We start from the raw sequence: 107,182 nt of genomic DNA, 5'->3' as shown, positions 1-107,182 counted from the left end.
GTTTATACAATGGAATACTACTCAGCCATAAAAAAGAATAAAATAATGCCATTTGCAGCAACATGTATAGACCTGGAAATCATTCTAAGTGAAGTAAGTCAGAAAGAGCAAGAGAAATGCCACATGATATCACTCATACGTGGAATCTTAAAAAAGAAAAAAGACTCTAATGAACTTATCTACAAAACAGAAACACTCAGACATAGTAAACAATCTTATGGTTACCAGTGGGAAAGGGAGTGAGAAGGGATAAACCGGGAGTTCGAAAGTTGCAGATAATAACTACTATATATAAAATAGAAAAACAAGTTTCTTGGGTATAGCATAGGGAACTAGATTCAGTATCTTGTAGTAACCTATAATGAAAAAATACAAAAACAAATATATGTATGTATGTATATGACTGAAACATGCTGTACACCAGAAATGGACACATTGTAAACTGACTATATTTCAATTTAACAAAAAGACTTCATAAAAAGAATAGATAAAACAATACAATATAAACAAAACACATGAAACAACTTTTGTAATAGAGATAACTAGCAAAAGCAACCATAAAGAGAATAAGCAGATTAATGGCAAAAATATTTTTAAAACAAAACTAAAAGTCTACTAACTTCATACAAAGATCTAGGTCTAATTACAAATAGTTCACCTCCAAACTGCTAGGTCTAATTATTCAGCACAAGAACCTATGTCTGTAGTTCTTTTCCTAGTTTGTTCAGTGGTTTTGCAGGTAAGGGTGTTGGATATGTCAAGTGATTTTCTTTATCTGTTGAGATGATTGTGTGGCTTTTGCGCTTTATTAATATGGTGTATTGCATTGTTAATTTTCATATGTTGAAACTACTTTGCATTTCTGTGAATTCCCGTTCATTCATGGTGTATGATTCTTTTATATGTTGGTGGATTCATTTTGCTAATATTTTGTTGAGTTTTTTTTTTTTTTGCATCTATATTCATATGGGATATTGGTCTGTAGTTCTGTGATACATTTGTTTAGTTTTGGTATCAGGGTAATTCTGGCTTCATAGAATGAGTACAGAAGTGTTCCCTACTCAGAATTTTTTGGGAAGAGTTTGTGGATGATTGGTGCCAATTCTATCCTCAAATGTTTGGCAGACATCACCAGTGAAGCCATCTCTGCCTGGGCCTTTGTAGAAAGTTTTGTTTGTTTAATTTAATTGCTTGTTATCTGTCTAATCAGATTTTCTATTTCCTCCTGAGTCATGTTCAGTGGTTTGTGTTTTTATAGAAATTAGCCCACTTCATTTAGGTTATCTAATTTGTTGGTATACAATTATTTATAATATTCCCTATGATCCTTATTTCTGTAAAATCAATAGTAATGTCCCTCTCTTTCTTTCCTGATTTTAGTAATTTGAGTCTTTTTTTTTTTTCTTGGTCCAGGTAAAGCTTTGTCAATTTTGTTGCAATGTCAAAGAATCAGTTTTTGGTTTTGTTGCTTTTCTCTATTTTATTTATTTCCTCTCCAAACTTTATTTCCTTCCTTTTGCTTGCTTCATGTTTAGTTTGCAGTTCTTTTTCTAGTTTCTTAAGATGAAAGGATAGGTTATTGATCTGAGATAGTCCTTCTTCTTTTAATATAGGCATTTAGAGCTATAAATTTCCCTCTAAGAACTTCATTTGCTGTATCCAATAAGTTTGGGGATTATAAGTTTTCATTTTCATTCATCTCAATGTATTTTCTAAGTTCTCTTGTGATTTCTTCTTTGATCGATTGACTAAGAGTATGTTTTTTAATTTCCACAAGACAGGAATATCCCAAATTTCCTTCTGTTATGGATTCTAACTGCATTCCAGTATATCTGGAGAAAATACTTTCTATGATTTCAATCCTTTCAAATTTATTGAAAATTATTTCATGGCCTAACAGATATTCTATCCTGGGAATGCTACACATGCACCAGACAAGAACATGTACTCTGCTGTTGTTGGATGGTGTATTCTAGATATAGGTTAAGTCTAATATGTATATAGTGTTGCTCAAGTCTTCTATTTCATTGTTGAATTCTGTTTAGTTGTTTCCTATGATTTTATACCAATCACCCAACTCCCTGTGTAAGATTTTTTTTCTTCTTAAAATAGCTTGAGAGACTTATTTTTGTTACTCATCAATAATGAATTAATTAAATATATTAAGGCACATGCCTAAGATTGAATTCACTAAGGCCATTAAAATGATAATTCTGGAAAAATTAAGACAGGGGAAAAAAGGCACAATGTATCCTTAATGAAGTAGATACACTATAAATAAGATATACTGTTTGATTCCAGGTTTGTTAAAATCAAAAAGACTGGAAAGAAATCTTCAAAAATCAAGAATGATTTGCTAGGGGTAAATGAGGGAATAATGTCCTAACTTGCCTTCTTGATTCTCATCTTGTCCAGGAGTAGTAAGTACAGAGTAGCAGCAAGGCTTTAAAACTAGGCTGTGTAGTACAGAATTCCAGTTCTGCCCTTGACTAAGGTGTGTGACTTTGGTACACAATTTTCTAGGCAGGGTCTAACAACAGTACCTATGTCAAAGGGCTGTTATGAGGATTAAATGAGCTAATACATTTTAAGCTTTTACTAATAGTGCCTACCACATGAGTGTTTAATAAACGTTAAATTTATAATCTATTCCTCATAACACAGCCACCATGATCTTTTTAAAATGTAAAAGGTCACTCCCTTATTAAAGCCGTCCACTGGATTCTTGTCTTACTTAGAAAACAACAACAAAAACTAAGCTCTTTACCCCAATTAGAAATTCCTGCTTGATCTGGCACCTGCTTAACACCTAGATCTCTTCATTTCTTCCCCTCAAACACAAAGCTCCAGACATACTGCCTGCTTTCAGATCTGAAAACATCCTTGCTTGTTTTACTTAGGTATTTGCATTATTTATTCTGCCTAGAAAAAAACTTTACAAAAGGACTTCGGTCATTTGGAAGTCAAGTTTAAACCTTTATAGCTTTTTCTGACTATCACTCTAAATTAGCGACCCAGTTAATCTCTATACCATTAGCCTATTTTCTAAGTTACACTACTTATCAATATATTTATAAAACTTCCTTCTCCCTACTTGTCTCTCCTTACTAGAATATAATTTTCATGAGATCAGTACCATACACGCACATGCGCCATATTCACTTTTTGCCCAATGAATTCTATATCCATGTTTTATTTTCCGTTTTCTAAAATAAAATTAATCTCATAGAATGTAAGACGTATTTTAGGAATTACAACATGGTACTCTGTAGTTGGTCTGAGTTCAAATTCAGTTATTACGGCAAAATAGATGTGTATCTCTGGGCAAGTTTCTTTTCTTGGGGGGTAGGTAATTAGGCTTGCTTACTTACTTATTTATTCTTAGAGACGGTACTGGGGATTGAACCCAGGAACTTGTGCATGCTAAGCATATGCTCTAACCTTGAGCTATATCCTCGCCCTATAGGCAATTTTCTTTATCGTTTCCTCACTTGAAAAATGGGAAAGCTGTTTCATAAGGTATTGCAAAAACTAAGTACCAAAACATAGGTAAAAGCGCTTCAGGACTCAAAGAAATTTTCCTAACATTACAAACAACCCCTACTTGCTCCTTGACAAGGACCTCGAGGCTCAGCTGCATTTCCAGACCGCGTAAAGCTCAAAAGAGTCCCTCTAGCCGCCGCCTTCGCCTCTATAGAACGCAGGGGCAGCCGGGAAGGGGGCGCGGGACCCGGAGGTTAGTGCACGCACTTCCGCCCCTGCGTCGTTCGCAGCCAATCGGCCTCTGATTCCCCACCCCTTCCGCTCTAAGGAAGAACCAGCTCCCAGAGCATCTTCCGGCGGGAGCCGTGCAGCTCCTTACCATGGTGAGTTGGCCAGGGGCGTGAGGGTTTCTCTCGTTGTGATTCCTCTTACGCTCTCTCGTCCTGAAGCGGCCTTGTAGTGCCTCCGCTTCGCAGACGAGGGGTCTCTGGAGTTATGCTTGGGCTCCCCGGGAGGAGCGGCTGGTGTCTGAGAGAGACTCCTCAGAGCTCTGGTGCCCCCTCGCTCCCTCACCCGGTTCCTTTGCGGCTCGGGACCCCAGCCCCGCTGCAGGCCAAGCTTTCGACCCTGGGCGAGTTTATGCCTCTTCCCTGCCGTGATATTTTCGATATAGAAATAAAAGTCTTTGCTGGTCTGAGCGACTGCTACACCAACATAATATCTGAAAAAAAAACTCCACAACAACGACCGTAATAGTGATGCTTACAGCATTGACAACGCTGGCGTAAATGAAGAGGGTGATGAGTTAGGGTATTGAGGCTGACGCCCCACTTTCCAGCTTGGCTTTGTTGAGTGCAGATAGCCGGGCACGGCAGCAGCTTTCAGAAGGCCAGAGACTGGTGAAAGTCAAGGTGTTAATAGAGCCTCTTATTGCAGGTTTTTTGTGCATTTGCAGATCCCAGTATACTTTATGGTTTGGGGGAATATGGTGTTTAATCTAAATTTTGTCAGAAGAATTAGTCACTTTATGCCTTTAGAAATAAATTGTATAGCTCTCTGACTTTTACTTAAAGATAAGCAGTTGAGTGTGATTTCAGTGTCAAAAGAGGTACAAACCGTTTTATCAGAAAAATTCATGAATTTGTTATTGATAGCTCGTGTATGAGAAAAGGACCACGTTTCTGTGCCTAAGCACTGTCACTCTATTAAGTTTTTCCTTGAGTGGATATGGTCGAAAAAATGTCTTATTCACATACGTTTTAAATCTTTTGTAAATTTTCTGTAATCTTTACATACAAAGTGAGTGAAAGTTTACTTTTTTGGGCTGACCAAATAGCCTCTAGCTATGTTCTCCTTCAAAACATTCACCACTGTGTAGCCAAAGTTCAGTTTCTAAAATTTTGCCATGGTACTTCCTTGCCTAAAGTCTTTCCATTTTTTTTCTGTAGTCCTCAAAGTAAAGTCCTATTTAGTATGGCATACAAAGACGTTTGTAGTCAAACTTCTTACCTTTACAGCCTTCCACGTGCATACATATATCCGTATCCCAGCTACAGTGAACAGTTTGTAGGTCGTGCTGTAAGAATTAGACCTTTGCACCTAATATATGCTGTTCTACCTGCCAAAATCGTTCTCCTTCCACCCTTTGTCCTTATTAATATAACTGTGACATGCCCTGTAGTCTCTTTCATGAGCCTTTCTGCCATGTCTCAAGAGCCTATTAGGTGCCGCCTTTATGTTCCTGTAGGGTGATTTTTACCAATAACTGGAGTCTTACCAGACTGCTAAAATATGTATTTACTTGCTTGTCTTTCTCACTTCCTAGTCTGTAAGTTCTTTGAGAGAAGGACCTGTTCATTCACTAGTATTCCCAGAACCTTTGGTATAGTACTTGGCCCAGAGGAAGTTTTCAATAAATATCTGTTTTATAAAACACTGAATATGTAACTGTGACACTAAATTTTTACACTTGAAACATTAGTAATAAGGGAAATAGTGGCCATTAAGGTTTCTTTTTAAAGCTTTGAGAAAGAAAGGTTTCATGAGTCACCCAGTATATGTTATTTATTAAGAACATTCTATGTGCAATGCATAGTGCTATCTTGGAAAATGTAAAGGAAATAGAGCCCTTGTCATCAGTGAAGTTACTGAAAAGTTAACTTACCATGCAAGGTGATGAAATGAAGGCTATTCTACTGTTAATTATAAAGCAAGTGGCATAAAAAACACTGTAGTTTGGAATAATCTAGTAAGGCTTCATATAGGTGGTTAACCAAAAACTGAGTACTTTATCCCTTACTCCAGTGCTTTCAGTCTGCTACTCATTATTCTCATTTGGATGAGGAAACAGAGGTCAAGTAACTTGCTAAGTGCTGTAGGGTATTACAGCTTGGATTAGACAGGCCTGGCCTTTTCGCTCTAGAGTGGTATAATCATGAGACATGGATTACAACAGTTTAGTTGAATTTGAGGATTCCTATCTGGAGCAAGAGAAAAAATGGGAAAGAAACTGATGCTAAGTTGAATTCCAGGTTGTAAAGTTGGGAGTTTATCCTGATAACCATGGAGAGCCAATGTAATTTTGGAAAGAGGGACATGAACGTTAGGATTTTTGTGTTTTTTCCCCCCTCAGTATCACAGTGGCGTCAGATATGGTCCTTGGCCTTTTAGAAACCTTACCGATTGTCTTCACCTAAAACTTGAAGTAACTTAAAATTTAAACTGGGCTGAAGTTAGAAGATATGCAAGGATACAGTATTAGGCATAATTTATCTTTGGGGCCAAAATATCCCACACATAATACTTTAAACCTAAAGTATATTTGTTAACATTAGCAATTTGTTCACATCTCAAAGGAAAATAGCGTATTGTTCCTTTTCAACTGAATTGGCTGAGCACAGCCTTAGGGTTACACACATACACTGGTCTTTATTTGGATATCAAAATTAGTAACACCTTTTTCTGATGCTTTATTTTTATAATTTAAAGTATTTTTTACTTTAATTTTTTATCGTGGAACGTTTCAAACATATGCAAAAGTAGAGGGAATATAATATAATGAGCCCCCATGTAGCCAACAGTTGGCCTCAACAATTATCAACATTTTGCTGTTTTTCTTATGCCAGATTTCTGGTGCTCACCTTATTTTCTGCCTTTCCTGAGTCTCAACATAATACAACTAATGACATGTCAAACTTGAAGAAGTGGAATATACCATTTTATAACTACAAAGATGTTTCTAGGTGCTAACTAAAAGAAAATCATACCTCTGCTTGAATTGGATCTGAGAGGTTTTTCACATTCTTAATTTGTTGAAACCCAGTTCCACTGCTGTCTGTGGAGCTTCAGTGTTTAGTCAAATTGGCCAACGTTAGTGGGATGGAAATATAATATGATTATTATGGTAATTATGGCCTTTTCCATCTAGGAAAGTATTTTGTTAAAATTAAAATCCAAGTGTTTAAATATATGGGACTTAGCAATCAAATTATTAAGTATGACCAATTGAAAATTGTGAAGAGTTTTTTCCCCTAGACAAGGTTACTTTGATTTTGGAATAACAAAAGTTTTCTAAAAGAAAAATTTTTAAAAATAATAATAAATAAATTAAAAGTTTAAAAAAATAAATAATTGAAAAAAAATTTTTTTAAGTTTTCACTATGTCTTCCCAGGTTTTTTTTTTTCTTTTTGGTAGGATATTGTGTTCCTATCTTGAAAGTATATAGTAAAGTTGATCAGTGTTTTCCTTTACAGCTTCTTGGTTTTATGTCCTATTAGGAAAAAACTTCTCCAGATTATACATACATTATCCATACATTTCTTCAAGTACTCTATAGTTTTATATTTTAATTTTAAAATAATAAAAAAAAAGAGTAAAAGGTATGGTAAGGATCCAACTGTACATTTTTCCAAATAGCATTTATAGAATAACTCATATTTTTCCCACTGATTTTGGGTACTACCTCTTCACAGGCTAATTTCCTATGTTTGCTTGAGTTCTGCTTTATGTTAGGGCTTTACTACATGGTTTCCTAAACTTGGGTGGTAAATCCCACTGTAGTCTCTTTCACTGGTAACCCCACTGCCTGCCCTTCTGCTAGCACCATGCTATGTACTAGCAGGGACCATGAAAGCTAGCTAAGATGCCTTATACTTTGCCCAAGAGAGAAACTCAGAGGTTTTACGGTGGTGATAGTTGCCAAGCCTTTCATATATAAAGCTTTAATTAGGTAAATTGTAATATTTTCTTTCTGGTAGAGCTGTTTTGCTTTTCTGGTTCAAAATTGTCTAATCCATTTTAGAAAAAGAGTTTGGTCTGAAGCTAAAATGCCTGGGTTTGAATTCCTGCTCATTACTTGCATTTACTAAAAATTGTTCTTACCTCATAGACTATTGTGAGTCTTAAATAGATAAATACATGTAAAGCTTGGCATATTTAAAGCATTCAGTAAATGCTAGTTCTTAGTACTGTATCATATCACAGGAACTATGAAGAGGATTAGACACTTTCATGCTGACCTGTGTATTTTTTGTCTGTTTTAAAGGGGACAATTCATCTCTTCAGAAAACCACAAAGATCTTTTTTTGGCAAGTTATTACAGGAATTTAGACTGGTAGCAGCTGACCGAAGGGTAAGTTATTTTTATTCATTAACTCTAGTTTTAATTATTGCACAAACAATATTATAACATTGAAAAAAGGTGATTTTTAAGACAAATAGAAATCACTCTTGATCCCACCACACTGTTGTCATTTTTTTACATTGGGTAAGTAATTTTCTAATGTAAAATTAACACTACTTTGCTATACAGTTGTTTTGCTTGGGAGAAAACTAGACTTTAGATTTTACTCTAATTCTAGAATTTCGAAGAGAAATTGTTTAGGCATTGCCTTACATTATTAAACAAATAAAGTGCATGTGGTCTGAAATCATGTTTTCTCATTTTTAATGTTAGGCAGGAAAAATAAGTTATGCTTCAAGACTGTAAATAAAAAAATCATCTGTACCCTTTTTGGTCACCAGTGTAGACCTCATAGTTATTATTCTATTTTCTTTGTTCTCATTATTGTCTTAAACAGTAAGCTCCCTGAGGGCAGTGACTATATGTCTTTTGCTCACTTTTTAATAGAAGTATAAAATAAGCACTCAGTAAATATTTGATGGATTTTAAGTAATCCTAGCTTCAGTGGAACATAATAAGCAGTACCAATGATTGACCATGTGTTGTGATACCAAACTAAAGGCTTCTTTTCTTTTCTTTTTTTTTTAACCACTATATCCCCTGTTTCTAAAATCTTGGAATGTAGTCAGAACTCAGTAATTGAAGTATTTGGAAATATTATCATCCCTGAATTTTTTTTTATAGTTTAATGTATTTTAATAGCAAACTTACAGGAACAGCACAGAAGACAGACAACATTAAAAACACATACTTGCATGTAGGACAACTCAGTTAGAAAAGTATAGTGAATGGATGGAATCTACTGCATAATAAAAATGCTACAAACACCATTTAGTTGCCATCAATAAGAAATTTACTTGTTTTGAAAAAATCCAAATGCTGGCATTGCCCAGAAAAATTTAACAGGTTTATTTATAATTGTTATAAAGTTGAACTGCTGAAACTTGTTCACTGAAAAATTTTGACTTGCATTAATGCTTTATGTCCCTGCATTTATATTAAAAATTCACACACAAACAAAAATGGAAAAACTGCGAATACCTGGTTTTTGTCCCCTATTTTTCCACTTGCAATCATATACTTAGGTACCTTTTGACTCCATGGGAAAAAAAAATCTAATGTTCAGAACTACCAATAACAGGAAGAAGAGCTTTTTTTTTTTTTTTTTTTTTAAAGAATGAAATGTTTCCCATCATAGTGGATTCTTAAGCACGTTCTCCACATATATGGTGTGCTAGCTGGATGTTTTTTGTCGTAATTGTTACACGTTTGGCATGGATAGCACGCAGGTTGGTGTCTTCAAAAGGCTAACTAGATAGGCCTCACTTGCCTCCTGCAAAGCACCAACAGCTGAACTCTGGAAGCGCAGATCTGTTTTGAAGTCCTGATTTCCCGCACAAGACACTGAAAGGGAAGTTTGCGAATCAAAAGTTCAGTGGACTTCTGATAACGTCTAATTTCACGGGGTACCAGGCTTCTAACGATGAGGTTTCTTCACCCCCTCCAGTAGAGGGCGCACTCTTGCGAGAGGCTTTTGTAGCCAGTTGCTTCCTCTGTGCTTTACCACCGGTTGATTTGTGGGCGGTCTGCTTTTTACGCGCCATGGTATAGAGACCTCCTTACTTACCCACCTCCTCCTTTGGCTGGAGCTCGGCAAGCTAGAGGCGGCGCTCGGGTTGGAGAGCAACGGCGGCGGCTGCAAATACCTATCATCCCTGAATGTTAAACTTCAAGAGCCAGGATTGGAAACTTATCTGATTCTTGTGTGTCTAGACCATTTAGGATGATCTCTTGAGAGCTGATAGCTACAGCTTTATTATGTTGATGGAAAGCAACTATATTGCAGAAGTAATCAGAAAATTCTTTAACAGTACACTTCACTGAAGCACAGAATAGGTAGTAGGAACAAAACTGATACAGGAAGACTTGAACTGTGTAGATAATCTCTGTCATAATTTAAATCTTAAAAGATATATCTGGCTCATCTCTCTTCATTCCTACACCTGTCTTAGTTCTTGGTAATTTCATATTTCATGTGGAAGCTCCTTACCTCTCAGTTCCTTACTTCCTCACCACAGATAATCTCGCCTTCTCCCCCTCCTAACTATCCACTCCTATGATCATACCATGGACTTTATCATTTATAGTAACTATATCTTCCCATTGTCTCAATTTCAAGCATTTTACTCTTCAGTCACCATCTCTAGTCTTTCCAGTTCACCCCTCCCTTTTCCCCAACTCCAGTAATTCGTCAGTCTTACTAGGACCTCCAGTCCACTGACTCTGCCATATTTTCATTGTTTTTTGCTTCACTTATCCTCATTTGCTTATTTATCAGTTTAGACTCTGTGGTCCATCATTTTTATTTTCTTGCATATGCCTTCAACTTCTTTATCCTCCCCTTCTGTCTAACATACTTCCTTGGCAAATCCTTAACCTTATTAAGTCCTCTTTCTTTCTACTCTGTACCTGCATGCAAGCTACTGAGTGTAGCCTGAAAGAAACACACAGACATGCCAACAGGTCTCACTTTAAATTCATGGTCAAGTATGCAACTAGCACTGCCCATACTGTATCTTCCTAGTTCATTCAGTTTCCCACTTTCTTAAATAACAGTTTCAGCCATTTTCTGTCACTTCTGTCCTCAAACTTCCAAAACCTTATTCATCCTCACTCTAACCTGTTGATCTTGCTTCCTGTTTCAATAGGGTAAAAGGAATAATCAGAAGAAAACTTCTGCATCCTGTCATTAGCACACCTACCAGCACCCTGCTTCCTTCCTGTTTCTGTGAAAGAACTGTCCAATCTGCTGTCTTGAGGCCAATCCCTCCACTGTTGCCTTCTCACAGATGACATTCCTGTAACTGATCTTTCTGTCTCTTGTGTTGTTGTTTTCTTGTTAATTCATTCTCCTCTCCTTGTGTCATAATTACATGCCATATATTGCTCTCAGTTGCTGCTTCTTTCTATGCTTCCTTTTATGGCAAAACTACTTAAAATAATTGTCTCTACTCTCTTTGTTCGCTTTCTCTTCTCCCTGTCTCTGTTAAAACCAATCTGGCTCCAGTCTCCACTTATCTACAGAAACAGCTTTTACAAGGTAACTAATAACCTCTATGTTGCCAAAGTCAACAGTCATCCTCATGTCCCTTCTTATTTGACCTTCAGTGGCTTTTGTCAAAAATCAGTCGCTTCTTCCTTAAAGCACTTTATTCATTTGTATTCTGAAGTACCACTTTTGGTTTTCCTCCTACTTACTTGGCTATTATTTTTAGTCTCCTTTGCTACTTCCGTCTCATCTTTCTGACCTCTAAGTTTTGCAGTGTCCCATGACTTAGAACTCCGGCCTTTCTTGTTTATATTTATTCCATCCAGGTGACACTTTCACTACCATATGCTGATGACCCCATATTTATATCTCAGTTCCTAACTTCTTCCCTACCTCCCAATTCCTGTGTATAATGGCCTTCCCAACATTTTCACCTGGGTATCTAATGGGCATCTCAGATTTAATATGATCAAGCCTGAACTTTGACTTTCTGTCACTTCCTCATTAAATGGCTCAGGCCAGAAATCTTGGAGTGATTCTTTCCCCTCTCTTTCCTTCACCCCTCAGAACTGTTTCATAAGTAAATCTTGCTAGCTTTGTCTTCAGTATAATACCCAGAATCTGACTGTTCTAATACCTTCTTAGCACCTTTGAAGCCACCATCATTTCCCACATGGATTATTGCAGTCACATTAAAATGGTCTTTCTACTTTCCATCCTTGCCCCTATGCATTATATTCTACATGGGGAAGCAGAATGATCTTTTAAAAATGAAAGCTAAGATACTTTGCATCTCACTTGGAATAAATCCCAATTCTTTTCCTGGTATACAAGATACAACTTGATATGGCCCCAGACTCTCTCTCACCTCTCTTGTCTAGCTCTCAGCTAGGTGCTCTTCTGTCTCAGGGCATTTGCACTGTGGTTCCTGTCTTCTTTCCCAGGTATCTGCACACCTAGTACCTTTGCCTCTTTCATGTTTCTGGTCACGTCACCTCACCAAAGGAGTCTTTTATGACCACGTTGTCTAGAAGAGTAACTCTTCCAAATCTTCCATTACTGTGTTCTTAATATACTTTTTCTTCCTCGCACTTAATCACCACCTGACCTTGTATTTTTGCTTATTGTCTGTCACCCCACCTTGATTATAAGATCCCTGTTTTGTTCACTACTGTATCTTCAGTGCATAGAATAGTGTCTTTTATTAAGTACTTAAATACTTGTTGATGAATAGCTTGATTCAGAAGTAGGACAGCATGTATTTCACGCTTTATCTTCCTTTTCTGACTTGAGGAGTCCCTGTCCTAACCAGACCCATGTCCAGTCATGTTATTAATGTCCTCTCTAATAATATTAGAGTCCTTTGTCCCATTAACCTATCTTATCAATTCTCAAGTCTCCAGCATTCCTATTTCACCTGCTTCTCTGGCTTTGCTCTTGGATGCAGAGGAAGTTCCAGAACCGGGTCTACCACAAATTCATGCTGGTAATTCTTGTTCTCTTCTTTGATGATTCAATAGTACATTCCCCATGACAGCTATTTTACAGATTCTCATCTGGATTTAAGTTTCCAGTCCTACTCTACAGTATCCCTCAGTTTTAAAAAATGGCTTTGCTTCTTTCTCTTTAGAGATTTATAGGCTCTTAGCTCCGTGCTATATCACTGTCACTTCTTTCTGCCTTACAATTTCTCTGTCTCTTCAGTCACCTTAGCCTTCTCACCTTTCTCAAAGGTTGTCTTCCTTTCTAAACCTACACCTTTCATCTACATTCTAAAACTATCTTATTCCATACCACACTTGACCTTTGCAAGTACATGTTTAATTTTAACACCTCCAGATAACTGCCTTTTCACTAATTTATTTCACTTCTGCTTTCATATAAGCATAGATCTCCCTTTGTGGGGAGTGGAGTGGAACAAAAATAAAACACACTTCACTTGGTCTCTTCTTCCTTTATTTATAGAATGCCCTTCCTCCTTCTTCTGAATTCTAACTATTTTGTGGTGTATCTCAGATCCTCCCTTTTCTGTGAAACTCTAAGCCATGGTAATCTTTCCCTCTTTTGCAGTCCTGTTTTCATACAACTTATTTGGTAGATAACCAGGTACTGCCCCTTTTTCGGGGAATGGGGTGGGTAGGGTAACTTTATTTTAATATAATTTCAAACTTACAAAAAAGTTACATAATTAGTATAAGGAACTCCCATATACCCTTTACTCAGAGTCATCAGTTGCTTTACATTTGGCACCATTTGTTTGTCATTGTCTCCATACACATGTTTATAGAGACAAAATTATATTCAAATGTCAGCGTATTTTCTCAACAGAGTTTATGTGTCAGAATTTATTTTCTCTTGAATAATTCCCTTTCTAGAATTACTGTTTTAGGTTTTTATTTTATAATAATAACTGTTAATGATAATTTTCATACTTGTAGAAAATGTGGCACTTCGACTTTTTGTAAGAAGTTGTGCTTATTCCTTTGTATATCAGAGCATGAATCATAGCAACTTGTATGATCCCAGTGAAGTTTATAAGCACTGTGTAAATACGAATGATTTTCTTTTTCACAGTCCTGGAAGATACTGCTCTTTGGTGCAATAAATTTAACGTGTACTGGCTTCCTGCTTATGTGGTGTAATTCTACCAATAGTATAGGTATGTCATTATTCTTATTTTTATGGAGTTAAATATTAGTTTCACTTTTATTGTTCTGATTTTAAATAAATGTTATGTCTTCCTTTACAAAGAATATATTATTCTGAAGTATAACTTAAAAGATTTAAATGAGAGAATCTATTTGGAAAGTACCTTATAAACTGTAAAGTTTGATTCAGTTGTTAGGTGCTATCATTTAAAGTGAGCAATTATTTTTTTAAAAAAAACTTTAAGTAGATTTGAAAAAGTGAGATTTAAAAACATTTTTTAAATTGAGGTATAGTTGATTTACAATATTAGTTTTTGATGTACAGCATAATGATTTAAAATTTTTTATAGATTATACTCCATTAAAAATTATTGCAAAATAATGGTGATATTCCCTGTGCTGTACAATACATCCTTGTTGCTTACCTATTTTATACATAGTAGTTCATATATATTATCTCATACCCCTATCTTGCTTTTCTCCCCTTCCCTCTCCCTACTGGTAACCACTAGTTTGTTTTCTATACCTGTTAGTCTGTTTCTGTTTAGCTATATACATTCTTTTGTTTTATTTTTTAGATTCCACATACAAGTGATATCATATAGAATTTGTCTTTCTCTGACTTATTTCACTAGGAATAATGTTCTCTAGGTCCATCCATGTTTCTGTAAATGGCAGAATTTCATTTATGGCTGAGTAATATTCCATTGTGTGTGTGTGTGTGTGTGTGTGTGTGTGTCTGTGTGTGTGTGTACACTATGTCTTTATCCATTTGTCTGTTGATGGACACTTGGGTTGCTTCCGTATCTTGGCTATTGTAAATTGTGCTGTTAAGAACATTGGAGTGCATGTTTCTTTTCATGAGATTTCTTTTTAGTGTGATAGATAAGTACTTTAGTTTATGTAGTGTATAAATAAGATTTTGAGATTTATTGGATTTTCCTTGAAAAGAGAAATCTGGAATATTTTCTTGTGTCTTGACCTCTTTTGTTTTTATGTACAATTATTTTCATCCTGTTGTTTAAGGAATTCATTTAAAATAGTATTCATGACAGAAGAAGGCAAAAAATTGGTCACAGGGCTTTTGAGCATATGCTGCTTCATTTTTCCTAATGAAAAAATTAGGTTCTAAATTAAGCTTTTGTATATATATAGATAATACATATAATATATATGTAGCTAACCAACTTAGCTACATATATTAATCAAATCAAATTTACTAGATAATTGCCAAAATATGAGATTAATCAGTGACTCATGATTTTTTTTTGATGTTGGATACCTCTGGTATGAACAATTATGGTAATTTATTCCCTAACAATGGATTCAGTAACATTTTAACCAAACATTTTTGTTGTTTTGCAGCTTTAACTGCATATACTTACCTGACCATTTTTGATCTTTTTAGGTAAGTATTAAAAACTCTCCTTAATATTTTGAGGCTAATAAGGAATTTGTTGCACTGAATTTATGAAATTTTCTTTACTTAAAGGAAATGAGTAAGATGATCAACATGGATCTTACATACAAATAATAATTAGGAGATATTCCAGAAGAAAATGTCCCATTTATATAGCAACAGAAAAGATGATACCCAGACATTAGGTCAGGTGCTTCAGGTGCCTACCTGTAGATGAGTCAGCTGTGACCAGGGAGCAGGAACATGTAAGAATATACCAGTTCCCACTGTAACCATAGATGGGAAAAGAAATGAGGGGCATTAATAACTGCAAAGTATGTGTGTAATTGTGAGCTAGTGAGACAACCTCTTAGCTCTGCTTTGTGGGACTTTTCATATTTCCATATAAAGGTTGCAAAATGCTTAGATGATGATATCTCCAAGATCTGTGCCATAGAAGTATAAGAATGTCTTTTCATCAGTCATGTAACTAAATTTGCTTGATTGGCCTAAAACAAATAGTTGTTACCTGAATTCCACACTGTAGTAAGTTGTTTTAGAGTGAATCTCCACTACACTTAGAAAATGACCAAAAAAGAAAAAGAAAATGACCGTAACTTTATCCCATCTAGAATGTTATCAAGGTGTTATTATATTTAGTTTAACTTTTTTAAAAAATTAAATAAAGTTTATCAAAGTTAAATATATTACATATGTGTAGATAAAACAAATTACCCTTATTGTTACTGTGTCACTTTTTGCAGGCTCAGTTATGGAAACCACTTAGGGTGGGTAACTTATTGAGTAATGAAAGCATGTGTTTAGTTTTTATTTAACTGTCTTAATGATATATTGAAACTTCAGCTTCTCCACATGTTAAAACTACCATGTATCTGGATGCTTATTTTGATTAGATTATAAATTATTAGAGTAACTTATTGGTTTAGTCTCTGCACACACTGATAACCAGCAGCTTAAGTATTCTGAAAATTTAATTTCTTTATGTTCTCCTCTAGCTCTATTTCTAATGCTAAAATTATTTTCCTTTTTACTTAGTTTAGTAACATGTTTAATCAGTTACTGGGTAATGATGAGGAAACCTAGCCCTGCGTATTCATTTGGGTAAGTTCAAACTATTTTATTTTCTGCTAATTTTTTGCTATTAAAATAGTAGTTATACTGCACAGTAAAGAGCCAGCTGGAGTATTTCTAGAAAATAAATGCTGCCTGTTTAGTGGAATGGTGATCAAATAGAGAAAGTGGATAAAAAAAAGCACCTTCCCAGAGGAGTATAGTTAAGAAGCATGAATGTTTAAATTTAAGTCATATTAAAGTAAAATGTTCACATCAGGTTCTTTTCTATTTTATAAATGAAATATTAAAGCATTCATATTAAGCTGTATAATATTTTGGTAATCTCTTATTTCAGTTAAAGTACAAAGGATTTTCATGTAAGTTATCTTCTAGATATTAAAGTAAATGGGATATATTTAAACATTAATGCAGTGGTAGAGATGTATTTTTATCTTAAGACTGGATTTATGATAGCAATGGACTGAAAAAGATTTTGAGATTCCTGTTTCTATAGTTTTAGAAATTACTGAAAGTTGAAGGTTGGTAGGTAATCTTTATATCAGAGGATTTTTTAAAAATACATTAGAAAAAAAATGAGTTCCTTTCAGATTCAAGGAAACAACTTAAAAGAAGAATTTAATTTGGTAAAGAAACTCTTGGACCAGACTTACACTTCTTCTCCACAATACCATTATTGGGATTATATTCTTTTGCACAAAATCAGGTTTTATTGACCTAAACAGTGGTACAAAGTAAACATGAAATTTTAATGCAAAATGAAGATATTCATAAGTGTCACTGAAATTTGATAAGAGATTATTACTGTGGTGCTCACTCTTAAAGTATAGATGTTTATATATGGAAATCTGTGACTCTCAGTCAAGATTTTTGGTTGTAAGTGACAGAAATTCAGTTTAAACTAGTTTGGGGGAAAAAGTGAAGCCTTTGGTAGTTAACATAACCGACATGTGTGAAGGCTGAGGTAAACTGGCATAGGAACTTGAACACTCAAGACATTGTCTTTCTCTTACCTCTCAGGCCTGCTTTTCTCTGCACGTTAGGTTCAGTTTCTCAGACCACTTTTTTCCACTATCCTGCAGTGATAACTTCTAGCAAGACCTTGAACCCTCTCATCTTTATCCTAGAGAGGAAAGGACTCTTCCCCAAACTCTAGTTCAAAAATTATGAGAATATTATTGGTTGGTCCAGCCTGGTATGGATGTTAGTCTTTAGATCATTTACTGTGACCAGGAGACAAGGTCAAGTAAGGACATGATAGCTCCCATTTTGGCCTACTTGCTTAGAGTAAATAGGGAAAAAAGGAACAATTAAATATAATTGCAGTCAATCACATAGTGTAAAGTATCATCTATATTTAATAATTCCAAAATTCCAGTTCTCCAGCCCTGAGATTTGTCTCATTTCATAATTTAATTACCTTCTTGCCAGCTTTACATGGATGTCTAATTAATATTTTAAACTAGGCTAAAATTCTTGTTTTCTTTTCCCAAGATTGTTCCTCTGCAGTTTTTTCCATCTTAGTAAATGCACCACCACTCAGTTGCTCAAGTGAAATCTTTAATTATTTTCTCATCATCCACATTTATCCATCAGCATGTTATGGCAAGATAACCTACAAACTTGTCCAGAACCTGCCCCAGCTCCCATTTCTATCTCCACTACTACTGTCGTAAACAAGCTACCTCTGTTTCCTGCGTTAACCAGTGTCTAGCATCCCAGCTGGTCTCCTTGCCTCTGTTTTTACCCGCTATAGTCCATTCTTCATATAAAAGCCAGTGGTTTTTTTTTTTAAACCTAAATCGTGCTATCATTCTACTGCTTAAAACCATCCATTTGTTTCCTATCATACTTAGAATAAAATCCTGATTCCTTTCTCTCATTTACAAGGGCCTTATATATATAAGATTCAGACCTAGCCTACTTCTTTTTAAATTACCACTCTCACAGCCTCTATACCACACTGTCTTTTTGTAATTTGAATGTAACTCATGCTTGCTGTAGATCTTCGTACAAATTACTCTCTCTACTTGAAATGCTCATCACCTGATTTTTGTGAAGTGAGCCCATTTTGTTATTCTGATCTTAGTATCACTAAATGCTGAGTCAGTAAGTGATTGGGTCCCATTCAAAGTAGATTCTAAAACAGATCAGCTAATTAGCCCCTTGTCACATGAGACTACTGTAATAAGTTCTACTATGTAGAACTTATCAGAACTTATAAATTATTTGTTTTTCTGTTGTCTCCCCCTTTAAAATACAGATTTCATGGTAGCAGGGAGTATATTTTGTTCTGTGTTATATCCATGTGCAGTTTGATAAATTTTAACAAATGAATATACCTGTATAACTGCTTATCTAGATCACAATATACAACATCACAAGTCCCCCCCAAAGCCTCTCTTAATGACTTAATGTTGAATCAGAGTGAAACCCTGACAAAAGTAACTAGTATTTCTGATTGCTGTCATTGCAGATGATTGTTGCCTGTTTTTGAAGTCATATAAATGGGATTACAGTATATTACCCTCATTTAACAGTAGTTCATTTTTGTTCATTGCTCTAATGTGTCCATTATGTGAATATACCAAAATCTGTTTATATGTTCAGCTATTGAAAGGAATTTAGGTTATTTTCAGCTTTCAACTATTATAAATAAAATTATTTAATGAACATTCTTGTACATGTCTTTTGGTATACATGTGTACTTATTTATATTGGGCACATGTCTTTGAGAGTAATTACTCAGTCATAGGATTTGCATATGTTCGTCATTAGAAGATAATACCAAACAGTTTTCCAGGGTGGGTTTACCAGTTTACATTCCCACTAGAATCAGAGTTCTAATTGCTTCATGTCCTTACTAATAGTTGGTACTGTCTCTCTTTTTTTTAAGCCATTTTAGGGTAAACAGTGATATCTCATTGTGGGTTTAAGTTATTTTCTTGATGAATATTTGAACACTTTCCCTATGTTTATTGACCATTCAGATTACTTCTTTTGTCAAATGCTTGTTAAAATGTTTTATCCATTTTTAGGTTGGGTTCCCTTTTTTTTTTCTTATTGATATATAGAACTTCTTTATATAGAAGTATCTTCTCTCACTCCCATTTCTCTTTCATTCTCTTAAAGGTATCTTCTGATGAATGAAATGTTTTTAATTTCAATGATAAATTCAGTTTATCAGTCTTGTTCTTTATGGTTAGTACTTTTTGTGTACTTGTCAAGAAATCTTTGCCAGCTTCAAGGTCATAGAGATACTCTACTTTGTTATTAGAAATCTTACTGTTTGACCTTTCACATTTAGGCTTACAGTCAAACTAGAATTGATTTTTGTATATGGGTTGTGTATGGGCTGAGGTAGAGGTCAAGGTAGAGGTCAACATTTGTTTCTGTATAGCTTTGTTTGATAAAACATTTATTGAAAAAAATTCATCCTTTTTCTACTATTATGTGCTACCTTTTTCATAAATCAAGTGACTATGTGTAACTTTGTTTCTGGACTATATTTTCTCTTCAATTGGTGTATTTGTGTATCCTTGCTAATAAGTATTATACTGTGTTAATTACTGTAGTTTTGAAATCCTGAGATCTGGTAGTGTAAATCTTTCAGCTTTGTTCTCCTTCAGATTGTCTTTGCTTTTTTAAACCTTTCGCATTTCTGTATGTACTTTAATATCAGCTTATCGATTGCCACAAATACTGCTGCTGCATTCACATACTTTTTTTTCATACTCTCCTATAAACCACTTTTATCATTTACATTTTCGTATCAATAAATATTGTTATTTTTTAATAATGCATAGTAGTGTGTTGTTAATTCCAACATTTCACTATTACAAACAGAAATGTGATGAACATCCTTAATTATTTTATTGTCTTTTCTGAAGATAAGTATTTACTTGAGAAATTTTAAGCATTATACTTACCAGAAGTATTGAATGCCATTAAACTATGTGTTGTGGGAAAAACTAAAATAAATAAGACAAGAGCCCTGGCCTCCAGCTGATAGTTTAGGAATTATGAAACATACTCAATTAACTGCAATTATGTGTAGAAGAGGCAGTGCAGTGGTCATAATCATGAACTCTGGAGCCAGAGTGCTTAGTTTGAAAACCTGACAACTTCACTTGCTAGCTATGTGGTTCTAAACAGTTAGGTTTTCTCTTTGTGTTTCAACTTACTTAACTCTTTAAAAAAAAAAAAAATGGATAAAGTAACCCTCATAAGAATTTGGGTGGTTTAGATGAGGTAATATTTTAAGCACTGTGACCAGTGTGTCTAACACAAGATGGGTCAATTAAATGTTAGCTGTTATTAATATAATGGTTATTTCTAAAAAATAAGAGCCATAAGTCTGTCCTGGGAAAATATGTTGTACAAATAGTCACTCTTTTCTAAATCTGGGATGTTCATTATTTATCATTCTAGAAATTCTGTAGTCTGTTCCAACAGTGTTTGGCTTATAGTAGGCACATGTATATTGAGGGAGTGAATGTGTTTTAGACGTATTAGTTTGTAAATTGAAAGAATTAAACTGATTGAATTAATTTTCCGATTTCAGATTTGAAAGGTTAGAAGTCCTGGCTGTATTTGCCTCCACAGTCTTGGCACAATTGGGAGCTCTCTTTATATTAAAAGAAAGGTACATTTGTATGTGATGTTACTGCCATTATAAATTTACCTATAAAGTCCACCTTCGGGAATTTGAAAGAATCTAGTGAGACACATCTGGTTTGAAGGGTATACAGATTAAAGTGAGCAGTACTGGAGTTTTACTAGTATAATTTCTTCATATTTCAGACTTCTCTCCCTTCTTTTCATCCTTCTTTTATTACCTTCTTTGACACTACTAAATCCAGTCAAAAGTAGATGTGAATGAAAGTTAGTGATATAGTAAGACATGTTTTAATGCTCAGTGCAAACCCATTGAAACCGATTTGGTAGAGAAAGGTTGACATTACATGTTGGTAATTTGTGAATTTCCTTGCCTTGTCACTACCAACAATCAATACTTGGTTATCATAGTAAAAGATTTTGTGAACTTACTGGATTAATTATATATTTAATAAAGCCTTTTAACTTTATGATTTATAAGATTTATTTAATACACTAATTCTTTCTTTTAGTGCAGAACGCTTTTTGGAGCAGCCCGAGATACACACGTGAGATTTTGCTTTTGCCATATATAATTTACTGTTAAGTTTGATTCTCAGTTATTAATTGGTATATTGTTAAATAGTGGTTGCTTTGGCCAATATCAGAGTTAAGAGTGTGGCAATGTACATTTTACTGTTTCTTCACAAGCGAAATCCCCAAATCCCAAGACTCCTTTTCATCCTTAACTGTTCCCAAGCCCTTACGTTTTTTCACCAGACAGGAAGGCCTTTCTACCCTGACCTGGGGTCCCTCAATATTTCCAGGCCCAGGTCAACACACTAAGCCAGCCCCATCTACTCTTCTGTAAGTTAGAATTTGATCCCTATAATCTTTTAGTAGCATCTGTAAAAAGATAGAATTATTATCTACCACATAGTTGCCAATTATGTAGACTTTACCTATTCTGATCATTTTAATTCAGACAGTCTGACCTGGCCGGTAGACTGTAAACCAAATACCATTAGCATTTATACAAATTTATTTCTAACAGCAGTCACCTATAAGAAGATAGTAATGCTAAGAGTTTTTTTGCCCTGTGTCGGATGGAGCAGCAGTAGACAGGACATGGGTCATGGGGTTAGAAACCAAGTTGAGATTTCTTGGTGTACAAATATCAAACCATTGAAGCAGACTACTCTGCCTTCCGATCTCTTTATCTCTCTGCATGCTGAAATTATGTATTACTATTACCAAGAAAAAAATAATGATGAATTTTGTTCTTTTTAGGGGAAGATTATTAGTTGGTACTTTTGTGGCTCTTTCTTTCAATCTCTTCACGATGCTTTCTATTCGGAATAAACCTTTTGCTTATGTCTCTGAAGGTATGTTTTTTTATTTACCGTTAATAAAAAAATACAGTTTATCTTTCATAAATTCAAATCTTTTGTTTGTTTTATTCATAAATCAACAAGAAAGTATATCCTGAAGAGAAGAGAGGACCACCCCAAAGGTTCTAAAGTCTTCTCTAGGCAGAGAATTATAAAACAAAATCAAATTATTTCAAGCTTTAAAATAACACTGCTTAGGAACAGGCAGAACTGACGTGTATGTTGGATTATATGTAATGAAAAATTTCATTCACCAAATGACATGAATGAGATTTTAGATGTTATAACCTACCAAAGGAAAGTTTACTGCAAGCATTTTAGAAGCATCATTGTACTTAGAATAGTTGAATTGCTCATTGCAAATAATTATATTCTGTTAATTGAATAAGTTCCGAGGAACTTCTCTTGGGAAGTGGTGGGTAGGCATATATTTGAAAGTAGCAAAGCTTTATGCCTTTTGAAATATTTTTTTATTTTCAAATCTTTACAAATTCAGACTGACTTTTTACTTCAGTCATCTAAACTATTGGCATTTTTCAGTAATTTCAGTGTCTTGGAATCCTACTAACCAACAAAGGATTAATCACTGATGGATGGAGAAGAGAAAAAAGTGGGCTTTGTACATGGACCCACACACCCACACTTTGAAACAAAGATAGATGAGGTTCTTTTAAGATCTCACTGACTTAAACACCAATGCAATCAAGGGAAGAAAGCTTTTTGAAATACCCATTCAAGTTTAAACAACTTGAGTGTTATGAAGTATGAGTTGTATTTGTATGAATTAGAGTTTAAGAATTACTGCATGAGCTAGAAAGTTAAATAATGATATTTGTGATGATCAGAGTTATTTTGAAAAAGCTATAAATTATTAAAATAGTATGCTCATTCTAGAAATTTTAAGAAGGTATAAAGATTTGGAAACTGTATCTCTTTGAAGATCAGAAAGAAACAATACTGATAATCAGGGTTATGATAAACTCATAACCTAGAGATAACATCTTAACATTTCTATTTTGTTCCTTTAACTTTTTTCTATGTACATATACATATTTTTTACAGACTTGAATTATGTCAATTTGCAATTTTATGTTTGGCTTTTTTCAGTTGCCATTGTTTTTTATTGCCTGTCATTAAATACTCTTTGAAAAAATGATTTTTGAATGCTTGCATAATAATTTGTAATGAATATTGTAAAACAGTCTATTGTTACACATTTCCAACTTTTCCTTTTATAAATAATGCTTTAACCACCTTTTTGTATAGAACTTCTTGTATGCATTTCTAATTCTTCTTTAGGATAAATTCCCCAAAAAATTATAAATCGGTTAAAAATACAGTATTTTTTAGGTCTTTGATATATATTGCCAAGTTTATTTCCAGAAAGATTATATAGTTTGTATTTTTATTAACTGGAAATGGAAGTTCCCAGAAACATCAAGATTTATTACGTTAGTTGAAATTTGAGTGCAGAATAATATTGAGCACTTTCTAACTGCCAGATGCTAAATGCTTTACATAGAACCCATTTAATTCTTCCTATACAAAATGAATTGTTTTATTATCCCCATTTTATCCTGAGACACTGCGAGATTGTCTCTTGCCCCAGGCCACACATCCAGTTAAGGGCAGAGCTGGTGTGAAGCCAGGTATTCTGGCATTAGAGTCTGCTCTTAACTGCTGTACTAGACTACGTTTTTAGGGCTTGCCAACCTTTTTTACATCATGGTATACATAAAAAATGAATATTTCTGTAGCACCCTGAGATAAATGTAAGAGGATGCCTGAGCCTGGAGGCTACTTGTCCAGGAACATTGACTGGGCAGGTGTCTGCATGTAGCCAGATGCCCACCTGTTTCTGATTGCTGAGGGAGTTAGTAATTGATGGAGCTGCAACCCATTCTCAGCATACTGGTTAGGAACCTCTGCTTTACAGTATAATGAGCCTTTAAAACTTCAAATTAATAGTAACAGTGACCTGTGTAAGTTCACTGATTCCTTCAGGTAAGGTATATATTGTAGTTGGAAAGTGCTTTTCATTTAGTATCTAAAAGGCATAAAAGAGAAAAGGTTCTAGGTTTGAGGAATAACGTGTCCTCTTGTTATACAGTCAAGGCCAAACTTTTTTTTTTAATGTAAGAAATTAAGTATTTCTGGTAGTGGTTTATTCTTCTATGTACGTAATTTAAGTACTTTCTTTTTAAAGCTGCTAGTACGAGTTGGCTTCAAGAACACGTTGCGGATCTTAGTCGAAGGTGAGATGTTACGAGGTTTCATGATAAACATAGCTTTGAAGGAATGCACAAGAAATGCCTCTGTCATGGAGACCACATTAGTCATTGCTGAGGTCACTCCATGAATCTCAGATCAAATTCTTATTCTCCCTTTACCTTCTCTTTTTAATTGATGATGCGAAAGAGACCTTTACAAGTGAGAGTGTTTTGTTTCCAATCCTCTTTGCTTTCTTTAAAAGATATGTGATACTAAAATACAAGTCATCTTTTATAAGATTTTCATCAGTAATACACAATTCTGCTAATGAGTACTCTTTTTGTTTGTTTTTTCATAGCTTGTGTGGAATTATTCCAGGACTTAGCAGTATCTTCCTTCCCCGGATGAATCCATTTGTTTTGATTGATCTTGCTGGAGCATTTGCTCTTTGTATTACATACATGCTAATTGAAATTAAGTAAGTGTTTTTAGTTGCTATCAAGTGTGTTTCAATTTCTAGGGCCTGACTTTTAAGGAGACCGGTAGGACGGATAGGGATTAAGTTTATAGTATATTTGCTTATGCCCTGTGTAACTTTGGGTCAAGTCTTGTCCTCAGGTGTCTTCATCTGAAAAATAAAGGGGGTTGGATTCAATGAAAAATTTTCACCACAATCTATAATGCAGACTGGAAAACAATTTATATTCCCTACTGCTGGCCTGATGAGAACAGGCCAGTGAAAGAGAGCACCACAGCTGCTGTTGCTGAGCGAGGGAAGAGAAGTAGATATGAATCAGTTTTTAAAAAGCAGGCCTTTTAGGAAATGGACTTTACAGCTGCCTTAAGCTTAACATTTTATGACATGATTCTTTGACTCCCTACCCTTTTGTATACTCTCCCAGGATATCACATACAATTATTTGTTTTTATTTGCTACCTCAGTGTGATTTCTACACCTGTATTTCTAGCCCAGATCTCTGTTGAATTCCAAAAAGTAAATCTTACTTCTGTTCATGTCTACCTCAACTGAACCGATTTTTCCTATCCCCAAAACTGCTTTTTCTTGTATTTCCCATCTAAGTGAGTAGTACTATCTATTCCATTGCGTTCTGTTTTTCAAGTGTGTTAAAACATACATAAAATTTACCATTTTAACCATTTTTAAGTTTACAGTTTGGTACTTTCACAGGCATTAGTACATTAGTTTGTTGTGCAACCATTATCATGATTTGTCTCCAGAACTTTTTCATCTTCCCTAACTGAAACTATATCCATTAGACAGTTATTACCCATTCCACCTCCCCCAGCCCCTGGCAACCACTATTCTACTTTCTGTCTCTATGAGTTTGACTACTCTAAGTTCTTCATATAAATGAAGTCATACATATTTGTTCTTTTGTGTCTGGCTTATCTCAGTGTAATGCCCTCAAGATCCATCCATGTCACAAATGGCAGGATTTCCTTCTTTCTCATGGCTGAATAATATTCCATTGTGTGTGTGTGTGTGTGTGTGTGTGTGTGTGTGTACGTGTACACCACATTTTCTTTATCCATCCATCTGTCAACAGACATGTAAATTGTTTCCATGTCTTGACTACTGGAAACAGTACTCTTATTTAATCTTTCTTTTTAATATTCATCTTTTCCTTCTTCCCATTCTTTTTCCTGAATTGAAGCCTTTATCGTCATTTCCTTTGCCTAATTTTAGAATTGTCTTCTGATCTTACAATTTTTATTCTCGTACATCTGTAGTTATCTGCTGTTTTGCTACTAATGTAATCATTAAAAGTTGCAAATCTGGACATAATATTTTCCTGTTTCAAAATCCTCTTCTTTGCATATTAAAAAAAATTAAAAGTTGTTAGCATGATGAAGCCTCTGCCAACCTACTAGCTATCCATCAATCTGTCTATACTTCAGTCTTTATAGTTTCATTGCTGCATCAGGGTTTTCATGCCCTTGCACATGGTGCTTTCACTGTCTGCAGTATCTTACTCCCATCATCTTGCTCATCTTTGAAGGCTCAGCTCAAATGTCACCTCTTTTTATGTTTAGCCTTCCTGGATTATTCCTGCCCCAGTAGGCTTGCCACTCACTCCTTTGTGCATCCGTAATAGGACTCCTTTGTACCCAAAGTCCTTTATTATGTTTTTCACACGTGAATCTCCTGCTATTTCAAAGGCAGAGACTATGTTTTAATTCATGTTTCTATTCCTAATATGTTTGAAAAAGTGACAAAGAGTACATGATCAGCTTGTAACCATCAGCATTTTGGTCAGTCTTGTTAAAAGAACAGTGAACTACTGGTGAGATGTTGCATTCAGTCACAGTGTTGTTATGACAGATTCCTGGAGAATCTCACCTTGGGAAATTCCTGAGGAGTTTTAAAAACATTTAACAGTAATTATTGGAAACTTATTGTTTACAGCAAAATAGAATCACTGATGAAGTCCATAAGTCTCTCCTTATCGGAAATTACCATATGAATATTTTTATTTGTTGCAGCAAATAGATATATATGAAATCTTTATAGTTGACAAGTAGATTGAAAATACATAGTGGGGAAATGCTCGTATTTTTTTTCTTCATTCTCTCTCTTTGTACCAATTAACATAATTATTAGTTATTTTCCACTAAACTTTGGTGAGAAAGAATTCTGAAAACTTTCTTTTCCTTTTTGATGTTCCCATTGGTAGTAGTGACCAACTGTGATAAAACAGTCTTGTTGCTTTAGATAATTAATGTTTAGTAGATTAAATTGTAAGAAACCCAATGAAGCATACATTTAAGATTTGGAATTGTTTTTTCCTTTTAGTAATTATTTTGCTGTAGACACTGCCTCAGCAATAGCCATTGCGCTGATGACATTTGGCACTATGTATCCTATGAGCGTGTATAGTGGGAAAGTATTACTCCAGGTAACGGTCTTCTTTCAGTGTGCATGCTTAAAATTATCCATGTTCTTTTACCAGATTATGAAACTATATGTGTTTCTTCTACCAGATTGTGAAATTTTTAGCCACTGGATGGCCCTGTTAGAAATGAAGCCAGACAGTAATCTCTGAAATTTGTATAATAAGGACCAGGTGAAATTATAGTGATGCACAAAATAGGCACAGATCATCATGCATTTATAATGTAAGACAAAATCATAAACGAAAAAAGAAGTTTTCCTCTAATAATGTTTCAAGTAAAAACAATATTGCTTAAAATTATTTTTGAGATATTTATTTTCCTATAATAAATATACTTTGGCTATTGTATAATCTTGTTATAATTGTTTTCTTATTTCCTATCCTTGAGTTAGTGAGACTTTTAAATTTCAGAGTAAAAGTTAAAAAATGATTAATCACTATGTATTGAAACAAAAGGAACACCTGTCAACAAGGCCTTGAATAGAAAGGTTGTTCCCCAGGACTAGATGTATACGTCAGCACTGCTTTTCCTTCTGTCTTTCCTGCATGCCTTTTCTAATACTTATGGGTTGTATCTCCCTGTCCAGAAGCAGTAACAACAATAAGATACTAGTTGTATAGTGCTATGACTTACACAAAACATTGCTTTCTTAAAGATTTTTTTGTTGATTGGTTGGTTCTTTAAGGCTTATTTAGTTCTAGAGATAGCAGCTTCTTTGTGAGATAAAAAATAAGCCTGGGCTGACTCCTGATGTTGCTCCAATAGTGAGCCAGTTAAAACCTCTCTTCTCTAAATTGTGTTAGGGCACATTCAAACAGAGCAAAGACTGGTATAGAACCCATTTTTTTTAAGTGTCAAGACCACTGTTTCAAAAGTTTTTTTATCTCCCTAGATTGATATTTTATTTTGTTTTTTCCCCAGACAACACCACCCCATGTTATTGGTCAGTTGGACAAACTTATCAGAGAGGTAAGATGAAATAGTAAGTAAAAAAAAATTTTTTGAACAGTGTTGCACTGGCAGTTTAATATGGCCCTGAAAGGGATACTTATCAATTCCTCTCACAAATCATTGGCCAAAACTCATTTTAGTTTATAACTAGAGAATGCAAAGAATGAGTACAAATAAGTTCAACCCTTTTTTTAGAATTTTCTTTTAGAGGAGTTTGTGTTCTTTATAATGACACAGTCAGATATAACATAGTGACAAAAATAGAAAAATTTGATGAATTGCTCAGTCTGGAAGCCAAATTCACTTGAAATAATGTGAAAAGTAATGGTCTAAGGCCACACTTTTTGCTGCGTAAGTGCTGTGATTTTTATGATTCTGTATTCAAACAGGATTTTGATTGAGTCAGAGGCCACTTTTATGGGTTGATTGCTTCACCACCTAACATCTTATCTGTGGGTTTATATTTTGTATTGTTATAAAATTCAACTTGTTAACTAATGAAAGAATAAGATAATCAAATAATTTGGATGTTGAGAGTATTTTAAACTATTGGTTGTCAGTATCACAAAGGCCACTCTGATCAGTATAGCTGGCTGCTTGTCCCAGCTAATGGAGCCTGCGCCACTGTACCAGTGGGCCACACGCAGTATATCTGGCTTTGGAATTTCCTTTTGGCCCACATCCAGATAACATCCTGTGTTGTACAGAAATTTGTTAAAGGGAATTCAGAGAAAGAAATGATCAAGAAGACAAAAAAAAATAATAATACCACAAGTGCTGGATACCATACTAATAAAATGAAAAGAACCATAGACTGTTGAACAAAGTGGGGATGGGGGTGTAAAGACCTGATTCTGCAAAGATTGCTGCAGGTAAGAAACTGGAAAATAAAGCCCTGACTCAGTACCGAACAAGCAGAAATGGTATCTTGAGTGAATGGTCTGGGACTTCTCTTGGCTAATGAGTATCTTCATGTAGGGTTTGGTCATGTCATTTCTAGACGTAGAGCAAGTCCATAATGTGACTGAACTGTGTTGAATATGTCAAATGCAAACAGCCCTATTTCTGTGTTTTTGATTAGGTGTCTACCTTGGATGGAGTTTTGGAAGTCCGAAATGAGCATTTCTGGACCCTAGGTTTTGGCTCATTGGTATGTTTTCTACGTATTATTTCAGTTATAATTTAAAACATGGTTTATAATTTTTTTAACTGAAAAAAAATTTCTGTAAAATTTTTATAGAATCTATGATTCCCATTTCTATTCAATAAAGTCAGAAATATAGATGGATTCAGTAACCAAAGTGAGATTAATTAAGGGTTATGTTTCTTTATTTTTTTCCTTTCACACTAAATGATCTTAATACTGGGCTGTCCAAAAAAAACAAATCCATAATCATACATTCCTATATATGAAAATGTTGCAAAAGTAAGAAGTGCAATTATTTTCTTTCTTACTACAGTTCTAATTTTGGAGATTTTTGCTGAGTATGCTGAAGAGTTATAGTAACAGCTTCCTTCAGCATAAAATTCCATGTTTTCTAATCCAATTTAGACCTCATTACCAAAGAGACTGTTACAGCATGGTTTCATTCCTCTGTCAGGAATGGTGAGGAAAGCAAAGTACCCAGAAAAAAAGTATTTTAAACCACCATTGTCTTATCATATACGGAAAACTGCCATTGATGTTTTGGTATTAATATTTACACATATACTCTCTTTAGAAAATGAGATCATGCTGTTATACAATTTGTTCTTTTCACTCAATATATCATGAACAATTTTCCATGTTATCACTTACTGCTCTTCTACAAAATTATTTTTTAAAAAACAAATAGGATTTGACTTTTATAAAATAACCCAGATTTCAAGGGTAGGCAAATTAGGGTTGGTCCAACAGCTCAATGATAGAACCACTTTGCAGTCTTTAGCTTCAGGCTTGTGCTCTTTTAGTGGAAAAATGGCTACTTCATCTCTCCCTTCTTTTCTTTCCCTCTCTAGTTATTTTGGATATCTAAAGCTCATTCTGTCATGAATTCTTCAGGAAGGGCCCTTGGGAACAATATTCCCTAAATTTTTGAATGTTGAAAACAATTGTGAACATTATACTTGAAAATCATTTGGCTGGATATAAAATCCTGAGCACGTATTTTACTTCCTTGAGTTTCCTGAATATATTACTCCATTTACCTCTGGCATAAAGCATTACTATGGTAAAGCCTGATGATCATAGTCTGATTTTTTTTCCCTCTTAAATATGTGACTTGATCACTTTGCCTGGATACCCAAAAGATTTTTTTTTAAGTCCAGTAACTTTATTAGAATATGTTTTGGTGTTGATCGTTTTGGATCAGTTATTTCCGGTATGCAGTATACCCTTTCAATAATTTTATTTCAAAAACAGTTTTTTAAAACTTTCAGGAAAGTGTTCTTTTATTAAAAGTTCATAATATTTTGTGGGTTTTTTTTTTTCTTTTTTAGAAGGAAACTCCTATTATAAGCATGTTGGATCTTTGCCTTTCTTTCATATGTGTTATTTTCTTTTAATTTCCTTATTATCTCAATTTCTTTTTGATTTTTTTTAACATTTTTTATTGATTTATAATCATTTTACAATGTTGTGTCAAATTCCAGTGTTCAGCACAATTTTTCAGTTATTCATGGACATATACACACTCATTGTCACATTTTTTTCTCTGTGAGTTATCATAACATTTTGTGTATATTTCCCTGTGCTATACAGTGTAGTCTATTTTGAAATCCCAGTCTATCCCTTCCCACCCTCCACCCCCCTGGTAACCACAAGTCTGTATTCTCTGTCTGTGAGTCTATTTCTGTCCTTTATTTATGCTTTGTTTTTGTTTGTTTGTTTGTTTTTGTTTTTTAGATTCCACATATGAGCGATCTCATATGGTATTTTTCTTTCTTTTTCTGGCTTACTTCACTTAGAATGACATTCTCCAGGAGCATCCATGTTGCTGCAAATGGCATTATGTTATTGGTTTTTATGGCTGAGTAGTATTCCATTGTATAAATATACCACATCTTCTTTATCCAGTCACCTGTTGATGGACATTTAGGCTGTTTCCATGTTTTGGCTATTGTAAATAGTGCTGCTATGAACATTGGGGTGCAGGTGTCATCCTGAAGTAGATTTCCTTCTGGATACAAGCCCAGGAGTGGGATTCCTGGGTCATATGGTAAGTCTATTCCTAGTCTTTCGAGGAATCTCCACACTGTTTTCCATAGTGGCTGCACCAAACTGCATTCCCACCAGCAGTGTAGGAGGGTTCCCCTTTCTCCACAGCCTCTGCAGCATTTGTCATTTGTGGATTTTTGAATGACGGCCATTCTGACTGGTGTGAGGTGATACCTCATTGTAGTTTTGATTTGCATTTCTCTGATAATTAGTGATATTGAGCATTTTTTCATGTGCTTTTTGATCGTTTGTATGTCTTCCTTGGAGAATTGCTTGTTTAGGTCTTCTGCCCATTTTTGGATTGGGTTGTTAATTTTTTTCATATTGAGTCGTATGAGCTGCTTATATATTCTGGAGATCAAGCCTTTGTCGGTTTCACTTGCAAAAATTTTCTCCCATTCCGTAGGTTTTCTTCTTGTTTTATTTCTGGTTTCCTTTGCTGTGCAGAAGCTTGTAAGTTTCATTAGGTCCCATTTGTTTATTCTTGCTTTTATTTCTTCTAGGAGAAAATTTTTGAGATGTATGTCAGATAATGTTTTGCCTATGTTTTCCTCTAGGAGGTTTATTGTATCTTGTCTTATGTTTAAGTCTTTAATCCATTTTGAGTTGATTTTTGTATATGGTGTAAGGGAGTGTTCTAGCTTCATTGTTTTACATGCTGCTGTCCAGTTTTCCCAACACCATTTGCTGAAGAGACTGTCTTTATTCCAATGTATATTCTTGCCTCCTTTGTCAAAGATGAGTTGACCAAAAGTTTGTGGGTTCATTTCTGGGCTCTCTATTCTGTTCCATTGGTCTATATGTCTGTTTTGGTACCAATACCATGCTGTCTTGATGACTGTAGCTCTATAGTATTGTCTGAAGTCTGGGAGAGTTATTCCTCCAGCCTCTTTCTTTCTCTTCAGTAATGCTTTGGCAATTCTAGGTCTTTGATGGTTCCATATGAATTTTATTATGATTTGTTCTAGTTCTGTGAAATATGTCCTGGGTAATTGGATAGGGATTGCATTAAATCTGTAGATTGCCTTGGGCAGTGTGACCATTTTAACAATATTGATTCTTCCAATCCAAGAGCATGGAATATCTTTCCATTTTTTAAAGTCTTCTTTAATTTCCTTCATCAGTGGTTTATAGTTCTCTGTGTATAATTTCACCTCCTTGGTTAGATTTATTCCCAGATATTTTATTACTTTGGGTGCTATTATAAAGGGGATTGTTTCTTTACTTTCTTCTTCTGTTGATTTATCGTTAGTGTAAAGAAATGCAACTGATTTTTGAACGTTAATTTTGTAACCTGCTACCTTGCTGAATTCTTCAATCAGCTCTAGTAGCTTTTGTGTGGACCTTTTAGGGTTTTCTATATATAGTAACATGTCATCAGCATATAATGACACTTTTACCTCTTCTTTTCCAATTTGGATCCCTTTTATTTCTTTCTCTTGCCTGACTGCTGTGGCTAGGACTTCCAAGACTATGTTGAATAGGAGTGGTGATAGTGGGCATCCTTGTCTTGTCCCAGATTTTAGTGGGAAGCTTTTGAGTTTTTCACCGTTGAGTACTATGCTGGCTGTAGGTTTGTCATATATAGCTTTTATTGTGTTGAGATATGTTCCCTCTTTACCCACTTTGGCGAGAGTTTTTATCATAAATGGGTGTTGAATTATATCAAATGCTTTTTCTGCATCGATTGAGATGATCATGTGGTTTTTGTCCTTTCTCTTGTTGATGTGATGTATTACACTGATTGATTTGCGTATGTTGAACCAGCCTTGTGTCCCTGGGATGAACCCCACTTGGTCATGATGTATAATCTTTTTTATGTGTTGTTGGATTCTATTTGCTGAAATTTTGGTGAGGATTTTGGCGTCTATGTTCATCAGTGATATTGGCCTATAATTCTCTTTTTTTGTAGTGTCTTTGCCTGGTTTTGGTATCAGGGTGATGGTGGCTTCATAGAATGAGTTTGGGAGTATTCCCTCCTTTTCAATCTTCTGGAAGAGTTTGAGAAGGACTGGTATGAGTTCTTCTTTGTATGTTTGGTAGAATTCCCCGGTGAAGCCGTCCGGTCCTGGACTTTTATTTGTAGGGAGGTTTTTAATTGCTATTTCTATTTCCTTTCTAGTGATCGGATTGTTCAAGTGTTCAGATTCTTCTTGATTCAGTTTTGGTGGACAGTATGTTTCCAGAAACTTGTCCATCTCCTCTAGGTTATCCAGTTTGGTTCCATATAGTTTTTCATAATATTCTCATATGATATTCTGTATTTCTATTTTGTTTGTTGTAATTTCTCCATTTTCCTTTCTTATTTTGCTAATTTGTGCTCTCTCTTTTTTCTTCTTTGTGAGTTTGGCCAGAGGTTTGTCGATTTTATTTACTTTTTCAAAAAACCAGCTTTTGGTTTGGTTGATTTTTTCTATGGTCTTGTTAATCTCTATTGTATTTAATTCCTCCCTGATCTTTATTATTTCCTTCCTTCTGCTGCTTTTTGGGGCTTTTTGTTTTTCTTTTTCTAATTCATTCAGGTGGTGGGTTAAATTGTTTATTTGAGATTGTTGGCCTGTATCGCTATAAACTTCCCTCTTAGCACTGCCTTTGCTGTGTCCCATAGGTTTTGAGTGGTTGTGCTTTCATTATCATTTGTCTCAAGGTATTTTTTAATTTCAGCTTTGATTTCCTCATTGATCCATTGTCTTTTCAATAACATATTGTTTAATCTCCATGCTTTCCTTTTTTTCTCCTTTGTTTCTCTGTTGTTGATTTCCACTTTCATGGCATTGTGGTCAGTAAAGATGCTTGAGATAATTTCTATCTTCTTAAAATTGTTGAGGTTTCTTTTGTGCCCAAGTACATGATCGATCCTGGAAAATGTTCCATGTGCACTTGAAAAGAATGTATATCCTATTTTTGGGGGGTGTAATGCTCTGAAAATATCCACCAAATCTAGTTGTTCTATTGTAGTATTTAATTTCTCTGTTGCCTTGTTTATTTTCTGTCTGGAAGATCTGTCTAGTGATGTTAATGCAGTGTTAAAATCTCCAACTATGATTGTATTCCCATCAATATCCCCCTTTATCTCTGTTAGTAATTCTTGTATGTACTTAGGTGCTCCTATATTGGGTGCATATATATTAACGAGTGTAATATCCTCATCTTGTATCACTCCTTTAATCATTATAAAATGTCCTTCTTTATCTTTCTTTATGGCCTTTGTTTTAAAGTCTATTTTGTCTGAAATCAGTACTGCAACACCTGCTTTTTTGGCTTTTCCATTTGCATGGAATATCCTTTTCCATCCTTTCACTCTCAATCTGTATGTGTCCTTCTCCCTAAAGTGGGTCTCTTGTATGCAGCATATTGAAGGTTCTTGCTTTATTATCCAGTCTGCCACTCTGTGTCTTTTGACTGGAGCATTTAGTCCATTAACATTTACAGTAATTAATGATAGATGTGTGTTTATTGCCATTTTGAACTTATCTTTGCAGTTGAATTGGTATATCCTCTTTGTTCCTTTCTTCTTCCTTTTGTGGTTTGGTAATTTTCCTTTGTATTATCATGGATTTTATTTACTTTTTGTGACTCCTTTGTAAATTTTTGGCTTGTGGTTACCCTTTTTTGTAAATCTATCAACCCATTACTATAACTGTTTTTATTAAACTGATAGTAACATGATCTCAAACCCATCCTACTGTTAAAAAAATTTAAAAAAGAAAAAAATATTCTATATTTCCCTGCCTCCCTCTCCCACTCTCAGTGATTTGTATGTCTTCTTTTATAATTTCATGTTTACTTTATTTGTAATTCATGAGTTATCACCTTTCCAGTTGTGTGTTTCTCATTTCTGTAGCATCCTGCTGCTTTTCTATTTAGAATAGCCCTTTCAATATTTCTTTTAGCATGGGTTTAGTGTTGCTAAACTCCTGCAGCTTTTTTTTTGTCTGTGAAACTCTTTATTTCTCCTTCTATCCTCAAGGATAGCCTTGCTGGATAAAGGATCCTAGGCTGCATCTTTTTTTCATTCAGGGCTTTGAATATATCTTGCCACTCCCTTCTGGCCTGTAGTGTTTGTGTAGAGAAATCAGCTGAGAGCCTTATGGGGGGTTCCCTTGTAACTTACTCTTTGCTTTTCTCTTGCTGCCTTTAGAATCATTTCTTTATCCTTGACTCTGGCCATCTTGATTATGGTATGTCTTGGTGTGGGTGTATTTGGGTTCTTTCTGTTTGGGACCCTCTGAGCTTCCTGTACTTGGATATCTGATTCCTTCTTTAAGTTTGGGAAGTTTTCAGTCATGATTTCTTCAAAAACCTTTTCAATCCCCTTTGATCTTTCTTCTCCTTCTGGGACCCCTATTATGTGAAGATTGGGACGCTTTATATTATCCCATAGGTCCCTTATGCTATTTTCATTATTTTTTATTTGCTTATCTTGTAGTTCTTCTGAATGGGTGTTTTCTATTGCCCTGTCTTCTAGATCACTAATTCATTCCTCTGCATTATCTAGTTGGCTTTGCACAGCTATTAGATCATTCCTCATCTCTGTCAGTGAGTTTACCGATTCTACTTGGCTCTTCTTTATAGCTTCAATTTCATTTTTGACATATTTTATATCTCTAAACACTATCTCTTTTAATTCCTTCAGCAATTCGATCACTCCTTTTTTGAAATCTTGATCTAGTAGGCTATCAATGTCTATTTCGTTGATCTTTCTTTCAGGGGATTTCTCTTGTTCTTTTAATTGGGAAAGGTTTTTCTGTTTCTTCATCTTGCTCATACCTCTTTGGCACTGTGGTTTATGGAGTATCAGTTGTTTATTTTGGTCCTTAAGGATTTTATCTATCTGATGCCTATTTAGGAATAGAACTTAGGAAAAAAAGAAAAAAAAAAATAAGAGAGAGAGAGAGAGAATTTTAAAAGAAGGGAGAAAGAGGGTTTGAAAACAGTGTATAATGAATAATAGAAGGGTGAATTGAAGCAGAGTATTAATCGGGTTGAGACGTCCTTTTGAAACCTTTACAAAAAAAGGGGGGGGATGAATAGATGTATTTGAAACCTGTGTCTAATCAATAGCAGGACATCAAAACCCAAGAGAAATAGAAATGAATTAAGAAGTAAAGATTAAGAGAGTAATAGAAAATAGAACAGGTAAAAACAGATTTTTTAAAAAAAGGAGGGGGGGGGGTGTTTGTCGGTGTTCTCCTGGAGTCTGTGTGCTTTTAATGTGAAGTCTTTCTGTCTTTGTCCTGTTTTGGAAGCTCAGCTTGCTGTTTTCAGAGGCCCTCCGTTGGCGCCCTCTTCTGTGCTGCTCCCAGCACCTGTCGGCAAGCAGATCGCGCCTCCTCCTAACACTGGGTCAGGTGCAGCTCTCCTCTGCTGTGGGTGGGCGGGTCGCTGCCCCTCCGGATGCCGCAGTCAGATGTTGCAGACTGGCCGGGTAGGAGGGTGGGTCGTGCCCCCTCCCAGCACCTCGGTCAGGGGCTGTGTTCCTGCCCGAAAGGCGGGGGGCCGCTCTCGCTTTACCTGCGCCGCCGCAGGTAGCTCCGCTGCTCTGTGCGGCTGCGCGCTCCGCCTGGTCGGCGCTCCGCCCTGGTCGGCGCTCGTCTTTTTGATTTTTAACATTTCCTTCTTTTACCTTTTATTTCTCTTACAGTATACCTGTATGCTTATTTGCTTTTGTATTCCTTCTAGTTTAATCTTTGTTTCTGAAATAATTTTTTTGTTGTATTTCTAATGGCCATCTCATTTCTGAAGTTTTCTAATTCTGACTTGTATTGTTTTTATTTTATGTCTTTCAGCTTGATTTGTAAAAATAGGTAATAGTTCTCATCAGTTTTGTAGGTAAATCTTTCTGGTGATCTTTTGTAATCTGTTCTGTATTCTCTTTTTCTTATGATAATTTTGTGTGGAATTGGATTTAATCCTTTCCTTTCGTTCCTTTTTATGTGAAATTCATTTTCCTGTACTTTAAAATAAAAAATGGTTTAGGGTAGTGTGTCTAAATTCATGGTTCTAGAACTCCCTCTTCTGATGAGTCTGTGAAGTGAAAAGTTTTTTCTTTCTCCTGTTTCTTTTCCTCTCTCATTTGTATCTGAACCTTCTTTATCCTTTGTCTCTACTGTGTTGCTCAATTTGGATTCTGTTCCCATTTGTTTCTCCTTAATGTGGAGCTTTGTACTGGAAGGGAGCTTTGCTTGGTTACTTTTGAGAGCTCATAGGGCTCAGACTACTCCAGCTCTTCATATCTTATTGCAGACCCAGTGTATTTAACACTATTGAAATGTACAGAACACTAGCTGCTTATCTCAGATTCACTGTCCTAGATTTCCATTAAGAACTGGTTAACTGCTGTGGAGTTTTTAGGTTACTCAAATGGCCTGTTACATTCTTCTTCGCAGATGCTCATACCTTGCAGGTCTTACAGTTTGTATTTGGGTTTTCTCAAGGGTATCATGTTAATCTAGTTTTTTGTAGATGTCTGTCAATTAGGGTTTGCTGTCTTAGTTTCTCTGTTTTTATGGGGATATTTGAGGTCTTTTAAGAATTCCAACATAATTCATAATGACTGCAGTCTTACAGTATATGAATATACTATAATTTATTTAATCAGTCCCCTAAGGGATAACTTATTTATCATTTTCCCCATATAAACAGGGCTGGAATGAACATTTTTGTGGAATACTCTTTGCACATACCTGTGATTATTCCTTAAGATTATTTTTTAGAAATGGGTTCTATTAGTCAAAGGGTACTTAAATTTTTTTTTAGCTTTTGATAGAAATAGCCAAATTGCTTTCCAGAAATGATTTTACCAATTGACAGTCCTGCAGTAATGTAGTTCATTTTAAATTATTCTTTTAATTGTACTGATAGTAACAATTAGTAGACAAATGTTTATTTAGCTAGGTGGCTTATAAACACAAAAACTACACTCATCTCTACAGTTCAGAACTTGGCCATCCAACGACCTCACGTATGTAGTGCCTAATTAAGGCAGAGGAAATTAATAAAACAAGCTTTTGAGCTACCAAGATTAATTGTCACAAAAGCCATAGATTAATGCAAACACCATTATCATAGGAGACTCTGTTCAAGCTCATACTTGGAAATGGTTTTCGCTTGTACTTCGATTTCCATGTCAGAATGATAGAGGAGATACAGCATCTTTTATAGTTTTACATAGTGACAACTGTGAGGTGGTTGTGGCAAAGAAAAGGGTAAAATGGCTTGTCTTACCTAAAAGTAATAAACTGTAAGTCAGATTCAAGCAGTAAGATTCTTTAATCTCATGATTGACAAAACCCTCTTCTTACTTACTGCTCAAGTCATAGATTCAGACCAGTTGTAACTAAACCAGCTATTTTGCCAATTTATGTGCAGCTTATGCTTTGTTACAAATTTTCTTTTTTTTTAATATGAGTTTATATAGAAATCAACATGGAGTGTCTGCTAGATATTTTATTTACTATATATTTTTGTTTTACTTTTTGTGTTTTTTTAATTTACTATGTATTTTTAAGTTTTTATTATACAAATAGTACCCCATTGTTAGAAAAATTAGGACTTACAGTTGTCAAAAAAAAGTGAACAGAAATCCTTAATAATTCTACCATCTGGAGATAAGTGCTGTCATTATTTTTTTTCTCTCAACATAGTGATTTGATATTATAGATTACACATCATACAAAGTTACAAAATATTGACTGTATGCCCTGTGCTGTACATTATACTCCTGTGACTTAACATTTTTTATAACTGACAGTTTGTACCTCTCATTGCCCTTCACCTGTTTCTCCCCTTCCCCTACCCCTCTCCCTTCTAGTAACCACTAGTTCTTTGTATTTATGAGTCTATTTCTGTTTTGTTATATTTGTTCATTTGCTTTTTTTTTTTTCAGATTCTACATATAAGTAAAAACATACAGTATTTGTCTTTCTCTACCTGACTTATTTCACTAAGCATAATACCCTCCAGGTCCATCCAAGTTGTCACAAATGGCAAGGTTTCATTCTTTATTATGGCTGAGTAATATTCCATTCTATATATATACCACATCTTTTTTATCCATTCATCTGTTGTTGGACACTTAAGTTGCTTAGATATCTTACTATTGTAAATAATGCTGCTGTTAACATTGGGGTGTGTGTATCTTTTTGAATTAGTGTTTTCATTTTCTTCAGATAAATACCTAAGTGTGTAATTGCTGGGTCGTATGGTAATTCTGTTTTTTATTTCTTGAGGAACCTCCGTACAGTTTTCCCTACTGGGTATACCAATTTACATTCTCAACAATAATATGCTATGGTTCCCTTTTCTCCACGTCCTTGCCAACACTTGTTAATTTTTGTCTTTTTGACAATAGTCATTTTGACAGGTATGAAATGATATCTCCTTGTGATTTTGATTTGCATTTCCCTGTTTATTACTGATATTTAGCATCTTTTCATGTGCCAGTTGGCCTCTTGTATGTTTTCTTTGGAGAAATGGCTATTCAGATCCTCTGCCCATTTTTTAATTGTTTTTTTTTTTCTCTTGAGTTATATGAGTTCTTTATGTCCTTATTAGACATGTTGTTTGCAAATATCTTCTCCCATTTAGTAGGTTGCCTTTTTTTGTTGATGGTTTCTGTGTTCGTTGCAAAAGTGTTTTAGGGCCCAGTTGTTTATTTTTGCTTTTGTTGCCCTTGCCTGAGGAGACAGATCAAAAAAATATTGCTGAGACCAGTGTCAAAGAGCTTACAGCCTGTGTTTTCTTCTAGGAGTTTTATAGTTTCAGGTGTTAAACTCAAAATGGATTAAAGACCTAAATTTATTTGTGTATATGATATGAGAAAATGTTGTTTTTCTTTCTTTTGCATGTAGCTGTCCAGTTTCCCAACACCACTTGTTGAAGGGACCATCTTTTCCCCATTGTATTTTCTTGCTTCCTTTGTTGTAGTTTAATTGACCGTATGTGTGTGGATTTATTTCTGGGCTTTCTATTCTTTCAATTGATCTGTGTGTCTTTTTGTGCCAGAACTATAGTATTTGGATTACTGTATTATATATAGTGTGTATATATATGTATATAAGGGGTGTGTGTGTGTGTGTATGTAGTATAGTTTAAAGTCAGGGAGGGTGGTACCTATGTTCTTCCTTCTCAAGATTGTTTTGGCTGTTTGGGGTCTTTTGTGATTCCATACAGATTTTAGGATTATTTGTTCTAGTTCTATGAAAAATGCCATGGGTATTTTTAAAGGGTTGCATTGAATCTGTAGATTGCTTTGAGTAGTATGGACATTTTAACAATATTAATTCATCTAGTCCATGAACACAAACAATCTTTGCATATATTGGTATCATCTTTCTTTCATTGGTGTCTTACAGTTTTAGAGTATAAGTCTTTCACCTCCTTGGTTAAGTTTATTCCTAGGTATTTTTATTCTTTTTGATTGTAAATGGGATTTTCTTGGGTTTTGGGGGATAGTCCATTATTAGTATTTAGAAATGCAGCAGATTTCTTTATATTAGTTTTGCATCCTGTGGCTCTACTGAATTCATTTATTAGTTCTAATAGTTTTTTTGTGGAGTCTTTAGGGTTTTATATATATAGTATTATGTAATCTGTGAATGGTGATGATTTTACTTCTTCCCTTTCAATTTGGATGCCTCTTTTTTCTTATTCTTATCTGACTGCTATGTCTAGGGCTTCCAATACTATGTTAAATAGAAATGGCAACAGTGGGCATCGTTATCTTCTTCCTGATTTTAGAAGAAAAGCTTTTAGCTTTTCATCATTGAGTATTATGTTAGCTGTGTGTTTGACATAAATGACCTTTATTATGTTGAGGTATATTCCATCTATCGCAACTTTGTTGAGAGGTTTTATCATGAATGGATGTTGAGTTTTGTCAGATGCTTGTTCTGTATCTGTTTGAGGTGATCATGTGGTATCATCCTTGGTATTTTTCTGTGTGTATGTTTTAATCAAAATGGGATTGTTTTATCTCTTATTTTATTATCTACTTTAAAAACAAAATGTATGATGAGTATTTTTTTAAGCTAATAAACATACTTCTAACCAACATTGTAATGCCTGGTGCGCTCTGTCCTCCTAGTAATCTAGGCTAGGAACCTTGAGATTGTCTTCGATGTGTTCATCTCCCTCTTTCATTGTATCTAATTGACTGTCAAGTTCTTCTGTTTCAAATCCATGGAATATCATGAATCCTTCTGTCCCTCTCTGATCCCACTATATCTGTCCTGTCTTTTAGCCCTCTTCATTTCTAACCTAGACTGTTAGTCATTTCCTACCTAATTAGAAATTATCCATTCCTACCATTTTTCTGAACTCCAATTAATTTTACTTCTCTTAAATTACTGCAGCTAAAACTCCTTGTTCATGATTTTTAGAGCCCTCTGCTAGCCTTTTCTTTTAACCTTATTAACCCAACCTATTTTTCTTTCTTTTTTCCATTCTTTCTTTCCTTTTCTGTTTATTCCTTTCCTCCTCCTTTTCTTTTCTATCATTATTTTTATGCCCCCTGAAATATTTGTACTTCTTTTTATATAGTAATATTGCTTATTTTTTCCCAAACATGCCACAGATTTTAATTGCTATTCCCTCAGCTTGGAATGCCTGTCTCTATCTTTTGAAATTTCATTTAACCACCAACCCTAGATCAAATGCCACCTTCTTTTGAAGTCTTCCTCAATTGGAATTAATTACCTACCTTTTCTGCCCTTCCAGTGAATTTCCCTATATGGCATTTGTATTCTACCTTGTGTTATAACATGCCTGCCATCCTCCTACGTGGATTTCTCTTTTTTTAAATTTTAAAAAGTCTCATTTAAAGAGTCATAAATTGAAATTTTATTAATTCATTACATTGATAATCACTACTAAGTAGTCTTTCAGGATTATCAAGACATTAAGCTTTCTCTTGTTTTAAAGAAAATGCCAAGTACTGTTACAACCAAATCATAAATAAAATGTTTATTTCTAATGGAATTTTCAGTAGTATAATTCTAAGCAGTCTCTTTCTTATGATTTTGCCCCTTTTAGGCTGGATCAGTTCATGTGAGAATTCGACGAGATGCAAATGAACAAATGGTCCTTGCTCATGTGACCAACAGGCTGTACACACTAGTGTCTACTCTGACTGTTCAGATTTTCAAGGATGATTGGATCAGGCCTGCCTTACTGTCTGGGCCTGTTGCAGCCAACGTCCTAAACTTTTCAGATCATCATCACATAATCCCAATGCCTCCATTAAAGGGGACTGATGAGTCAAACCCTGTCACATCGACTCCAGCTAAACATAGTAGTCCACCTCCAGAATTTTCATTTAACACCCCTGGGAAAAACGTGAGCCCAGTTATTCTTCTAAATACACAAACAAGACCTTATGGTTTGGGTCTTAATCATGGACACACACCTTATAGCAGCATGCTTAATCAAGGACATGGAGTTCCAGGAATTGGAGCAACCCAAGGATTCAGGACTGGTTTTACAAATATACCAAGCAGATACGGAACTAATAGAATTGGACAACCAAGACCATGATGTACTGTAATTTAATTTATTTTTATGAAGAATATTGACTCCTTGCCTTCCAGTTTATTTCATAATCCAATTTTACATCGACTGTTCAATCAGTTACTCTAAGTGTTAGAGAATAGTAGGCTTGTTCGCATTTCATGAAACCAATGAAACTATTTTTTGTAAATGTATTTGGGGCAGTGAGAACCTTCTAAATGTTATAGGCTTTAAATAGGCTTCCTTTAGAAGGAGTGTTTATCTAAATTTGAATTTTGCTATCTTTGGTTTTGTAGTTGACTGCAGTGTGATATAACATTACCTTTATAAGAGAGCCACTTGATGGATTGGATCTGTCACATTATCAAAAATATAATACTTTCTTCAGTGAAATTTATAAACATGCTTCTTGAATACACATTTTAGGAAAAAAAATGCATTCTAAAAGTAAAAGTCTTTTTTATAGATTTTCCAAACTTAATTGCTACATTTTTTTGTCGTCCTCTGGAATTGTCTTGCAAAGTAAAAGCAAAAAATTTTATGAGAAATTTAAGAACATATTCTAATATCAGGCATAATTTAAAAATTTTAGTTATCAGTTTTTTTAAAGATTTTACTAAAAAAATTTGATACATTTGTAAATGGCCCATCATTCTCCAAGTGTTTTATTTTGGTTGAATAAATGCTGAATCCTTAGGTGATATGCAGTGAAGGAATCCCAGTTTTCTGCTTTACATTTAGTCAAACACTGACATAATGATGGATTTATTTTTTGATCACCTTTTTTTTTTTTTAAGTTTTTTGGGGGGGTAGATAATTAGGTTTATGTATTTATTTACTTTTTTTAAAGGAGGTAGTGAGGATTGAACCCAGGACCTTGTGCATACTAAGCACTTGTTCCACCACTTTGAGCTATAACCTCCCCACTGGTCACCTTTTCATTGGTTGACTTATCAATTTCTAATTTTATTAACAAAATATATCACATATATTACCAAAATATGTGGAATTCCATACATAATATGTGATTTAATCTTTTTTCAAAGTTGCATAAACAGTTTGTTTACATTATATAATTTTACCAAAACATAGTGGACCTTAGCTTATAGAATACAGCATTGTTAGATCTGCCATAGGCACTTTCTAAGTTACTTTGTTTTGTCTTGTTGAAGATAGTGAATTGTTAACTATAATGAAGTGTGAGAATCATGTAGATTACTATTTTATTATTTTCCAAATGCAAATGTTAAGGACTTTCTGATATGGCCAGTATTACTTATAAAAATTATAATAAGCAGCAGTTACAAATTACATATGAGTTTTTTCGTTTTATCATGAGTTTTATAATTAGGATTTTAAAAATGGATTTTGAAAGTGGATTCAGCTTTTATAGAATCCAGTACTCCTGGAGATTGGTAACATTGCCAACCATTAGCAGCTATCTAGAGAAGATTTTTTTTTTTTAAGAATTCTCAAGTTTCTTCAACTATCCTCCTTTAAATATGAGCAACACTCCCAAATCCTGTTTCTTCACAGTGGAATAATAAACATCTAGGAAGCCACCTGTCAAGCAGAATTGTAGTCATCCTGTGATAGTAAGTGACCATGTCCCAAATAACTTTTGCTTGATGGGGAGTTGATTATTGTCTTTGACATCTGCGACCCTATTCAGGCATTTGACCTGCTGAAGAAATAGAGCCCACCTTACCTTGACTGCTGTGGAAAGTGGAACGTAAGATGTGATAAGGCAACCTTCTCCTTGTCCTTTGTCTTAGGTTCACCAACTGTTACTGTACCTATTACTGGTCTACTATTACAGGGTGGTTTTTCCTCCATTGACCTCATCTAAATGTGAAGTCGGTCATGCATGAAATCTGAAGAACTGCCATGTACCGAGTGGTGATTATAAGGTATGTGCTGCCACCCTATGCATTCTTCTCCGTCCCCAGGGGATTTTTGAAGTGCCTAGGTACTGAACACAGTTCTGTGTGAGAATAAATGCCTGCTTACTCAGCATCTATTCAGAGGCAACACCTGTGCAGTTGTCCCACCTAAGGTGCTTGGGTACCCACCTATACTATTCGGGCAGTTGTCTGTGGGTTCTGAAAGTGTTGGCTCTACTTGCTGAACAGTAATGCCAGCTGCCACAGGTGACATTTTATCAGGCATTAGTATGTAGAGAAGCCATATTTCCCAAGCTCTGGCCAAATTCTGTGTATGGAAAACAAGAAACTTGGTCAGCATAGGGCAAGAGGCAGTAGCTTCTGCCATGGTTTGTGATTGAGTGGCTTGTGATTGAGCAGGCTCTGTGGAGTGTGGTCAGTCCTGTTTGAGAAATCACTGTATTGTAATGGAAGAAACACTGGACTGGAAGACAAGAGATTTCAGTTACAATCCTGATACTGCCCCTGTGTAAGTAGTTTTATAACCATAGGAAAGTTATTTGACTTCTCAGAGCTTTCTCATCTATAAGGTTTAGGTCGGGAATGAAGTTTAATCTGTAAACTGTCAGCTCTAAAATTGTGTAACTAAACCTGGAGAATATATGTCCACTTGCGAAAACAGAATATTGTGCCCAGAATTTTTCAGTGACTACCTCAACACATAGGACAAGTGTTACTCAAGCCATTAATTTGAGGTGCCATGATAACAGAAGGTAAACTACAGGCTCACACCATTTTGGTTTTTGTCTATTTCAGAGTTGCCTGAGCTTAAATCTGTTTAGATTAAACAGATTTTTCTTAGACTTCTTTGTGGGGAAGGATTATTTTTGGAGGTGTTGGAGAAAAGATTAGGAGAGCGTACCCTTAATTTCCATAGAGTACAAACAAATGTGATCCATTTTTTTCTTTCTTCCTTAATGTCTAAAGTGACAAAATTACATACACATATCAGCAACTGGAGAGGAGCTGAATTTCAAACCTCTGATTAACTGCCCATAAACTGCCAATTTTTTTTTTTTTTTGCTTGACTAAAGAATGCTAATCTTTTAGGGGAGTCTAATCTGCTTCTTATGTAAGAAAATACTTTTTACATTCCAAATTGTTTGAATTAAACTTTGAATAAAGAACATACATGGAGTTTTCTCTCTGCTTTTAAATGGTTTTGGCCTATTTTCTTTATTCAGTAGCTATTTATTGGTAACTTAATTATCCCATTTTTCAGCAAATGCTTCTCTGGAGTCTAGTACATTCCAGGCACAGTGCTAAGTAATGTGCTTACAATAAATCCATTTTGGAGACCTGCTGTTCTTGAGACCAAGGGGAACACAGGGATGAACAGGAGTCCTCTTCAAGTAGCTGATAATCCTAGTAGAAGTGGGACACCAGAACTGTTACACATGTCATCAAATTAAACTCCCGCCCACTTCCGCCTCTTCTTTGGCCTCATTTTCCTGGCATCCTCCTCTCTCCCTTCTCTTTTTTTCCTGAATGATGAAACTAAGAAAGTAGATTTCCATGGAAGAGGCCAGTTAAGGGGATGGTGGTGCCACACATCAATCTGATACCAGGAAAGAAGAAAAATACAAGGGGCCAGTTAGGCAGACACTGTTGAGAAGGATAATTTTTAGGTGTATAATGGATTGTCATATACTTGCAGACTTTTGGACTATATGAGCAAAGATTTTTAAATCACCAGGCTGAAATAATGGGGTCCCCAGAGCATTCATAGGCTTAGGGTCTTTTATTTAAGCAGAGTTACTAGTTCAAAAGCACCTTTAATGACACTGACATCTTCATCATCAAACTGCCACCCAACAAGCCTAGCTTCTTGCAAAAAAGTTAATTTGGATAACACCTGACCAAGTTTTCTGACCAATGATGCATCAGGTAAAAGTCTTTCAGTACTGAAGTCAAAAAACACCAATTGCTTAAGATTCTTAAATGCACTCATGAAAGCAAACCATCCATCACTGCTCACACAATTACCCGCCAAATCCAACTGCTGGAAGTTTTTCAGAGAGTTCTTTTCAAAAAATGCACCTGAGTTAAAAAAAGAAAGAAAGAAAGAAAGAAAGAACTGTGTTAGCTGGGAGCAAAACAGTTTTAAGAGAAATGGCCATGTTTGGACCAGTGCTTTGCTTCAGAAAGAAATCAGAATTCTCTGTAGTTAGAGCAATGATTGTGAATCTAGTCCATTATATTTACAAATTATATTTTTCCTAAAGTATAAGGGTATCTGATAAATGGTAATTAGTAGTAGCATAGCAAACCAATATAAATGAATTATACATATTTTTCTCTTTTCCTGACTCTTCCAGGAAATGGAAGATTGTGTAAAAATTGAGGTGTGAGAGATGCTGTTAGAATATTCAGCACCTGTTTTCAAAACTGGAGTCAAACTTCGGCAATATTAGGTCATTTCCTCTTCTGGAGAAGCAGACACTACCTATTGTTTGTTTGGGTATGGAATGTTCCTTACTATAAACTTGAGTAAGTAAGCCTCCTTCAGTATCTCAAGATTTGGAGTTTGGGGATTGTTATTTTTAACCCTCCCTAGACCCTTCATGAACTTCCTCCATCTCTAATGGAATGGGGCACTCTAAAGTACCTCCTACAAAAGGGAAGGTTTATCCCAGCCATGACCATGAAGTCAAAGAAAACACACAAAGGAATGGTGAAGTTAAGAAAAAGTAGGTTTCTTAGTCTGAAAGACTACGGAGCCACCCCACCTGCCTGCACTGCCTGCTTCTGGACTGTCCAGGGAAATAAAGTTCTGTCTTCTGTAAGCCAAGGTATGGTTGGGTCTCTTGTTACACCAGCTTAGCCTGTGCCCAGCCTAACTCAAATAGGGCCTCACTTTCTCCTCTCTTCTTCCTTCCCATGAGGTAGTCCTTATAGGTAGCATTCTCCCTGCTCTCTCTTACACTTCATGTTCAAGTCCTTTCTGCCTCTGCCTCTTTCCCAGGTACTTCCCAGCATGGCAGGCACGCAGCCAAAATGCTGGTAGCCAGTTAGTGTGTCTGTATATAAGGCCTGTTCCCCAAAGAGCAACTTCATTTCTCCTCCCCGACTAGCAGAACAGATTTCACCACCTGAAAGGAACTTAACAGAGAAGATTTAAAGCCCATTCTACTGTCAGAGGGTGAGCTATTTATACAGGCTATCTGCTATGCTGAAAGAACGGTATTGGTAAGAAAGCTTCTTGGATAATTATTAGAATATGTGTGAGCACAGGAACCAAGAACAAGCAACATAACCCATAATTAAGGTCATGGGTTTTGTTCATTTAACCTGCAGTGTTTTTGTCATCATGAGGAGCAGACTAATGAGAGAAGATAAATCTGTGGCATTTAGAGCTGTTGGCTGTAAGTGGGCTGTAGAGATTGCAAGTGGCTTGATCCAAATTCCAGGCAGAATCTCAGATCCACTAGGTAGAAGGATTCTGATCATCAAAGGGTTCCTACATCTTAAACAAAACTCTAATATTGCCAGAGACCACCTTGTGGATCCCCTGAGCCTGAACTTGGTTTACCATTTATTCATCCAGCAAGCATTTTTGAGTGCCTGCTGTGTACCACGGATTGTGCTGGGTGCTGGGAATATGTGAAAAGGACAGACATGGTACTGTCTCATTGGGCTTACAATATAGTGTGAAAACATACATTATAAAGTAATTAGGTGGGTGATAAGTGCTGTGGTAGGTCAGAGTGCCCTGGGAGCACGCAAAGGGCAGGAGGCCTTCCAACCCCCCTTTGTTCTCAAAACATTGGCAGTTGGACTTAGCAAGTCCAGGAACAAGACAGGATTCTTCTCAGAAGCTGAGCTGCCTCCAAGGAAAGGCCCTACAAAGGAAGAGCCATTTTGCTTTCCTGACCACCCACAGTGAACCTAACCCCCTTCCTCTGGAGCATGGAGCTTCCTGTCAACTTGTGCCTCACTCTACAATGTGAAGAGAACAGTACAGGAATACCAGACATTTGAGAACAGCCTCCAACAAGGAAGACAGAGACCAAAAGCCAAACAAAAAGCTTCCAAGAAATGAGGCAACATAGGGAACAGGAAAAACAAATTTCAAACACTTGAGTTTTTTTTTTTTTTTTTTAGAGACCCTAAAAAGTTTCTGCATCTAACCCAACAAAAATAAGATGCCAATTTAAAAAAAAATACCATTAGAAAATAAGAAAGAGCACTTGGAAAAGAAAAATATAATATCAAGATCCATGTGGTAGAATGGGCCCAGGATTTACCACTGAGCTTCTAGAACAGGAGTATGATCTGGTGGTTCTTTTTTTGAGAACAAACTGGTTAATGGAGTTCAGGTGTGATGGCTGTCTTTTTGAGAACATGCTGGATAATAGAGTTCAACCTCAAACATTTAAATTGAAAGACATTTTAAAAAGGGTTAAGTTAGAACAGGTGAATAGATCCCTGAGCTAGCAACAATTTCCATTTGGCACTCTCAGATTGCTGTTGGACTGGAAACAAAATCTGGGGAGTCAGAATTTTTAAATGGGAATTAAAGCTTTAAGGTTGAATGTAATCTCCAAGGAAGAAGAGCAGAGAGCCTAGGACCGAGCTCTAAGAAAAATTGGGATCATTTAACATCTGTGTAGAGGAATTGCCACTGCAAAGGAGCCTGAGAAGTAATTAAGGTAGCATGAAAGTCAAGAGAACACTTTGAAAAGGAGGGAGTGATCAGTGTCAACTTTTACAGAGGTAAGTCTAACACTCTGGAAAATGTCCATTGAATTAAGCCACATGCAGCTGTAGAGAGTCAGCTGGAATGAGTGAAAAGCAGAGGATCATCAGGAAGTTGAGATGTACTGACGGTACATAAAATTTTGTTTTGAAGCAGGGGAGAGAGAGAAAGATAGCCATAGGAGAAAGATAAGATTGAGGGAGAGTTTTATTTAAAATGTGAGAAATTTAGCATCTTTAAAAACTGATAGGAAAGAACCAGTAACAGAACATAACTGATGAAATGATGTCCTTGAACAGGAATGAGGGCAGCATTGGGATCTCAAGCACAGCTACAGCACAGAGACTGTCCTTAGGTAGGAGGGGAGAGACCTACTATCATGTAACAGGAGAAAGAGAGGGGAAAATAGCACATCCACTGCGAAATAGTGGAAGAATGGTGGATTGAGGAGAATAAAGTTTGAAATCTTTTGTGTAGAGTGCTGCACATAGAGGCACAGTACGATTGCCGGGAAAAGTTAAGAGAAATTGTGTTTATTGTTTTAATAGACCTCCAGTATTCAGAATTGGATAGATCACTAATTTCACCCACTGACTCATGAATCTATCACTTATCCTGAAAACAAGAACATGAGCAAAAACTTAGATCTACCAAAATGTGGTATCATCCTGTTTCACACATCTGCCCGCTCCTGACCATAAGAAACTACTCTTCTGATATAGAGTTTATCATTCTTTTTTTAAATCATTCTTATATATTTAAAAATATATATGATTTTGACAAGTACTGTATGTCTAAAAAATACATTACTTGGTATATACTTTTATTCTTTTTTTGGGATATAATACACATACCATAAAATTCACCCTTTTAAAGCATACACTATATTGGTTTTTAGTATATTCACAAAGATGTGCACTACTAATTCCAGAACATTTTAATCACCACCCGCCTCCGAAAAGAAAAACCTCTGCAGTCATTAGCAGTCATTCCCATCCTATCCTTGACACTGGCAGCCATTAACCCACTTTCTGTCACTATATAGATTTGCCTATTTTGGACATTTGATGTAAGTGGAATCATACAGTAACTGGTCTTTTGTCACTGGTTTCTTTCACTGGTTTCTTTCAGGATTCATCCATGTTGTAGCATGTCCTACTATTTCATTCCTTTTTATGGCTGAATAATACTCCATTGTATGGATATACTACATGTTGTTTATCCACTCAGTAGTGATGGACATTTGGGTTGTTTCCATTTTGGGACTATTAAACATGCGAACATTGCTGTACAAGTTTTGGTATAGACATACATTCTCATTTCTCTTGGGGACCTCAGGGTAGAATTGGTAACTGTATGTTTAACCATTTGAAGAGGTGCCAGAATGTTTTCCTAAGCAGCTCCATCATTTTATGTTCCAACCACCAGCATATGAGGGTTCTGATTTCTCTATGTCCTTGTCAACACTTGTTATTATCTGTCTTTCTTATTATAACCATCCTAGTTTGTGGCAAGAAGCATTTCACTGTGGCTTTGAATTGCGTTTCCCTGCTGGCTGATGATGTTAAGCATCTCTTCTGGTATTTATTGGCCACTTACATATCTTCTTTGGAGAAATGCGTATTGAGATCCTTTGCCTTTTTAAAACATTGAGTTCTCTTTTTAACAATGTGTTGTAAGAGTTCTTTATCTATTCTAGATAGTAGTCCCTTTTCAGATATATGATTTGGCAGTAATGAACAAAGCTACTACCAACATTCATGTGCTTATGTCTCCATTTGATTAATGAGATTATTTATGTCATTCTGTTTTTTCTTGATCAGTCCTGCTTAACTTTTATCTATTTTGTTACTCTTTTTAAAGAACTAACTTTAAGCTTTACTAATCACTTTTCTTGTATTTTTATTTTCTATTTCATTGATCTATGATCTATGCTATGTTTATTATTGTGGGGTTTACTCTTATTTTTCTGCCTTCTTAAATTAGAAACATTAAGCCTTTCTTCTTTTCTAATGTAAATATCTAAGACTGTAAGAATTTTATTTAAGCCTTGCTTTTCCCGCATGCCACAAGTTTCAATATATAAATGGTTTTCTTACCATTTGGTTCAGATATTCTTGTTGAAATTTGTCATGATAAACTTGTAGTATACCTATCTGCCAATTTGTATGATTTTCCCCAGTAGCTTGAGTGTGGGTACAGGAAAAGTTGAAAGTTAAAGACAATCCTTAACTTGGATTTGGTTTAGAGTTTTGCCAGCAGAATACACCTCAACCACTGTATCTAGTATCATACCTCACCTCCACATCTCATTTTCTCCCTGCAGCTCATTAAGTAGTCTTTCTTTAATTCAAAACTTCGTCTCTCATTACACTTCATTTCATTACTGCATCTATCACACACATGCATCACTAAATGTCATTGCCTAAACTGACTCATAATACTGTGGGCCATAAGACTCTCAGCTATTGTGATAAGAATCTTTGCAAGGATAAAGGATGGAATTTAAACCAGGTGGGAAGGGAAGTCAAGAGAGACAGGGACTATTAAATAGGTAAGTAACAGTGGGCTCAATGAATTGGAAGTCCCAATGATGTAAAATGAACTGATGATAAGGCGTCATTGAGTAACTAAGATGGAAATGTAGAAGGTTGTTGTTTGAGAATGGATTATCTGAATTTAATATCTTAGAACACTTTTAACTGAATTTTCATGATCTGTTGATTTTATGCTCACAGAGTAGATGTGTGAAGGAGAATGGAAGGGAAGGACCAAAGAGGAAGCTCCTGAGTGTTGGCTGAGTAGTGTCCCATAAGAAGTGAAGTCTCCTAGGCTGATGATCAGAGTTAGGGGGTGAGAAATTCTGTAAGACAGTTGCCATAGATTCAGTGAATAAGAAAAGGTGACAAGAAATTCATAGTTCATAGCAATGAGAGAGGACAAACTGTAGTCCAGTTAAATGGCCTAAGCCTCACAGAAGCAGGATTCCTTAATGGGGTTGGAGAAGGAGTGGACTGGAAGGGCAGTTGGACTCAAAGAGAACCTCACCTTGCCTTTGGACTCTGAGAGGCATGATAATCAAGAGAATAAAAAGTGACTACTTACAAGAGCTGTAGGGGAGAGCCAGGTTTCAGTTAGGACAAGGGGGTGTCTAAAACCTTTGGTAAAAAGATACTTTTCTCAAAATACTCCGTATGTCTTCAGTGCATCTCACCTACCCTATACCTCATTAAATACTGCCCATCCTGTGACATTTCCTCCCTACTTCTTCCTATGTAGCCTTTATTTCATTAGACTCCCCATCTCTTGTTATCAGTTTGCATTTTATTATCCCATCCCAAGGCATATTGCATCTCATTCACTAAATGGGGATGGGAATCCCGAAGCCAGGCCTGATCCAGGAGAGGTATTGTGGGCCAAAGCCAGGAAACTTATGCTAGAGGCTTGAACAGTTGGTTGGTTTGGATAGTATAAAGAGGCTGTCAAATTGTAGCAAAGTATATTTTAGAATTTTTAGATGATTTTGTGTATAAGAAAATAGCATTTACTATAACAAAGCCTGAGGTTCTAAGAACCCTATATTTCATGGCAAATTGTGTAAGTTCTGTAAGTTCATTTGTTCATCCATAAAAACAAGTATTTATTGCACATCCACTGTGGGATATATACTAAATACCAAGTTTAATGGCCTGGGCCCTTTTCTCAAAGACTTCACAGTTTAGTGAGGCAGGTAGATATATGAACACATTCTCTGAATTAAAATGGTAACTGCTCTAATAAAAATAAAGTACTATCTGTGTGTAATAATGAAAACCACTGTTTTTTAAAACCTGAATTGGATACAAGAACATTGGAAGACTGACATATAAGCTGAACATATGCTTACCTATAATCTTTACCTGTAATCCAAACCCACTCCCACGTAGATACCCAGCAGAAATGTGGCCATATGTTCACCAAAATATATATACATGGGTGCCTCTGAGGCTCAGACACCTTAACTAAGTTGCTGCTGGCCATGCATCTGTCAAGTGGGAGGGATGGGCAGGTCTGTCTGACTCCAAAACCAAGGCACCTAACCACTTCATAAAGATGGAGCCTCCAGAGGGGCCTGACAGATAGCAGTCTCATCTCCTGGCTAGAGACCAAAGGCAGAGCATGCTTGGCTCTCACTCTTCAGCTTGTGCCTCAAACCCAAGCACACTACTTTTTATACCTCTGGGAGGTGGAGGAAATGGGTGCAGGAGAGCCATGTCAGCACCTACACTCTCTCCCTCCTTTCATCAGCTCTTCCTCTCTGTCTCCAACCTTTTCCCCTGCTTTAGTATAACAACCTTCTTGTATCTCTGCTTTCCTTATAAAACAGGGATAATAATGTTATCTTTTATTATGGATATAATGGTAATTCCACAAATTCTTTTTAAAAACACTTTGAGAATAAATTAGTTACTACTATTGAGTTGTTCATTTTGTCATTTTTTCACTTGCATTTAGGGGCATATCAGTACAGCTAAATTTCAGAAAGTCAGCCCTAGACTATTAAAGTGAAGTGGCAAATTACTGCCTAGCTTAGTTCTTAATAAACACACCATCTCTTCTGGTCTCAATAGCCAGCCTCAGAAGTGGGCAAATTAGGCAGCTACCTACTTAAAGGTTTGAAAGATGATAAAAGATCTCTACCTAAAAATGCCTCCCCACCTGTAATTCTAATTCTACACACCCCAAGAGCCTCCTTGAAAAGCCATATGCTTTCCAACCAAGTATGAGGTTACCTAAGAGAGATTATTTGTTAGCTAATTAATTCATCTGTCATAGAAGCCACCTGCTTCCAGTATCACCTGGAAGAGAAGAGGGGCCTGAAAGAATGACACCCAGGATGATATGATTTGATGGGTTAAGGGAGCAGGTAGAAGAGTTGAAAGTGGAGTTAGAAATTAAGGGAAGGAAAGATCCAGAACTTGGAACACTACTAAGGAAGTCAAAACCTTTAGACAGCCTAAAGACTTAAAGAGATATGCATCTCTAAGAGAGAAGGTTTTTAAAAGAGGGGAGTTAGTGTTTGATGGGTACAGAGTTTCAATTGGGGAAATTAAAAAACTCTGGAGATGGATGGCAATGGTAGTTGCATAAGAATGTGAATGTACTTAATGCCACAAAACTGTAGACTAAAAATGGCTAAAATGATAAGCTTTATGATATGTATACTACAAATATATTCTAGACAATTTGTGAGGGAAATGAAGGCAGTCAAGGCTGTTTTCACCAATCCTTTGCCTTAGGTGGTATGGTAGTCAGCCTTCAAGGTGGCTCCTATGATCCTCACCTCCTACTATTCACTCCCCTGTGTTGTCCCCTTCCACACTGGATAGAGCTGACCTACCCAGGTCACAGGACACAGCACAGATGACTGGAAGTGATCTTCCAAGGCTAAGTCATAAGAGATACTGCAACTTCTAACTGATTTTCTCTTGAATCTCTTGCTCTGCAGGAAGTGAGCTGCATGTTGTAAGAACATGCAAGCAGTCTATGGAGAGGTCCAGGGAGGAGAAACTGAGACCTCCAGTCAACAGCCATCATTAACCTGTCAACCAAGTGAGAAACCACCTTGGAAGCAGGTCCCAAGCAGCCCCAGTCAACATCAAAACTGCAACCTCATAGCAGAGCCTAAGCCAGGACCACACAGCTAAGCCACTCCCAAATTCCTGACCCACAGAAACTTGAGATAATGTTTGTAGTTGTTTTAAGCCACTAAGTTTTGGGGTAATCTGTTACACAGACATTGATAACTAATACAGAGAGCAGGAGAATCCTTTATCAACTGCCTGAGGCTAGAGGTATCTTCAGTCATTTATGTGTCTCTGCTCCTGGATTATATCACAGCTACTTGAAGATATTCTGAGACCCCATTTAGGTAAAGTGGCACTTACCTCTACATTTTATGAATATCCAACAGGTGACTTAAAAATATTTCCCAAGATTGGAGAGGCATTGCTGAATTTCAGATAGTAAAAACTAGGAAGAGCAATTCCTAACATAATACACCTTGTCAGATAACGTGAACATTTTTCCTTTAAACACTGTAGGTGAAATGCTTGCAAACCTGAAGGCAGGCCAGTGTTTTAAATCATTTTCCTCCTTAAGATGTGTGAAAACTCTTTCAATATACTTGTATTAAAAAAGAGGAGACAAATAAATAAATCAAGGTGGTAAATAACTAAATAAGTAAGTAATTAAATACAGCAAGCTAACTGAAGAACTTAGTAAGGGCTAACTTCTTTCCTCTTGTCTCTGTGTGTGTACCCACCTAGAATTCTAATCTCTGCATCTGTGAGTCTCCAGTTTTTCAGCCCAAGCTTGATGAGCTGAGAGGCTCCCTCCAGTTGCTCCAACAGCCTGGTCAGGCTGATTCGTACATCACACCACCACGGCAGCATCAGAACAGTTAGCTCTTCCAAGATGGGCAGCCTGTCAACTTGAAGAACCAGAGGGCAGTTCAACAATTGGATCCACCTCAAAACTGATGAAGGATGAAGAGATGTGGGAGGAATGATCTTTATCTCTGCAGCCTACTTAATGTTCAGTAAGAATTTACCTGGTTTTTTGTTGATATTTTTATGGAAAGTTTCAAGAATACACAAGTATACAGAACAGTATAGTGAAACTGTATATACTAATAAGCCAACTTTCCACAAACATCAAATCATGGAAAATCTTGCTTCATCCTCATTGAATTCATTTCCTTCTATACTATTTTGAAGCAAATCACAGAAAGTAAATATCAGGTTTTTAAATTCTCACATAATCACAGTATCATTATCACACCTTAAAAATCTTATCATTAACTCCATAAGCAAATTTGTCTTCAATATCACTTACTCTCAGACATTAGCTCCCTCGGAGATGGCAAGGAGATGGGAGCCTCAGGTACAGTAACTACGTGAAAACTGGTAACTCAGAAGCCATGGGCCAGTGTGCCTTAAGGGCAGTTTAAGAAAGAGCTAAATGACTTACGTGAGGTTCACCTAATAAAAGAAACCTCAGGGATCAGGGTACGCTTTTCTGACTATTTGAGTATTTGATTTTGGCTAAATTGTCAGTCTTACTCAGTTCATGAAGAGCTTCATTTCCATCCTTTTCCAGGTGATTTTCAGATAAATCAAGAATGCTCAGTTTGGCCAAGTTGTGAAGATTCTGAGCTGGGGGAAAAAATTAATCCAAAACAAAAAGACTTTTCAGGAAACTGTATCTGCATTTAAAATATCATTAGAAGAATTCTGAGTTCTTGCCTTCTTTCTTGATAGTATACAAACCATTATTTGACTTGATTGATTTAATTATTCCAAAAGGTATCTGGGTAGGTTTAACCCCCAGTTGCCATGAGGATGAAAGATGAACAGCTGTTTCCTGTTCTTTAGTTCTGACTAATAACCTTCAATTCACAAAAAACCTAAAGTAGCCTGGAATACAGTTGTTATGTCACTTTAGGAAAGTCACTCTGTTTCTTTAAGCCTCATCTTTAGAATGTGGAAGTGGAACTAAATAAACTGTAAGGTTTCTTCCAATTCTAAAATGCCCTTATCATGTGGGAGAAACAAAGGAACCAAAAACAGGTGAGATAAGCTCTTCTCTGTGTACTTCGGTTTAGATGATTTTGTTAATGTCATGGTTGTGATGCTAATAATAAAAACTTAGAAAGTAAAAAAAAAAAAAAAAAAGACAGATGAGAAAAATAGAAAACAAATAGCAAAATGGCAGATGGAAACCTAATCATATCAATAATTACATTAAATGTAAATAGATCAAACACTCGAATTAAAAGACAGATTAATAGGATTAGATTTTTTAAAAGCAAGATCCAACTCCATGCTATCTACAAGAGATGTATTTTAATGACAAAGACACAAATATTTTGAGGTAAAAAATTTGGATAACTATTTTACATGCAAACGTTAATTATAAAATGCTATCACTCTGGCTAAGAACTGCTTAATTCTTTTCTTCATTACAGATATTCATCATGGTTGTTTAATCTATTTGAAGTTTTTCCTATCAAGACTGATTAGAAAAAAAGCTTCTTTAAAAATAATTTTTTAATGAGTACATACTCTTGTTATAATATTAGCTATTGTTATTTTTCATCAATCATATGAACCCTTTTCTTAGAGTAAAGGGTTCTGGGGTTTTCTTAGAATAAAACTCCTGGGGTTTGGTGCTTTAAAAAACCCCACAGAACTCCTCTTAAAAAGGGTACAATTGGTATTTTCAGTTCTAAACCTATCTCTCTTCAGGACAATTAGAGAAGTAAAGTAGTATGCTCATCATTCTCATGCCCCCAGTGTTTGTCTGGCCTTTTCCAATCATGGGTTTCTCTAGCTTTTGGTTTATGTTAATATACAAATGATTTCCTTAGTAAACCTTACAGACTCCTAGCTATGTTGTATTCTGTTTTAAAAGGGCTAGATTATCTTTTTTTTTTCCAAAATCTAAATTTAAAAAATATGTGAATTGAACATATCCAGTTTATCCAGAAATATGCAAAGGTTTCTCCATATTTGGTATATGTACCATTTAGGAACTCAAAAGACTCAACTCTTATATTAATGTACCACCTCCACCTTAACAGGGCAATAGGTGAGAACTGGAAGGCCTGAGAACATTTAAGGGAACTTTCTCTCTCTGCTTCTCAATCATTTATTTATCCATTTGTTCAAATTTTCATAAAGCAGTTATTATATAACAGGACACGTGTCAAGTTTCACACACCAATTTCTTATTTTCTTCCTCTTTACCTTCTCTTAAAATTATAACATCTTCACTTATCCTGAGATTGTTTCCTGTCAGTCATCTATAAGAAATTTTCATTCAATCATACAGAAGATTATTAAAAACAGGCTAGATATTACATAGAAGTCTTTATTATCTTTTCCAGTTTCTCTAAAAATTAAATCTCCATTTGAGAGACTTAGCAGGGCCTTAGTATAAAAGTATCATATATTCTCTCACACTGTTTTCATTCAGTAAATGCACGCAGCAGTTACCTAGAATTTTCACAGCATTTCCCGACAGGCAGCAGGAGACTAATTGGATTTCTTTAAGGTCACAGGGTTCAGCTGACAGAGACTTGACTATGTAATCCATTCCTTCCCCAATATCAGACAAATGGGTCAAACGAAGTAAACACATCTTCTTCATGTTTGTCAGGCCTTCAGCTGCAAATAGATGGAAAGGAAATGCATTAGGACACCAAGTTAATTTGATATAACTGCAGATTAATGGGCTGAAAAGAAGATAAAAAACAATTGCACAGAGACCTTGCCATGCTCTTTCTGTAGAGAACTTGAGCTATGAAAATCCAAGGAGAGTTGTTTTTCTTTCAATGATCACTTTCCAGTCTCCTGGACCATACAAATTTCGCTTAGCAGGCCATTCTCTTAGTAACATGAAAAAAAAAACTATAGTATATGTGTAGAATTTTAATGGGTATCAACATATATCTTTACCATACTTTTTTCATAGAATGAAGTTTTCTGAATGAGCACTCTCCCTTTAATCCCCTCAATAATCTTAGGAGGAATGGAAGCTGAATTCAGAGGGGCAGCTCAGGAACTTCCATTCCTTAGTGTGCTTCTAGTGTAGAATCCTGCTTGTGACTGTAAGATACGTGGCCTCCCTGATGCTTTACGATGAAAACGACATCCAATGCAGCATGTTTAATGAGGTGGAATTTATGTCAAAAATACAATTGAAAACATTCTGAAATGTTCCTTGTTCTTAGGTCTAAAGCTGATGTGGAGTTTAAGATTGACTAGGCATATCTTTGTGTAATTAAAATATTTCCTTATCTTGATGGTACTCTTACCTATAGAAAAAAATATATTGTTTTAATAATATCTACCTTGAAGAACTGTGGGAGGGTTGCAGAGAATGTATGTGATGTACTTAGTGTGGTGCCTGGCACGCAGTAGGTACATGTTAATTGTTGTCATGAGAGTACACATAACTTAGAGATTGTGAACATGAATTTTGCAGTCAGTTTGATTCCTGGATCCCATACTTAATAATTGTGCAAATGTGGGCAAGTTATTCAGTCTTTTAGCTGTGGCTTTAGGGATAGTTATACCTACATGTTAGGACTATTGTGAGGATTCAAGAAGAGGAAGTATGTAAAAGTACTTAGTTCAGTGTCTATTGTGCAATAACTCTTTAATAAATAGTAATTTAGACTGGTTTATTCAGTCCCAGGCTTTGATTCCTTAATGGTAGCACCAGATTGTCTCAGATAGGTATTTTTGAACCCTTTGTAATAATTGGTGAGACCCTGGGCAAGTCAATAAACTGTTCTAGGTTCCATTGGCAGTAAAATAAGAGTTGAACTAGATGCTCTCAGGCCCCTTCCAGCTCTGCTATTCTGGGTAACTTGTAGGCATCCAATAAATGTTTATTGAAGATTGAATCAATTTGGATATTCACATGCAGGCTATATAATGAAAAAATGTCAGTCATGTTTAAATTGTAGGATAGGGTTGTCTTTAGGCAGGAACCAAAATGAAAAAGAATGTATAAGAAAGCATTTAACTGAGGGCAAACAGGAGGGAGAAAAGAGCAAAAAAAATTTTAAAAAGTAGGGACATTGAGGGAAAACAGCTTCAGTGGGAATCCCCCCTGTCCTCGAGGGCCTGGCTCCCTTTGATAAATCACATTTTGCTTGTATTCCTGAAGCTTTCGTGGTCCACGTTCATTCTTGTGTCTCATTCAACTTATGAAGTTTTATTGAATTATGAAATACAGCATAAACTTTTTTATCCTGCTTCTATGTTTTAAATATAAACGTAGTCAATCAGCTGGGGAGATAAAAACATATCATGATTTCTGTCCCCAAAAGGATTACAATCTGGGGGTGTACAATTTACATAAAAGGGTGCTGAGAGATTGGAATGGGAGTGGAGAAAATGTCAAGGAACACCAACGTAGTCACAAGGACATAAGGGTATACTTGCCCTGTATAGAAACAGCCAGCATCAAAGAGTCTTAACTGTTCTTATTATCAAACTTATATTAATAGAAATATTAGAGAAACAAAACTCTGACCTAGTTTTATAGCATCTTCCTCATTCATCTTAACATTATCCAGCATGAGCTTCGTAAGGTTCTTCAAATTACCCAAGCTGTCAGTCAGACCACCTGCCAGAAGAAAAGAGATTGGACTGTGTTCAGCTATCATTCACTAGATTCCTATTACCAATCAAAAATTTTTAGGTGTCATTATGGGCAAGAAATGCTCATGAAGTTCACACAAAACTATATTTTTTGTCAGAGATGGACATCTTCCTTAGCTAAAAGCATGTGTTCCAAATATAATGGAATTACACTGGAAAACAATAACAGAAAGATAATTGGGAAATCTCCAAATGCTTGGAAAGTAAACAACATGCTTCTAAACAAGCATGGATCAAATGGGAAGTCTTAAGAAAAATTAGACAATATTTTGAAAAATACAGAAATAAAAATAAACCGCATCAAAATCTCCAGTTAAAACAGTGCTTAAAGGGAGGTGTAGAGCATTAAATGCTTATGTTAGAAATAAGGAAAGGTTTCAAATTGATAACCTAAGCTTACTACTTAAGAAACTAGAGAGAAGAACAAAATAAACCTAATGCAAGAAGAAGCAATACAATAATAAAGATAAAGGCAGAAATCAATTAAAAATTGCTAACATAAACAATAGGGAAAAATCAATGAAAATTAAAAGCTTTATATTTGAAAAGATCAATGCAATTGATAAATTTCTAGTAGGACTGACAAAGAAAAAAGTGAGGAATAACAAATTACCAATATCAGAAATGAAAGAGGATATTATCACAGAAATTGCAGATGTTAAAAGGATAGAGAATAATATGAACAAATCTACACACATAAATTTGACAACATAGATAAAATTGCCCAATTTCTTGAAAGCCAGAAGCTGTTAAAACTCATCCAATATTATATAAGTAACCTGAATAGTCCTATATAACTATTAAAGAAATTGAATTGGCAAGGGATAGACAAGGGTATTGGCAAATGTTAGATCAATGGAAGTAGATCACACACTTAGCATATGTGAGGTTCTGGGTTCAATCCCCAGTACTTCTGATACAAAGGCTATTCAAACATGAAAGAATAGTCATTTCAATAAATAAAACAACTGGATATTCATAAGGAAGAAAAATGAACCTTTTCTAAACTTCACACCTCACACAAATGTTAACTCAAAATGGATCCTAGATCTAAATGTAAAACATAAAACTTTAAAAGGAGATACAGGAAAAAATTTTCATGACCTGGGGTTATGAAAAGAGTTCTTAGATATGACACTGAAACCATGATTCATAAAGAAAAAAAAAAAAAGAAAAGGAAAAAAAGAAATAAAAGAAAAAAAAAAAGGACTTCAACAAAATTTAAAACTTTTGTTCTGTGAAAGAAACTGTTAAAAGAATGAAAAGATTAGCTACAGATTGGGAGAAAATATTTTCAAATTAGTTATCTGACAAAGGACTTATATCCAGAATATATAAAGAACACTTAAAACTGAACATTAAGAAAACAAATTGACCCAATTAAAAATGGATAAAAATTTGAACAGACATTTCACCACTATGGCAAATGCACATGAAAAATTTTCAACTTTTATCAGCCAACTCTGATGAGGTAACACTGCACACAGAGTTCCAGTTGCTCCACATCCTCATCAGCATTCAGTATTGTCTGATTTTTATTTTTTCTTAGTGTAAAATGACAAAAGTAGAAAAACGCAAAGAATACTAAGTGCTAGTAAGAATGCAGAGCAACTAAAATTCTCATATATTGCTACTGAAAATGTAAATTGTCAAAGTGAAATATAGTTTAGAAGTTTCTTAAAAAGTTAAACAAGCACTTGTAATATGGCCCAGCAATCAATCTCCTAGGTATTTACCCAAGTGAATCGAAAACTTATTTTCACACAAAAACTTGCACAAGAATGCTTATAGTAGCTCTATTTATAATTGCCCAAACTAGAAATAACCTACATGTGTTTCAATGGTGACTATATAAACACACTGTGGTATATCCATACAATGGCTATTCAGCAATAGAATGAGATGACCTAGGAGGATGCTGAAGAGACTTGGAGGGCAAAAATAGAAACCAACCTTAGGTATAAATGACAGGGAACTAGATTCTAGCTATAAAAAAAGTAAGTGCTGATTACAAACTGAAATGTAAAAGAGGGTCAGGGAAATGATGTTATTACAAGAAGTAGAATGGGTGGGCTCTATGCCCAACTGGAGATTATGTGTCTTGCCCAAAGAGCATAGGAGCAGATCATGAAGCTCTAGTCAATTGTTACCAAGGGAGGATGTGGGCCTGCAGTTGCCAATCCATAATTTTCAAGAGAAACCTGTATTTTCACATGACATCTCCCAATTTCAAAATGGTGGCAACGCCTTCAGGGAGAAGAGTTTTGGTTAGGGGAGAAGGAAAGGAAGGAGACTTTTCACGTAGTTGTTTTATAATTTGAACTATGTGACTCTATTACTCAAAAAGTAAATTAAAATATTGGCAAATATTAAAAAGAAAAAATTTAATTGTACAGAGGCCAAATTCAGCACATAAGCGACTGGTTTGCAAGATCAGAACAAAGGAATAGCCATCAAAAGGAGATGGTTACCTTCCTGACAGAAAGTAGTCTAATGTCGTCTGGGTGACTATCCAGAATCTTAAAGCAGGAACTCCTGCATTGAGTAGGAGGTTGCGAAGATTATCTATGCAAAAGATTCTAGGCTCCTAAAATGATAGAAAATGTCCTCTACAGGGTGACAAGGGAGGCAGAGCCGAATGGGAAATTATTTGTGGATGAAAATGAATCCCAGATTACAGTCAAGTAGAGGAAGGCTCCAGCCAGCCCGTAGCTTCACACCACTCAGCAGCCCCTGCTCTGGGCTACAGGGCTGATCTACACAGGTAAGGCTGGTCTACACAGGTAAGACAGCCACTCACCTTCAGTGTCATTTTGAATTTGGGGAAACTCCCCTTTACCCAGAAAGATTGACCCAGCATTTATGTGTCTGAAATTTCTTCATGTCAGACAAAACCTTTTCCCAAAATCTTCTTTCAAAATGAATGATACTTGGGGTGGGGGTGAAGCTGGGTATGTGCTGCAACTTCCTAGATGAGAATCCAGTGATGCAATTAGCCACCAGTTTCTGTAGGTGATTAGTTTACAGGCTGGATTTCCTCCCAGGCTTGAAGGCAGGAGGGGTGCTACTTGGCAGGGAAGCAATGAGTGTTAAGTAGAGATGGAGTTACTGAAAAGAGGAAGGGTTCACAGAAGACAAGCTTAACCGACTGTACATACACCCACACACAGACAAACACACTCTTTACCATACACGCCATATAGCTATTCAAACAGACCACAGAGCTTCAGCTCTGAGAATCCTCCCTAGGGCTTCCCAATCTGACAGCCTTGCCCCGACAATGGAACCCTCTCCCCAACCCTCCCACCTCCCTTCCAAGTCCTGACACCTGGTAGAAACCATTAGAAAATTTAAAGCAAAACAAATGATAACTCATATTCCCACATTAAGTAGCCAGGTTTGATTATAGCTTAAACTGCTGGTATTTACAATACCTGGCAGCCGTTGAGTCTGTAGGTCATGAATCCTCAAGGTTTTCAGGTTTGTCACGGATGTGATATGCTGCTCGTCTTCTAAGGTGAGGGGACTGGCTTCCACTATGAGGAAATGAATGTTCTCAGAGATGCTGAGGACTGAACTGAGGCTTCCAGCCATGCCGGCACATCTCTTAATGCACAATCTGAGGCTTACAGCAGAGCTGAATATTTTCTCCAGATATTTTATATCTTGCTTATTCAACTTGCAGAAATCCCGGAGTGTGACCTCCAGGGTCTTGAATTCCTGCTTCGAGTTGAAGAGCAAAGACACAGCCCTGCTGGGAATATAGGTTCCTGAGGACTCTTGAGTGTGGGTCCTGCTTATGTCTCCTGCCGCCTTGTCCAGCGAAGCTTCAGCTCCCCCGTAAAGGTCCAGTTTTACGAAGTCCAGAGCACTTGCACAATTAGGCAGGTCTTCAAAGAAGTCAAATAAGTAATCAGGGATGTTCTGTGAGTTGATATATAAGCTTTTACCACGAAAGAAAGCTTCAAATTCTTCCCTCAGGGTTGATGTGGACATGCTCTCATGGAATAAATTGATGCCACACTCTGTAAAGCAATTGATGTTTCTGTCTTTCAGCGTTTCTTGCACAGTGGTGCTTTTCACATTTTGCATAGACTCCTGCCTCCAGAGAGGCCTCTTGGTGACAGAAAGCCCGAGGAGGCTGCCGTGTTGACACACTGACGCAAGGTGTTTCAGAACAGCCCTGGTGGCCTCGTCAGATGACCCACACGTGTACAGGAGCAGGCTGCTATACTTGGATGTAATGTCTGAAATGGAAACCATTTTCTGTAAGTGACCGTTCCCCTTGGTCACCTCCGCTGGCTCTCCAGAGTTCAGTAAACTGCTGAGTCTGCGCCCTGCTGTGTACTCCTGGAAAGATTTATGAAAGAATTTATACTTTGCCTTGAACCGTTGAGCTGTGTATTTACAGAGGAGTCCCGTTGTCAGTAGGACATCCTCGTTCACGCTGGACAAGTCATCTGGTTCGAAATCAAACCTCTGGGAGAACACGCCCTCCAGAGCTAGGTCTCCACAGTGGTCCAGGCTCCGAGTAACTTCACCGGGAGCCACCCCTTTACGTTTGTGCTTGTTTTTATTTATTTGCAGATCATAGAACGCACGGAACAGTGTGGTCTGTGTGTGAGAGTGGAACTCACTTTCTCCCATCTGGATCGCACACGTGATGACCACAAAGAGAGGGGTCTTCATCAGATTCCTCAAGCACCTGAATTTCTGAATTTGGAGCAACAAGCCCTCAGCAAGCTCTTTTATCAGCACTTCCCGGATGAGAGCCTGGGCACTGTCCTCCGTCATGTCCCCCACCTCGGCGATCAGTGCACCAAACTGCCGGATGTGCCTCAGGCACTCCGTGGTGGTGGTGACAATGACCATGTTCTTAAAGCGGTGGTTTTCCTTTATCAGGGCATTGATTTCTGGGCAGTTCTGGGCCTTAAATTCATTGTAGCCATCAAGGAGGAAAAGAACCCTCTGCCGCAGCTTCAGCAGCGTGGCCATGAAAGTCTGCTTCCTGATAGTGTCAGGTATATCCAGGAGTTGGTCACATAGGGTTTCAAAGAGTCCACCCTGGGCCCTGCTCAGACGGAGAAAGAAGACCAATTTGAACTTGGTCAGAGCCTGACACTCTCCAGAGGCCCAGAGCATGGCAATTCGCTGCAGCAGAGTGGACTTCCCTTTGCCTGATTCCCCTTCGATGATGCAGGGGCTCTGAAGAGTGTCCAGCAGGCCACTCAGGGTCAGCTGCTCCAGACGGTGATGATGTTGGTCCTTCCTCCACAGAACCGGTTCTGTGAAGGTTCTTTTCAAATTAAAAATAATGTCAATATCTTCACCCAGGGGATGGAAGTTCAGAAAAGATGGAGTGTGGTATAAGTCCTTTAAATCCTGAGCCAAAACATCTAAGTCCTCTTCTGACATTTGATGAAAAAGACCTGTTAGAGAAGAGGTGAGGTTAAAGAGGACCAAATTCTGTGTCTCCCCAGAACCTAGAGTTCAGGAGGATGAAGGGAGGGTGATGCTGAGAACCTTCCCTTGGTGACTTTAATTTCTCTCCTCATTTTTGAGCTCACAGAAAGGGTTCCAAATATTTACTTCTGCTTTTCCCTGTTACCCTTTGCCCTACTTCCCCTTTGCCTTGTTTCCTCCTTTCCACCACCAAATCTTATAGCAGCTGATTGGAAATCAGAGGAGCCAGAGTTTGGGTTCAGGAAACTATGTGAGAAAAGTGGGGCTATGGCTGAGAATGATGGTCAGGAGTAACTTGTAGCAGATCAAGCCTTAACTGTAAAATCTTGTCATGAAATGACATTAATTAAACATTAATTAAAATCTATCATGAAATAATTTACTAATTTGAAGAAATAAGAACTACATAAATATTTCATGAAAGGCAGAATCATGCTCCTTTAGTCAATCAGACTCTTTACCATGGTACTTGAATCACAGTCAGGGGGCCATTTGTCCACAGATGGGCCTCATCAGACTAAGGACTGTTAGGGGAGGATATAGCTCAGTGGTAGAGTACATGCTTAGCATGCGCAAGGTCCTGGGTTCAATCCCCAGTACTTCCACTAAAAAATAAAATAAAGTAAAAAAATTAATTAAAAAATACATAAAGAAATATGATAAACTCCCCACCTCCCCCCAAAAAATAAAAAACAGACTAAGGAATGTTGAAAACTACTACTGCATTGACTTTTTTTTTATCATTATTTTATTAAACAGTACAATTCATCTTATTACTATTTTCACACACACTGTCCACATTCTCACATTAGGTGATAATAGAAATATAACTAAAGTGAATTTAAATTATTGCTTAGAAAGAGAGAATACTTAAGAACTAAGTCTGAACACCATGTGTCATTTTGGAAGTTTTTAGGCATTTTCATAAAAATATGAAATATGTCACCATTAGCTAGTATTATTTAATTCTGCCTAGAAAGTGTCAAGCCCTGAAATAATAAAACTGCATTGACTTGTTTTTTTATGTTTTATATTTTGTTTCATTTGTGAGTTTTTTGTTTGGATGCATTTTAATTTTATTTGAGGGAGAGTAATTTTATATATATATTCTTTTAATGGTGGTCCTGGGAATCGAACCCAGGACCTTGTGCATGCTGAGCACACACTCTACCACTGAGCTATACCGTCCCCCCTGCACTGACTTCTTAAGTGCCTTCATTGTCCACCCAGTTTGCTTTGAAGTCAGATTATAAAAATAATTTATTCCCTGCCCCTGGAGTTACTCATTTGGCCTCCCCATCGAGTAATTTAGTGGGAGTTGTTGTTGTTGTTGTTGTTGTTGTTTTATTCCTGAGAGTGTCTGAGCTATTCCTTAACAGGACCAAAGCCCACTACCCAGTGTGATGAGGAGGGAGGGGAGGAAAGGCTCTGTCATGGGGGTTTTGGATCTTCATGGTTTATTCTATCTGTACAACAGACACAAGCAAACTGATACTCACTAAGACCATGCAAGTCCTGAAACAGAGGGTAGTTCCACTTTTCAAGGGATTTCAGAAAGAGGTTACAGGCTTCTGAACCCTTCTTCAAAATCATGTGAACGATTCCTCTCGCAGCATCCTGCTCAATCTTCTCGCAGCAAATGACGTTTACTTCTTCGTGATTCAGGACATTCCATACAAATAGCTCGTCCACAATTTGCTTTGTAACAGTCATTCCCATCCTTTGAATGAGGACTTGACTGTTCTCCTTTATGAAATTCACTAAGGGGAATGGGTGGAAATATAAATACTCATTTATTTATTTACATAAAATGTGCACATCAGCATCATGTTGCCAGAGAGTTAGGGTCATGCAATTTTTTTCCTTTGGGCTTATCCTGAGTTATGGAGATGCCAAATGCTTGAATTTCAGGGCCTCAAGAAAAGCTCTGTAAAGCCCTTCATCCCTAACCCCAGTGTCCTTGGTCAGCAAAATGTTTTTTTCGTTGGTAATGAAGTAAGGCGAGTAATCTTGTTCCTTGACCTCCAGGGAGGTCACAGTGGTAAGACTGGGCTTATGAGTAGTGAGCCTCACATACCGTCTGCCAGTTGCTACCATCTGTGTAACCTTGGCAAGTTGCTAAACCTCTTTAAACCTATTTCGGTGCCATGCTGCTAAACGTTGAACATACTGGCTCTCTGAGGTTAAAGGCCCAAATTCATAGCATGTACCAATCTTCATGTTATAGTATTTCCACTGTGGCCAATTTCAAGCTAACAATATATGTCAACTGGCTAACAAAAATCACAAAAATTCAACCATCAGTTCTCACCAAAACAGTAAGAATCGTGGGGGTTTCTATACCGGAACTTTACCAGGCATCTGGTTCTTACTTCAGGACCATCTCATCTAAAATCGCCCACACTTTCCTCTTAAATAAGACATCTCGATGGACCAATGACTAATCAGCCCATGCCCACACATAACTGTGGTGTCATGCATTTGGTATTTTTATAATTTTAAGGGAGGTAACTTGCAAGGACTCCACTATGGCCGTCTGAGGCCCCGATGCAGTCAAATCAATTGAAGCTGGACTTGAATGAACATCATTTACCCGCATCAGTAAACCATAAGGTGTTATTCAGTCAATGGTTACAGGACATAGTTCGAATTTACACCCACATACACCCACATACACGTACGTACTTGTTAAGCAAGTAATTAGCTTGCTTAAACAAACCCCCCTTAACTCCCACAAGTTCTACCCCCTACGCACCAGATAGTCCTGCCAAACCCCAAAAACAAGACATAGCGTATAAGCTAATAGAACCCAGACAAACCCTATACATGGAACTTAATTACCTAAGTGGCAACACAGCCATATCCTACCAATGTGCTACTTAGATATATTCAAAATAAATAGACAGCTATCTCCCTAGGTCTGCCAAAATTTTTAAAACAAAATTCAACAACTGTTTTTAACGGGCCCCCATGTCATTTTAACGTCACCCCGAATCTGATACATAGCCTGTTATTGTAGCTGAAACTTAAAGCGAGGTGCTGAAAATGCCTCTTGTCTCCTTATCTGTACAATGGAGTTGAGAACAGTATTTTACTTATGAAGTTGTAATGAGAATTCATGGATAGTATTTCATACAAAAGTAATGGCTCAATACATGTTAGCTACTATTTATAGCCATTATCCTTCTGTCACCTCTCAAAGGAGTAGTACATTTTATCCCCCTTAGAATTTAATCTTTTCTGAGGAGTATCACTGCAAAACAGTTGTCTGTATTCATTGTAAGCTCTCTTACCTCTCACAGTGAAGTTCCCTGGAGAAGCTGCCTCATTTCTGTGTCTGACTGTCCAAGATTTAACTCTCCCAGGCAGTCCCTGACAGTGCGGAGACATGGCTCCCTGGTGTTGTACACTCAGACACTGTCTGCACCAGGTTTCTTCCTAGGCTAGGCTGCTCCTGGTTTTCAAATCTTTCTTGATTCAGCCAAGTGGATGTCTACTCCCAAATGCCCCGAGGCTTCCCTCATCTGAAATGCACATCAGGCATTCAGACCCCCAGGGCCCCAGCCCAGGTCCCCTTCCTCTCTGTTGCAGATCCCTGCTACTCACCTCAGCTGCAAGGTTACCATATCCCCATCTGCATGGCCCATCAGGCATTCTCATCTCTCTCTCTCTGGGATCTCATCTGTTCTCTTGGCTTCTACATCCTCTCTATGGAGACAACTTCTAAGTCTGGTTCTAGTCACTATCTTCATTTCACAGCTGAAGAAATGTCGCCTCAGAAAGACCTAGAGACCACCACCACAAGATCACAAGACTAGCCCTTCAAAGGCAACAGTTCTTCAGCTGTAAAATTAAGATACCAACCCTTTAACTATTTAAAAGACTCATGAACAAGACTGAATAAAGTCACATAAGTCATAGACATAAAATATTTTAAAATTTGAAAAGTGCACTGCTGTGTAACTCTAGGGTGTTCATATCACTAACCATGTTTATCTCCCTGTGTGTGGGCTACCATACTCCTCTCTTACCAAGTAGTTAGATGAAAACCATGCTGCTCATTCATTCATTCATTCATTCAGTATTCATTCTTATCAGAATCTCTCTGTTTAGACTAGTGCTGTACAGGAGAATTTTCTGAGATGATGAACATGTTCTATATGTGCTCTGCCCAGTAGTGTAGCCATTAGTCACATGTGGCTACTGAGCACTTGAAACGTCGCTAGTGTGAATGTGCAACTGAATTTTAAATTTTATTTTATTTCTGTTTATTTAAATTCACATTTAAATAGATACATATGGCTACTGATACTAATTACATTGGATAGCACAGTCTACACCAAGTCTACAACAAGAGTTACATATTGGTTGCCACTTAGATCTACATCATGTTTCTTCACAATGATCTTGACAGGTATAGCTCTCTGCTATCTGACTGGGAAGATAAGACTGAATAGGTGATGGCAGGGGGCCAATATTTTAAAACACACACCTGGTTACTCTTTGTGAAAGTCGTAGCCTATCTGTAGTTCTGCCATTTATCACAGGCTGCCATTTTTATAACTGAATTCTCAAAATCACAGAAGAATATTTGATGGGAATTCCACATATAACTGATCAGAGGAAGGCATGAACTGATTTTCCGTTCAACATCATCCAGTTTTGGTAATACACTACATAATCAGGTAGATTTTATTTCCAGTATACTTACTTGTTCTGAATAAAAGCTTTCCAATTTTCTATATCTCAATAGACAATATTATTTCCAAATAGACAGGTCAAAGATGATTCCAATATTGTCCTCTTCTTTCTCTAAAATGTTTCCTTATTCTGTAAAACCAACAAAACAGAACCAGAAACTATCAGGCAGCAACCATTGTCACTTTCGTGTTTATTCTTTTCTTCCACACTAAAAAAAATAGCTATACATAACGTTTGACATCTGTTTTTTTTCATATACTATATTTTTGAGATCCTTCTATATCAGTTAAGTATTAAACTGCCTCATTTAAAAAATCAGTTTCATTGAGGTATAATTTACATGGAATAACATGCAAAGAGCTTTGACAAATATATATACCCAAGTTGGTAATACCCTTGTTAGGATTTAGATATCCCATCACTGTGGAAAGTTCCCTTGTGCCTCTTTATAGTTCGTTCCTCCTATTCCCCATCAAAGCAACCACTGATCTGATTTCTTTAAATATAAATTGGTTTAGCCTGTTCTAGAAGTTCATGTAAGTGGACAAATGTAGTATGTACTCTTGTCTGGTTCCTTTCACTTACTATCATGCTTTTGAGATTTGCTTTGTTTACAGGTGTTGGTAATTCAGTCCTTTTTATGGCTGAGCATTATTTCATTGTAGGAACAGATCGATCTGCTTACCAGTTCTCCTGTTGATGGACATTTGATTTGTTTCCAGTTTTTTGGCTATCATGAATAAAGCTTCTATGAACATTCATGTAAGTATCTTTGTGGACATATGTTTTCATTTCTACTAGGTAAATACATAGAAGTGGAATTTCTGGGTCATATGGTGAATGTATGTTAATTTTATAGATGGTGCCAAACTGTTTTTCAAAGTGGTTATATCATTTTACATGCCTACCAGCAGATAAAATCAAAAGTTCCAGCATTTGGCATTATCTGTCTTTTTAACTTTAGTCATTCTAATGAGTGGTTAGTGGTATCTCATTTTATAGTTTTAATTTTCATTTTCTTGATTTCTAATGATGTTGAGCATCTTTTCACGTATTTTATTGTTCATTTATAAATCTTTTGTGAAGTGTCTGGACAAATCTTTTGTCTGTTTTACAAATTGGGTTGTCTTTTCATTATTGACTTTTAAGAGTTCTTCATAGATTCAAGATGCAAGTTTTTTTTTGTCAGATATATGTATTGTGACTAGTTTCTCATCATCTGTGGTTGTTTTGATTGTACCTGGGATTTAATTTATCGAAAGAACTGAGTGACAAAATGGAAAGGTCAATGCCAGTGAAAGAAGTTTTATTACTTACAGTTCCCGAGGACAGCCTGCTGTGTCACACAGGGCCACCTGGGGGCCTCATGGGAAAGAACCAGAGTTGATCAGGAGGCAAAAAAGGAGAAAGCTTAGCCCGGAGCCTGTATAATGGTTATCATAGGAAGGAATGGATGAGGCAGAGTAGGCGTGTTTGAACTACTTTAAGATTGGATAGTTTGAGTAATTTCAGCAGACTCTGGGCTATAAGGGTGGCCCAGGAGAGATTTAGGGCAGGGGAAATATTGGCTTGGTGTGTGAGAGTTCAATAAAGTTGGTGATTGGGGATAGGGTCTTTGAATCGGTTGGTTTAGATATATAAAAGTCACATTCATAGGTAGTTTTGTTTTTTTTTTCTTTCCGTAGGAATTAGCTAGCCCTGGTAGGGGCAGTCTCTTCTGGCCAGCAAAGCCCCAAGATATCAAAACATCATAAAATACAGAAAATGAAAACATGATTAATACAATGGTTTGCTTTTTATTCTTTTGCATCTTTTGACGAGCAAAACATTTTCATTTTTATGAAGTCTAACTTACTAATTTTTTTCCTCTCTGATTTATGCTATTTGTGTCCCGTCTACAAAATCATTGTTATCCTGAGTCACAAAAATTTTCAACTAAGTTTTCTTCTAGAGGTTTTATAGTTTTAGCTTTTACATTTAGGCCATTGATCCATTTTGAGCTAATTTTTGTTTATGATGTGAGATAAGGAGTAGAGGTTCATCTTTTCCTCATAGGCATACCGGTTTTTCCATCATGATTGGTTAGGAAGAATATCTTTTACCCATTGAATTTATGAATCTACTTCTGGACTCTATTCTCTTCCACTGATTTATGTCTATCCTTATGCCAATATCACACTGTCTTGTTTATTCTATCCTTATAGTAAGTCTTGAAATCCGGTAGTTTGAATTCTTTAATTTTCCTCTTTTTCAGAATTGTTTGCATTTCCATATAAATTTTAAAATAAGTTTATTAATTTCTATTTAAAAAATTTTTTTGGCTTCTGACTTCTGGTCTTGCAGGTAAGGAAGTTGTAACTCCATCCTAACATCAAGTAAAAAGCTGAATAAACTGAAAATGAACAACTCTTACATCTATCATAGAATTGAAGTCACAGGGCAAATTGCTGCCCCCAAATGGAAGAGACAGGTAGCTACAAAATCACTACTTACTGGAGCAGAAAACCCACAAGGAGCAGACACTCCTGTGAGGGACCAGTATCCAGGTAGGAAACCGTAAATTAATTGACGAATTCCTAGAGGGTCAGTGTGGACAAGTCTGACAGATGAAATCACCAGGAGGGGTCAGTCTTAGGAAGACCCCCATGCTTTTGTGAGTTTTACCTCCAGGAGCCCTAGCAAATTCTCATAGTGAAGAGCAGAGAAAAATACTCTTGTTTCCAGCAAGGGGAGGGAGAAAGTAATCATTTCAAAATATGCCCAGAACATCCTATTTTTCCTCACAATGCCTGACCTCAGCATCAATTACTTTATCAGAGTCTCACCTACTGGGATATTAACAGAGCCCAACTGACCCAGGAGAGGGAAATGCCCCACTGTATCCTCTGCTAGCTTTACACCTGAGGGAGTGTTTATTTAATTTACTAAAGAGACATTTAAAAGTCATTAGAATCAATTCCCAAGTAAAAAGGCAAGGGCATAGATTGTAGTAGAATCAATCAAGTTCTGGATATAATGTGAAATAGAATATTTATGAATTTCTGTTAAACTTATCCTTATGTTTAAGACTTAATAACTATTTTTTATTTGATACCTCATGTGAAAGAAACTTTTTGAAATTAAAATTTTTAAAAAGTCTTCTTCAACTGTGATCAAAGATGTATTGACAATTCTGGCAAGACTGTCTATTGAACACAAATATGCAAAATGATCAGTTTGCTAAAGTCATTGACAAAGTTGCAGAAGGTAAGGATTGAGAAAGTGTATTATTAATTATTACTATGCTGGACTAATATGTAAGAATAAGTTTTTCCCTTTTTATACTGTGATATTTACTTTATTTATTTATTTATTTTACTGCATAATTATATAGACATGAAGTTCAATAAAATAAAATTGTTACTATAAAACAACACCAGATTCAAAAATGGACAAAGAACTTAAATAGACATTTCTCCAAAGAAGATACACAAATGGCCAACAAGCACATGAAAAGATGCTTAATATCACTAATCACTAGGGAAATGCAGATCAAAACCACAATGAGATATCACCTCGAACCCATTAGAATGACTGCTATTAAAAACAAAAACAGAGAATAACAAATGTTGGCAAGGATGTGGAGAGACTGGAACTCTGCACTTTGGTAGGAATGTAAAATGGTGCAGCTGTTATGGAATATAGTTCTTCAGAAAATTTAAAATAGAATTACTGTATGATCCCACAGTTTCACTTTCGGGAAATACCCAAAAAATTGAAAGCAAGGTCTTGAAGAGATATTTGTACACCTGTATTCATAGTAGCATTATTCATGACAGTCAAAATGTAGAAGCAACCCAAGTGATAATCAGTGGATGAATGGATAAACAAGATGTGATATATATATATATATATATATATATATATATATATATATATATATATATATATAATGGAATATTATTCAGTTTTAAGGGAGGAAGTCCTGTCATAAGCTACCATATGGACGAAACTTGAAGACATTGTTCTAAGTGAAATAAGCTAGTCAGAAAAAGATGAATACTGTATGTTTTAACTTATGTTAAATATCTAGAATAGCCAAATTCATAGAAACAGAAAATAGAATGGTGGTCACCCAGGGGCTATGGGGAAGAGAAAATGAGGAACTGCTGCTTAATGGATACAGACTTTCAATTTTGCAAGATGCAGAAGTTCTGGAGATTGTACAACAATGTGAATACACCTACTGCTACTGAGCTATACACTTGAAAATGGTTAAGATGGTAAATTTCATGTTACATGTATTTTACCACAATTAAAATTTAAGAAGAAAAGAAAATTGTCACTGTCTGAGTTTCTTTTCTAGCCATTACTATTGTTAACTTTGTTATATGATTATTATTGAAAATACAATTATATAAAGGAGGGAGGTGTTTGAAATGATTTATTTAAATGTCAAATACGCTCGGTATACCCAGCCAAGATACAAGCAGTCATGCTTTTAGGGCCAAGCTTTGTATCACTGGACAAATAAATGAGATTTAAATGGAACTTCTTCTTAAATGGCTATTGGATGGGGTACCAAAGAACTGGGCCCCAGCGTGTCTGTGTGATGAGCCAGAGGCTCTGAGGCTTTCAGAGATGAGACAAGCAAGAAAAGCTGTCAAAGGAAGAAAGAGCATTTTCTAGGGCAGTTTTTTAAACTGGTGAACTCATTAGCAGGTCATGATATCAATTTAAGTGTGTTACAATTAGTATATTCTAAAAAAGCAAAATAGAATTAAAACTCTCAGAATGCACTGTCTTTTTTCACGTTTCAGTTATTTCTGCATCCTGGCACTGGGTAGTGATGTCAGATGAATTTCTTATTATGCAAGCAGATGAAGCAGCAGAGGGAAGGAGCCATGGGGTAAAGAGTCTGAAAATGGAGACTGGGACAACTCAACGAGTGCCAAGATTGAATTCAAATTCCAGCTCTACCACTGACGGGCTGAGAGCCCTCAATCAAGGGATGGTGACTGGTACATGGAAAGAATAGCAGCTACTTGAGTTTCTTTCCTCCCTTTCCACCCACTCCCCCCAAAAAGGGTGGATCTGGGAGGAATCAGACCTTCCTTGACTGGGTCAGAGCTTAAGTGAGAACAGAAAAAAGAGGAAGAAGATAGAGGAAGGAGCTGAGAAGTTGTTTATATTCACATGCAAACTGAATAAACCAATCCCAGAGTTAGCCCTCCAGTCACTTTGTCTGCTAAAATAATAAATTAAAATTGCTACATGGATCATCAAGCAGGAATCTCAGCTGATTCTGAAGATGCTCAAAATTCATATTCCGTTTGGATACTGAATAGTCTTCCTACCCACAGAGAAGATGTCTGTGACTAGATCAGGGAACAAAGTCAGAGATCGGTGGCTAGTTACTAGTTGCTCTCAAGAATAAAATCATCCTGTAATCCGAAACTCAGGTAGCCTACTGTCAGTTACCCACTGGCATAAAGGACAAGGCTGTGGCCAGTTTTCTCCCCTAGACGGTGGCTATGGCTCTGAACACCTTCCCCACCCCCACTCTTAAGCAAGATGTCCAGTGAATAATTGAGTCACATGGAAGAAGTCCTTTTCCTATATTTGTGCTTTGGAAAATAATATTTAGAACTAATTCTAAAAAATGAATATTTCTTCAAAATAGTTACATGCGTTCCTTAGAGAACTAGAGTTCTTCAGGACCATAAAACCCACATCTATGGAGTCATGCCTACAACAAATGAGAGAAATTTATATATATATATATAATGGGAGCAGAGAGGCAGCACACAAAAGTGGAAAATGTGTGTGAGCTTCATCATTGCAGTCCTGAATTCAAAGCCTCATTCTGCAGCTTATTAGATGGTACCCTTCCTGAGTCTTGCTTTCTTCATCTGAAACACTGACATGAATAATACCTACTGCCTAAGACTGTTGTGAAGATTCACCGAGAAAGCAGTTGAGACAGACATGGCCAGTGGGCATTATCTGTCTCCCTTTCTAGTAAAAGGGCTCTAAACTAGAATGGTCTAAGATCTCCAACAGACTCCAGCAATCTCACTTATTATTGTTACTATTATGGGCTGAATTGTGTTCCACCCAAATCCACATGTTGAAGCCCTAACCTCCCAGTACCTCAAAATGTGACTGTACTTGGAGGGGGGGGCCTTTAAAGATGCAATTAAATTAAAATGAGGCCTTTAGGGTGGGCCCTAAAGCAATCTGCCTGGTGTCCTTTCAAGAGGAGTAGATTAGACGCACAAAGAGAGACCCCAGAGATGCATGCCCAAGAGAGATCGTCTCGGGAGGACACAGGGAGAAGGCAGCCATCTGCAAGCCAAGGACAGCTGCAGAGGAGAAGCTTCACCTGCCGCAACTTTGACCTTGGACTTCTGGCCTCCAGAACTGTGAGAAAATAACTTTCTGTTTTTTAAGCCACCCGGGCTGTGGTATTTTGTTATGGTAGCCTGAGCAGATGAACACAATTAGTATTCTAGAAGTGCACTGAGCTGTTAAAAGAACAGTGACAGGAGACAGGGTTCTGTCCTACTTGTGTAGACAGCTGCATGACCTGCAGCAAGTCACTTGACTTCTTTCCACATTTGCCACCTCTCTACTCCAGAGTCATAAGGATTAACTGAAAGTCTGTAAAGACCCTAACAATAGGGTGAATGGCAGTTCCCTTCACTTCTCTGTCCAGATATCAGCCTTCTAGTAATTCAGGGGAATGGATGGACTAAGCAGTGCCCCCAGGTCTTTTCAGGTCTGACCTTCTGCAGCTCTAACAATAGCCTCACAAACGAGAGTGGGATTCATTTCTATAAGGCCAAAAAGTGTTTTCAAAGTCCTTTCCCTCTCTTTGTCTCACAGCAAGCACAAGTGCATCCCTTTGACTTAATGACTTAATGTGTATTCAAACTCAGTTCTGAAGAACCCGATGAAATCCCAGCAGACCAGACTAACCACACCTAAAACTCTCCCTGAAAGCAAAGCCAGTCAGCCATGCAAAACCGCATTCTTCAGTGTTAAGGCTTTCATACCCCCGACACAAACTTTAAATGAATGTAAATCCAAATTTTAATATTTGGTTCCAAAACCCACTAAAAATCCCATTCTTTCTCCCCACAGTACCTGGCTGAGCAATCAAGTTGCCCTCTTCTTGGTGGATCAAAAGACGTTTTTAAAATAAAGTTTCTTTTTACTGGCTTTCTGTTTCACTGCAAAGGCTGGTGTTCCTATAGATCTGAAGCCTTCCTGTTCTGTGGCAGGAGACTGTAAGAGAAGGGCAAACACTGACAAGTTCTTTTTTCTTTTCTTTTTTTTTTTTTTTCTTCAAAGCATAGTAAGAATGGTTTGGACACAAGCAAGATGAGTGTAAGTACAAGTAGCCAGAGAAAGAAGTAAAACTTGAACTTAAAGATGCAGGAGCTAGAACTTCATATCAGGAAAGGAATTACTCATTTGTTTCCTGTTCATTCACAATATATGAATCCTCTTGCTGTTAGTTTATTTATTCTATAGCTTAAACTGAAAACAAAGCTTTTTGAACATTTAATTGTATTAATTTTAATAATTAACCGAGCAAGAAAGAGAGAGAAATGAAATGAGATGGTTTGGTCAGTTAAAGTTTATTGCTACTGTAGTCAAAGTCATGCTTACCATCCGTACCTCGGATCCCAGGAGCATTCTTGCAAATGCAAACTCTCAGTCACCAGAGTCCCAGGCAAGGTAAGCACAGAGCAAATGGACCGCCACCATCAGTCCCCCACTGAAGATGCATGGGGCAGCCTCCTGACTCTGAAGAGTCACAGGCTCCCACCCACACACACACGTTCTGAGCTTGTGGTCACAAACTCCAGGAAGCCAGTTTATACTCAGCTCCCGAAATGGAGAAATCTCCTTGGCCCGTCTCTTGAGAAAGACATACTTGTGTACTCTTTCCCCATATTTACACAATCTACCATGAACTTCTTATGTTATGTAACTTCTCACTTCAGACAGAGCACTCTGAAATTAACTCATCTGACATAGAGGGGTAGCTAAGTTTTGCCCTAAGTATATTTCTACATTTTGATTTTTCTATGGAGTAACAACATTTTCCAACTTGTAGGGTGGGCTTCTCTGAAGTGAGATCAGGGGCTGTGCTAGCAGCTGGATTTTTTAAAAATTTAATGAAACCTTTATGTAAATGTGTGTTCATTGAGAAAAAACTGTAGAGATAGGCACCAAATATTAACAATACTTATCTCTTGGGGGGCAATTTTAAGTTTTCTTCTTTTATCTGTATATTCTGATTTTCTATAACACCTATTACTTTGTAATAACAAATGATGTTACAGGATACAGGATACAGGAGAGACAGGGAAAATGTAGAAATGTGTTGTGGTGGGCAACCCAAATATATCAGGTCTTAATCCCTGGAATCTATAAATGTTGTATCTGTGTAGATGTGTTTAAATTAAGGGTCTTGAGTTGTGGAGATAATCCTGGATTATCTGGGAAGCACAATATGCAACCAAAAGTGTCCTTATAAAAGAGAGACAGAAGGAGATATGAAACAGATAGAAAAAGAGAAGACAATGTGACCATGGATGCAGAGATTGAGTGACCATGTGCCAGGGAATGCTGGTAGCCACCTGAAGCTAGAAGAGGCAAAAAATGGATTCTCCTCTAGAACCTCCGGAGAGAGTGTGGTCCTGCTAACTTGATTTCAGCCCAGTGATGCTGATGTTGGACATCTGGCCTCCAGAATGTGAGAGAATAAATTTCTGTTGGTTTAAGCCATCCAGTATATGGTATTTTGGTACAGCAGCCACAGAAGACTAATGCTATAGTATATTATGGTAAAATGAGCAAAATTATATCCACATTCATTCAAGTACATCCTCCATGTGGTCTCATCACATCATCAAAAGTCTCAACTCTTTGCAAATGGATTTGCAGTCAGGCGTTATCAATGTATTTAGAATGAATAATGTACTCTCTTGCCCTTTTGCTCTTCCTCCCAGTCTCTCCCCACCCTTTATTCTCCTGAGAGTGTGGCAGAATGGAATTGCCCAGGATTCTGGAGCCAAAAGACCTGAGTTCAAGTGTGGGTTCCATCTTGCAACTAAAACAAGTCACTTAAGCTTCTTAGCAGTAAAATGGTGACTATCCAGCTTGCTCCAGGGTTGTTTGAACATTGTCTGAGCTACTATATCTAAATGTCCTACGTGAGTGCTCTTCTGTACTTCTGTGACTCTCAATTTAAGGGGGAAGGAGGGGAAAAGTCACAATTATTTTCTCTCTGGGGGCTTGTAACTCATAACTCTAATGATTGTTCTGGAATTTTGCTAGTCTTCTGCCCCTGACTCTCAGGGGAAATTATTGGGTCAACCCATATTTGGCAACTTTCTGATATGCCTTAATAAAGGAGGGTCAAACCTTCTTGACTGATTCTTTTAGGAAATAGGTATACATTACATCTACTATTCTCAGCTTCATATATATATATATGTATATATGTAATATAAATATAAATATACATATATATGTAATATAAAAATAAATTTTTAATTCCCCATCCTCACCCCTTACAATTGGCCTAATAATTCAGACACAGTAATATAAGAGGCTTTAGTAGGATAAACTAAATATGGGAGGACAGAATATTGATTTTCAAGGGGACTGAAATCCTGTCCTAATATTAACATTTGAAATAACTAGAAGTATTTGGCAGAGAGAAGGAAAAACTTCAAGAAGGTTTCCATAGCTGAGTTCAGATGTCTGCAGGCAATCTTTTTATTTGTTTTCCCCCTCTTTCCTTTCTGGGATGTATTCTAAGTTCTGCCTCTAACAGCAATAAAGAGGATCAGAATCCTCTTCTCAGCACAGTTCCTCTGCTGAGACTTCTTGCTGATGTATTCATCCTGAATGTTGTTTGGCTTGGGTGGTGTGTAAGTTCCACTTCTTGATGTGGATCCTACCTGCTTGCCTGATGTTGCTAGACTGCTAAGATGTGGGTCCTTCTTCCTCTTGCTCATGTCAGCAGTTTATATCTGGACCTTTGCATGAGTGTTAACCACCTCTGCCTGACATACTGGCTTTTTCTCTGCTTCTCCCCTCTCCTTCTGGAGGGCTGGGAATTTCAGACTTCCTGAATGCTACAAGAAAGCCTCCAGAAGCTAGGGAGGAGGGTCTTCCCCCTCCCAACAACTGATGCTCCAGATTTCTGAGTCAGTGGACTCAGGACCATTGAGAAAGGTCTTGAGAGAAAAAAACGAGAGGGGCTTGGGTTAGTATCTGAAATAATTCATCCACCACATTTTACTGAGGATAAGCCTGTATTAGCCTATTTATATTTTAAAAGTGAACATACTATTTTCTAGTTTTTAAAATGCTGATTCTGCAAAAGCATTTTTTGTATGTAATTAATGAGATAATTACCTCTACTTACTTAGTCATGCAATCTCCTATGTAGCTGTTCTCTTCCATGTAACTAACCTAAACTCCAAGTAAACTAAATGACTTGCAGTTTCCCAAGCCCATGAAATGATCTTTGGAATGTTATGACTCAGGCTGCCAGCCTCCCACCCCTCTTTGGCCAAAAATTTTTACTCATCCTTTAAATAGCAAGTTAATTATTACCTCCTGTGGGAAAGTTTTCAATACATTTTTATACATTAATGGCCATGCCTTTCCATTGCTCTCCTGTGGATCTCCAAGTCTGTCTCACAATATATGCTCAACCGTGTGTCTCCAGATTGAAAGTCACATTTACGTAGCTTGGATAATAAATTTAAGTATATTTATTTAAACATTTAAAAACCTGGGTGGATTTTTGAACTTTGCTAAGTTTACCATACCAGCAAACTTCACCTTGTAGTGAAAGGAGCACTGGACTAGAGTTCAGGAGATTTAGGCATGGTCCTATTCTGGTGCCTTCCTTGTCTTTTCTGGCCTCGGTGGCCTCCCTCATAAACGAATGTGGCTTGATTACAGCCCTAGTCTTTGGGTGGCAATTTACAGATAATCTGCTTTTTAAAAATTATCCAGTCCAGTCCCTTTCATTTCACAGGAGAGGAAACTGAGGCTCAAAGGTGATATGTAACTTAGTCAAGATCCTATACAATTAAGTAATGACTAAGGGTAATGAAATCTTGGGATCCGCCACCAGGGCTGACCTCCAAAAACATTTCTAGTTCTAAAATTCTTTAACCCTCCAGTTAAGAAAAACGGAAGAAATAGATAAAGGGAAGCCAGAAGAGATGAGATTTAAAAGAAACAAAAACAGCCAAGAGCGAGTGGGAAAGCCCGAGCTTTCCACGAATTACAAGTGAACTTCCTGTCCTGGGTAAACTTCCGGAATCAACGACAAGGAGAGCCAATCAGAACATTTCTCCGAGAGCCAATGGGAGCGCATATTACAAAGAGCCAATCCCAGGGGTGCTGTCACTGTTATGGTCCTGTCAGGACGCCGGCGTCGTGGTGCTTGGGCGGTCGCCACCGAGAGGACTTCTGTGGGGGACCCTCGGGGACAGGCCCGCTGCGCTCGTCTTCCGCTTCGCTCCCAGCAGTCATCTCCCGGCTCGCAGGCCGCACCGTAGTGCGCGCGTGCGTTTCGGCGCCGCAGCCGCCTTTGGGCCTGGGCCCAGCCTCAGCCTCCTCCACCGCCTCGGGCTCGGAGGGGCCGCGAGATGCAGCCGCCGGGCCCGCCCCCGGCGTATTCCCCCACCAACGGGGACTTCACCTTTGTCTCCTCGGCAGACGCGGAAGGTGAGACTGAGCCCAGTAGGGCCCATCTCCAGGATATAGGGGACGCCTGGCCGGACGCGGCAGGGTCTTTCTGGTGCGAGGCGGCTGTGGCCGAGCGGAGACCGGCAGGAAGCTGACCCGTGGGTGACTCGAGCTGTCCGCGCTCGCCAGGCCTTCCGAGAGGGCCCGGTGGCCGAGGGAAGGGTGTGGGGCGCCTTCTCAGTGACTCGGTCTGCTTCTGGCTTTCCTCACACCGTCTGGTGGGCAGGTTTTTCTGGCGGGCTTCCCACCTCGAGTGGACCCACAGGACCCCAAAATTTTATTTTTAAAGTGACTTGCTATTACTCAGAAAAGGGATGGTTAGTAGCTGGGGAAGGTATCAAAGAATGAGAACGAGGAAGGAGAGCTGTTTTGACCTGTTATTTAGATAACTTTTTGCTGAGATTAGATTCGGCGTTGGAAATACTAACTTCCCTCATAGAGTTTGTGGTTTTTATTGAATCTGGTATCTTGCCTGCGCCCTAGTTTTCCTCCTATTTTATGGTGTTTGACCTCAGTATTCAGAGAATTGGACGCAGGTATATTTGAAGTTTCTTGTAATCCAGGGTGTTCCCAGTGGCTTCTGCAGATTTTCTTATACTGGTTCGAGGAAGCTTTTGTGCTGGAGAGATTTTTCTACAGCATAGGAGAATTTGTTTTCCTCTTCTCTCTTCCTTACCAGACTCTTTGTAACTGAAATCTTTCTCGGTTAGTCGTCTTCAGATTTTACTTTTGTTAGATCTTGTACACAACTAATTTTCCAATGACCAGACTTACTGCTTCATATGAAAAAATACATTATACATCTCTATAGAAATTTTTATTCTAGAGAAAGACCTAGAGTTTCCGCAGAAATCTAGTTTCCTAGTGCATCAGTTAATATAGCTTGCTTTCCCTTTTTGTTGTTTTCCTTGTTTTGCTTTTTGAGTGGCATTGGTTAAAAAAGTGCTGTAGTTTTGGTTATAATTTAAAATGTAAAATAAAATTTTTCTCATAGAGAACATAGCTGATATGGTTAAACGTAATACGGAAATTTGGTGAAATACAGGAACCCAGCATGTTTTAATTTGTTTCATCTACATTTGGTAGCACAATGCTTGGGAAGGACAATCAACATTAATTTCCCAGACTTTAAGAAAAAATTGTCTGTCATTGAGTATCAGAACCTGATGTTTATTCAAACTCATGTATTTATATTTTTCATATCTTCCCTTACTCCAGGAATTACCTTTCTTAAATATACCTAAGAAATTTGACAATAATATAACAAGCTAATCCATTAACTCCATGTACCAAATCAAGAAACGTGGAATAAGTAAAATCCATAAGTTTGATTCAGACTTCTCCATATTGCCTCCAGGGATATATAGACTCTCTGTATATCTAGGTATATATAGACAAGGATAGATATGTGTATAATAATACCCTCTTTATAACATTATACAGTTTAAATTTACAGAGCATTTTAAGCAAAAGACTTGTTTGATCTATATAAGAATCCTGCTGAGCTTTATTCCTGTGTTTTATAATGGAACTGAGGTTTAGAGAAGTTCAGTAACTTCCACATAAAGGATCTAGAATTAAGAGCTACTGTCCTGTCTCCTCAAATTTCTTTACACTAAACAATGATGCCTTTTTCTTATATTTTTATAAATTGAATAATGTATCTGAAATATAGAGTACTGGATTTGCATCCTGGCTTTACCATTTACTATCTATGTCATGTTGGGCAAGTAACTTAATCTCTCTTAACCTCAGTTTTCTTATATCCAAATGAGAAGAATAATACCCAAGTACTCAAATATTTTGCACATGCAAAGCACTTAGTACATCTGGCAGATTTAAGTGCCCAATACTTGTTAGCAGTGCTGCTGCTGCTTGGGTTTCAGTATTAACTGGCCCCACAATTATTTTTTATTGTTCTCCAACATAAATATTTGAAAACATGAATATTTTCAGCTTATAGATGTTTTCAGCCTATACCTTCCTTCTAGATTCTGTCTCTTTTTTAATGATACTTTTCCTTACTATTTGTCCATACATACCTTTGTTCTAAAATTGCATTCGTATTTGTTTTTATATGTATGCGTAGCCTGGTCCTCATGCTTAGAATACTTTTCTCCTCCTTACCCCAAGTTGAAACTTAAGACTGAACTCTTAAGACTCCTTCCATGATAAAACCTTGCGTAACTGTTCCTCGGAAACAGAAGCTTCCCTAGTCTTTTCTATCCCAGCAACTGCCACATAACCCAGAATATAAACATCACAAAATAATTGTTTGTTGAAGGAATAAGTGATTTCTGCTTTCTTCTATCTCATACGACATTGATATTTGGGACTACAAAACTTAACACATTTTGGATTGTATAACTAAAAAATTATTGTATTTAGAGCCAGAAGACTTCAGTTAAAGTTCTGACTCTTACAGTAGCTATGTGATATTGGTCAAATTACATAGCTCCTATAAACTTCCATTTTGTCACCCATAAAATGAAAAGCACACTTATAAGAATATTGTGAGAATTATTAAGATAATATGTATAAAAGCAAGTCTATAAATACGAGTTAAAAGAACATAGACTATGTGGGAATATGCCAGTAAATGAATAAATAAATAAAGTTGAAATCCATACTGAATATTTAAGTTGGTGGTACAAAACTGTATCCAAAAGCAGTAATGAAATGCATGTGTATGAATACAAGAATGTAATGATACTGTTATACATTAGTAAAGTATAGTATAGAAGTCTTTAAGATAATCCTTTGATTTTATTTTGTGTCACACAAATAAGTAATTCTTTGTCTGGTTTATGTCCACAGATGAGCATCATTGGCATTACCTGGGTGCTAGTAATGCAGAATCTGCCTTAATCATAATTTACATTTTAACAAGATCTTTCAGTGATTCATATGCACATTAAAGCTTGAGAAGCACTGATTTAGAATATTATGAGAGATCAGAAGAGGAGGAACTTTTTAATAGCTGGAAGATTAGGGACAGTTTAATAGAGGTAATATTTTGCCAAACTTTGAAGGATAGCTGATGTTTTGTATATGTAGGATGGAGGGAGTACTTCCATGTGCAAGGGACTGCATCTTGGTGCCCCTAACACCAAGAAGTGGCTTAATAAGAAAGGGATTTAACACATTCATTATACATAATAAATGCTATAAAAATATAGTTCAAAGGAGGAAGTGGTTAACTGTAGTAAAGGATCAAGGAAGTCTTCAGAGACAGATTAGGTACATTTTGTAAGGAAAAGTAAGAGTTCTTCAGACTGAAGAGAGGGAAGAATATTCACTTAAGAACTATGCAAGTGCAGTAATTGGTGGAGGCAGTCCCTGTGTTTTATGCTTCTCAGTCTTCACAGACCTAAAACAATGTGGATTTAGACCATGAGCTTCTTGGGTTTGGAAGCTGTGTTTTACTGCCTATCAGTGTCATACCCATTGCCTAGCATGGAGGCTGGTACATAGCAGGAACTTCATAAATGTTTCATGACTACATGATACTTTGTGATTAAGATAAAGATGTTGTGCTGCTAGAGCTGAAGCCAACACTAATTCAACAGAAATCCAGCAAGTAGTTGGAGAGGGCATGAACAGAAAGATGGTCTAAGTCACCCAATAGCCATTTTCCCATCCTCATATTTTTCTACCTCTAAATATCTTTGTATCTATATTGAAGCATTCATCTTTCCTCCAAATCTTAAAGGAAAGATTTCTTTCTTCCTTTCTAAGGATAAGCCTCTACAAGTGCTTTTATTCCCTTATCTTCTTGCTTCCTTTGGAACCATTCTCTTTGTTTTTCTCACTGGCATTTTTTATGTCTCCTCTGTTTCTTCCATCTCTACCATCACTCAGGTCCCTTCTTAATTGACAGAATTTTTAATTAAATCTACTACTTCCCCTTTTCCTTATTTTCACAGCTCAACTATCTCTGTTATTTCCTATTTCTTCAGCATCCAGCAATCCTTACTGATCTGCTGGAACTTCACTTGCTTTCTATGATCCACAGAAGTATCTTCATCGTTGCTTCCCCAAAGGGAAGTTCCATGGCAACAAAAGTTTGGTAAATAATGTGTTAAGCAAGTTTCCTTAATGCAGAATTCCCAGTATGCCAGTATTACTTGTGAAATTCCAAGTGGAATTTGTAGTATGCAGGGTTTTCCAGATTTAGTGATATCAATAGCTTTTTGTGGAGTGCATCTCATAGGATCCAGATACCACAGAACATGAGTAAAGAAACACTTGCATACAAGATAAAGACAAGTTTAAAGAGATATATTTTTTTGGCCTGATATTTATGCTCTTAGCAATTTGTCCCAGCCTATCTCCTACAACTTTCGGAGAGGAGCTCTGTGCCTTTCAGATGCCTTGGGCTTCCATGCCTTTGTCCCTGCCCTTTATTTTCCCTGGAATTATTTCTTATTCCTTCTCTACTCATCCAGTTATCTCTCATATGGAGGTTGTACCTCCATATAGCCTTCTTGACTCCCTCTTTGATAGCTTAAACCTTTTTACTCCTAACGCATCTGTGATCTGTTGACAATAGGCACTGTTGTTTACCTACAGAAGAGTGTGTTTTACAGTACTAATAGGGTTTGTATCATACCTCAGTTAGTTTTTTAATTAAGATATAATTCACATATCATAAACTTCACCTCTTTAAAGCATACAATTCAGTGGTTTTTAGTTTATTCACAAAGTTGCATGACCATTTCCAGTATGTAATCATAGAACATTTTCAGCACTCCCAAAGGAAACCCTGTACCCATTTGCAGTCACTCTCCATTCCCTCCCTCCCTTGCAGCCCCTGACAACCACTAATCTACTTTCTGTCTTTATAGGTTTGCCTGTTCTGGACATTTCATGTAAATGGGGTAACATAATATGTGCCTCGCCTCTTTAACTCAGCATAATGCTTTCAAAGTTCATCCATGTTTCAGCATGAATCAGTAACTCATTCCATTTTCTGGCTGAATAATATTCCATTGTTTGGATATACTATCAATTGAATTTTAAACTCCTTGGAGTATCTCACTTCTTTATATTACTCTAAGAGCATTATAGCAATAAGTAATCCGTAGATACTTATTGGTGGATTAATTAACCAATGGTGAAAATGAGGAGGTACTAAAGTGAAAATGACTTAATGTTTGTGATACAGTTCCTCTTTCCACAGGCCAGAAACTTATCTCTAGTCCCTCTCTCACTTTCTCATATTCAGTTGGTCATCACATTGTTTCAGAATAGTTTCAGAATAGCTATATAATTAATCTATTCTTCCCTCTCTACTGATGCTGCCTTAGTTCAAGTCCTTTCCATTTCTTATCTAGACTTTTTACTGTAGTCTCCTGACCATACTCCCCGCTCAAATCTCTCCCCACTTAAATCAGTCCTTCATAGTGCAGCTAAAATTATGCTTACAGAATACAAATCTAATTTTGTATATTTGCTTTGTTAAAAGCCTCTAATGTCTCTTGATATAAGCACTGTAGTGCTATTTGCCTTTCCATCAATTAATTCATTCAATTAGCACACATTTGTTGTTAGTTGCCTATTATGGGCCAGGCACTATTATAAGTACTGGTGATATATGTGTAAAACAAAACTGCAACAAAGATACTTAGTTCCTGCCATCATAGAACTTATATGCATTAACCAAATAATCACACAAATATATTATTATAAAGTGATAAATGCTATGAAGGAAAAGTCCAGGGAATTACGAAAATAACCAAATCCAATCAGAGAAATCATGGAAGATTTCCTTAAGTAAGTATATCTGAGAACTGAAGAATGGGTGGCATTTACCTGAAGTTAGGAGAGACAGCCTGGTACAAAGTCCCTGAGATAAAAGGGATCCTGGTTCATTCAAAGAACTGAAAGGCTTAAAGTGGCTAGAGCACTGGGTCAGAGTCAGGAGGAAGGCAGAAAATTGCTCTGGAGAAGTAGATAGGGCATGTAGAGATTGTCACATTGAGCTGAAAAACTAGTGGGAGGATTTTAAACAGGAGAGAGAAAGATTTGCATTAAAAAAAGATTCTTCTGGCTATAGTTAAGAGAACAGACTAGAAGGAGACAAGAATGACTAGAGAGAGCAGTTAGAAGACCATTATAGTCTTGCAGGCAGGAGATGATAGTTCGAATTAACTTGGTGATGGTGGTAGAAATGGAGAAAAGTGGTAGGTTCAAGAAGTATTTAGAAATAACCACAAACAATAAATGCTGGAGAGGGTATAGAGAAAAGGGAACCTCCCTACACTGTTGGTGGGTGCAGCCATCATGGAAAACAGTATGGAGATTCCTCAAAAGACTAAAAATGGGCTTACCATGATCCAGCAATCCTACTCCTGGGCAAAAATCTGGAGGGAACTCTAATTTGAAAAGATACATGTACCCCAGTGTTCATGCAGCAGCACTGTATACAATAGCCAAGACATGGAAGCAACCTAAATGTGCATGGACAGACGACTGGGTAAAGAAGTTGCGATATATTTATACAATGGAATACTACTAAGCCATAAGAAAGAACAAGATAATGCCACATAGATGTACCTGGTGATTGTCATTCTAAGTGAAGTAAGCCAGAAAGAGAAAGAAAAATACCATATGATATCACTCATATGTGGAATCTAAAAAAAGAAAAAAAGACAGTAATGAACTATCTACAAAACACAAACAGACTTGCAGACATAGTAAACACTCTTACGGTTTTTGAGAGAAAAGGGGGTGGGAAGGGATAAATTTGGGAGTTTGAGATATGCAAATATTAACTACCATGTATAAAAATAGATAAAAAACCAAATTTATTCTATATAGCACAGGAAACTATATTCAATATCTTATAATAACCTTTAATGAAAGAATATGAAATCGAATATATGTGTATGTATGTATGGGATATTATACTGTACACCAGGAATTGACACATTTTAACTATACTTCAATTTAAAAAAATTAAGATATAAAAGCAACAAAATTTAGTGGTGAATTGAATGTTGTGGGAGCATGTGAGTGAAGGAAATTGTCAAGGAGAATCTGGTTTACAATGCTGGATGGATAGTGATACCACTCACTGAAATAAGAAACTGGAGGAAGACCTTAAATATCAAGAATTCAGTTTGGAATACTGAGTTGTAGATGCTTTTGAAATAGCTGTAAAGAAATGTTAAGCTGACAATCGATTGTATGAATCTCCAGAAAAGGACTGGGCTCAATATAGTGCTTCCTCAGTCTTTTTACCCCTTGTTAATAGTCTGAATGTTTGTGTCCCCCAAAATTCATAGGTTGAAATCCTAATGCCCACTGATGGTATTAGGAGATGGGGGCCTTTGGGAGATACTTGGGTCTGGAGGATCGGGCTGTCATGAATGGGGTTAGTGCTCTTATGAAAAAGACTTCACAGAACTCCCGACCCCCTTCTGTCATGTGAGGACACAAGGACAAGTCTGCAAGTTGGAAGAGGACCCTTACCTGACTATGCTGACACCCTAACCTTAGACTTCCAGCCTCCAAAACTGTGAAAAACAATTTTTTTTAAAATTTCATTTTTTTTAGTAGCTAAGTCATATTCCTGTATATATACAACATCTCCTGGGGTTTTTTAAATGGAGGTACTGGGGATTGAATCCAGGACCTTGTGCATGCTAAGCATGCGCTCTGCCACTGAGCTAGACCCACCCCCTGAGAAACAAATGTGTGTTGTTTATTAGCCACCCACCCAGTTTATGGTGTTTTGTTACAGCAGCCTGAAAAGACTGATACTCCTATGTGAAAATGATAGTATTTACAACTCATAGTACATTATTGTGATCAGTAATCTGTAGACATAATGCTGCAGTAATTATTCTCAGTGCTTTTTTGAGTAAACAAATTTTCTCTTAAGGTATTAAAGTGGCCATTTAGCCTGCTTTGTGTGACGTTCTTCCTCCCCAGGAAGGATATCATCTCTAATACAATTTAGTAGTGTTGATAGAGGAATCTTTAGTTTTTCGTTTTTAAAAATTTCCTACTTGATTTTTAAAAAATTATATCTATGGAGATATTATCACAAATACAGTCTATACAACATGCTCGTGAAGTATGATATATAATGAGTGGAAGAATAGCTTTTCTTGCCTATTGGAAAATTGAAAATGACTTTTTAGTCAGCCTTTCTTTGGTAGAGAAAAAGGTCATTGAGCAAGCTTTATCTTCAAAAAAATATTTCTTTTCATTAATTTTAAACATGTAAGGCATTACACAAATCTATAAATGTGGTAAAATTGCATAGAACTTTATACACACACACAAATAAGTGGACTTAAAACTGGTAAAATCTGAATAAAGTCTATTGACTATCAATGCCAGTGTCCTGGTTTTGATAGTATATAAGATGGTACCATTGGAGAGAACTGGGTAAAGGGTACATGTATCCTCTCTGCAACTTTCTATAAATCTGAAATTATTTCAAAATAAAAAAGCTAAAAGACTCAAAGCAAATAAAAGAAATTGCTGTTAAATAACTGGTTTATACCAAAATGAGATTTAATTTTTCTAAGGATAGGCTCAGGAGACTTAATTGATTTAATTAATACTGTGCAATATGAAAATTAACTGGCAGTACTGAATAGTAAAGCTACTAAAATAAAAACCAAAAAAAATGAGGAAAAATATAACCTAGGACACAATTTTATATAAGCCTTTACATTTTTTTCTTACGGAGTAACATGGTCAAGCTCCAATATGTAGATCTAGCCATTATAAAATCATTATGTACATCATATTGGTTTCTTGATCTCTTTCATTGGCCTTTATATGCATTAAAATGTTTTTATAGCCTAAATGGAACAGTGGAATTTGTCCTTCCAGTGTGAAACGTGGTTGTTTTGTTTTGCTGCACATAGTCAGTTCTGGTTTAGATTTAAGCACACATGGATTTCATTTCATTTTCATTGAAATGAAATGGAATGACTTTTGTCCTTGCTCTTTGCTTGATGAATAAGAAAAAGCTTCTTCACATATATAAGAAGTTGGCAAGTACCAACAAAATGTTCATATTTATTGCACATTACTCTTCTTTCATAAAAATCAAGAACTTGTCTCGAGGCAGATCAGTAAGTCTCATCCTGAGCATACTATCACACTGCACTGACCAAGTTCTTTGAAGTGAAATTCTCAGGCTGAGTAGAAGATTCAGAGAAAGAATCCCTCACCCAGTAATACACTTGAGTTGAAAGGCTGGGGGGGAAATTACTGTTAAATTTTTTTCTGCAGTTTTTTCAGGTGGCTTTCAGTGAAACTTGGAACTTGCTGATATTCTTCGCTACTCTGAGCCCAAACAGCAGTGGAAACATTTTTAGGTGTATTTTTGCAGTATTTTTTTCAAGATTATTTCCTCTTAAATTCAGTTATATTTATTATTGTTTTTAACTTAGAAAATGAGAAGAATATTATACATAGTGTAGTAAGAAAGAATTAATTTAAAAGTAATGTTTTATAATTTTGAATACCTATCCTAGAATTGACAATTAAGCTAGCTGGTTCTTACTCTGGTTTAATGTAAGAGAGCTGTGCTCCTGGAGTGATTTGGAATCTTTCTCATTGTTTTCCAACATTTTTTGTGTGTTAAGTTGCTCACCTATTAGGCTAACTACTGATTTTTTTTTTTACTTTTCTGTGGCTCTTTTGTATCCACATCTAGTTATGTCTTTGAGGAACTGAGGAATGAGTCAAACTACTCTTTCTGACATTCTCCTACTCATGTGCATGATATTTTCCTACTTGCATGGAGTAGAAAATACTACAAAATTGTAAGCTAAAGGTGCATTTTTGAAGTTCTACATCCATGCTGTGACAAACTGCTAAACACATAGAATTCTTTATCACAGCATTCCTTAGCATAATTTATATATCCTTTTTTGGTTTAGATTAAGAATGTTAAGTGCAGTCCTTTCTAGAGGCCAGGAAACAGTTGTTAAGGTCCTTTCCTGCCTCATAATTCCAAAACCTTTAATGTCACTGCTGTACTAATGACTTCCTGATCTAAGTCTTCCTCTTGTTTAATCAAGAAAAGACACTGTACCTATTGGGAGTAGAATTTTAGTTAAGTTTCATTCAGCTCTTTAATTTTCAACTGAGGTTAAGACCAAGAAGCAGAAAATAATTTTGAGAGAATATTTTAATCACAAAATTTTAGCACAATTAGCATCCACGGCAACTATTTTTACACTTTAATTAGGGAAGGACAGTGAATCCAAAAGTACTTGCATTTTATCTCTAGCTGAATAAACTCCATTATAAAAGCTTTTTAGAATTATATAATGTTAACTTGGAAAGAACTTTGAATAGGAAACTGGAGACCAGAAGACATTAATGATTTACTGTATTAATTAGTAGCTAAGCTGGGACTTAGCTTCAGAATGAAAGTTTTATTGTAATTAATTGTGGGAGTTACCAGAATCAGATCATGATGTGACTCTTAATTAAGCCACTCACTGATTGAAGTTTAAGCCAAAATTTTAATGGCAGTTCTCAAAAGCTAACCTAGAATTTACGGTAATGAGCAAATTAAGCTCTTCTGTATACTGTCTTTCATCACCAGGGAAGGGGAGTCTGTCTTAAGAATGTTCTGCTTTGCTGTTGCCAAAATTGTTTTCTAAAATACCACTGCAGTCTTGTGACTTATGGTTAACAACATTGATGGTTGTTTACTAGTGCATATTATCTGCTCCTACAGAGGTGTTTTTTCCCTAATTCCTGTATGACTTTAGGCAAGTCCTTTACTATCCACCCCCCCCTTTTTTTTGACTAGAAAATGTGGCATTTGTGATTATCTGTAACCTCTAGAGCACTCACTGGTAAGACTGAATGGAATTTATTTTGTAGTGTAGATAATGGAATCTCTTCACTGCTTTTTAGAACTGACAAAAAATAAATAAATAAAATCACCTTTATTTTGCCAAAACAAAAGACAAATGATGTAATTTATATAAAGAAAAAATTAGCTGAACTATCAGGAACTCTTTCTAGTCAGATTTATCCAGAACTAAGCATTAATATATGAAGCACTTAGCATAGATATTTGGTGATTTAAATGAAAGAATGTATGAATAAATACATTTAAAAATAGGGGAAAATTAGTTTTCCTTTAGCAAATAATGTCTAATGGTTTATATATATAAATATATAATGCCTTTATACAGTTAGTTTGTTCTGAAGCACATAGTGTACATAGTAGTGAAGGGAATCTAGAATGATATCCTGTAGTATATTTTGTATATATCTTCCATTTAAATTTTAAAGTTATTGTTGTAAGCCTAGATTCTGGCACCAGTCTACCTAATTAGCTGTGTAATCTTTCATATGTCTTCACCTCTCATTTTTCATTTTCTTGTTGTAAAAATAAAAGGTGGTTTTAGATATCTATTGTTAAAAAAAACAAACTTCAACTGAGTAAATTTCAGCAATTTTTATTGATTTAGTCAGTGATTCATGAACTGGGCTGTATCCCATCTTGCAAATAGAAGGGAACTGTACAAAATGAAAGATTTTCATAGGCAGACAGGAGCAGGACAAGGAAGTTACACTAGCAAAAAGTGGATTTGTTGTGGCAGAGTCACTTTCCTTTAGGAAGTTGCAGGGGTCTTTCAGGCAGATTAACTCACTAGTGTTGACCAGGTGATTGCTGATTCACTGGTTTAAGATTCCATTTCTGGAAGAGGCCAAAACTATAATTAATTAGTTTGTTGACATGGTGCTTAGCATAAGTGACTCCATTTGAGGCCTGTTTTCTTGTTTTCAGCACTATCAACTATCAAATATGAGGATTGTATGCAGTTTCAGATGTTAATACTTAGAGATCTTCAAATGATAATTATTTAGTTGAGTATATACTCATGTTGGCTAGGACTTGTATTTTACCTTGGTTTAAAGTTTTGTCCTCTTTTCTCCTAAGATCTCAGTGGTTCAATAGCATCCCCAGATGTCAAGTTAAACCTTGGTGGAGATTTTATCAAAGAATCTACAGCTACTACGTTTCTGAGACAAAGAGGATATGGCTGGCTTTTGGAAGTTGAAGATGATGACCCTGAAGATAACAAACCACTCCTGTATGTAAAAATAATATGTATTTTTGGTTTTTAGAGTTAGTCTGTGCGATGATTATATTCTTTGGTATTATTTAAAGACAAGTATGGAAAAATCTTAACCTTTTTGGTCAAAAGTTTTAGCTGTTTTCAGTTTTACTATACAGTTGACCCTTGAACAACATAGATTCGAACTGTGTGGGTCTACTTATATGTGAACTTTTTCCAACACATATATTGGGAAAAAATGTGGAGATTCACAGCAATTTGAGAAAACTCGCAGATGAACCACATAGCCTAGATTTATTGAAAAAATTAAAAGGTATGTCATGAGTGCATAAAATATATGTAGACGTTCGTATAACATACAGAATGTGTGTTAATCGACTGTTTATGTTATTGGTAAGGCTTCTGATCAACAGTAGACTATTAGTAATTAAGTTTTGGGGGAGTCAAAAGCTGTATGTGGATTTTAGACTGTATAGGGAGAGTGGTGCCCATAACCGGTGCATTGTTCAAGGGTCAGCTGTAATTAGTGAAACTGACATTATGAGAGAATATTTTTAATCTACTGAATGGCAAACATTAAAAGAATCATAATCTTATATCACACACAAATATACTCCAAACTGTTAGAACTTAACCTTGGTCTATAGGTATCTCAAGTAAACATTCAGTGAAAGTTAAAAAAAAGCAGAGTGCTGTGTGCTTGCTGTGGAAATCAAGTTTAAGACAGATTAAGAGTTAAAAAAAGATTACCACTCCAAACTATCTCCCATATGGAAATTCTAGAGCTACCACTAGGAGTACTGTAGGGATACCTTCACTTTCTTCATAGTACTTGAAATTTATTATGTGATTATGTGTCATTTGGAGGAAAAAGTATTTAACAATTTTGGAAAGAAGTATCTATAGCTTTATAAAAATCGAGGCATTACTAAGTTATTCTTTGTAGTAATTATTGGTCAATCGAGTGCTAACACATCCTGTTTCTTAATATACTGTATTTCATCAAATCTAAGATGGTATGGATTATAAAATGCAGTTATTTTATGTTTATCAATAAGAAAGAAAAAGTACCTAAGACAACATAAAGCTAAGACATCAAGGGACTATCTTATCTCCTTAGTGTAAGGATAAATGAGAAGTAACTTAACATATAAAAAGAGACAGCAAGGAAGTTTGCTTGCTTCAGTCTGCCAATTGGTGGGGTGCTGGAAGAAAAAGTTCCCATGAGAATGTAGATTTCATACCAGCTGTCATATAAGATTGCAGTCTGATCAGTATGGTCCCAAAAAAGTCTCAAGTAGAGAATTTTATTTAAGGTCCCAAATTAGTAGTGCCTCCAAGAGACTCTGCAAAAGGAAAGGCAGATCTTGGAAGCACTTGGCTTCACACTAGGCTGACTACAGTTGTAAGACACTAGCAATTGTGAGATGCATCCCAACTTTAGAGATGTTGAAATGTTGCATATGTACACCTTGGAACCAGTGAAATGTGGTACTTCAAATGAAAATGTTTTATTGACCTATGGAGACTATACCATTATATTTAAACTTGTATTATATTTTACTGCAGTTGTCTCAGTATTCAAAAATGTGTGCCTTTTAGGAATTGTTATTTTTAAATTACAGGGAAGAATTGGATATCGATCTGAAGGATATTTACTACAAAATTCGATGTGTTTTGATGCCAATGCCATCTCTTGGTTTTAATAGACAAGTGGTGAGAGACAATCCTGACTTTTGGGGCCCTCTGGCTGTTGTACTTTTCTTTTCCATGATATCATTATATGGACAATTTAGGGTAAGTATATCTTACAAATTCTAAATATTTTAAGAGTTTAAAATTCAGAATAGCCATGTTTTAACTATAGTACTTCATTGTTTGAGAAATGCTTTAGCTTTACCCATTATTTCTCACTTGTTTTTCCCCAGAACTGTTCTTTTGTTTTTTAACATTTTTTTTATTGAGTTATAGTCAGAACTGTTCTTAATTGAGGAGTGCCTTGTATTAATACTTTCTAAACTCTCCTACATCATCGACATAAAAATTATTAATATTTGTATAGTAAGTGCATAAATGGATGTGACTGCTCTCAGCTGAGCAAAAGTGACTGAAAGGGCTGATTTCCTCAAGGGATAAAGAGTTTGAAACACAATACTAATAATCACCTTTTATTCATTTTTCATTCTGTTATTTAAAATAAACTTTTTAATAAATGACAAGGATTCCATCAGTGTCTGGTTTTATATAATTCTTTGTCCTATTCTCAGGGGCTTTATCATCAAAACACAACATAAACTAATCTCATTCCCTCATCCCTAGTTTAAGGCTTTAGAGGAGTAAAAAATAAGTCTTTACCAGAGAGTGATTTGGAAATGAATTAGTTTCCTATTGTTGCTATAACAGATTTCCACAAGTTTAGTGGCTTAAAATAATGCAGACTTATTCTTTGACAGTCCTGAAGTTAGAATCCAAATTGAATGTTAAAGGGCTAAAATCATGTCAGGGTTGTTTCCTGTGGAGGCTTCCAGGACAGAGTCTGTTGCTTGTCTCTTCCCATGTTTAGAGGCTACCAACATTCCTTGGTTTCTGGCTGCGTCACTGCAATCTCTGTTTCCATTATCACATTGCCATCTTCTCTACTGTAGCTAAATCTCCCTCTGCCTCCTTTTTTTAAGGACAGTTGTGATTACATTTAGTGCACACCAGATAATCCAGAGTAATCTCCCCATAGCAAGATCCTTAATGTTATATAACACTAGTCATATTAATATTTACCTTAGATCAGTAGTTTATAGCAAATACTCTGTTGAAGATATAAGGATCATTGAAGAAGTTGAATGGGGGCTCTGGACTCCTACCCACCTCCAAGCCTTCATGTAGAACATCTTTACATGAACATCTCTCCATGATTTTTATCTATTTCATACAATCTTTAATTTGAACAAAGGGTTCTAAGGCTAAAAACAGAAGATTCTTACTTCCATAAGGTGTTTCTCAATTTGGCTTTGCTTGATATTTTCTCAGGGCTGGATTGGGGTCATACATTTTGGACAGGAATACCACAGAAGTGACATTGTGCCCTTCTGCATGCTATCAAGGATTACATGATTTTAATATGTCGTATTCCTGGCACTATTAGCATCGATCACTTGGTTAAGTAATGGGCTGGTATCTGCTCAATTCCTCCACTGTAAAGTTGCTATTTTTCCCTTTTTAATAAATATCTTGTGAAGATACTTTAGACTATGCAAACATCCTGTTTCTCATCAAACTTCAGCCCACTAATTTTAGCATCTATTGATGAATCTGACATGCAACAGTTGTTACTGTATTGCATACTGAATGGTCATTTTCCTCATTCCTTTCACATATATTGATTGGTATTCTCTTTGGAATAGCTATTCTGTCTTTGCCATTACTTAACTGTTTATTTATTTTTGTCAGTATGGACTCATGCATATTTATATTTTCTGGATTATATCCAGTGCTGTAACTTAGTTAATTGCTCAGATTGTTCCAGTTTTAGCCCATGGGAGCTCCTTCAGGTTAGCTTCTGTATCCTTTTGACATATTCCCATCCTTTTTCGAGCACTTTGTTTCTTTCTGACTCCATAAAGTGTTCTGGGCTTATCTTTTATTCTCACTGCCCCACCCTTGGAATCAACAATTTCTCCTTTTATTGGGGAATATTTAGAAACCAGGATCTGGGCAATAGTGTGCTTGTGTTACTATTGGGTGTTATTATTTCTGGATCCCCCCTAAGTTCTGGCAGAACTTGGAAGTATATGCATGTATCATTATTATGCTAAGTCTCAGGAGTTAAAATTGTCCAAATGTCTCCCATATTCTATTACTTGGATAAATGTGTAATTAATGTAAATTTTAAAGTCCTCCTGAGAAGATCGGTAACTGTTTACAGGGATGAATTTTCCTTGCAGAACTCTACAAACCCAGAAGGTTAGAAGTCAACATTTTGTTCCCTTTTTACAGTAATCTTTTTTCATAGATCTTGAAATACTGAGGTTTCCTTAGGCAGTTGATCACTGCTAAATTTTTAATTTGGATTTAAAATTGTATTACAAATATTCTTACTAAGTTTTGGAAAGATACCTGGGAATCCAAACTCTCTATGACCTGAAATTGAGTATACCAAGCTATTTTATACAGCAGAGAATTGAGTTCATGGGAAATTATCAGCTTATTTGATACACAGATATTAATTGCATGATTTTTTTTTCTCTTAAGGTGGTATCATGGATTATAACTATTTGGATATTTGGTTCACTAACAATTTTCTTACTGGCCAGAGTCCTTGGTGGAGAAGTAAGTGGTTAATTTTGAAAATAACCTTTGTTTTTTATGGTAAGCTTTATTTTTGATACTGTGGATGTTATCAGTAGCTATATTCATCATACCTGTTTCTTGTCCCAAAATTGCTTTTAAGTTATGCTACTTCTTTTAAGATGATCAACATACTAGTATTATGCATACTCAATAAATGTTACAAGAAATAAAGTGGAAAGAAAAAAATCCCATTTCACTCATAAATAGTTTACAGCTTTTTAAGGAAGCATACAGTTTATTCTCTGTTACAGCAGTTCTCAAACATTTTGATTTCACATCCCCAAAGAGATTTCTTTATGTGGGTTTTATTTACCAATATTTACTATGTCAAAATTAAAATAAAAATTTTAAATACAGATATATTCATTTAAAACTAAAAGTAAACCAAATACATTTTAACATAAAAAATATGTTTTAAAACTATTTTCAAAACAAGTGAGAAAAAGACATTGTTTTACATTTTTGCAAGTAGTTTTAATGTCTGGGTTAGTGGAAGCTGGATTCTAATATCTACTTTCTGCGTTCAATTGTTATGATATATTGTTTTGTTTAAAGTATATATCAAAAATAAGGCCTCCTACAGATACACAATTTGTAAAGGAAGAGTATTTTAATACCTTTTTTGCTTGATTGTGGACATTCTACTCTGATACTGCAACAACACTCAACAAGTAATAATTTTTTAAAGGTTTGTTGCAGTGAGAATCTCAAACCGTATCAGTGAACTTTTCATACTCTTTTTCACTAAAATTCACATTGGATGGATCTTTTTATTCATGCATCATCATATAGAAAACAATTGGGGTCACTTAGTTTTACAGATCTTCTAAATGTTGATATGTTTTGTTATACAATATCAGAAAATCATGTTCATTAATGTCACCACCTATCTCATCAGAAAATCCTTTATGAGGAAACTGTCAGGCTTACAGTAATGGATATAAGTTTTCCAAAATTCTACTTTTTGCTTGAAAGAATTTTATAAGTTGCAAGAAATACTGTTAGTTGTTTTCCTTGGAGCAGTAGACTCACTTCATTCAGGTTCTTAACATGCCTGCCAATACCTAACTCTGGATAACCATAGTTTGTCTTTCAAGTAAAAATGGTGTTTCATGGAAAAAGCATCTAGTTCAACTCCTCACCCAAGCAGGTATACAGGTGCTCTTCCTTGGATAACCATTGAATCAGGATACAGCAGAAATGCTTTCTATTTCCCAATTTGTTATACAGAATATTGAAAAGATATATACACAAAGGTTGCGATTTAATAAAATTAATCATCTTAACTGCTTCATAAAGGACATTGTTAAGTGAAACCTGGCTTTTTTTCTTTTTCTGTAAATGTGTGATAGTAAGGAACACAGTAACTACTAGTACAGTTCATGTCACTTGATTTGTGACGGCATGTTTTACACACCATTGCTTTTGCCCTATTAGTACACGGGCCACACCTTGAGAACCTCTGCTCCATTAAATTAGACTTCATGAATTACAATAAACCTAGAAGTTCCAGCATTCTGGAATTCCACTCTCTGTTGAGAGAGTAAAGCAGAGGAGATGCCTGGCAGAGTTGTCATGTGGGTTCTGGCTCATATCAGGCTGACTCTATGAACATTAAATGCTAAATGCAGATATCTTGAGCCTTTTCTTACACTTGGTGGAAAGGTCTCCAAGTCTCTTACTTAGCTCTTGTTCTTCTGCTTTCCAGCTTCCAAAATTAAGTTGTCCTGTCTTCTGATCTCCTGTTTATGCCTCTTATAAAAAGGAGTTTCTTTTTTCCCTTCCCTTTAGTGGAGTTTCAGGAGGGAACAGTATTAAATACATATATTCAATCCATCACCTTAATCTAAAACTCTTGAATAAATTTAGAATAACATTTATCTAAGAAGGGAGGGTATAGCTCAAGTGATACAGCGCATGCTTAGCATGCAGGAAGTCCTGGGTTCAATCCCCAGTACTTCCTCTAAAAGTAAATAAATAATAAAATAAACATAATTACCTTCCCCCCCCTACAAAAAAAAACTTAAAAAATTTTTATCTATGAAACTTCTTCACTCTGCATATGGAAATTTAAAATAATTCTAAAAGAGACTTAAAGTTACATTTGTTTACATATTATTTCTTATATTCTAGACATAACCTTTATAACTTTTATATGAAAACAGATATCATTAAATGTTTCGGTAATTTAGGACTGTTGATACAGAAGTTGAAACCTAGATCTTAATTTGAACTCTCTACCTACTAGCTTTGCTTTCCTGAATAAAGCACTTTGCCAAAGAATCAGTTACTTCATAATGGGTACAATAATATTTCATAGGGTTGTTACTATATTTGATCTTCACAATATGTGATGCTCTATCACAGAGCTTGGCACATAGTAACTCCAAAAAAATATTTTTCTTTTTAGTCTCTCTGGCCTGCTCTCCCTTCCCTTTTAGTCTGCATTTGTCACATCTAGCTTCTCTAGGTCTTGAGTTTTTCATCTGAATAAGATGATTGTGGTCCCTTTAAGTAATCCCACAACAAGGGAAGTAGTGACCATGTGTACTGTAGAAATATACTCAAGGTAATTGGATATATGAATATTAAGCTCAAAAGAGAGAGAAGGGCTGGAAATGTAGATTTGGATATCATCAGAAAATTAATGACAATTGAAAACATGATATGTTACTGAGATTGTGCAGGACATAAAAGAATATATGATAATTTGAAATATGATGGATATGAGACTTTTATGATTTTCTTAATTCTCACATTTATGTAAGTACAACAAAGTATGTGTGATGTTTAATAGTGATTAAAATGAGTGTCTTGATTTCGCTTGATATTTATTTAAAATTTTGAAAATTCACAGGTTGCATATGGCCAAGTTCTTGGAGTTATAGGATATTCATTACTTCCTCTCATTGTAATAGCCCCTGTACTTTTGGTGGTTGGATCGTTTGAAGTTGTATCTACACTTATAAAAGTAAGTAGTGTGTATTATAAAAAGTAGTAACAGAAGTATACAGTTGTCTCTCAGTATCCATAGGGGGTTGGTTCCAGGACCCTGCAGACACTAAAATCTGCAGATGCTTAAGTATCTTATACAAAGTGGTGTAGTATTTACATATAAGCTATGAACATCTTTACATATACTTTGGGGAGAAGCTTCAAGAAGGTGGAATAGAAGGACAAAGAGCTTACCTCCTCCCAGAAATACATATACTTTAAATCATCTCTAGATTGCTTTTGATACCTAGTACAATGTAAATGCTATGTGAATACTTGTCTGCAATGCAGCAAATTCAAGTTTTGCTTTTTGGAACTTTCTGAAAAATTTTTTCCCTGAATATTTTTGATTCACTGATGGATCCATGGATACAGAACTCACAGTTAACAAGAACTGGTTATACTAGTTCTCTGGCTAAGAATCTTGTAATCTATAATTATTTATCAAACAATTACTATTTTGAGACAGTGACCATACTAATTTTACCAATTCTATTTCTTTTATTTTCCCTTTTTAATTGCCAGAAATTATAATGTATGTCTAGGTGGGAATAAAGAACAAAATGCAAATCACGCCTCAGAATATTACACTCAAAGAGTTTAAAAATTTTTCTTCTCTATCCTTATAGTACAAGTTCGTCTGAGTTAGATTTTGTGGGAGATGTTTATTTAAAATTCCACTGGACATTTATTTAATAATTGTTACTCCAATTTGAATAGTAAGTTTCTTATCAAATATGATAGACATGGTTCCAATTAGCTTTTCTATGTTGCAGAGATCAGGACTTTATACTGTGTTAAATTTCCGTTAACATATGTATCCACTTTAAACATTTACTGATGTTATTAAGTATTAATAATAAGTAGTGATGTAACTTTTGGCATTTATTAATTTTGAACTGCTTTGAGAAATAAATAACTGCTTTATCACATATGTGTATATTGCACAATGCATGTAATTTTCTTTTTCTTTGTGGAAAATAGAACTTTTTAAGACCATCACTTCTAGAACTGACATTATGTCGCCTCCATGCTAAAGTATTTAAGTAGTTACTTTTATGACATTTGGTTTTACTTAATGTTTGTTACAATATAATTCCAATATAAAAGAAATTATTCCTTTTAGAATTGAGTAACTACAGGCTAACATTGACATTATATGAGTATTGGGTATTTAGAAGAGTTGGATTTTGAAACCAGTCACTTCTGAATTCAGATCCTGGTTCTGCCACTTACTTGCTTCTGCCTTGGGGAGATATCTTTTCTTATCCTCCTCTGGAAAAGGGGAATCTTAACAACTCCTTTTTAGGGTTTGTTATGAAGATTTTAAAGTATAAGTCATGCCTAGTACAGTGCTTGGCACAGAATAGGCGCTCACATGGTAGCTGTTATTATTATAAACATTAAAAGAATATTTTGAGAACATGTTTGTATGTTTGAACTGTTTGAACACTTCAGAGCCTAAGGAGAAGCGCTTTCTTTCCTCTACATTCTAATCATAGAAGTTTTTTTTTTTGATTGTCACTATTAGCTCTTAATTTAAAAGTTGTGCAGTGCAGGAGCTAGCCCCATACTGGCATTTAATTATCTAATCTTAGTGAACATACCACTTTACTGAATCATTCAAGATCACTTCCTGCTTGTGTGTTGTTTTTGGATTAAAGCCTGTTTGAATACTTCTGAGACTACTCCCAAAATTGCTAAAACTGTGTTCTCTGGTTATTTTTAGTCATCAAGTTCAACTGAAAATTGATCTTAGTATTTTTTATACAACATATTTATGTATTATAAAATGAGTCTTTTTTATATCATTAAAAATTTAGGATAAAATTATTTTTATTTTTAAATACAATTACTTTATTGATTTCTTACAATCAAATACTGCTAACTAGCATTACTTACACTCATGCATCATTAAGAACAAGAGGATATTTCCTTGGAATTTTCAAATTCTGCATTATACAATAAACAAAGACCTTAAAATGCACCCTGATTAATTACATAAACTGGTCATTTTTTTTTTTAAGTGTAACTAATAATTTGGTTCCTAGGATAAAATTTTTTAAAATTTTTCTTTGGTAAATTTTTTCCCCTAATCACTTAATCTTCTGTGTATAGTGAGCTGTTGTACATGCTTCTTATTTCAGTCCAAAGTTTGTTGAGAAATAAGGTTGCAAAATGCTCATCATTTAACTCTAGTATTAGAATACAGTTTAATCTACAAGCATGAATTTTTTTAACATTAAATCTCTATAATTCTTACCAGTCTTTAACCATTTATTTACAACAAAACTTTAATTGTGACATCCAGATGCAATTTGATTATAATTTTGTTCCATATATTTTCCTGTACTTTTTTTTTTTACAAGTTTAAAATATTTTTGTAGTTGTTCGTTTGTTTATTTTTAGTTTAAAAAGCACAATGGAAAGTTAGACTATCTCAAATACATTTTCAGTAAGTCTGCCAGGATTTCTTTTTTATCTCTGTACCAGTGGTTCTGAACTGATGGTGATTTTGCCCCCCAAGGATATTTGGCAATGTCTGTGGACATTTTTGGGTGTCACAAATGGGGAGAGTTACGATGTTACTCGTATATAGTGGGTAGAGACCAGGGATACTGCTGAACATCCTACAATGCACAAGACAACTTCCCACCACAATTTTCCTGCCCCAAAATATGATTAGTGCAAAGCTGAGAAACCCTGCTCTGTGCCAAATCTATTTCTATCATAATTTCCCTGATTTCTGCCCTTAAAGTTCTCCCTTTCATTTTATTCTGTTAAATGCCTTCAATGACTACATTAATAAATATTACATAAATTTCTAGTGGAAATAATTTAAAATTAGATATGTGTATAATCAGAAAACTCTCCACCAAAATGTTGTTTTTCCTTTTTTTCATTTAACACTATACTTCTACCTAGTCCTGGGGAAATGCTGTGATACTAAGTATTATGTAAAATATTCACTTAATCTGTTTTCCTACTTCTTGGAAGGAAAAAAGGGAAAAATTTCTACTCTGTAAGGATCAGTTTTCTTTCAGCAAACAAATATTTTTCAGCAATTTATTCCAGTAATAGTTTTTCCAGAAGTTGCCTTATCTTAAGTCACCAGGAACACTTGTTAAAAGGACTCATCATTAGATTCTTCTCAGAAATTCTGATTCAACAGAACTAGAATGAATCCCATGATTCTCTTCTTAATAGGCACCCGAGGTGAGTCTTATGATTAGACAGGTTTGGTAACAAAAGACTTCATTTGCAGAAGTTAAGGAGCAGAGCAAGGATTAATATTATTAATAAGTTTTAAACATTCTCAGTAAGCTTTACTATTTACCACAATTGGTTGTCAGAGTTGTTCTTAAAAAATATTGTAAATGTTATTTTTACTCTGTGATACCCAAAGTGTTAATTGACTTGCTAATATGCTGCGTTTTTTTGTTTTTGTTTTTGTTTTTGTTTTAAAGCTCTTTGGTGTCTTTTGGGCTGCCTACAGTGCTGCTTCATTGTTAGTGGGTGAAGAATTCAAGACCAAAAAGCCTCTCCTGATTTATCCAATCTTTTTATTATACATTTATTTTTTGTCCTTATATACTGGGGTGTGATCTAAGTCATATATGAGTAGAAAAAGACAATGTTACATTTCTGTGCAGGCTGGGAATTCTTGTTTGAGGGGAATGAAGAAAACCTGTTGCTGGTAAAATTTTACATGTTCCAGATGTAAAGGCAGTTTAAAGTCTTTTTAAAACAATTTTTTTTTTGTATTTAATTAAGCAGTTGCAGTTATCTGAATTTTTTTGGTCAGAATTCTAAATTCTGTTTGATTCTTCATACTCCAGTGAATAAAATATAAAAGCACTGTGTTTTTAAGATTGTGTCAATGTTCACCTAAAAACTTGTGCCAAAAGCACCTGGAATGGTAATTATATTTTACTTGAAGGATAAATATGACAACATCCTGATAATCTAAAAGTGCACTTTTTTCTTTAGAGTTTTCTCCTGCATCACAGATCCTGTAGATATATATTTATATTTATACATATATATTTATGAAGTAATTCTTATTATTCACAAAATATATTTCTGAATAGCCTAAAAATTAAGATATTTTAAGTCCAATGCTTAAACCTTGTTTAATTTGGCCATTAAACTTTTTATTTATAAATTTAAATTTGTTTTTAAATTGTATATAATTTTGAAAATCTCATACATGCTTCAGTATGTCCTTGTTAAGAATTCTTAATAGTAACAACTAAAACTAATTATAACAGTTGCTGAGGTTTGGTTTGTTTGGGTGTGCTTTTACAAACCACTTTTGAATGCCTAAACATCTGATTTATATTTTCTGTTTCTCTTTCTGACCAAAGGAGCAAGAGGTATAATGGATATGGCAGTCATTAAAATTGTCAATATGTAGAAAAACAGTAATATTTATAGCATCAGTAAATATTTTTAAGTGATACTTAAGTTATAAAAGTTGCTGGAAAGAGACCTTTAAAATCTTGTGGTCCTGAATAATGTTACATGAAGTAGAAAAAAATAAAATACTTCCCAGTTGTGTGTTTTGTTTTGTAACACCTGTCCTGTATTACTTGATATTTTGACAAGTATCAGGTACCCTTAACAAGCATACAATGCTCGCTAAGGGAAATACTAAGAAATTCCTACTAGTGAAAATTTTTTTGCAAATAATTTCAGAGATTTCTAGATGTACCTTTAATTAATATTAGCTTGTAAAGTAGATAAAATATTTTATATCCATAAAGTAGCAAATGCCTAATAACTATTAGCAAGTTATTATATTATCCTTTCTGGTCTCAGCTAGAAGAATTAACTGCTGTTCTCAATATG

At 36.0% G+C, this 107,182-nt stretch overlaps 3 protein-coding genes across 12 annotated transcripts; 2 read left to right on the top strand and 1 right to left on the bottom strand.

Moving 5' to 3' along the window:
• The first annotated feature begins 3,815 nt into the window (after positions 1 to 3,815).
• On the top strand, positions 3,816 to 66,810 carry SLC30A6 (solute carrier family 30 member 6). 6 transcript variants are annotated; one of them, XM_064494623.1, is made up of 18 exons: positions 3,816 to 3,866; positions 8,028 to 8,114; positions 13,789 to 13,873; positions 15,228 to 15,270; positions 16,318 to 16,383; positions 20,918 to 20,998; positions 21,483 to 21,518; positions 22,240 to 22,334; positions 24,547 to 24,595; positions 24,910 to 25,029; positions 27,367 to 27,469; positions 28,389 to 28,436; positions 29,500 to 29,568; positions 42,649 to 43,150; positions 44,898 to 45,032; positions 47,384 to 56,344; positions 63,596 to 63,744; positions 64,666 to 66,810. In XM_064494623.1, exons 1-14 carry the CDS (start codon positions 3,864 to 3,866, stop codon positions 43,147 to 43,149), a joined length of 1,386 nt encoding a protein of 461 aa, XP_064350693.1. In that variant the 5' UTR covers positions 3,816 to 3,863; the 3' UTR covers position 43,150; positions 44,898 to 45,032; positions 47,384 to 56,344; positions 63,596 to 63,744; positions 64,666 to 66,810. The 6 variants fall into 6 exon arrangements, with proteins under 6 accessions (XP_064350693.1, XP_064350692.1, XP_064350691.1 ...); XM_064494622.1 differs by having other exon boundaries at positions 42,649 to 44,717; XM_064494621.1 differs by having other exon boundaries at positions 42,649 to 45,032; positions 47,384 to 47,526; positions 55,253 to 56,344.
• Positions 43,880 to 79,008, bottom strand: NLRC4 (NLR family CARD domain containing 4). 5 transcript variants are annotated; one of them, XM_010987778.3, is made up of 11 exons: positions 78,801 to 79,008; positions 78,273 to 78,413; positions 71,155 to 71,273; positions 67,943 to 68,203; positions 64,415 to 66,409; positions 60,853 to 60,945; positions 58,803 to 58,973; positions 56,868 to 56,960; positions 56,069 to 56,236; positions 47,052 to 47,105; positions 43,880 to 46,430 (listed from the first exon to the last, which is right to left on the bottom strand). In XM_010987778.3, coding segments are annotated over exons 3-11 (2,853 nt in total). In that variant the 5' UTR covers positions 71,156 to 71,273; positions 78,273 to 78,413; positions 78,801 to 79,008; the 3' UTR covers positions 43,880 to 46,413. The 5 variants fall into 5 exon arrangements, with proteins under 5 accessions (XP_010986080.1, XP_031322677.1, XP_064350688.1 ...); XM_031466817.2 differs by lacking the exon at positions 43,880 to 46,430 and adding an exon at positions 46,442 to 46,623; XM_064494618.1 differs by lacking the exon at positions 43,880 to 46,430 and adding an exon at positions 70,050 to 70,228 and having other exon boundaries at positions 46,769 to 47,105; positions 78,801 to 79,007.
• A 3,563-nt stretch (positions 79,009 to 82,571) lies between these two features.
• YIPF4 (Yip1 domain family member 4) lies at positions 82,572 to 106,906 on the top strand. The gene is made up of 6 exons (XM_031466819.2): positions 82,572 to 82,895; positions 94,855 to 95,008; positions 96,619 to 96,790; positions 99,239 to 99,316; positions 102,195 to 102,308; positions 105,799 to 106,906. Exons 1-6 carry the CDS (start codon positions 82,817 to 82,819, stop codon positions 105,934 to 105,936), a joined length of 735 nt encoding a protein of 244 aa, XP_031322679.1. The 5' UTR covers positions 82,572 to 82,816; the 3' UTR covers positions 105,937 to 106,906.
• Positions 106,907 to 107,182: the final 276 nt, after the last annotated feature.

This window comes from Camelus dromedarius, chromosome 15 (genome assembly GCF_036321535.1).
Source record: "Camelus dromedarius isolate mCamDro1 chromosome 15, mCamDro1.pat, whole genome shotgun sequence".
In the NCBI taxonomy this organism is placed as follows: domain Eukaryota; kingdom Metazoa; phylum Chordata; class Mammalia; order Artiodactyla; family Camelidae; genus Camelus; species Camelus dromedarius.
This window is presented reverse-complemented; position numbering and strand designations above follow the sequence as displayed.

What these genes read in the sequence shown, in the direction of transcription:
- SLC30A6 (XM_064494623.1), top strand. An exon ending in AGCCCTGCGTATTCATTTGG is followed by an intron (nt 16,384 to 20,917) that starts GTAAGTTCAAAC and finishes TTCCGATTTCAG; the next exon opens with ATTTGAAAGGTTAGAAGTCC. An exon ending in CTCTTTATATTAAAAGAAAG is followed by an intron (nt 20,999 to 21,482) that starts GTACATTTGTAT and finishes TCTTTCTTTTAG; the next exon opens with TGCAGAACGCTTTTTGGAGC.
- YIPF4 (XM_031466819.2), top strand. Translation starts at nt 82,817, where the DNA reads ATGCAGCCGCCGGGCCCGCCCCCGGCGTATTCCCCCACCAACGGGGAC. An exon ending in CTCCTCGGCAGACGCGGAAG is followed by an intron (nt 82,896 to 94,854) that starts GTGAGACTGAGC and finishes TTTTCTCCTAAG; the next exon opens with ATCTCAGTGGTTCAATAGCA. An exon ending in CCAGAGTCCTTGGTGGAGAA is followed by an intron (nt 99,317 to 102,194) that starts GTAAGTGGTTAA and finishes GAAAATTCACAG; the next exon opens with GTTGCATATGGCCAAGTTCT.
- NLRC4 (XM_031466816.2), bottom strand. An exon ending in TCAGGACTTGCATGGTCTTA is followed by an intron (nt 66,410 to 67,942) that starts GTGAGTATCAGT and finishes CTTCTCTAACAG; the next exon opens with GTCTTTTTCATCAAATGTCA. An exon ending in TGAAGCTCTTCATGAACTGA is followed by an intron (nt 56,237 to 56,867) that starts GTAAGACTGACA and finishes TGGTTCTTCAAG; the next exon opens with TTGACAGGCTGCCCATCTTG.